Below are 110,742 nucleotides of genomic sequence, written 5' to 3'. Positions count from 1 at the left end.
AGTAATCAAGCCTTTCGAACACAACTTAAAAAGTGAACCACAAAGAGAAGAAAGAAACCAAGTTAAGAGCAGTTCTTCTGCCTGACAAGAGACATGTTTAAACAGTTGGACAGAAATGAGGCATACTTTGCACTTTTGATATACGGAGATATTTTTATAGCATTCTTCTATACAACAAAATTACTCTCAGCAATAATCACTGATGAAACTAATTATAATAATACCCAGAAAGGAAACAATGAATATTTATTAAACTTGGAACATATAATAGTAAAGTACAAAAAAGAAAAAAAAGTAAGGCATTAGTGTTCTTTAATACATTAATATCTTTTTTTAAAAAAATAGGAGAGTGGGGGAGGGATCAGAGGAGAGAAATCTTACACATACACATTAGCATGAGGCATAAGGAAGCCCCGCTGTGCAATACTGAAACTGAATTCCAACCTACTGGTTTTCTTAATGAAGTTAACTTCTGTAGATTAGGTAATGACTTTGTCATAACTGATCTTTTCAGGAGGAGGAGCCAAGATGGCAGAAGAGCATGGAAGTTTTTTGTATGTCTCACATCCATGAAATACAGCCAGACCAACACTAGCACACCTAGAAAACTGGAGGATTAACACAACAATCTGCACAACCTGAACCACAGAATTTAGCAGGTATGCAACATGGAGAGGTGAACTTGGGGAGAGAGAAGCCACGGCGGGCAAGGAGGTGCTTTTGAGTGCAGAGAGAGGATGGAGATGGTGGGGAGATTATGGGAAAAACACCCCTCCCCAAAAGCAGCTTGGAGAGAAAGTGAAAAATTGGAAACAGCCGCAGGGACTAAACTAAAAAGGGAGAAAGGAGAAAGGAGAAAGGAGAGGGTTTAAATTCCATTAAGACTGTAAACAGGGGGAGCACAGAGTCTGAAACTCTGCAGCTCAATACCTGGTGGTGCTCTGGTGGGAAGGGCGAATACCCAAGAGCAGAGTGAGGTCTAGGAGGTTCTCTGGCCACATGGTGAGAAGTGGTTCCACTGCTGGAAGGACATTTGGTAGAGGCTGTGAGACCACCTGGGCCCAGCAGACCCCAGAGAATGGCCACATTTGCTGCTACTGGAACAAGTTCATTGTGGGTGAAGCCTGGTGCCAGATGTGTGTTGTGATTTTCCATAATCCCTGAGGCACTGCTGCTACACTGTCTTGCAAACTTTTTCTGGGGTGGGCTGGCACCTGGCCACAGTCTCTGGGCATCGGTAGCAGCACAGTCCCACAAGCATTCCTGGGTACGGCCGGCACCTGGCCATTGCTCGGTGAGACCCTCCACAGGGGGGTCCAGAGTGGGTCAAAGCTGCAGTTCCTCAGAAGTGGGGGGCTGGAGAAGGCAGCTGCATCTGAGACAAAACTCAGGAGGGATGTGCTTCCTGGAGCTTGGTCATGGACAGTGTGGAAATGGGGGGTGGATTGAAGCCTAAGATGGACTGGTGCTCGATTGCTGACCAGGGAGAACAGAGTTCCGATACTAGAGACTGGGTAGGTGGGTGATGCCATTTTCACCACTCCTGCGCATGCACATACGCACCTACAAGGGCCACAACAATTCACCTCAGTAGGCTAGCAGCGCCATCTAGTGGAGAACAGAGCCGTTACACTAAGCCCTGCCCAAGTGGGCCAACCTCGGTCTTCAAGAACACAGGTCTCATGCCTGCTTAGTTTATGAACTATAAAGTGCCTCATAGTTGGACTTCTAGGGGAAAACAAAGGAATTTCAGTCATGTTTCAGTCTGTTAGCTGGTCCATCTATTCAATTTTCTTTCTTTGTTTTTTTTCTCTTTTTCATTTTTCTTTTTCTTGAATACAGAAAAAGAAAAAATTCATTTTTATTATCAATTTTTATTAAAAATATTTTTAAAAATTTGTTTCTACTATATTTTTTACTTTTGTGAAAATTTATTCAAATTCTGTTTTACTTCCATCATCTCATCTTAGTCTACTTCAGTGTATTCATTTTTTCAAATTTTCAAACAATTCTTTTCCTCTTTTTTCTCTACTCTATCAAGCCACTTTCCACACACAGAACAAAACACACCTAGGATCTAGCATCATCTGTTCAATTTTTTTTGTGTGTGTGTGTGTTTCGAATTTTTGAATTAATATTTTTTGAATTTTAATTTTTTGAATTTTAATTTTTTCTACCTCATTAATTCCTTTTCTCCCTTCAAAATGACAAAACGAAGGAATTCACCCCAAAATAAAGAGCACGAAGAAGCGACAGCCAGTCACTTCACCAATACTGATACAAGCAAGATGTCTGAACTAGAATTTAGAAACATGATAATAAGAATACTAGCTGGAGTCGAAAATGGATTAGAATCCTTTTCTGCAGAGATAAAAGAAGTAAAAGCTACTCAGGATGAAATTAAAAATGCTATAACTGAGCTGCAATCACGAATTGGTGCAGTGGTGCCAAGGATGGATGAGGCAGAACAGAGAATCAGCGACATAGAGGACAAACTTATAGAGAATAATGAAGCAGAAAAAAAGAGGGAGATTAAGGCAAAAGAGCACAATTTAAGAATTAGAGAAATCAGTGACTCATTAAAAAGGAGCAACATCAGAATCATAGGGGTCCCAGAAGAGGAAGAGAGAGAAATAGGGTTAGAAGGGTTATGTGAGCAAATCATAGTGGAAAACTTTCCTAACCTGGGGAAAGACACAGACATCAAAATCTAGGAAGCACAGAGGACCCCCATTAGATTCAACAAAAACCAGCCATCAACAAGGTATATCATAGTCAAATTCACAAAATAGGCAAGGAGAGAATCATGAAAGCAGCAAGGGAAAAAAAGTCCCTAACCTATAAGGGAAGACAGATCAGGTTTGCAGCAGACCTATCCACAGACACTTGGCAGGACAGAAAGAAGTGGCAGGATATATTCAATGTACTGAATCAGAATAATATGCAGCCAAGAATTCTTTATCCAGCAAGGCTGTCATTCAAATTGAAGGAGAGATAAATAGTTTCCCAGACAAACAAAAATTAAAGGCGTTTGTGACCATTAAACCAGCCTTGTAAGAAATTTTAAGGGAGCTCTCTGAAGGGAGAAAAGATGAAAATATAAATAAATAAATAAATAAATACCAAAAGCAACAAAGATTAGAAAGGACCAGAGAACACCACCAGAAACTCCAACTCTACAAGTATCATAATGGCAATAAATTCATATCTTTCAGTACTTACTCTAAATGTCAATGGACTCAATGCTCCAATCAAAAGACATAGGGTAACAGAATGGATAAGAAAACAAGACCCATCTATATTCTGTTTACAAGAGACCCACTTTAGACCTAAAGACACCTTCACATTGAAAATAAGGGGATGGAGAACCATCTATCATGCTAATGGTCAACAAAAGAAAGCTGGAGTAGCCATACTTATATCAATCTAGACTTTAAAATAAAGACTGTACCAAGAGATGCAGAAGGGCATTATATCATAATCAAGGGCTCTATAGACCAAGAAGACCTAACAATTGTGAACATTTATGCGCCAAATGTGGCAGCACCCATATATATAAATCAATTAATCACAAACATAAAGAAACTCATCGGTAGTAATACCATAATAGTAGGAGACTTCAACACCCCACTCACACGATGGACAGATCGTCTAATCAAAAAATCAACAAGGAAACAATGACTTTGAATGACACACTGGACCAGATGGACTTAACAGATATATTCAGAACATTTCATCCTAAAGCAGCATAATATACATTCTCCAGTGCACATGGAATGTTCTCCAGAATAGACCATATACTGGGACACAAATCAGCCCTCAGCAAGTACAAAAAGGTCGAGATCATACCGTGCATATTTTCAGACCACAATGCTATGAAATTCGAAATCAACAACAAGAAAATTTGGAAAGGTAACAAATACTTGGAGACTAAAGAACACCTTCTAAAGAATGCATGGGCCAACCAAGAAGTTAAAGAGGAAATTAAAAAGTATATGGAAGCCAATGAAAATTATAGCACCACAACCCAAAACCTCTGGGACATAGCAAAGGCAGTCATAAGAAGAAAGCATATAGCAATCCAGGCCTTCCTAAAAAAAGAAGAAAGATCTCAGATACACACCTAACCTTACGCCTTAAGGAGCTGGAAAAAGAACAACAAATAAAACCCAAAACCAGCAGAACACATGAAATAATAAAGATTACAGCAGCAATTAATGCTATCAAAACCAAAAAAAAAAAAAATAGCAGAACCCATCAATGAAACGAGAAGCTGGTTCTTTGAAAGAATTAACGAAATTGATAAACCACTAACCAGTTTGATCAAAAAGAAAAAGGAAAAGACCCAAATTAATAAAATCAAGAATGAAAGAGGAGAGATCACAACCAACACAGCAGAAATACAAACAATAATAAGAGAATATTATGAGCAATTATATGTCAATACAATGGGAAATATGGAAGAAATGAAAAAATTCCTAGAAACAGATACACTACCAAAACTGAAACAGGAAGAAATAGAAAATTTGAACAGACCCATAACCAGTAAGGAAATCAAATTAGTAATCAAAAATCTGCCAAAAAGCAAGAGTCCAGGGCCAGATGACTTTCCAGGGGAATTCTACCAAACATTTAAGGAAGAGTTAACACCTATTCTCTTGAAGCTGTTCCAAAAAATATAACTGGAAGGAAAACTGCAACAATTCCACTGCAAACAATTAACATGATTCATCACATCAATAAAAGAAAGGACAAGAACCATATGATCCTCTCAATAGATGCAGAGAAAGCATTTGACAAAATACAGCATCCTTTCTTGATAAAAACCCTCAAGAAAGTAGGGATAGAAGGAGCATACCTCGAGATCATAAAAGCCACATATGAACGACCCAACACTAATATCATCCTCAGTGGGGAAAAACTGAGAGCTTTCCCCCTAAGGTCAGGAACAAGACAGGGATGTCCACTCTTGCCACTGTTATTCAACATGGTATTGGAAGTCTTAGCCTCTGCAATCAGACAACACAAAGAAATAAAAAGCATCCAAATCGGCCAGGAGGAGGTCAAACTTTCACTCTTCACAGATGACATGATACTCTATATGGAGAACCCAAAAGATTTCACTAAAATACTGCTAGAATTGATTCATGAATTCAGCAAAGTTGCAGGATATAAAATCAATGCACAGAAATCAGTTGCATTCCTATACACCAACAATGAAGCAACAGAAAGAGAAATCAAGGAATCGATCCCATTTACAGTTGCACCAAAAACCGTAAAATACCTAGGAATAAATCTAACCAAAGAGGTGAAAAATCTATACACTGAAAATTATAGAAAGCTTATGAAAGGAACTGAAGAAGACACCCCAGAAAAATGGAAAAAGACTCCATGCTCCTGGATAGGAAGAAAAAATATTGGTAAAATGTTGACACTACCCAAAGCAATCTGCATAGTCAATGCTATCGCTATCAAAACAACACCAGCATTCTTCACAGAGCTAGAACAAACAATCCTAAAATTTTTATGGAACCAGAAAAGACCCCAAATAGCCAAAGCAATTTTGAAAAAGAAAACTAAAGTCAGGAGGCATCACAATCCCAGCCTTCAAGCTATACTACAAAGCTGTATTCATCAAGACAGTATTGTACTGGCACAAGAACAGACACTCAGATCAATGGACCATAATAGAGAACACAGAAATGGACCTAAAAACGTATGGACAACTAGTCTTTGACAAAGCAGGAAAGAATATCCAATGGAATAAAGACAGTCTCTGCAGCAAGTGGTGCTGGGGAAACTGGACAGCGACATGCAGAAGAATGAACCTGGACCACTTTCTTACACCATACACAAAAACAAACTCAAAATGGATGAAAGACCTCAATGTAAGACAGGAAGCCATCAAAATCCTTGAGGAGAAAGCGGGCAAAAACCTCTTTGATCTTGGCCACAGCAACTTCTTCCTTGACACGTCTTCAGAGACAAGGGAAACAAAAGCAAAAATGAATTACTGGGACCTCATCAAAATAAAAAGCTTCTGCACAGCAACGGAAACAATCAGCAAAACTAAAAGGCAACTGACAGAATGGGAGAAGATATTTGCAAATGACATATCAGATAAAGGGTTAGTATCCAAAATCTATAAAGAACTGATCAATCTCAACACCCAAAAACCAAATAATACAGTGAAGAAATGGGCCAAAGACATGAATAGACACTTCTCCAAAGAAGACATCCAGATGGCCAAGCAACACATGAACAAATGCTCAACATCACTCATCATCAGGGAATTACAAATCAAAATCATAATGAGATACCACCTCACACGTGTCAGAATGGCTAACATTAACAACTCAGGCAACAACAGATGTTGGCAATTTTGCAGAGAAAGAGGATCTCTTTTGCACTGTTGGTGGGAATGCAAGCTGGTGCAGCCACTCTGGAAAACAGTATGGAGGTTCCTCAAAAAACTAAAAATATAACTACCCCACGACCCAGCAATTGTACTACGAGGCATTTATCCATGGGATACAGGTGTGCTGTTTTGAAGGGAGACATGCACCCCCATGTTTATATCACTATCAACAATAGGTAAAGTATGGAAGGAGCCCAAATGTCCATCGATGGATGAAAGGATAAAGAAGATGTGGTATATATACAATGGAGTATTACTCGGCAATCAAAAAGAATGAAATCTTGCCATTTGCAACTACGTGGATCAACTGGAGGGTATTATGCTAAGTGAAATTAGTCAGTCAGAGAAAGACAAAAATCATATGACTTCACTCATATGAGGACTTTAAGAGACAAAACAGATGAACATAAGGGAAGGGAAACAAAACTAACATAAAAACAGGGAGGGGACAAAACAGAAGAGACTCATAAATATGGAGAATAAACTAAGGGTTACAGGAGGGGTCGTGGGAGGGGGGATGGAATATTCTTCCTTTAATTCCTGAGGAGGCCTACAAGTCACTGCGTTCCTTTTAATGAGGGCAACCAATGAATGACAAAACTAAAAACTGCAAAATAAAATGTGTGTGTTTATTTGGGATCTTAGGAATTGCAATCTGGGAGACAGAGTTGACTAAAATCAAACCTGTGCTTCTGAGAGAGAAAGAAGTTTAGGGTTTTTAAAGAGGAAAGATACAAGTTGCTTTGAATGAAATCTGATTGGTGCTGGTATAGCTACAGTTACATGAATCTATATGTGATTGGTTACTAGGGCAAATGTTAGGCAGAAAGTCCATTTATGTCTAATCTAATATGCATCAGATTCCTTGGCTTTTAACTGAGTTCAGCAACAATTCTGAGAATTAGAGACAGGAGATGTGCATAAACACTAGTTCCTCAATGTCCTCCTAGCTCCATTTTAAACAACACTTTTTGCAATGTTTATTTCATTTTATTCTCTCCTTTATCAATGAAGAAAATGGCAAAATGTGAAAATACATTCTCTATTTGGGACGTGTCAAGGTTTATCCCCCACTTTCTGGATCTCATGTATCTCACACAAGTCTCCAAAATCCTAGCCACTTCTCGCTTATTCTGCGTGATTTACATAATGACATCAACATAGTGGATTAGAGAAATTTTCTGAAGGATTTCCATATAATCCATATCTCCTGGAGCTAAGTTATTTTATATAATCCTGAGGCAGAACTGTAAATGTATGCCAATGACTGACTGCTCCAACAGAATGAAAATTATAAGAATGAGAAATGTTTCTGATCCTCTTTCCAGATAGGGTTGGAAGAGGACACCAAAGCAATGGCCTCAAAGATGAGTTAATCTGATCGGTCAGGGAGCGCACCTCTGGCACAAGAGATGATACTGGAGCAGCTACTTGGTAGAATTTCCAGGAGTCTACTATCAGTCTTCAGGATCTGTTGGTTTGCAGTGGCAAACTGCAACGGAGCTAATGGAAATGTAATGGAAGCCATCATTCTACATCCTTTAAATTATTTAAGAATTTAAGACATTTAATGTCCACCCCTCCCCCAGAAATGTGATATTATATTCTATTCGTCTTTTGGTTGTGGCCAGGGAGATGGTGGAAGGAAGTTATTTCAAGGATATGGAGGGTTCAATAGTGGTCCTTCCAAAAATATGTCCAAATCATAACATCCAGAATATATGAAAGTGACTTTATTTAGAGAAAGAGTCTTTGCAATATAATTAAGTCAAGGATATCAAATAAATTCCTTTGGGTTTAGGATGGGCTTTAAATCCAATGATAGGACTATTTATAAGAAGAAAGATGGAGGTAGATTTTGATACCTATAAAAGAAAAGGTAATGTGAAAATAGTGACAGAGATTGGAGGGAAGCCACAGCCAAGGAACACCAAGTGTTGTCAACAACCATCAGATGATAGAAGAGTGGCATGGAATGGATTTTTCCCCAAGCTTCCAGAAAGAATGGACCCTGACAACACTTTGACTTCAGACTTCTGGCCTCCAGAACTATTGGAACAATAAATTTCTATTGTTTTAAGCCACCAACTTTGTGTTAATTTGATACAGCAGCTTTAGGAAACTCATGAAAAGTGCTTCTATTTGGCCTTTTCTATTATGACCTTATCCCATAGGCTGAGGATGCAATCTGGGGCTTGTGCCAATGACAAAGTATACCTCTTCAATTATATATTTTGGGGACTGAGAAAATCATCAGTTGTTCCAGGGATTCTGTTGTCCCTTTAGGAAAAAATTGAGGGAGTTATTAGCAAGTACATGCACTGTGATGTTACAGGATTTTTTCTCTGGGGGACCCACTCTTATATCAGTCAATGAATTTGAGGTATGAAAATACTCAGGTCCAAAAACTTGGCAAGTGATTGTGATTCTAGGGAAGCAATTGTCCTCACCCTTTAGATATCTATCTTTGAAGTAATCTGGTAGTATAGACTGAGCAATGCCCTTTTTGGTGGCTTATCTATTTTGTCCCTAGCTCTGCCTGCTGTATAACCATATCCATGTCTTTAGGCCTGCCTAGCTGCCACTCTGACCTTACTGCTCATTGTGATCATCCTTATTGGTTGACTTCTGATGACCGAAGCACCATCAAGTGGTCTCTATTATTTTCAGATTTGATTATAATTAACCTAAAACTCAGTTTTGTAATTACCAAAAGAACTAATTGTCAGAGATTACCAAAAGAACTAAGTGTCAGAGCCACATTGAGCATTTCTTATAACTTAAGTAAATAATCACTGGTAGATTTTCCAGACTTATATAGTACCTCTATCTTAGTATATCCACTGCTCTAAGCCTTTTGATTCCTTCTTCCACTATTTACCATGGCACTTTCAGCCTGTCAGTTTTACTTTGTGTAGGCCATTGCTTTTCCCAAGGTTCTGTGGGCATCCTAGTAGTCTGTTACCACCATGTCCTGGAGTTTGAACACAGGTATTCTGTGTTCTGAGAGAGTGCTACGAAATAAAACTATTCTTCCTTCTGCAGTTTTACATTTTACTTTCCTTAATCTTGTCCCTCAGCATACAGTTTCCAATATAATCTCCTAGTTACTACTAGGAGATATTTTCTAGGTCCTCCAGTTCTTTTGAATTAGAGTAATATCTTTTCTCCCTTAATAGGCCCAGCTTATACCTGGCTGTTGACAATGTGATTTAACCCTAATTATTGATCTATGGCCCAGAACTATGGTTCTGAGAGGGACACATGAAGCCCTGTAGAAAAGATCATAATATATCAACTTCAAACAATGGAAAAGTGTTATTCCTTAACAGCGAGGAGCAGGCCACTGTAGACTCAAAGTGTTCGGGGGAATCTTGGAATTCAAGATTGCCAAATACAATTAACCATTTCTCAGATGACTTGGGATTCTATTCTCTTTCAACTAGGGCCCTGACATTGGTAAGAGATCAGACTAGGTTGGGAATTTAAGTAGAACTGGAAATGTCTTATTTTAAAAATATACACTTTTTTTTTTTTGCCTTCTGCTAGAGATGAGAATCTCTTTATATGCTGCAAAGGAGGCCTCTCTGGCTTTCACACTTTGCCTTAATTTGATGGTTAATAACCATCACCTCTTCATTTTATTTTCCAAAGCATGAATTTTGCAGAAACCACTATCTCCACTGTCTTTGTAATTTGTCCTGTGTTCAAGCTCCAGGAGATGGAGTTGTTTATCAAATACCTGAAATATCAACACTACTAGTGCCTTTTCTCCCAAAAGTATATGAACCCATTCACCATAGCTGAAAGTAATAAATATTTTAGTTCACACAGTCCAGGGGCTCTCTGGGTCAACACTGGAGTATTAGGTAAGTGAATTGTTTATTTATTACATTTTCCCTGCAGTTAAATAGAAACTTTGATTTGTGTCATATGTACGTACGTATGTATGTATGTATGTGTGTATATATATACATATACACACACACATATACACACATAATCATTATAACAATTTAATATAATATATTATATATTATACATGTACATAATACATATATTCATATATGTTTATATAATACATATATTCATATATATGTATATAATTCACATATTCATATATTCATATATATGAATTAAAATATTTTACATCTGTTAGGAGTAGTGAGGAAGTGGAAATATGATGGTTTCTTAGTCAAAATATATTTAGGCCATTATAGACAGCTTGTGCAAAGTATCCTATAATACTCCAGACCTCTCTCCAGTTAAACATTGATTCATTATATTTACATTCTTAGGGCTTATTTGAAGAGCAAAATATGCATGGTATTTTTCACAAATCCTAATGTCTCTGCTTATTGCTGTGTAACCCACTATCTTAAAACTTAGGGCTTAAATCAGAAACATTATTTGCTCATGATCCTGTGGACCAGCAATTTGGGCTGGACTCAAGGAAATGTTTCTTCTTTGGGGCTTTCCTGGGCTCACTCAGTAGGCTGAAGCTAGCTCTCAACTAAGGAGGAAAGGTCCAGGAAAGTGTCACTCATGTGGCTAGGTTTTCTAGATTAGCAGGACGCTTTGATTCTCACTTCATGTGGCCTCTCCAGTGGACCATCTTGTGCTTTTTCTAGTGACAGCAGAAGTCTACAAGAGCTTGCATGAAAGTTCTAGGCCTAAGTGTAGCAGTCACTCTATGTCATTTCTGCCACCTCTATTGGTAAAACAGGTCATGAGGCAAGTCCAATCAAAGATTGGAGAAATAGTCTCACCTCCTGATAGGAGAAATTGCAAAAAAAGTAACCATTTTTAATATACTATAGCAAAAAACTTCATTAAATATATTTATGAAATCAAGTGAAAGTTAGTCTTGGGGAAATATATTTTCCAAATCTGTTTATAATAAAAATATATACTTTATATGTATGGAAGTATGACTACTTTGTATGAACTTTAAGTTTATTGCCCTTTACAATTAAACATTTCTATGAACTTATAGCTAAGGTTCCACTCAGCTTTGAAAATCAAAGTCTCTGATTTCTGTTTTCTAGATTCAATTTTCAGTTATATCTGTATTATTTCTTTGATCTGATCATGGAATATCTCCCTTAGGAAAGAAAATTGCCTAGTTGTGGATGAGTTATTTCTAGGAATTATTACTATTACTCCTTTCTTTTTATTGGATCAAAATTATCTGCTAAGTAAACCTAAAATATTGGGAATTACATTAGAATTATCAATTTCTGTTTTTTGATGCTAGATTCAGCACTTCTCCTCAGTTTGAAAAATGAAGAAATATATGAGGGTCCAATGTATTTTTCATATCCGACTGATTCCTGTCATGATTCTGTGATCACATTCATTCAATACAAAAATTTACTGAGCTTCACTTATGCTTTTGGTTAAAGGGGAAATTAATAAACATTTGTTGAGAATTTACTCTCTCCCAGGAAATCTTCTATATTTATTAACTCATGAAAAAACACAAAGAAATCCTTACTTTTTTAAAGTTTGTTTTCATTTATTTTGAGAGAAAGAGAGAGAGAGAAAGAGAGAGAGAGAGAGCTGGGGAGGGGCAGAGAGAGAGGACGAAAGGGAATTCCAAGCAGGCTCCGTGCTCAGCAAAGAGCCCGACATGGGGCTCAGTCCCACAAGTGTGAGATGATGACCTGAGCTGAAATCAAGAGTCAGATACTTAACCCACTGAACCACCCAGGTGCCCCCAGAAATCCTTTTTATAGGCACTATTATTCTTTTCATTTTACAGATGTGGAAACTGTAGTACAGAAAGTTCAGGTAACTTACCCTAGCTGTCATGGAGAGAAAGTGGTGGAGATGTGATTGAAATCAGCAGCAGTCTGTCTCCTGGACCTAATCACTTCCATATTGCATTTAATAAAAGGAAATAGAGGGATCCTGACTTCAAAACCCAATATATTACTCATAAAGACATTGTACCAAGCACCAAGGAAGACCATTAGGTTAGTTTTTCTTGATCTGGGTGGTGTTTTTAACAGACACCTTCCATAGCTAGAATATCACTCACCTATTCAAATTTATATTTGCTAAGAGAGATGTTCCCTCACTGCCATTTAGTAAGATATGTGAAGCATTTTTGGTTGGGGCATTCTTGTAAACGTTTTAGTAACCTAAAAAAATCCCTTTTGAATGGAACTTAACTGTCATTAACATAAATGTAATAATTACTCTCAAAGGCTAAGAAGGTATGCAAGATTAATTTACAGTTACAGAGGAAATAAATACCTGAGTTCTAATAAAATATTAACCTTTGGCTGTATATATATAATACATGAGGATACCAGTGCCAGTGAGTTGAAGCATAGGCCAAGACCAAAGTCTCCAGTATAAATCTGTAAAAATTAATCATATATCACAGGTCACAGAAAATAAGCTCTTGGAATGAGATTCCGAAGAAAGGCATGCAAGGTGACGTGAAGGAAAACAGTTCATCAATGGTAAAGAATCAAAGTAGAAAGCTGGATGGTGATTGAAATGAATCAGTGGGTTTGTGGATCTGTGGGAATAAAAGACTAAAATGAATAATCTGAAGTCACAAAGAAGCTTAGGGAACATTTTAGGTACCCTAAGCAATCCATATTTTATAGGTAATAAAAAGTATCTTGCCAAAAATCATAGAACTTGTCACATGGTGGGTGGGCCATCTGATTGTGAAATGGAGATGTGTGACCAAGATAATTATTAGAGGCAATGGTTGTATAAAAATTAGACTTATTCAACACATAATAATAGTCTTACTTCAGTCCTGTGATATTTATTTTGTGCATTGGCTTCTGTTCACTTAAGTGTTACATTCAAATATATATATAGATGATTGACTTCATGAATGTATAATTTCTTCAAAATAATATTTAAAAATCACTATATTCAGTCATAGTCCCAATAAATATTCTATTATCCAAAGATTATATTGTGAGCTAACCTCTAATGACTTGTATAAGACATAAAATGAGAAAGAAAGAGAGGAAAATGGTTAGTATATACAAATAAAACATGTAAGTGACAAGCAAAGAGAAAATGTCAAAGCTACTGTAGTCCTCACTTCTGTAAATTGGTCATGATGTCATAGTTAATATCGATGGCTTCCTTCCTTAGCACCCATCTCATACTTCCCTTATCTTCAGCCAAAAACTTCTCGAGATTCTTTATCTGGTGGAGTGACTTAATTCTTTATTTCTGAAAGGTCTGAGTCTTTTTTTTTAATTTTTTTTTAACGTTTATTTATTTTTGAGACAGAGAAAGACAGAGCATGAAGTGGGGAGGGTCAGAGAGAGGGAGACACAGAATCGGAAACAGGCTCCAGGCTCTGAGCTGTCAGCACAGAGCCTGATGCGGGGCTCGAACTCATGGGCCACGAGATCATGACCTGAGCTGAAGTCGGCCGCTCAACCGACTGAGCCACCCAGGCGCCCCTGAAAGTTCTGAGTCTTTAGTCATTCTTCCTTTTTTGGTTGCTGTTAGTGCTCTCTTAACATTTACAATTTGACATGGAAGTAAAAGAGGCATTCTAGAGAATCCCCTGGGTTCCATACATGGTCCTATTTACCTCCATTGTGTAGCAGTAACTAAACTTCTCCTTGTTAATCAGAATAAACCACTCCATACAGTAGACTACCTTTTTCCACCCTGTGGTTCAGAGGCATAAAAAGTCCAAAATGGCTAGGTGGTCATCTCGTCTTTCAGTAGAACCATTACTGTGTTCCCTGGTGGAAACATTTCCCACTGAGGATTAAGATCAATTGCTGGAATGGGAAGCAAAATTCTGCAGGGGTAATAGTGTAATCCCACTTCTACCCCTTGATTCTTGCACCCATATATTCTGGCTATGAGGAGAAGCACTATATAATAGTCTCTGAATCAAAGCATACACTATCTCCTATAACAAAGAACCCCACCTTTTAGGTGTTGCCTCTCAAGTGTTACCATAACTTACTCATCAGTAAGCCATCCCTCCTTTCAGTTAGGCCAGATACTTCTGGTCATATGATAAAGTCCATTACAAACTTGTCCACTCACTCTATGCCTTGTCTATTCACTGTTTTCATGGTGTCTTTAATGGGTTAAAGTTCTTTCCTTTGATGTGCTTAAGTTTGTAATTTTTTTTTTTTTATGATTAGTGCTATCACTGTCTTCTTTTCTAGAGATTTTTCTGTGTTGAGATCATGGAAATGTTGTTCTATAGCATACTTTAAAAAAAAATTTTTTAACGTTTATTTATTTTTGAGACAGAGAGAGACAGAGCATGAATGGGGGGAGGGTCATAGAGAGGGAGACACAGAATCTGAAACAGGCTCCAGGCTCTGAGCTGTCAGCACAGAGCCCGACGCGGGGCTCGAACTCAACGGACCGCGAGATCATGACCTGAGCCGAAGTCGGCCGCCTAACCGACTGAGCCACCCAGGTGCCCCTATAACATACTTTTTTAAATAGTTGATAGTTTTGCCTTTCACATTAGGTTTTCCATACCTTGGGGTTGATTTTTTTTTTTTGTATGCTGTGAGAAAGGGGGATTTTTTTTTCCTATGAAGATAAGCAATTGTCCCAATGCAGTAAAATGGAACATGTACCCTTCTCCTCTTATGCCTCTAATCATTTCTGTCATATAGCAAATATCCATACATGCATTTGGTTCCACTTCTCAATCCGCCTTTCTGCTCTAATGTCATATTGTCCCAATGGTTATAGTTTTCTCACGTGTTCAAAGTTGGGTCCGCATTACAGAAGACCTGTTACCAGGTTGCTTGCATGGATGTGGTTCTCTCCATGTTCCTGGGAGGATTCCTACTGAGTCATTGGGTTGGTCCTTGGGCAGGTAAGACTAGCCCTGTACCACACCTGGGGGGGGGTCTGGAACTAAATCAAAGAGATGCTTTAAGGTCCACAACTGAATTCAAGGTTTGCAGGCCTGCCTGTGGAAGCATTAATAGGCATCTCTCCTACTAGATTCCTACTCATGCAAGACATCTCCTGGATTGTGACTAGGAGGGGTAGGAACTCAATGAAAGGATTGCATCAGGACTTGCAGTGGACTGAGGTTTGCAGACCTGCCTCTAGGGGACAACGATGGGCATGTCTCCCATTGGGCCTCTGGGCTGGACCACGGCTGGGGTGGGGCTGGAGCCTCATGAGTTACAGGACTGCTCCAAGGATTCATAGCAGGCACCAAGGTCAGCAGGCCTGTTACCCAAGGCACACGTAGGCGTAGCTCCTCCTGGGTCCCTCCTTAAATGATACTAATGGCAGGACCAGGATCAGTCATGGCTCTAGCAAAATCCACAAGGGTATGGGGATATTTCTGGTCTGTAGCTAGCATTATGGTTGGCCAGCCTGCCACCTGAGTGCCTGCCTTTTTAAAAATAGCCCTTCTTAGTCCTAGGCTTCATCGGGGTTTCCAAACTTCCTACCTGGATCCCAAAGCTCCCACAAAAGCACTTTTGTTGGCAGATGGCTGCAAAATTATTGTTGCTGTTGGTGGATATGAGTAGGGATCTCCTATTCTGCCATCTTGCTGGCATCACCTAGCCATGAGCATTTTCCTAACTGTATAATTTGAACAAGTCTCTAAGGTTATTCCTTAATATAGCAAACAATAGTCCATTCTATTCTGTATTGAGCAAACTATACCCTCAGCATCATGTTCATATTCTAAATGCTACAATCAAGAATTATGTTTAAAAACAGAATTCTTTGCATATCAGAATTTCTTGGAGCAAAGAAAGCTAGAACGCTATTTTATCTCAGATGAAAAATACAGGTGAAGCTATGTGACACTATCATGAAGAAAATAAGCGTTAGTGATTAAAGCTTGAAACTTATCTATAATGAGGTTATATTTTAAAATGTATTTATAGAAAAGCTGCCAAACACTTAGATGTATTTTATTCAAGCAATTTTTGTGATATTGGTGGTTTGAATAAAGATTAATTTTTCAACGTTTATTTATTTTTGGGACAGAGAGAGACAGAGCATGAACGGGGGAGGGGCAGAGAGAGAGGGAGACACAGAATCGGAAACAGGCTCCAGGCTCTGAGCCATCAGCCCAGAGCCCGCTGCGGGGCTCGAACTCACGGACAGCAAGATCGTGACCTGGCTGAAGTCAGACGCTTAACCGACTGCGCCACCCAGGTGCCCCCAAGATTAATTTTTAAGTACATGGTGGCAGTTGTAGTTGCTGTGTAGGGAAAAATGGGTTGAAAAACCAGCTCTGTTGAGATTTGTCAGGGCAGACAATTTTGTTTTCTCTTTTGAAGGACTAAATTATTACTACAATATAAATCCAGTTATTTCTCTGGACTTTAATAAATGAGAAATATATATGACCCAGAAATGAGCAGCAATATGAAACTAATTACGAAAATTGAGATTTTTAGATCTTTCTCCTGTGATTTGGTATTGATATCATGTAATATACTTATATTACTATAAAACATTTAAGTATAGACATATTGGCAGTAAGAGTATAAAAGTGTATGTGTGTGTGTGAGTGTGTGTGTTTTCTTTAATTGATACCTTAGCAGTAGTTACCTAACATATGGTCTGCCCTAATTAGATTACATGCCAGAGGAAGCTCCTAAAGTCATTTTAATTTTTCATTTAAAAAAGTCTTTCTCTAGGGGCACCTGGGTGGCTCAGTCAGTTAAGCAAATGACTTCGGTTCAGGTCATGATCTCACGGTTCGTAAGTTCAAGCCCCACTTTGGCTCTGTGCTGACAGCTCAGAGCCTGGAGCCTACTTTGGATTCTGTGTCTCCCTCTCCCCTCCCCCGGCCCTCGCTCATGCTCTGTCTGTCTCTTTCTCTCTCTCTCAAAAAATGAATAAACATAAAAAAAACAAAAACAAAAACAGAGGTCTTGCTCTAACTAAACACAGACTCAAATCAAGCACAGGAAACTCATAATCCAGAGTTATGATAAATGTATTCCATACTTCATTCTTTCATCCAGTTGATGGTGAATAGACTGAACTTTGGACAGCCTGCCTGTGCAAACATTTGAAATTGAGTATAGTAGTTCTGATGTAAAAGGTCAATAAAATTGAGAAACATTGCTCAAACTACCAAAATTTTTCTAAAAGCCACATTTAGAGGATAGGAATACAAGTGCTTAAAATTTAATCAGAGTAGTTTCTTTTTTTTTTTTTCTTCAACGTTTATTTATTTTTGGAACAGAGAGAGACAGAGCATGAACGGGCGAGGGGCAGAGAGAGAGGGAGACACAGAACCAGAAACAGGCTCCAGGCTCTGAGCCATCAGCCCAGAGCCCGACGCGGGGCTCGAACTCACAGACCGCGAGATCGTGACCTGGCTGAAGTCGGACGCTTAACCGACTGCGCCACCCAGGCGCCCCTATCAGAGTAGTTTCTAATTGAATCTGAAAGAAGTCATCATTGTACACAAGTGATCATTGTATTATCAGTACTTTTCATATTCAAAGGAGTCTGCAAAACAGAGAACACTGACATCACCTGGGATTTTGTTAGAACTGCAGAAACAGGTCCTACTCTGAATTGCCTGAATCAGACCCTGCATTTTAACAAGAATCCAGGTGATTTGTTGCACATTAAAATTTGAGAATCACTACTTTAACATTTATGCGAATTCTATGAGTCTTCTTTTATATTTAATAAATATTTAATAAGAACTATTTTAAAGTATTGAAAAAGAGCTCATCATCAATGCCTGTTCAAATATAATACTTGGTTTCTTTAGATTAATTTGAATATTCATTTGAGCAGAATATATATTTTCTCTCACTGTTGTATTTTCTTAATATTGGAGTGATGGTAGATGTATGCTTTGAGGACTCATACTCTAATTTACAACTTTTTTGTTTTTGTTTTTGTTTTCATTTTGTGACTGGTTTATTTCACTTAGTATAATGTTCTGAAGGTTCATCCATGTTATGGCAAATGATAAGATTTCTTTTGTTTTTAATGCTGAATAACATTCTTTTGTATGTGCATCCCCATTTTATCTATTCATCTGTTAATGAATATTTGGATGACTTTCACATCCTGGCTATCATAAATAATGCTTCATGAGTGTGCAAATATCACTTTGAATATATACCCATAAGTGAGATTTCCAGATCATATGGTAACTTTGGGAACTTGCATAGTTTTCCATAGTAGCTACACCACTTTACATTCCCACCACCGGTGCACATGTGTTCCTTTTTATCCATATATTTGCCAATGCTTGTCATTTTGTTTTTAGCTAATGGACAGGTCCAAAAGTTTCCTTATAACTTAGTAGTCTAGAGTTCAGAATCTCTTTCTCTCATAGAAACAACTTATACCCTATGACCCAGCAATTGCACTACTAGGTATTTATCCAAATGATACAAAAATACATTTGAAAGGACACATGCACCCTAATGTTTATAGCAGCACTATCAACAATAGCCAAATTATGGAAAGAACCCAAATATCCATCAACTGATAAATGCATAAAGAAGAGGTGGTATGTGGGTATGTGTATGTATATATATATGAATAATATATATGATTAATATATAATCATAATATATAATGTATAATATGTAATATTAATATAATATAATATATAAGAATATAAGAATATTTTTCAGCAATCAAAAAGAATGAACTGTTGCCATTTGCAATAACATGGATGGAACTAGAGTGTATATACTAAGCAAAATTAGAGAAAGACAAATACCATATAATTTCATTCAATGTGGAACTTATGAAACAAAACAAGCATAGGGGAAGTGAAGGAAAAATAAAATAAGATAAAAACAGACAGGGAGGCAAGCCATAAGAGACTCTTAACTATAGAGAACAGACTAAGGGTTGCTGAAGGGGAGGTGGGTGGGGAATGGGCTAAATGGGTGATGGGCATTAAGAAGGGCACTTGTTGGGATGATCACTGGGTGTTACATGTAAGTGATGAATCACTAAATTCTACTCCTAAAACTAACACTACACTATATGTTAAGCAATTTGAATTTAAATAAAATCTTAGAAGAAAAAAAAAAAAGAGAAAAAAACTAGGTTTGAATTTTGTCTTTGCTATTAACAAATTGTGTTAACTGGGCCATTTAACCTTTTTAGACCTCTGTTTCTTATACATACAAGGTTGTTTTAAGAATCAAAGGATAAATGAGGTGCCTGGGTGGCTCATTCCGTTAAGCGTCCGACTTTATCTCAGGCCATGATCTCGTGGTTTGTGAATTCGATTCCCCCCCACCCTGTCAGGCTCTGTGCTGACAGTTCAGAGTCTGGGGCCTGTTTTGGATTCTGTGTGTGTGTGTGTGTGTGTGTGTGTGTGTCTCTCTCTGTCCCTCCCTGGCTCACACTGTCTTTCCCTCAAAAATAAATAAACATTAAAAAAAAAGAATCAAAGGATAACTATAGGAAAATAAAATCCCTAGGTTTATACTATAAGTTAAAACAATGCAAATTACATTTACTGAGTGAAATGAAAAACAAAACAGAAAAATAAGTCTGCCTATTTAAAATAAAGGACAAAAAAAATCAACAACAAAAAACCAGTATTTGCCTAAGTGATAAGATATCAAAATTTTGATATTTAAACATTGAATGATTGTGAGGAATAATGTAGCTGTGGGTTTAAATAAAATATCTAAACAAAATCATTATATAATCATTATATAATCAATATGTTATATATAATCATTATGTATATATTCATTATATATAATTATTTTTAGAGAAGACTGTATTTGAAATTGTGCAGAAATAAATAGTAAGCAGTGTAGAAAACCTACTTTTGATGTTCAGGTTTATCACCTAAGTCATTCCTGTTGATTCATTTCATAACTCATATTTGGATATGTTGATTGAAAAGCCAGACTAGCATGTTCTGAGGACATTTGAGTCTATTAATGTTATCTGTAAAGTGCAATGACAACATCAACAACATCAACATATGGAATTATTGAGAATTATAAGTTACTATATGAAAATCAGGTAACATGATTCCTGGTAATGTTCAGTGTGTTGGAAATGGCGAATACTATGACATCGCAGTGTAAGTAGCATATTTGTTGATAATAAAATAGAAAATAAATAATAATAATGTTGAAATTTTCAAAAGGTATTTTCTTTTGCAGAAAGCAGAAATGGGAGGAAACTAAAACAGATTTTAAAGAGAAAATGGCCACTCATCAATAAGACTGATATGGATAAAACACATACAGTGGAACATAAGGATGTAGGGAGCAAGACAATCATAACACAGGCTTCTTACCTCCACTGTATCACACAAAGCTGTTTTTGAGAAAAAGACATTAAATAAACTTATTTCTGGGCTGGCCAATAGATGACATGGTTGGACTCGATAAGACTAACAAAATCAGGACCTAGGGAATGTGGAAACAGTGTGGCTAAATTCATGTGCACCAGTGAATGGCATAGAAACAAGGAATGCCACTCTTTTGAATAGTATTAATACTTCGAAGGAATCTTTTAAAATCATTTACTTAGTTTGCACAAATGTGGTAAAACTTATGCATAGGCTTTTAATGACATACATACTTGATATTTAATTTAGACAACAGAATGGCTGACACTTAATTGACTAAACCATCCCCAAAATTTATCTGTAAATTGCGGACCCCAAATAGAGTAATAACTATTTTCTCTGCTGAAATTGGATAAAAATGTATCAGTAGTTTTATTTATATGACCTAAGTTTAATAGCATTTTCCTATATCTGCTAAAATTCTTCCTATACTTCGTGACTTATCATATTCTCCAGGCTTTTCATCTACCTTCTATTTGCTCCACTTAGTGTTTTCCACCTCCCTCCCCCCACCCCTGTTATAGTAGCTTCTGTCTGTCTAGTAAATATGAGGGTTCCTTATTTATTCACTATTCCAGTTAATAATTACTAAGTATCTTCTATATCTTCCATTGTTGTGGTCTCTGGATGGGATGCCCCTTCATTTTTTTCTGTCTTTTTTTTCCAATTTTTTATTTAAATTCTAGTTAGTTAACACATAGTATAATATTAGTTTCAGAAGTAGAATTTAGTGGTTCATCACTTACATATAACACCAAGTGCTCAATGCAACAAGTGCCCTTCTTAATACCCAGCATCCATTTATCCCATCCCCCTATACACCTCTCCTCCAGTAATATGTTGAATAAAAGTTGTGAGAGTGGAATCCTTTCTTGTTCTTGACCTTACATGAAAACCTCTGTTTTTCCCCACTGAGGATAATATTAGCTGTGGGTGTTTGTTATATGGCCTTTATGATTTTGAGGTGTGTTCCCTCTATCTCTCCTTTGTTGAGGATTTTTATCAAGAATGGATACTGTATTTTGTCAAATATTTTTACTGCATCTATTGAGAGGATCATATTATTATTAATTCTCTTATTAATGTGGTGAATGACATTGATTGATTTGTGAATATTGAACTACTCTTGCAGTCTGGAATAAATTTCACATACTTGTGGTGAATAATTCTTTTAATGTACTATTGGATTGGATTTGCTAGTATCTTGTTGAGAATTTTTGCATGTTCATCAGGGATATTGGCTTGTAATTCTCTGTTTTAGTGGGTCTTGGTCTGGTGTTGGAATCAAGGTAGGGTTGGCATCGTAGAATGAGTTTGGAAGTTTTTCTTCAGTTTCTGTGTTTTGGAATAGTTTGAGAAGGATAGCTATTAACTCTTCCTTAAATGTCTGGTAGAATTTCCCTGTGAAGCCATCTGCCCTGGGCATTTGTTTTTGGGGAGACTTTTTTTTTTCAACGTTTATTTATTTTGGGGACAGAGAGAGACAGAGCATGAGCAGGGGAGGGGCAGAGAGAGAGGGAGACACAGAATCGGAAACAGGCTCCAGGCTCTGAGCCATCAGCCCCGAGCCTGACGCGGGGCTCGAACTCACGGACTGTGAGATCATGACCTGGCTGAAGTCGGACGCTTAACCGACTGCGCCACCCAGGCACCCCGGGGAGACTTTTGATTACTGATTCAGTTTCTTTGCTGGTTATCAGTCTGTTCAAAGTTTCTATTTCTTCTATTTCAGTTTTGGGAGTTTGTATGTTTCTAGGAATTTATCAATTTCTTCCAGATTGCCCAATTTGTTGCAATATAATTTTTCATAATATTCTCTTATAATTGTTTGTATTTTTTGCTGTTGGTTGTGATCTCTCCCCTCTCTCATTTGTGATTTTATTTATTTGGGTCTATTTTTCTTTTTGATAAGTCTAGCTAGAGGTTTATCAATTATATATAATTCAAAAAAAACAGCTCCTGGTTTCATCAATCTGTTCTATTCTTACTTTATTTCTTTATCATTTATTTCTGCTCTAATCTTTATTATTTCCCTTCTTATATTCACTTTAGGTTTCATTTTCTGTTCCTTTTCTAACTCCTTTACGTATAAGGTCAGGTTGTTTATTTGAGACTTTTCTTGCTTTTTGAGGTAGGCCTGTGTTGCTATATACTTTTCTCTTAGGACTGTCTTTGCTGCTTCCCAACGGTTCTGGATTGCTGTGTTTTCATCTTCATTTGCTTCTGTCTTTTTTTTCTTTAATTTTCTGGTTAACCTATTCATTTTTTTAGTAGGATGTTCTTTAACCTCCAAGTATTTGTGGTCTTTCAAATTTTTTCTTGCAGTTGACTTCGTTTCATAGTGTCATGGCTGGAAATATGCATGGTATGACATCAATCTTTTTGTACTTCTTGAGGCCTGACTTGTGACCTAGTATCTGATCTATTCTAGATAGCGTTTCATGTGAATTGGAAAAGAATGTGTATTCTGCTGCTTTAGGATGAAATGTTCTGAATATATCTGTTAAGTCTATCCAGTCCAGTGTGCCATTCAGAGCCATTGTTTTCTTGTTGATTTTCTGCTTACATGATATGTCCATTGTTGTAAGTGGGATGTTAAAGTCCCCTACTATTATTGTTATTATCAATGAGTTTGTTTATCTTTGTTATTAATTGTTTTATATATTTTGGTGTTTCAGATTTGGGGCATAAATATTTACAGTTCTTGGGGATTGCCTGAAGCATGGCCAGTACACACTTTAGCTGTTTCCCCCCGCCTAAACACATTAGGCTGTTTTCCCCCGTTTAATTATCCTTTGATAATGCTTCTGTCCTCTTGTTATCAACATGAGTCCTTCCAGAGGTCTTTACTAAAATAATCCAATTTTACTAAAGTATGGCAATGACCAATTTATAGTTCCATCTCTTTAACTTACCTCTGAGGTGGACTTGAGGCCAAGATCCTTATGTTTTTTACCCAATCTATATATAGTCTAACATGTAGTCTGCATCTAGGCAATGTGTACTGATTATTAAATTAATTAAATATAGTAAATCAATGCATTTAAATTAAAATCATGTCTAAATCTAAGGACTTTTGAAGTGGGTTCCTTTGAACATCAATTTGGTGAGATAATTAGATATTCAATGAATTAAATTAGGTAATATTTTCTTTCTAATATGAACCTTTGTTCATTACTTCATATCTATGTCTAATACTCAGAGACAATTGAAGTGGAAGTCTGAGTTGATCGATTCTGACCATACTTGAGTATATGAAAATTCCAAAGAAAAAGCATTTCTATCAGAAAAGGCAAGGAATTAAAAACAAGTAGAATAAATTTATATCAGTGAAGTAAAAAAAAATCTCTTTTTTACTGCTAAGAAACAACGTTTCTTAGAGTTTTCTAATTGCTTTTTCAGGATTTTGTATGGTACTCTCTCCAAAAATATAAAGCATTATAGGAAACTTTTCAGTGACAAGCCATGATGAAACTTTCCAAATAGGACTTTCTGAAGTTTCATCTACAATTTATAAGAGGGCAAAAATGATGAGCAGTCTGTTCCAATAGGAATGGTATAAGATTGGGTGTAATAATCCCTAATTATCAATAATTTTTGGAGCAGATTCAGATAAATTAAATCTTTTTGTTAATCTCCTTGTTAGTGTTGACATATTTCAATTTACTACTGGTGTCAGTAAGTAGGTTTTATCTTACTCTTAGAATAAATATTATACTATTTTTACCAAGAATATCTACAATTTCTTCCTATATGAAAACTCTTGGTACTGAACTTGTATGTCATAACCAAACCTGATAAACAATCTCTCTTACAGAGGATTAATAAATTTTTGAGTGTTTTGTATTGCTTTGGACATGAATTTAACAAATATGAAGGTATCTTATGGGAAATGATTTGATGACTATAAAGAGTAACCATGGCAAGAAATGTCTTGTCTCCATTCTCACTTAGTTTTTGATAACCAGTTCATTGTTGTCACTTGTAGAGTTAAAATGGAAGACAAATGTTTTAAAATGTATTCCTTTCATTGATATAGATTTCACTTAAATCTTTCTAAATTTCTTCTGATAACAAGTTTAAAATGAAAAGCAGTGTCTCTTAGCTAATGCCTCACTATAAAACTGTTTCAAAATGAATGTCATAATCCTGGATCCAGAAGTCAAAGAAAACAGAAAGCATTGCATTTCTCATTCTTTCCGGAAAGGACATTCTGTTTATCCTGTCATGTGAACAACTACATAGGAAGGTAGGGCTGGAAGTTTCCCGCAATGTTTCTCCTTCATGCTTCCTACAGAGGCTCTTAACGTGGTCACAAAAGGGACTGCAAGCAATTCTGCCACCAGCTCCCCAGAGGGCATCACAGGATCTGTAATCATTACATTGTAGTTGATTTTCTGGAATGTGATTGTAGATTATACTCTCCCATAGGACTTTTTTAATTTCAGTCATTTCGACAAAGAAATCTCTGTTTCATTGTTGACTACCAGTATGTTAATTCTGGCAAGACATTAAGAGGTAGGTCTATAAGTTTATTATTTGAATTTTCAAATAATGTTTTGATATCCACTGAATGGATTACCTTGAAGTTCAGAGCAGGAAAGCTTCTTCTAGTCAATGAGGAGAGCATATGAAGGAGTCAACACTGTTACCTCATGGTCTTTCACTGTGAGTTTGTCCAGAATGATCTTCCCATGAAGCCAGTGGCTCATGTCACAGGGCCACCCCAGAATCTTCCCACAGAGTCTACAACCAGAGCAGAGCTGCAACAGGAGAACTGCCCTAGCCCCCTTCTTGGACACCAAGACAACAGCACCCTCACACATTGTTCTGCAGAGGTTGCAGTGTGTTGCTGCTGGATGCAGAGAAAAAATGACAGTTTAGACACAGAAAAAGTTAAAAATTAATTTTAAAGGAAAAATTTTATTTATTGCTTGCAAGTTTTATGTTGATTGAGAGAATAAAACAGATAGGCAAAAATACCTAGGAAAAATTATTCCAAACTTATAGAACTAACATAAAATAGAAATACATGTATTCTCTGGATTGGCAATGAGATAAACAACAAATAAGAACCCTCTATAATTAGTATTTCACACATTGAAACATACACACACACACACACACACACACACACACACTATGTTTAAAGGGGCCAGGTGGTTTAGGCAAACATATTCCACATTTTTTCCCAGTGTGGAATAGCAACTAGTTTGCTTAAATACACTTGGATACCTAGAGGAACACATTGGTAAAAGTCAAATAAATAGTGCGGGGTGTTCAGAATTCCAGAGGAAAGTAAACGTCATTATTGCTATGGAACAATTAGAAACAACTTTAGTAAGGCAGATAACACATGGGTTGAGGTGAAAGCTTTGGTAGAATCTAGGCAGAGTATGGCAAAAAGGCAGGTTTCACGATATATAGAAGAAGGGGGAAAGTTAAAGGATATTAGGGAAGTATTCACATGGATATGGATCTCAGATAAAGCTGTGGGCAGTGGGTTATAGAAGAAAGTTGGATTGACATAAGAGACATTAAATTAAACTTGAATGATATAAAATAAGTTTGGATTTTATTTTATTATTTTTTTTAAATTTTTTTTTTCAACGTTTATTTATTTTTGGGACAGAGAGAGACAGAGCATGAACGGGGGAGGGCAGAGAGAGAGGGAGACACAGAATCGGAAACAGGCTCCAGGCTCTGAGCCATCAGCCCATAGCCTGATGCGGGGCTCGAACTCACGGACCGCGAGATCGTGACCTGGCTGAAGTCGGACGCTTAACTGACTGCGCCACCCAGGCGCCCCAAGTTTGGATTTTAATTCATAGGCAAAAAATATTTACTTAAGTTTAAAAAATCACAAGATCAAATTTTTCCTTTAGCAGACAGTTCTGGCAGCTAAATATAAATTGGCATACAAAGGCAAGAGCTTAAAGAACAGAAAATGAAAAAAAAAAACAGAAAATCTTTAAAAATATGGATTAATAACTTAAACATGGAATCAAACTAGCCTGAAACATGGACTGCTACTAGTAAATGTTAGAAACATAGTTGAAATTTGTAATTACTGATTAGGTCTGTGACTAGAAAAAATATATTAGAGTAAAGATGTATGGTTTTGTACAAAGAGGTGAAGAAATGTGATTTCTGCCTCAATAACCAAAAGGCTGATAATATCATTAGGTAAAATGTGATACACAAAACACAGCAGGTCTAGGAATCAATATCATCTATTTGAGATTTTTTTTCCCTACAGTGATTGATTTAATAAGACAACTTTATGGGAATGTTTATATGCCCCTTGAATATTAAGATTTAAGTACATGATAATGTTTCAAGATATGAAGTAGATAATCATTCATCTATTCATCTATCTATCCCTCCATGTTAATAATGAATGTACATCAATGTAATTCTTTTTTTATTAACACACTCAATATACAATGTCTACCCTGTTGAATGAAAATGTTTCCAGCAGTACTCAAACTGCACAAGATTTTATATCAATAGGTGAATTTGGAAGGGGAGGAAGAGTATAATTTTTCCCATCTTGCATCACTGAGATGACTGTGAAGAATTGTGACTCATTGTGTGGTATGTGTATGTGTATGTGAATATGTGTGTGTGAAAAATGAGAGTAGAAGAAAAAAATATAATATTAAAGAATGGGATATTATCTAGAGAGCCATGAAAAATGTCATGCCTTATTTTTTATGTCTAATAAATATTGACTCATTACTCCTACAATAGTAACTCTCAGTCGAGGTTGGATTGCAACTATAACTTTACTAGGGAAAAAAAAGGATATTCAAAATCTTGAAATAAAATTTCAAACATCAGTACACATTGTACCATAAATAGGAATCAAGATCCCTCCTTTACCTTGCAATCTTCCCAAAGAGATTTTACTCATATTCCTACAACCCAAGCAAAAGATGGCCCCTCTTCACAGACCCTATTATTAGCTAAATAGGTATTGGTCCCTATTTATCGTTACTGTCTTTTCCTTCTCAGTACTGTTTCTTTCCAAAATCCCTAACACACTACATTTCTTTTTTGGAGACTTGGAATGTGTTATGCAATTTTATTTTTTTACTTAAAAAAATCAACCATCACACTGATAGAGAACCAACCCATGTTTAGGTCTCTCATTTCCATAAAGTCTCCTTTCTGCTGTTGAGTTTCAATCTATTTCTTTTGCTATTTGCTGAGATTGAGACCTTGTGTTATCCAAATGACTTCTAAAATCTCCATCCAAATATCACTTTGGCTCTTCAAAGTAAATAAGTTCAAGACAGAACACAGCATATTAATCTCAGTGAAGCTGCCCCTCAAGTTGTTTTCTATTTCTGTAAAAGCAAACTCTGTCCAAATACACTCACAAGGTAGAAATCCAGGAGTCCATCTTAATTTTCTCCTCCCTGGACTTCCTTTCATCGTACTTTTCTCTATGAAAACTTAAAATCTAATAGAAGCTCTTAAAGGGCACCTAACTTAATTTCTGTTGTTGATAAATGGATAAGGACAGTCATATTTATGGTAGAAAAATACAGAAAGACATAATGGTCATAAACTTTTCAATATTATTTTCATATCCACACTTGCAATTATTTTCTCTAGAAAATTACTCATTTTTCATAAAGAAGTACAGTGTTTAACTTATTAAGTATCATATCCTCTGTAATAGCACAATTATTCTCCAAAATTTCTCCATGTTTTCTCTAAAAATATTTGTTGAATAAATGAGTGAATTAAATCAACATTGAATGAAATTTCATATTTCTAGTTATTGTTCATTAGCACATATAATTTATACAAATGTAATTATACTTATATAAATGTAGTTATATGTAACTATTTTTTCCTCTAAACTGAAGGTTGATGGCGGATGGGGAAGAGGGGAAAGTGGGTGATGGGCACTGAGGAGGACACTTGTTGGGATGAGCACTTGGTGTTGTATGTAAGCCAATTTGACAATAAATGATATTAAAAAAATTCTAAGTCAAATGTAAGAGGAGACTATTACAGAAATAAAAATATATATGCACTGTTAACATGTAGTTTATGTATATAGTTATATATAAACATTTGTTTTTCATGTACCTTATGATTTTATTTTTTATTTTTTTATTAAAAATTTTTTTATGTTTACTTGTTTTTGAGAGAGAGAGAGACAGAGCATGAGTGGGTGAGGGGCAGAGAGAGAAGGAGACACAGAAACCAAAGCAGGCTCCAGTCTCTGAGCCATCAGCACAAAGCCTGATGTGGGGCTTGAACTCACGAGCAGTGAGATAATGACCTGAACCGAAGTTGAACACTCAACGGACTGAGCCATCCAGGCGCCCCTCATGTACTTTCTGATTTTATGTCCCCACAAAATAACATTAAGTACATACATATGGCTTTCTTACTCATTCTACTAAGATGAATATGTCTGCATCATGGAGTTGTTTTAAGTACTACAGAAATGTGTATAAATCACCTCACAAATACTTGCGAAAAGTTTACTCAGTAAGTCCAAGGATGTAGAATTTTTAGTATCTGCTCATTTTACTGAGATTCTATTAATTCTAATACTTATTTGATTAAATAAGTTTAGACCTTCAGGTAAACAATTGTATCTGTAAAATTGATTACATTGGTGTCCTTCTCAGTGATAACTCATGCGTGTCTTAAAAGTTAGTGTATTGTGGGGCGCCTGGGTGGCTCAGTCGGTTGAGCGTCCGACTTCGGCTCAGGTCATGATCTCATGGTCCGGGAGTTCCAGCCCCGCGTCGGTCTCTGTGCTGATGGCTCAGAGCCTGGAGCCTGTTTCAGATTCTGTGTCTCCCTCTCTCTCTGCCCCTCCCCCGTTCATGCTCTGTCTCTCTCTGTCTCAAAAATAAATAAACGTTAAAAAAAATTTTTTTTAAAGTTAGTGTATTGTAAAAGTTTCCCTGGTTTTGCATCATGTATCAATGAGAATGCTTAAATAATTTCACAATTATTCTTTCCCTCCTTCTTGAAACAACATCCTCTCCTGGTTTCCCTAACAATAAAATCTCCAGTTTTACTCCTGATACCTAGTCATTCTTTATTATTCTCACTTTATAACTTCTGTTTCTTTGTCTCTGTTCTGAATGGTGGCCCTGGAATGCTCTAATTATTCTTTATTTATATTCCCAGATTTATTATCCTCAATTTTCTTTTCTACTTTTGGCTCTCAGGAAGCTCACATCTGTGCACTGTATCATGTGAGTTCCTCTGCCTTGTCACTTCTGGTTCAGACAATGGTAGAAGAGAGCAATCGTAGTTTTTTTGCTGTTTCTTCCTTGGTTTGGGACCTTGTCTTCAGCAATTGGTTTGTCCTTCCATTACTACATCTCTTGTCATTTGTTTCTTCCTACACAGTTCCTATTCTCACTAGTCTCTGGAAATATTACCGCTTTCCTTTATGCCTTAGCCTAATGGGTTAGTAATGGCTTGAACTGTTGTTAGTCTGGGGGCCTCACCATTCCTTTTAGTATCCTTCACACTGTCCAGATATTTGCTAAGTATTCTTTTCATTGAAGTGATCCTGTTTGAAACATCTTAGGTGACTTTTGTCATCTGCATGGAAATTGAGTGATTAAATCTGAATAAAGTGGGCAGAAGATCTGAATAGACATATCTCCAAAGAAGACATACAGGTGGCCAATGTGTATATGAAAAGATGCTCAACATAACTAATCATTAGGGAAATGCAAATCAAAACCACAATGAGACATCACCTCACATCTGTTGTTAGAGTGGCCATTATAAAAAAAAGTATTGGTGATGATACGGAGATATCAGAATCATTGTGCACTGTTATAATATAAATGTAAGTAATGTAACACATATGGAAAGTAAAATGATGCATCCACTATTGAAAAAAGTATGGATATTACTCAAAAAATTAAAAATTTATTTTTTTATGATACAGCAAGTCCTTTTCTGGATACTTCTCCAAAAGAATTAAAATCAGTATCTCAAAGAGATATCTGTACTCCCTGGTTAATTGTAGCATTATTCACAATAGCTCAGATGTGGAAGTAACATAAATGTCTACCCATAGATGAATGGATAAAGAAAATGTGGTATAAACATAAAATAGAATATTAATCAGCATTAAAAAAAGAAGGAAATCCTGTCATATGCTACAACACGGAAGAAACTTGAGGCCATTATGCTAAGTGAAATAAGCCAGGCGTGGAAGGAAAAATACTGCATGATTCCACTTATATGAGGTGTCTAAAGTAAGCAAACTTATTGAAGCAGAAGGTAGAATGGTAGATGCCAGAGGCTAGAGGGATGGGTCAACAGGAGTTGCTGCTCAAGAAGCAAAACATTTCAGTTATGCAAGATGAATGATCTCTAGCGATCTTTTGTACAAACACTGGGCTTATGCTTTAATAACACTGTACCATATACTTAAAATTTTGGTAAGAGGGTAGATCTCATGTGTTGCTTTGTTTACCACAATAATAAAGAAAATCCAAGGGTAACTACTATGCCAGTACCAGATAGCAATGTTAAATAAACTTTTGACAACCCCCAAAAAAGAGAATCTTAGGATTTTGAAGCAAAAATATGATCCATTTTCATGATATCTCTTTCCCATAGGAAAAAAAAAAAAAACATCTCCTGGCTTATTACTGAGCTCTGGCTGAGATGAGACACTTGACCATGGGTACCAAGTGACTATGCTACTTGTGATGGCCTATGTTGTGGTAGCAAGAAAAATGTGACTGAACGTTAGCAGCAACATAATACAATTAAATAGATACAGTATATTTGAGAACAGGCCAAGCAGGCCCAGAAAAACAAGTAAATTTTCTCTGCAGGTGGCTTAGACTCTCATGGAACTTAACGAATATTTTTAAATAAATTTGTCCATCCTCACTTTCAGAATCACAAAGGAATTACCCTTTGAAAATAGGGAAAACATTCTCAGGGCTAATTTATGTATAGTATATATGATATTCTCCCAGCAGCAGGAAGTAGCCATTGTTACAGCTCCACTGAAAGGTGTCTCTGAAAGATAGTGGTGAAAACAAAATTTTCCCCATGTGTAAAACATCAAGCAGTATATCTAGGTAACTCTGTTTTTATGGGGAAAAGGTGCTTTACAACTCTATAGATTCATAGGCAAAGACTAATGGATTGAGTGGTTTGTCAAAGACAGGAATAATTAGAGAGAAGATTAAAGGCAAGACGATCTGAGGGTAGAGGTATGTGAATAAGCCTCTTGGAGCTTGCATAGATTATGAAGATACTTATAATCTGTAAAAATTCCCTTCAGAAGTCATGTGCTATAGACAACTGTCTCAATAATAAGGTGGTTTGGATGAGCAGTCCTGTCCTGTTGGAGTCTTTTTCCAGACAGTCCAGAATTTTATCATAAAGCTCATGCACAAAGCAGTGAAGACTGGGATGAAACTATGTATGCATGCACAGCAAGGAGTTCACCTCACCAAGGCTCATCTGGCTGTGCCAGCTGTTACATGCTCAATCTGTTATTAGCAAATATGTCCCCACCTCCTTCCCAATATGGTAAACTGCCTAGGGTTCTAGCTAGCTAGAAAGTAGAAAAATTGGTCACCTTCCACTGAAAGGATGAACCATTTTATTCTTCATAGAAATAGTCATAATTTCAAGGTAACAGATTTCCCCTTCACCTTATTTGTAGTATTTCTGCCAGATCACAAACTATGCACATGAGGCCTTAGTAAAAATGTTGGTTTTGATATCAACATTGTGTATGACCAGGAAACATATTAACAGCCAAGGAAATGCAGCAAAATCTAATATTCATGGAATTTGCTGATTTTACCAAATTCCCCCTTAGCTAATGAAAGATTTTCAGGGTTCTAGCTGGGAGACAATATCCTATGTATTTTAGTTTCTGTCTCAAAGGATGCAATGTATGCTTCAAATTAGAGTCTTATATAAAAAGTCTTCTGTATTTTAGTTTGAATACATGGGTTCAGATCTCAAGGGGTTGAAAATGGTAATGAGTCCCCTACAAGTATGCGTCACCATTTTCCTTAGACAAGTTTGTTTTCCATTATTACAACTTGAAGTCAGGCAGTTGGAGGTTGCATTTCTCAAAAGAGGAATGATATGGCCATGATTTACTTAGATTTTAAACCATGAATGTTTCTTGATTATTTTGAGCTCCTCTGCTTCAGAATTCAGTCAGAGATTGTGTTACTCTCTTGGCTGTAGTCATGGATTCAAAATACCAAAGGTAATTAAGCTGCTGACGTTTATTTGCTGTGGATGAAGTTTGGGATCACCCTATCAGGTAAAGAACCCTAACTAGAGGAGATGCTGTCAGAGGATAAGGGGAACATGTAATGCTTATGAACAAAATAAGTAAAAGTATTAAGTGCAGCCTCTTGAGTATCTCTAAGTTCTGAGAATGTAAGGGCTGTGGAACAGTGCTCTGATAGGACTTGGTTTCTGCTTGTTAGGGATGAGAATTTCCCCATTTGAATAGTTCTACAAACAACCTCTCAGGAAAGTTCATTTTCAGTGGGTATGTATGTATGTATGTATGTATAAATGTATGTATGTGCGTATGTATTATTTTTATTTAATTGTTTGTTTATTATCCAAATACATGTTGCAGTTAGACAGTTAACTAACAGGAATTTTTGCCAGCTGCCTTCTGATGTTCAGGCAAAGGAAGAAACCTGAATATAACCAGTAGGAGGGGAGAAAGGAGGTGAGCAGTGGCTATTGATCAGAAACAAATCTCTATGTGGTAGGTGGCCAGTCTCTGAAACCAAATGGGTGTCTGAACATGGGTAGTGCTCAACACCATGAATAGCTAGCCAACCTCTCATTGGACCTTAAGCCATTTACTGCAATCCAATAGCAGAAAGTGAACTGGGCATAGAACAAACAAAAGCAGCTCTTCTGGGAACATAATCAAATTGTAAAATTAAAAACACATCAACATGAATCAACTACTAACATGTTAACATTTAACAAACACATTTTCAGCCTTCACAAAACATTTTTTAAGAATTTATTTGCATTTCCAGTCATGTACATATTCAAAAAGAAATTCTTATATGTTCATGTATCATATATCATTCAGTTATTTTAAAATTGGAAGTAATTTTCAAAATGCCACATTGAAATGACAACAGATTTCAAAATTTTCAGTAAGCCAATGGATGTTATTTATTGCCTCAACTATACAGCTAATACTGGAATTAAAACTTTAATTAGAACATGTCATTAAGTTTATAAAGGGTAAAGAAAGTGCAGTCTTTAATCTATTTGCTAAATTAATGCAAAGCTGATTCAAATATGATCTTTGCATGGTAACTATTTACTATAGCATGCCCTTAGTCATGTAGACCTGCTAATACCATACGTCCTTGGCATAATGCTTAATTAATAAATTTAAATTTGTAGAAGACAAAGACTGAAAAATGATACAATGATCTTATATTCCAAGTAAATATTTGTTTTTGCTAGAAAACTGAACAAATTTGATTATAAAGAGTGATTATAGATTATGTGCATTAGTCATTTTTCAGTATACTAAATTGGCATTTAACTTTATCAATTGTACTGTTAATTAAACATTTCATAAAAGTACTAAAGTCTTTTCTATATTTCTTAGTTATTTCTTCCATAAATGATCTCTTCATCTTTAACGTTGCTGACATTCTCTGTCCCTGAGAGCAAATAATGACCCACTTAATCTCTTTTGTTTGAGGGAAGTCCCCAGACCCTTGCATTAGAGTCCACACAAGAGTACTGGTTGATTACAGGCTGGAACATAGGCCATGATTATCTGTGTGTTCAGTGGGAATTTGTAGACTTTCCCTAGAATGATACATTATTACAGTTATCAACATAGGCTCTGACTCCAGTCGCTTTGGGCTAGCAGAAGGGCTTATTTTTATGCAAAATAAATAATTACTCTTATTATAGCATACTAATCTTTTATGGTGGTTCCTTGATTTGTATATTCTAGGGGAACTTGTGAAGTTTAGTCTTCTATGTTCCCTACATCCATCACATTCAGCTCATACTTTGTGTGTTCCTGAGGATTCAGCATGTTGTCAGCCAGCACGTTCCTAAGGTTAAGCATACTGAAAAATAGTGATATTTTGAATAGGGTATACATAAAATTATTGGTTTCCCTGTGTCAGGAAAATGAGAAGAAGAGGGTAAAGGCACCTGGGAGAAGACAAAAGAAGACTGGGACGTGTTTACTAGTTAATGATCCTGTTGAATTCTAGGCTTTATCTCTAAGCTAAGGTAGAGGAAAGGGAATTTTGAAAACAGGATGGAGATAATGTGTTTTCATTAAGATCACTGTGGCTAGAATGAACAGGATTGCCCATTAAGGCCTTTGACAAACTTAGAAAGATCTATTCCCTCTTTTTCTTCTTTCCTGTTTTACCAAGTTTTTGGCAAGAAAACAAACAACATTTTGTGACCAAGAAGATAGCAGTTGCTGCACAGACCAGCAGGAAACCAATCACATCGAAAGAATGGTACTGGAACCAGGTGAGGTCATGGGCAGCTGGACGCAGGTGCTTGGCTCCTTTGTGACGCATGACAAACTCTATCCAGAAGACTGCTCGATCTAGGGGCTTTACAGGTTGATCATGTTGAATCCTTGATAACCTTGTAGCATTCTCTTTATAACTGGTAGGCAAAAATAGACAAATGAGAAATTACATAGAAATTAGAAAAAGGTTTTCTTCTCATTATAGGCAATATGTCATGCATGTTATATGTTAATTAAGCCAAAGGCCATAGATACCTTGAGAAAAAATTCATTCTTTGTGAGACATTAACTTTGTTGATTGTATAGAATCTTAAAAGAGGTGTTAAGAGAGGATGTAGAAGAAATATATTCTTAACAGAATGCGGTGAAATGCAAACATAAGAGATGGAATAAATTTGTTACAAAAGTATAGCCTAATTTTTCCAAGGAGCAATTTTGATCTTGTGTAAAGTATAGTTTCCAGGATCGTTCCAAAACCAAGACTGTGAATAACCCAATATTGTGGGAAAATATCCATAAGAAGTTCCATAAGCATGGTCTCTAATCTCTGACTAGTTCATGATGATAGACAAGTAACTGATAATTAACATAAGTAAACCATTTCTTCGGTGTCTAAGACCTTGACTCTGATAATTCCTCTGCTGCACACATTTGTGTTTTTGTAATGTGAAACACAGTGTCTATATAGGCAATATCAAGATTGGGTAAAGATAATAGGGTAATTTTGGAAGTATCAAGGACATGAACTTTGAGTTTTTCAGATAAATAGAAATATCTTGTTAGAATTATTGCCCCTAATCAATGTGACATCACTGTAGCAATAGTTATATAGAGTTTTAACAACTCTAATCTCTCAAACAACAATGGGAATAAGTATGTATTTGAAAGGCAAGTAATGTCTTCACTGGACATTTCTTGGCTGGTGAGCCAGAATTAGTATATTTTATTTTGGTTTTGTGTTAGAAATAAAAGTTCCAAATGGAGACATGAAGCTAAAGGAAGGTTGGTGAAATGCGAAGAGATGTCCTGATGTAAGTTGGACATTTGGGATTGGAAAAGGAGGAATGTGATCATTAATCACCAGTGAACATGGTATGCTAGATCCAGTAGCAGGGGGTAATTTACTTGTATTCTTTTTTTGTGTGCAGGGAGAAAGGATAGTCATACTATTTCAATTGGATTGTAATATAGGTAGGGTTAAGTAGAATTTCACATAGCTCATCCTAAAACATTTCAGGCAAACTGTGGTGGCAATAAATGCCTATTTTTCCAAATCATATTTTTGTTCAAGGTTTTCTCCATTTATAGACAGAGATTTAAAATCTGAAATACATATATACTAGATAGATAAACTTGCCTTTGTAAAATATACTTTCCTATCAATGTGAAAAGAAAGACATTTGCTCATACTTAAAATGATCATTTAATATTTTATTATACACTAATGTTATATGACTGTTATCTCAAAACATTCAATTAATTAAAATTACTATAGTTTATGTATTTAAGTGTAATCTTTTGTGTTCCTTAATTCCTTTATGGATTAAGAAAAATGGAAACTAAATATATCCATATATACACTCTACAGTAAACCCTTTTGTTCCCAGATAATTTCAGAATTAGAATTAGGTTTAGAGTTAATGGTAAGATATTTCAAGAGAAATAATTTTAGGTATTTTACTGGAAAATTCTGATTACTTATGTTTCTATCTTCTGCATCAATAGTTTCCAAATTTACAATAAAATTTACTGGCATTCTATGCAATAAAGTAGAGTTTTAAAAAATTACAGAACTGACTTACTCTGATATTTAGTAAAAGGAACCACATTGTCAGCAATTAACAACCCAGCAAGTCTAATGCATTAGACATCGAGATCATCATTTATGAGAAACAGAAGATCATAGTAAGCCTTGATGAAGCTCTTAACCCTAGATCCAGCTCCTGAATTGATGATACCAAGACTATTTTGAAAATTAAGACTTAAAATGCATTTAATAAAAATCATTTGATTGGAATGTGTGTGAGAGGGGAAAATGAACTACTAGCACTGACTTTTTAAGTTGGATATAAAGCAAACATTGAGTGTTCTCCCGCTTGGGAATCAATACCTTGACCCCTTTGTCTAAAAACTCCTGCAAGTAGGGCTTTGAATAGATGGTTTTACATAGATTAGTTCCACCAAAAAAAAAAAAAAAAAAAAAAAAAGCTGCACAACATTGCCTTTGAGTTTACCTTCTCCTCTACCTCCTGAATTTCAGATTTCAGTAATATAAACAGAATGTGATAACTATCCTTTGAGTTTTGCCTCTGAATAAAATAATGGAGTCTCAGATAACCTGGAAACAAGTTTAAATACAAGACACCTGTACAAATTCAGAACAAACACTGAGAGAGCTAGATGAAAAAATATACAATATTGGGGGGAAACATAAAAATGATGGACTCAGAATGTAGTTAGGCATAATACATAGCTTAAGCAGAGTTGAATTTTAATAAGAATGCAATGGTGATCAACAAAAGATTAAAAAATCAAGTTATAAAACAAAAAACAGTGATAAAGGATAGAAATAGGCAGTTTGAATGGTTAAAATACCTCCTTAAAGGATTAATAATGAAATTAGAAACAGTAACTTTTTAATGGCAAAAAGTAAATTTACTAATTATGGATTGTTTGAGGAAATCTCAATGAGTTAAGAAAAGTAAAAAATATTAGGACACTTAGAAAATAATACAGAAGCAAAACAATCCAAAATATTTTAACATAGAGAACATTGAACTTTGATGTCTCTGAAATAGAGAGAAAAAAAATGGAACAAACATTCTAATAAATAAAAAAATTTTCTGAGAAGAAAAAAAATTAAATATTTTTTATTCTAGATTAACAGTATTGAAAGGACATACCATAACCCAGGAAAAGTGTAGACAATAACTGATAAAGATACATCATTAACTAGGTTTCTGAATTTAGAAAAAAAGATGATTTTTTTTCCAAACTGAAAAAGAAACAACCAAAAATAATCTGACAAGCCTCAAGTTCTTAGAGAAGGAGTTAAAGCCAGAATACCATGAGTAATATTTACACAGTTCTGAAGAAAAGAGAGAGCTAAATATATTATATTCAGAGAGGTGTCATTCTTATATCAAGGCATTCAGCAAATAAGGCTAAACATGTTCTCAGGGAATTCATACAATATATTCAGTTAAGAATGAATCCAAAATATTTTGGAGTAAAAAATCTCTGAATCAATGGCAAATCCAGATTCCCTTAAGATACAGCCAAAAGAATAAATATGAGGAAAATAAGTGGCATACATATTGACATGTTAAAAAAGAATTTGGAGGTGGGGAAGAGAGAGAGGGAGATCACGAGTGGGGGGACATGCAGGGCCCAACATAGGGCTTGATCCCAGGCTTGTGACATCATGACCTGAGTTGAAATCAAGAATCACCTGCTTAACTGACTGAGCCACTCAGGCACGCCAACAAATTAAAATTTTAAGTAATACATATTAGAGATTATTTCTATAGCAGGAGTTCAACTATTGCTAAAATTAAAAATACATAGGGGCGCCTGGGTGGCGCAGTCGGTTAAGCGTCCGACTTCAGCCAGGTCACGATCTCGCGGTCCGTGAGTTCGAGCCCCGCGTCAGGCTCTGGGCTGATGGCTCAGAGCCTGGAGCCTGTTTCCCATTCTGTGTCTCCCTCTCTCTCTGCGCCTCCCCCGTTCATGCTCTGTCTCTCTCTGTCCCCAAAATAAATAAACGTTGAAAAAAAAATTAAAAAAAATTAAAATAAAAATACATAGTTAAAAATAAAGACAAAACTGAGTTCATGTATTAATTCTTAATCTTGGTGAGATCTTTCAGGGAAAAAAAAAACATAATGATATATACCTGAAGTTCAATATAGTTTATTGATTTATTGTAATTAATCTTTACCTAAATCAGATAAAATACAAAATTTTGTTTAAAAATCAACACATAGTAATAACCAATATTTATAAAATTATTGCCTACTCTATATTTCTCCTCCCTGTGTATATTCATAAACTGCAGAATGGTATATAGTCAGCGTTAATGATGGGTATTTTTGAATGACAGTGTTAATTATTACTTCCAATTTTGTACTTACTGAATGGTTATACTATTTAAATAAGCATATATATGTGTGTCTATACATATAAGCAGATTATTAAAAAAATATCCGGGAGTTTATGTCATCATGGAAATTATTGATTTTGAAATTACATTGATAAAATATTTGAAGTATTAGTCTTTTTTTGCAATTTCAGCAAATTACTCCAGTGTATGGGAAATGAAATAATAGAGTGGTTCTTATATTGATAATGTTATGATTGCTATTTGAAAATACGTCAGTTAAAAGGCATGAGACAATGGACGTTTTTCCAGGAGTGATGGGCAGTATAAACAATGGTAAGCCTTTAAAAGCAGTAGTACTTACGAAGATTCATTAATGACTGTTCTCAAGGCATTGAGCAGATCTTCGCTTGTCATTGTGTTTATGTTCACCTCCACAGCTGCTCCTTTGGCCTTCATGTGAGCGATATTATCAGGCTGATCAGCAAACATGGGAACTCCCACCATAGGAACCCCATGATAAATAGCTTCATAGATCCCATTGGTTCCACCATGAGTGATAAAAGCTTTTGTTTTGGGATGACCTAGTTTGGGAAATGGGTGAGAAGTGGGTGAGGATTTCATTAAGACAGGTTAACAGAGTTTCAGGAAGAGACAGGGAAAAAACTACAGGGTAAGTCAACGAAGAAAGCAGCATTTTCCACAAAAGCTGAGCACATGGGCTATTTCTATGCACATAGAAAACAATGATCCCAGGAAAGGAGGAATTAGTTCCCTCTGCATTGTGCAGAAAGATTTGCTTGAGGAAGTAACACCTGAACTGAGATTGAAACTTGAAGAATAATGAGAGTCTTAATTGAAGATGCTCTTTTGTGAACCGAAGAAAGCATTGAATCTATAAAATCCACAGCCAATTCCAAATTATTTCTGCTTTGAAACTGTAAGTAAAATGTAACATTTTATTATTTTTTCTAGCTTTAGTTTTTAATTTATTTTTTAAATTTTATTTTAAATTCTGGTATGGTTAACATACAGTGTTCTATTAGTTTCAGGTATACAACACAGTGATTCAATAATTCCATATTTCACCCACTGCTCATCACCATAACGGCACACCTTAATCCCCAGCATTTGTTCGATCTCCCCCTCCCCCACCTCCCCTCTGGTAACCATCCATTTGTTCTCTGTAGTTAAGAGTCTGTTTCTTGCATTGTCTCTCTTTTATTTTTCCTATGCTCATTTCTTTTGTTGCTGTTTCTTAAATTCCTCATATGAGTGAAATTGTATGGCATTTGTCTTTCTCTGACTCAGTTCTCTTAGCATTACACTCTCTAGATCCATCCATGTCTTTGCATATGGCAAGATTTAATTCTTTTTTTATGGCTAAATAATATTCCATTGTGTAAATATACCACATCTTCATCCATTCATCCATCGGTTACACTTGGGCTGCTTCCATATCTTGGCTACTGTAAATAATGCTGCTATAGATATAGGGGTGCATGTATCCCTTTTATTATTGTTTTTATATTCTTTGGGTAAATGGCCAGTAGTGTGATTACCAAATCATATGGCAGGTCTATTTTTTTTTTTTTTTTTTGAGGAACCTCCATACTGTTTTCCAGAGTGGCTGCACCAGTTTGCATTTTCACTAACAATGCAAGAGAGTTCCTTTTCCTCCACACCCTTGCCAACACTTGTTGTTTCTTGTGTTTTTCATTTTAGCCTAAAATGTGACATTTTTAATTACATACTTATTGAATTTGTTTGTTGTTAAACAGTCACTTTACTTGTCCATTTCCAATTGTACAGATTTTTTTTCTCCTCAGTCTTACCAAGAAGATCATTCTGGGGTATCCAATCATAGAGCCGAGTATTGGCTCCTAATGTGGCTGGTTTCTTTCCTTTGTATCTCCATAAAACCTGTGGAAGATGGTACTTTAATTTTGCAAGTGAAAACACAGAATGAAGTCATCTTAAGGCTATAGAGTTATTTATAAGTCATGTAGCCCACCACTACTTTATGTGATAGTGAGAAAAGTGGACATAAGGGATAGTTTGCAAACATGGAGATATAGTGGGACTGTTTACATCAACGTTGTCAAAAAGGGCTTGTGCTAATAGTCTATTAAATATAGTTTTATCATTTTTATATTTGTCACTCAAAGTATTGAGGTGTGAGATTGTAAGTGAAGAGAGAGAAAAGACTAATTTAATCAACCAGAGTGTGGAGGTTCTAAAAAACATTAAAATAAACATGAATACTGTGTAAATTTATTTATGTCATAAGGCCATTCTAACTCTCATGTTTCAAATGCAATGTTTTCCAGAAATATAATTAGCTTTAAAATTGTATTGTCTGGTTTTTGAATGATAGTCTTTCCTTCTTTCCTTCTTCCCTCTCTCCCTCCATCTGCCTCTTTTTCTTTCTCCATTCTTCTGTCCTTCCTTCCTTCCTTCCTTCCTTCCTTCCTTCCTTCCTTCCTTTCTTCCTTCCTTCCTCCTTCCTTCCTTCTTGCCTGCCTGCCTGCCTGCCTTTCTCTCTGCCTTGTTCTCCTTCCTTCTGAAGTTGGAGGGAGGAGGAAACAGAGGTTTGCCTTCTGTAATTATTTAATAAAGTATCTTCTTGGGATGTTAACCTTTTGTTACATAGTTTTAGGGGTGAGCTCTGTATGACTAAGTTCAGATTGAATATAAGTAAGTGGCACACTGTTTAAGTTTTTATTTTATTCAACAATTCCATAACTCACTTAGTGCTCATCACAAGTGAATTCCTTAATGCCCATCACCTATTTAACCCATCCCCCCCAAACTCCTCCCTTCTGGTAACCATCAGTTTGTTCTCTATAACTAAGAGTCTGTTTCTTGGTTTGTCTGTCTCTCTTTTCTCCCCCTATGCTCATTTGTTTCTTAAATTCCGCATATAAGTGAAATCATATGTCATTTGTCTTTGACTTATTTTGCTAAGCATTATACTCTATAGCTCCACCCATGTCTTTGCAAATGGAAAGATTTCACTTTTTTGTTTTGGCTGAATAGTATTCTACTGTGTATCTATACCATATCTTCTTTATCCATTCATCAGTTGATGGACGTTTGTGCCCTTTCCATAATTTGACTATTGTTGATGGTGCTGCCATAACATCAGGTGCATGTATCCCTTTGAATCAGTAGTATTGTATTCTTTGGGTCAATCTCTAGCAGTGAAATTGCTGGATCATAGGGTAGTTCTATTTTTAACTATTTGAGGAACCTCTATATTGTTTTCCACAGGGGCTGTACCAGTTTGCATTCCCAACAGTGCAAGAGAGTTCCTTTTTCTCCCCATTCTCAGATGGCAAAATTTTAGCAGAAAAGCTTAGAAATAAAAATTCAAAGGTTTAACAGGCCTCATTAGTGCACTCACGGTTATAGATTTTTATATAGTTTAACTAATATGCCAATATAATGAATTCTAGGGTATTTAATGAACAGGAGTATATAAAGAGTAGAAATCTTGAACTATAATGACAACACAAAGTTAATTGAGTATCATAAATCAGAAAATACATACTGTTTGATAATAATACTAGGATTTTTAATTGTGTTTAACTGTAGAAATTTCAGTTTAGAAAGATGAAGCTTCTATTTCTAAACCAACTAGATCATGATAAAATCTTAATAAAACCTAGAGATATAAAGTATATTCTTGAGTATGATTCTTGTCTACTTTATGCAGAACCTCTCTCCTTTCCTGGACCTTGGAGTTAACATTCTTGAGAATTTGAGGAGTACTCAGTGCAGGTCCTAAGATTTCAAAAGGTTATTGGGATCTTAACATTTTAATCTCTATTTCATTGAAAATAAATGATAGTATAAAAAGATGTATTTCCATAGCAATGCAAAAGTTTATTAAACAAGTGATCAAATGTGCCCCAATACACCGTTTTAATATTTTGAGAAAATTTTACTTACAGATGGTACTAGTTATGCTCAGTGTTTCAACTTTGATCTAGAAAGAGAACTGTTAGCCACACCTTCTCTCCAATTGGCAGAGTTGCTATGCACCAGGATCCAATGTTGTACTAACCTTTTGTGGAATCTGGGCCAGGGCTGAGGCAATGAGATTGGCTTTTTCATCTGAGAGGTTTCTGACCATTGACCCCAGAGAAAACACCACAATACCATCTTCACCTGAACTTTGGACAAATTCTTCCATTTCCTACAGAGACAAAATTATTTTCATTGCAAATATGCAGGATCATAGGGGGAGAAAAGTTTTCTCATTTATGCATGACATGTGTTAAAATTGTACCATGTCAATTTAGATCCAATAAATTATTAAAAAATCAATCTAACTCCCTCTTAGGCATTCAGGATATTTTTCTCGTGTTTATTCTTTTCTTGACCAATAGGCCTACAAATGAATTTTTTAGAACTTCAATATATAATTATATGTTTTAAAAGGTAAACTTCTGCTATTGTCCTATCATGATAACATTTATGAGACATTGTTTGTCTACCCTCCCACAAGTAGCTGACATGCCCTTAATTTGAGCCTTAGCACACTGGTAAATATAAATTTCTCGACAAATAAAATTTTCTGGGTCACCACTTACAGTTACGCAGATTGGGCTCTGCAAAGTCTGGGATTGCAGTCTTTTGTATCGTAATTTATGTGAATGTCAACTTCTAGACATCTGTTATGCATGCCCTGTGCAACTATTGTGGCTTCCCTGTAATACTTCTCAATATATTTATTACAGTTATCAATTATATTTATTTCTCAATGTATTTATCAATTTAAAGGTAGTAAAATTACTAGGGAAAGGATGATATCATAAATGAAAGTAGATTGCTATTTTAGCTTAGTTAATGTTAGGAGAATATCTCTGAAGTCCCAGGAATTGGTGTTTTGCCATTTTGATTTACCACCCTAAGGACTGATTGAATAAACACACACACATACACACACACACGTACATGAAGCCTTACACATCTAGCAGCTGGATTTGGATTCTTGATTTGGCTGTTGTTCATTGTTTTTTTTTCTGTGTATCCAATGATTGGCATAATTTTTTCATCAGAGATATAAGCTATGATTGGTGTCCATATTGTCCAAATGTTTGTATTAGTAATTGGGTTTGGGATGGAATAATTTTTCCTCCTTTACAAAAACATGTCTGAACTATTTTGTGAAATTGTGTGTGTGTGTGTGAAAAGTGAGGATGGGAAGATAAATATAATAGTATGGTATGGGGTTTTATCTAGTGAGCAAGGAATATGTCACATCTCTTTCTGTAACTCTGTTTAGATACTGGTTCATTATCTGCTATAATAACACTCAGTAGAGCTTACCTACAGCTATAACTTGAGTGGTAAGAAAAGCATATTCAGAATCCTGCCATAAGATTTAAACTTAAATATGTATTTTACCCTAAATAGAAATTGAGAACTCTCCTAAGAGCACTATTTAACCTGCAATTGTCTCAGAGATTATGTTTGTTTATCTGCAACACGAGCAAATGAGTGTCTGCCTCTTCAATTCTTTCATAAAGACAGTTATTGATAAAGAGACTTAAATACAATATTCTTATCATGTTTTTCTCTTATTCTCTTTTACTTCTCAATATTGTCTTCTTCCAACATTTTTGGCTATCAATATTTATTTGTTGGTGACTTGAGAATGTGGTACACAATTTTCCTTTTTACTTCAGAGAAACCAGGCATCATGGTATTAAAGAACAAATTCAGTGACTGGGTTTCTCAGTTCTATGACTATTTTACCTAATCTGTTCCTAATGCTCTCTGCTGAAACCCAGACCTCGCATTGCCTGAATGGTTCCTAGAAATATCCACCTGAAAATTCCTTTGGCTCCTTAAAGTGAATAGGTCTAAACTGAATCCATCCTTGTCATCTCAAAAAAGCTTTTCTGTGAATTATTTTCTGTCTTGGTAAAGGCCACTGTTATCCAAGAATTGCTACCTAATTCCATGTCTTCTGTCAACACTTACTTCTTACTGACCAAAGTCTGTGAAATCTATCTGAGAGTTCTCATGAAGGCATCATTATCGCTCAAGGAATCATAACTGTCTCACCTCATAACCCCATCACACTTGTTAGGAAGACCAAAGCACTTTCCTGAGGGAATTCCAAGGCTGTAGCTTCCTGTTCCTTCCATACAGTACCCAAACTATAGACACACTGTTGTCTTATTTTATTTTAAAGTTTATTTGTTTATTTTGAGACATAGGGAGAGTGCAAGTGGGGAAGGAGCAAAGAGAGAGGGAGAGAGAATCCCAAGCAGGGTCTGCACTGACAGCACAGAGACCGACATGGAGGCTCGATTTCATGAATTGTGAGATCATGAACTGAGCTGAGATCAAGAGTTAGATGCATAACTGACCCAGCCAGCCAGGTGCTCAACACACTGATATTTTAACATGCCACTTGAATCACTTCTTTCTTCAGCTGAAATATCAAAGTGAAGTTCAAAAAGGTAATATAATTCATAAAAGACTCCTATGATTTGTAAAATTTGGAGTAGCAAATAGTATATCTGTTATTGAGGCAACACGCTTTAAATAAAGAAATAATAGGATTATATCATACGGTACACAAAACATCCTTCACTGTAATAGACATACCTTAGGTAATGGTTTGGCAGGTTTACAGTGCAACCCTCCTACAAACTCAAAGTTAGGTAAGTATGGACGAGGAAATTCAAAATCCCAATATGTCCGGATTAGCCAAATTTCTGCTTTCCCCATAACCTCACATAATGTAGTGGGTCTTCCTGGAGAAAATGAAAAAAAGGTAAGTGAAAGTTATTAGCATATATGTTTTTTAGGATAAAATGTACCACTAATTTTCTGACAAACAAGGGAAATCTTTGTCCTCTAGCTATCTATCACATCTAGATGTTAAAAGGAAGGGGAAATTAAGATTATAAGGAGAGAGGGAGAAAGAGAAGGAGGGAAGAAAGAAAGTGGGGTGGGGGTTGGAGGAAGGAAGGAAAGAAGGAAGGAAGGAAGAGAATAAGGGAGGATGGAGGGAGGGAGGGAGGGAGGAAAGGGGGTAAGAAAAAGAAAGATGAGAGGCGAGAAGGAGAGAAGGTAAGAATATATTTGGGTAAGAATACTAATATGCAAATGAAGTTTCACAACTACAAATTCAATCTAAAATTTAACCACAACTCCATGTACTGATGAACTTAATACTCATTGTTTCTCTCCAGTTAAATGGCAGATGACAGATTAGCCCCAGCATATCAGCACCAAATTCCCTATCAATGGTTTTCTAACTATCTTCCAGCTTGTTATAGTCTCTGATTTACTCCTATTGTTTAAGAATCCCACCAGTATTTGTTTACTTTATCTTCCTCAATAAAATCCCATTATTTTCCACTACAACTGATTTGCCACTATTTTCTTAGTAGGAACTCCCTGATTCATACCCAATACAACCCCCTTTGGAATGTGAAATATACATGTCACCAATATCACACAGTTATTTTAGTGTTATCTTTGAATTATATTTTTTGAAAGGGATATTCTACGTATTAATTTTAGAAGATTTGTAGAGAAGAACGAGTGTTTGCAAATGACCAAGTCAACCAGTTTTAGACACAGGAAACATGTTTTGCCCTAAATAAAGAAAAATTCAGATGAGAAATCTCCTTTTTTAAGGATTATAAGCAAACTTGGTGATCATGTGCAATACAGAATGGATAGACTCTCTTTCTATAGTCATTGCTTTGTAGGGCTTGAATTTACATCTGAAGCTATATGGTCAGATGCCTTAATTTAATAATGAAGAGGAATTTCTCAAGGAAACTTAACTTGAAATTGCCAGAGATTGGATGAAAACCCCACCTCACAACCTCCACGTCAATATATTTATGTACTTTAGTTGTCTTATTCCATGTGTGTGACATCCTGTCTTGATTACCAACTCCCTTGGTGAAATTACTGTGTATAATGTATAGATCACATTTTAAGAAATACCCAAATTAAAGTATTGACTAAAATTCTGTATTTGAGATAGTGGTGCACAGTTACAAATACAAAGGCAATCAAAAGTAAAGGAAATAAGGGGAGGGACCATGATAGCGGAGCAACATGGAAGTTTTTTGCTCCTCTTGTCCATAAAATGCAGGTAGAAATTCAACTCGTCCCTGAAATGCAACATCAAACCATCTTGAACACCTATAAGATTGATCTGAGGATCAACCCCACAATCTACATAACTTGAGTCACAGAATTTGGCAGGTATGTGGCACAGAGAGGTGAACTGGGAGAGAGAAGCTGCAGAGTGTAGGGAGCTATTTTTGCTTGTGGAGAGAGGACAGAGACAGAGGGGAGAGTACAGGAAAAGCACTCTCCCTGAAAGTAGCTGGAGAGAAAGTGAACAAGTGGAAATACCCATAAGGGACTGAACAAGAAAGGAAGAAAGGAGAAAGGAGAGGCTTTAAATATGATTAGGACTCTATAAACAGGGGAACACAGATTCTGGAACTCCACAGCTCGATAACTGGTGGAGCTCTGGTGGGAAGGGCCAATCCCCAGGATTGAGGGATACTCGGACCACATGGGAGAGAGGCAGTTCCCCTGGTGAAAAGACATTTGGTAGAGGTTGTGTGGCCTCCTCACAGGCAAAGGTCTCAGCAGACCCCAGAGAACATCCACGTTTGCTGGTCTTGGAACAAAGACGTTAGAGGGAGGTGAAGCTTTGCGCCAGAGGTATGTTTTGATTTACCATAATCCCTGAGACGCTGCTTCTACATAATCTCATGGACTTTTTCTGGGGCAGGCTGGCACCTGGCCGCAGTCTCTGGCATCTGCAGCAGCATGGTCACACAAATGTTCCTGTGGACTGGCTGGTACCTGGCCATTGCTCGGCAAGATACTCCCCCAGATGGTCAGAGCAGGTCAAAGCCACAGGGACCTCAGAAGTGAGGGGTTTAGAAACACATCCTCATCTGAGATAAAATTTTGGAGAGAGGTGCCATCTGGTAGGCTGACAGCTTGATGGTGATAGTGTAGAAGTAGGGAGTGGACAGTAGCCAGAGACAAAGGAGGTGTGTTTTATTGCCGGTGGGAGAGACCACAGAGTTCTGTTGCCAGAGACTATGTAGCCGGGTGATACCATTTTTACCTTTTCTATGGATGTGCATACACATGTACATGTGCCACAAGGATCCACACCAATAAGCTAAGCAGTACCATCTAGTGGAGAACAGAGCCGTTACACCAAGTCCGTCCAACTGTTCCAACTGTGCTCTAGAGGAACACCACCAGTCTCTCTGCCTGCTAGTTTATGGACTATAAAGTGCTTCATAGTTTGACTGCTAGGGCAAACTGGATGTAATTTCAATAATATTTATTCTTTTCTCTGATCCACCTATTCAATTTTTTTCTTTTTCTTTTTCTTTTCCTTTCCTTTCTTTTCTTTCCTATTCTTGAATACAGAAAGAGAAAAAGGTTAATTTTATTTTATGCTTTATAAAAAACATTTTTCTTTATTGTTTTCTACTGTATTTTTTTATTCCATTTTACTTTCCTCATTTCATTTTATTCTATTTTATTATATACATATTTAAAATTTTTCATACTTTTTCCAACCTTTTTTCCTTTCCTTTTCTTTTTTTTTCTTTTCTCTTCTTTGCCTTTTTTCTCTATTCTACCAAGCTTCTTTCATCCACAAGACCAAAACACACCTAGGATCTAGAATCCTTCATTTGATTTTTAAATTTTTATTATTTTATTCTTTTTCTTCCTTAAAAATGATGAAGCAAAGGAATTCACTCCAAAAGAAAGAATAGGAGGAAATGAAAGCCAGGGACTTAATCAAAACACATATGAACAAGATGTCTGAACCAGAATTTAGAATCATAATTAGAATACTAGCTCGGATTGAAAAAAAGTGTAGAATCCCTTTCTGGGAGATAAAGGATTAAAATTTAGTCAGGACGAAATAAAAAACGTTGTAACTGAGCTGCGATCTCAAATGGATGCCATGGTGGCAAGGATGGATAAAACAGAACAGTGAATCAGCAGTATAGGGGACAAACTTATGGAGAAAAAAGAAGCAGAAAAAAAGAGGGAAACTAAAGCAAAAGAGTGTGATATAAAAGCTAGAGAACTCGCTGCCTCATTAAAAAAGGAATAACATTTGAATCATTGGGTTCCCAGAAGGTGAACCGAGAAAAAAAGGGGTACAAGTTTTATATGAGCAAATCACAGTAGAAAACTTTCCTAACCTGGGGGAAGACACAGCAACCAAATCCAGAAAGCACCGAGAACCCCCATTAGATTAGACAAAAAACAACCATCAACAAGGCATATCATAGCGAAATTCACAAAATACACAGAGAAGGAAAGAATCATGAAAGAAGCAAGGGAAAAAAGTCCTTAATCTACAAGGGAAGACAGATCAATATCATTGCAGACTTATCCACAGAAACTTGGCAGGCCAGAAGGGAGTGGCAGAATATATTTAACATGGTGAATCTGAAAAAATGTAGCCAAGAATTCTTTACCCAGCAAGGCTGTCATTCAAAATAGAAGGAGAGATAAAGAGTTTCCCAGACAAACAAAAACTAAAGGAGTTTGTGACCACTACACCAGCCCTGCAAGAAATTTTAAGGGGGACTCTCTGAAGGAAGAAACGATGAAACAAAACAAAACAAAAAGTCCCAAAGCATCAAAGACTAGAAAGCACCAGAGAACATCACCAGTGACTCCAACTCTATAGGGTACACAATGGCAATAAATTCATATCTTTCAGTACCGACTCTAAATGTCAATGGACTAAATGCTCCAATCAAAAGACATAGAGTAACAGAAGGATAAGAAAACAAGATCCATCTATATATTGTTTACAAGAGATCCATTTTAGACTTAAAGACACCTTCAGATTGAAAGTAAGGGGATGGAGAACCATCTATCATGCTAATGGTAGCCAAGAGAAAGCCAAAATTGCCATACTTATATCAGACAATCTAAGTTTTAAAATTAAGATGGTAACAAGAGTTGAAGAAGGGTGTTATCTCATAGTTAAGAGGTCTATCCACCCAGAATACCTAAAAATTCTAAACATTTGTGCCCCCATGTGTAAGCATGCAAATATATAAATCAACTAATCACAAGCCTAAAGAAACACATTGACAATAATACCATAATAGTAGGGGACTTCAACACCCACATACAGATGCAAAGTTCATCTAAGCAGAAAATCAACAATAAAATAATGGTTTTGAATGACACACTGGACTGGATGGACTTAACAGATATATTCAGAACATTTCATCCTAAAGCAGCAGAATACACATTCTTCTCCAGTGCACATGGAACGTCCTCCAGAATAGATCATATACTAGGACGCAATCATCCCTCAACAAATACAAAATCGTACCATGTATATTTTCAGACCACAACACTATGAGAGTCCTAATTTACTGAGAATTTTTAACATGAATTGGGGTTGGATTTTAACAAATACTTTTTCTGCATCTATTGATATCCTCTTGTGTTTTTTTTTTTGTTTGTTTATTTTTGTTTTTGTTTTTTGTTTTTTTAGTCTCTTGATGTGATGGGTAACATTAATTGATTTTTGAATGGTGAACTGGTCTTGCATACTTAGAGTAAATCCTACCTGATGATGGTATATAATTTTTTTTACACATTGTTGGATTAATATTTTGTTAAGGATTTTGGATCTATGTTTATGAGAAGTATTGGTCTATAGTTTTCTTTTGCTGTAATGTTTTTGTCTGGTTTTGATATTTGGCAACACTGGCACCACAGAATGACTTAGGAAGTATTCCCTCTGTTTCTATCCTCTAAAAGTGATTATAGAAAATTAGTGTAATGTCATTATTAAATATTTTGTAGAGGGGGCAGCTGGGAGGCTCAGTCAGTTAAGCATCTGACTCTTGGTTTCGGCTCAGGTCATGATCTCATGGTCATGGGACTGAGCCCCATGTTGGGCTCCATGCTGAGCATGGAGCCTGCTTGGAATCCTCTCTCCCTCTTTCTCTGCCTCTTTCTCTGTCTCTCTATCAAAATAAATAAATAAATATTTAAGAAAAAAATAAATATTTAGTAAAATTCACCAACAAACAGCCTGGTGCTTTCTGTCTTGGATGAGTAACTATTAACCCAATTTAATAGATACAGGATTATTTAGATTGTCTACTTGTCCTCGTGTGAGATTTGGCAAATTATGTATTTCAAGGAACTGTGTTTTTCATGGAATTTGTGGGCAAATAATTATTCATAGTGTTCCCTTGTTATCCTTTTTAACGTCCATAGCATCTGTAGTGATATCCTTTCTTTTAAGTTTTTTATTTTGTTTAGGTTGGCTAGAGTCTGATCAATTTTATTGATCTTTTCAACATATCACATTTTTATTTCCTTGATTTTTTCTGTTGATTTCCTGTTTTCTGTTTCATTGATTTCTGCTTTAATTCTTATTATTTATTTTCTTCTGCTTACTTTGAATTTAATTTACTCTTCTTTTGCTAGTTTTCCAAGGTGGAAATTTAGATTATTGATTTTAGATCTTTCTTTTCCTTTTTTATATTGAGGTATAATTGACATACATTGTATTAATTTCAGATGTACAACATAGTGATTTCATATTTGCATATATTGCTAAATGGTCAACACGACACCTCGTTTACATCCACAACCATACGTAGTTACAGAATTTTTTTTCTTTTGATGACAACTTTTAAGACCTACTTTGTCAACAACTTTCAAGTATGCTATGTAGTATTATTAACTATAGTCGCCATGCTGTACATTACATTTTCACGACTTTTTATTTTATAACTGCAAGTTTGTACCTTTTGCCTCCCTTCACCCATTTTACCCAGCCCCCACCCCTGCTTTGGTAATGACCAATCTGTTCTGTTTATGACCTTGTTATTTTGTTTGTTTGCTTTTTTCACAGGTAACTGAAATTATATTGTATTTGTCTTTCTCTGTCTGGTTTATTTCACTTAACATAAACCAAACTCGGGAACGAGAGTAGAATGCTGGTTAACAGTGCTCGGGGCTGGGGCAAATGGGGATTGTTGGTCAAAAGGTACAAAATTCCAACCACAAGATGAGGAAGTTCTGGGGATCTATTATTCAACATAGTCACTATAGTTAACAATATTGTATTATATACTTGATAGTTGCTAGGAGAGTAGATATTGAATGAATAGTTTAATGATTTGTTAGATCCATTGACATCACTACAATTAAGTCAATGTAAAGAATAATGCAGATCTTAAAACATTCTGTGTCAAATATATATTTGTTAAAAAGAAAGGCAAAATGAATATTTAATAATTGCTTCTATTGGCAAAAAAGAAAAAAAAAGACATATATAAATACTTATGCTTAATGGTGCATAGATAATATCTTGCTGTAATGACAGGAATAGTTAATAATACTTGTGTAGAAGAAATATGAAGCCAGTTATTATTCACTATATATATTTTTGTTCCGTTTGAATTTTTTAGCCATTTGTATTAGTTATCTTTTATTATGAGATTGAGAATTAAATCATATTCATGGTGCATTCAGAATTTCCTGATAAAGAAAATGAGAGAATGAAAATCAACAAAAGTACACAATCAAACAAACAAACAAACAAACAAACCTGTTAAAGATGATAGAGTTTAAAACTTACCATAGATCCTAAGGACTACATTTAATCCATAAAATTTATACATACAAAATCTTATAACTTTCCCCTATTTATGCATAATATGACAAATGTCCTAAAATCTTATTGATTAGAACTAGGAAAACATCCTTAGTTTTCAGAATATATTTATGTTTTTATGTCTTGCATTTCTTTTCTGACAATAGAATTGAGGCCAAGATACTGTCTGATTTACTTTAAATCCATAGAGCCCAACACACTGCCTACACCCAGGTAGTGTTTCTGGTGCTTAAATTATTTACTGTGAAATTGGCATAGTATAGATTTAAATCATGTATAAACCTCAGGATTTTTAAAGTGCCTTCCTTTGAATAGACGTTTGTGAAAAAAGGTATCTACTGGGAAGTCAGTGTTATGGACTGACTTGTGTTCCTCTAACACTCATGTATTGAAATCTGATTATATTTTGAGTTAAGTCCTTTAAAGATGTAATCAAGCTTAAGTGAGGTCCTAAGAGTGGGCCTTAATCCAATATCACTGGTCTTCTTATAAGAAGAGGAGGAGACACTGGGATTATATATATACACAGAGGAAATACCAGGAGAGAACATAGCAAAAAAAGTGGTCACATTACAAGCTAGGAGACAGGCCTGAAGAGAAACTGGCCTGGCAACACCTTGGTTATGGACTTCTAGCATCCAAACTATGAGAAAACAAATTTCTGTTGTTTCTGCCACTTAGTCTGCGGTATTTAGTTGTGGCAGACCTACAAAACTAGTACAATCAGAGAGTTAAATTAGTTAATATTGATGGAATCAAATGAGAGCTATCTGTGTAAAAATAACAAAGCAAAACCATTCCTGATAGAAAAATACAAACTATTAAAAATAGATGGAATATATATGTAAGTAGTGAAGTAAAAAAAACATGCTTCTTTCAACACCTAAAGCTATAATTTTTTACAGTTTTCCATTTCATCATTCAGGTTTCTGTGTAGTACTTCCCGAAGAAGTACAAAGCATCCTAGGAAACTTTTCAGTATGACTAGCTACGATGAAACAATTCACTTAAGACTTACTGAAGCTTCATCCCAAATTTACAAAAGGGGTAAGAATGTCAGGGACTCAGATTCAACACAGAGAATACTATAAATTTTGAATGTAATAATCCATGATTCTCAAAATTTGTGGGAAACAATTCAGGAAAAATAAATTACATGCAAAGTTAATCCCATTGTTAATATAGCTCAGTTTTCAGTTTATTACTGGAATAAGGCAAGGAGATTATATTATTCTTACAACAAACGTTACACTTTTTTTTTACCAATAAAAAGTTAAATCTCCTCCACTATGAAAACTCAGTATACAAGACTTTTTTGTGATACCCTATATTGGACAAAAAATACATCTTCCATTAGGTTGACATTTATTAGTGTGTTTCATATTTTGTTTTGTTTTGATAACAATCTTTAAGTATCAAGGTTTCTTACAAAATGGTTAGATGACTTTAAAGAAAGGGTAACCAAGACTTTTATTGCCTCTCCCTCCCAATTGGTTGTTGATAACAATCATTGATATCACTTATGAAGTTTTATGTGAAAGTGAAACTTTTAAAAATACACTCTTTTCATTTTCCTAGGCGTTTCTTAAACCACCTAAGTTTCCTAACTCCTTTAGAATGAGGAGTACTCTCTTACCTAATGCATCACTGTAAAACTGGTCCCAAAGCTGAGTATCATATTGTTGGATCCAGAAGTCAAAGAAAATGGAGAACATTAAATTTTTTACCCTTTCCAGAAAGGTCATTCTCTCTGATAATGCCGCCATGGTAACAGGCACATAGGAAAGTGGAACCGGAAGTTTCCCACAATATTTTTCCAGCGTGTAACCCATGGAATAGCTTAGTGTATACACAAAAGGGACTTCCAGCAACTCAGCAATCAGCTCTCCACAGGGCAACACCGGGTCTATGACCATTACATTGTAGTTGGTTTCCTGGAGTTTCTTCATCATTGACTGATTGTAGACTACACTCTCACACTGGAGTTTTAAATGTCCAGTTATTTGAAAAAGGAATTGTTGCAGTTTCATTGCTGACTGCCAGAGTGACAATGTTGGCATAACATTAGCAGCTATATCTAAAAAGTCATCTAGAGTTTTCTCAGCAGTCTCTCTGTTTTGTTGCACAGGGATCACCTCAAAGTTCATTGCAGAAGGCTTGCTGTAGTCGATGATGAAACTCTGTGGAGACACCAACACGGTCACCTCGTGGCCCCTTTCTGTGAGTTCCTCCAGTATGATCTTTAGGTTGAGCCAGTGGCTCATGTCACAGGGCCACACCAGGACCTTCCCACAGAGTCCACAGCCAGCATAGCAGAGCAGCAGCAGCACAATTGCTGAAATCCATTTCTTAGGGACCATGACAGCAGTTCCCTCAGACACTGCTCTTCAGAGGTTAAATGTTTGCAGAGCACAGAGCTGAAGACGCAATTTAGATACAGATCAAGTTAAAAATTAATTTCTAGAGTTAGGAAATGATACCATGTAGAGAACTTTGTCAAGAGTATGCACTGGGCACAGTGCTATAGGATATTTGTTAGGAGAATGCATGAAATATTTAAATATTCTGGAGGAAATGGCTGCAGCATTTTAGGAGTTCGTTTTAAATATATTAAAATAAAAATGATACTTTTTAATGGACAATTTCTAATTACAATAGAACCCATTTAAGAAAGTCTAGTAAATAATATGGTATATCTTATGGAACATGATGATTGATAATTTGGGAAAACAAAAATGTAGGTCTTGACATAAAGTTGGTTGTATGATAGTATATGGACAAGATGCACACATCACATCACATCACAATAACAATAGGGAGAGTATACTAAATATTATACTAAGGTACAATATTTCTAGGCTCCAGAAGATGCTATCACTCCAATGTGGAAAAAAAATCTCACAAAGCTTCAGGATATGGGTGCCTTTCATTGAGCCCAGTAGCGAACATGACAGAGATGGGTTCTGAAGGTGAATGGAAGACAAAGAGAAAAAGAATGATGATGTGGAAATGATGGCCATTTAAGTGTGCAGTTATCAGTTCAGTATGCATAGAGTCAAGGCTAACACAGAACAGTATAGACAAAGAAAATACTAGTTAAAACAGAGCACTTTGGAGAGTCTTGAGTGCTATACTCTGGGTTCAATTTTAATTTCCACAAAAGAGGTCTACTCAGATTTTCAAATCATGTCCAGAAAATGATCATATGTGTCCTATAATAAAACTCTTCCAGAATCTAAATAGGATTTGAGTGGTAGGGAAAAAACAATCTGTAAGAGGCTAAAAGTAAATATTAGGAAAACAAGATTTGATGAGTGTCAGGGAAAATATAATATTGGTTTGTGAATGGAAATCACAGAATGAGTCTTAAAAAACAAAGAAGTGCTCAGTTTGTAGTTTGACCAACCGGAGTAATGGATAATGACTAGCAAAACCACAAAATGTTAGATAAGTAGTAGCTATGGAAAGGTTTTTGACCTTCAGTGTGTGAGTTAATAATTGGACATGTCTGTGGAAATATTAATTGGGCTGTGAACACTACAATCTCAAAGGAGGGGTAAAATTTAGAAGTGTAGATGTTGTGTGCAATCATCCATCTATACTTTAACCCAATTTCAGTTCCTCTACAAATCCTTTAATATTTCATACCTCCAAAAAACAAGTTTTTAGTGCATAGTGTATGCCAGATTCTATATTATGCACAGGGCATAAACAAGAAAGACCACTTCAGGTTCAAAATGAGTTCACAGATTACTGCAGAAAATGTCATTGGAACCAATACTTCTTCTACAAATATAATGGAGATGGATCTTAGATGGTCAGAACGAGTTGAGGAAGGCAAGCCCACGAAGGAGGTTGCTTACTGGAAGAAGAGAATAATGCAATAATGCTTTAGCTAAGTCTTTAAGAGTGGTTGGTAGCCACCAGGTTGAAAAGTATCATTTGGAAGTAAAAGAGAATACTAATGTATCTATGTTCTAAGAAGTGTAACATAGTTATATCAATGTTATATTCAGTGACAAATTATATTCAATTAGATAAATTGACAGGGACATACTGAAATTTCAAGTCCCTTGAGAGTTTTTCTGTTGCGCTAAAAAGAAGACCCAAAGTAGAATTGTTTAAAAGATGCAAAGATAAATCTAGCATCAAATCTCCAGCCAATCCTGCATAATTAGAGTTTGCTTATAAGGAAAGGAGGCTTCATGACTGAGATCCATAAATATTAACAGAGACCATAAATATTAACAGAAACAGAGACCATAAATATTAACAGAAACAGAGACCATAAATACTAACACAGTGATTTGAAATATTATTTGAAATGAAGTATATAACTATTTTTTTCAGTGTTTAAGATGATGAAAGCAAAGCCTAAAAGCATAAGGAGCAAGAGATTAAAAAGAATAATTTCCGGGACACCTGGGTGATTCAATCGCTTAAGCATCAGACTCTTGATCTGGGCTCTGGTTGTGATCTCATGGTTTGTGAGTTTGAGACCTCCATCTGGCTCTTTGCTGATGGTACTGAGACTGCTTGGGGTTCTGTCTCTCCATCTCTCTACCCCTCCCCCATTTGTGCTCTCTTTCTAAAATACTCTCTGTCAAAATAAATAAATTAAAAAAAAAAACAAAACAAAAAGAATAATTGTGAAAAATTACTAAAGAACCAAAAATAATTTCTAGAAATTACAAATTCAACAAATGAAATTTAAAACTCAATAGATATAGTAAAGAGTAAATTAGATACCCCTGTAGAAATAAAACATAACCCAGAAGAGAAATCTTAAAGATAGTCTTTAGAATTAAGTTCTGAATAAAAACACATGGGATACGAAATAGGATAGAATGGTTAAGAGACATGGAGATTAAACTAAGATATCTGCATCCAAACGTTGGTTTGACCTACTTGGTGTCTCCTCTCTCAACTCCTTTTCTACTGTTTAAAGCTGGCTCTTCTTCATGCAACCAGACTGCAAAACCAAGCCCTAAATTTTAGTTCTCTCAAACATATCTTCCAGTTTCTTTTAATTTTTTAATAATTTTAGACAAAAAAGTTATAAGTGAAGTATTGAGACTTCTTTATACCTTGCAGTAATTATTACTCTATCACTACTGTGTTGGGCTAATGGTGAATTACCATTTTCATGATTCCTTATGTAGTTACTAACTGGAATTTTGCTGTAAAGGATTGCAAAAATATGTGCAAACATATGGTTAGTATAATTTGCATGGTCTCACAGTATCTCCCTACAAAATATGTATTAATTCCATAGGGAGAATCCTGGCAGAAACTATCCTATATAAATTATAAAAATTATCATCAATAGTGATAATCGATTTATATTATGTACCTCCAGATATGCCACACTGTGAAGGACACAGATTGCTTCTGTAGTATTCTTACTGAAAATGTAGAATCCCACTCTAATCATGAGAATATATCAGAAAACCCAAATTGAAGGATATTATATATATATATATGTATATACATATATATGTGTGTGTATATATATATATATATGTAAGTGATGAATCATTGAAACCAACATTACACTGAATGTTAACTAACATGAATTTAAATATATAAATATATAAATATATATATAAATATAAATTATATTTATATATGTATAATGCCTCATACTCTTCATAAACAAGAGGCAAAGAAAGACTGTGTGAACTATCACAAGTTGGAAAAAAGTAAGGACCCTGGACAAATAAATGCAAGAGGGGAATCTGCATTATTTACTGGAAAGAAAAAAATTAGAAAGATAATTGACATTTAATAAGAATCCTAGTTTTGATCATTTTATTATGCTTATGTAAAATGTTATTATTAACAACATAATTAAGAATTTTTCACTCTTTCTATTTTTAATTTTTTTAATGTTTCTTTTTGAAGGAGAGAGAGATAGTGTGTGAAGAAGGGAGAGGTAGAGAGAGAGGGAGACACAGAATCTGAAACAGGCTCCAGGCTCTGAGCTGTCAGCACCAAGCCTGTGCGGGACTCCAACGCATGAACCATGAGATCATGACCCTGAGCCGAAGTCGGACTCTTAACCCACTGAGCCACCCAGGCGCCCCATCATTCTTTCTATTTTTAATTGGCATTTAAGAAATAGCCTGTTTATTAATTTATTTATGCATATCAGTATAATGCATATAAATTTATTTTATTTTATATATTTTATCTAGCTATTATCATTATTTAAAATTTTTTTCAATTTATTTTTTGAGAGAGAGCAAGCCAGGGAAGGGCAGAGAGAGAGGGAGAGAGAAAAATCCCAAGCAGTTCTGTGCTGTCAGGGTAGAGCCCGACGCAGGGCTCCACCTCAGGAACTGTGAGTCAGAACCACGAGTCAGATGCTTAACCAACTGAAGACCCCCCCAGGGGCCTCTCAGCTATTGTCATTATTTATTTTTATTATTCAGTTTGTCCCAGATTTTGGAAACTTTTCCATATATTGTTTCCTATTTCCTTTTGATATGACCCCATTCTTTTAAAGCAATTTTCACTTTCTATTACTATAAGATATTTCAGGCTTAGTTACTATTTTCACTGCCTCAACCTTAAAATCAACCATGTCTCCAAGGAACACTGTTTCATTTTAGTAGAGAATGGCCTTTAAAAATCAAGATGAGAATGCTAAATGTGTTCATTGCTACTGACATGTTAGTTTTAATCAGAAAGTAAACAAGCAAATATAATTGCACATCCTAATACTGTTATAAATCCCTGTCTATAGTTTCTATATCTAGCCTTCTCTGTTTATTCCCAAGTCCTTTCAACAGTGAGAAACCTGTCTCCAATACCACTTTATGCTTACTTATTTGATCAGTTTTAGTAGACACATAAAATAGTTTCAGAATTGCTAGTCTATAGACCTGTAAAAATTTTTTTTGCAACCAGAGTAAAATATTTGCCATATAGATTCATTTGTTAAAAGAACAGAGACAGCAGTCAAATTCCTTTGCATGGAGAGAATACTACACCCATATGATTTTACAGGTATACACTAGCAAAATTACAGGTAATAAATCTTTATTCCAAAGGTTGGTGGGAGGGAAGAGGAAGAAGTATTCATTTCATTCATCCCCTCCACCAAAAAAAAAAAAAAAGTACAGTCTTATAGGAAAATATTGAAATAGAAACATATTCAGAATCTATAATCACTCATGAATACAAAGGTATTTCTATTTCTATCAACACATGAGCAAAATGTACTACTAGGTATTTATCCAAAGGATACAAAAATGCTGATTTGAAGGGGCACATGGACCCCAATAGCAACTCTATTAACAATAGCCAAATTATGGAAAAACTTCAAATTCCCATCGACTGATGAATGGATAAGAAAGATGTGGGATGGATACACACACACACACACACACACACACACACACACACTGGAATATTACTCGGCAATCAAAAAGAATGAAATCTTGCCATTTGCAACAACATGAATTGAACTAGAGTATTATGCTAAGCAAAATAAATCAGTCAGAAAAAGACAGACATCATATGATTTCACTGATATGTGGAATTTAAGAAACAAAACAGGTGAACATAGGGGAAGGGAAGGAAAAATAAGATAAAAACAGAGAGGGAGGCAAACCATAAAAGACTTAAATACAGGGAACAAACTGATGGTTGCTGGAGTGGAGATGGATGGGGATGGGCTAAATGGGTGATGGGCATTAGGGAGTGCACTTGGGATGAACACTGGGTGTTATATGTAAGTGATGAATCATTGAAACCAAGATTACACTGAATGTTAACTAACATGAATTTAAATATATAAATTAAAAAATAAAAGTAATCAAATGAAATAAAATATGAGACTGCCCTATAATACCAACTTCTATTTAATATTAAATGAAAAATCTCACTAATCACAAGAAAATATATTAAGTACCTAAGAATTAAAAAGAATGTGACTACCATATTTAAATTCAAAGAAACCTACAGCCACTGCCAAGTTATAGCTTTGCACAGAGTCAAGATTTAAATTTATATACGTAAATTATTATAAATTATAAAATATATAGATATGTTAATTATGTAATGCTATAAATTTATAATTATATATTTAATATATGTAATTTTACATATATTAGAAGATATCATACATATGTATTATTTTTTAAGTCACACATATGCATGTTTAACTAGATATGATATTACATAGGATATTCTATATATAATATTATATAAGATATAATATTTATGTAGATAGATATGTTCAACTTTAAAAAACAATATGAACATCACTATAAACATAGATACACACACATATATAATATTGATGATTTTGGAATCAGAAAGTCATTAGAATAAGAAGTAAACCATAATGGATAATTTATTAAAACAATGCAGTTCACGACTGCAATGTCAATTTCTTTGTAAAATGTTTTCTCTAAACCCCTTAACCTTGAATATGTATTTATAGCAAGTATTCCAAAAACAGCATGGAAACTATTTTAATTTATTTCCCATACTTAAATGTGACTTTGAGTAGATATTGAAGATTATCTTCTTTATCCATTCATCAGAGAAGGACAGATATCATGTATTTTCGCTCATATGTGGATCTTGAAAAACTTAGCCGAAGACCATGGGGGAAGGAATGGAGAAAAAAAATAGTTACAAACAGAGAGGAGGGAGGCAAACCACAAGAAACTCTTAAATACAGAGAACAAACTGAGGGTGGACAGGGGTGGCGAAGAGGGGAAAATGGGTGATGGGCATTGAGAAGGGCACTTGTTGGGATGAGCACTGGGTGTTGTATGTAAGCCAATTTGACAATAAATTATATTCATAAAAAGATATTGAGGATCATATAAAAAGAAATTATCTCAAATCCAACCTAATAAGTTGGAACTTTAATGAGACTTTATCCTAGTAGAGTCTTACCTTTCTCTTTGTTTTAAAGAAGATTTACCAATAGTAACAGCTCAATCTACTCATATACATTCTCCTGTATTTTTTCTCTTATATTTCTAAGACAGCTGGAGTAGGACCATATACATCAAGAGCCTTACAAAGTTTCCTTCTCCCCAAATGTTCTCTGGGTGGTCTTTACTCCTCATGGTTCTCCTCTTCCACCTCCTTCTGGTTATAGTCTTATGCTGACTATGCCAAAGCTATCTTTGTCATTTCCCCAGGACCATAAGCTGTCATTTTTTCACACCCTTACTATATCATCTCCTACTTTTTATAAGCTTCATTACACTTATGCAGATTTTATATTTACAATTTCAATTCTGAATTCCTACAAGTCACTCCAAATATCGATCTCCCTCACTCCAAGTAGAAAAATATTATAAACAAGGAATTACAAAATAAGCATCTAAATAAACACCAAGAGGAATGCAAATAAAATGATATAAATATTCAATAATTAAGCTGATTAAAAGCATTGATTATAGCTGAGTTGTCAAGGACATATTAAAATTATACACCTCAAATATTTTATTTTGTTAGTGGCATGGAATTACTTAGTGAGGACAAAACCATGAATGCAATCTTACAATCCCCTGGAGAAATCACTGGGGAACAGCTACTATAGTGCGTGCGCATGCTGTTTACACATACACACACACACACACATTTACATTATACTTCAATTACACATACATATATGCAAAATTACTACATGATGGTGTTTACTAAAGAATCCGTGACTATGTGTCAGAGCTAACAATATTACCTAAACACTATTAATAATTGGTATCTGCTTTCTGTATTGGATCCCTCACACCCCAGTTATAGACAAACATTAATATAACTTTCTTTACTGTTCCCTTGTGAAAGAATATAGTGTTATTTTCCTATTCTGTAAAAGAAAATGAGTGTTACATGACCAATACCAAATGATTTTTTTTTTGGCGGGGGTGCTTTTCCACTGGTTTATTTTCCTAAAAGCAGGGAAATAAGGCTTGCGTTAATCCTAGAACCATGGGGATTCGTATAAGGTCTTTAGTGAAATTAGCTGGGTGGACTTTGGGGATAAAGAGAACTCTGTTTATATACTGTACAAAATGATGTTTATGAATGAGAGTTACTAAATCTTAGCCTTTATTTCATGATCCATAAAAATGGAGTTAATGATATTTTGTTAGTATGTTGTGAAATTTGTAATACTAACAGAAATATTTAGGAAGATGCTTCAGCAGAGGGTTAAATCACTATATATTTTAATACTAAACTGAAGATAATGCCAAAAGAAAGTATGCCATCCACAGATTAACCACCTAGACATCAATATTGAGAAATAGGTCAGAGACACTTCCACATTCCAAAATACAATAGAATTCATAATATTATTTTAAACAAAAGTATTATTGACATAATCATAAAATCAACAAAAATTGACAGACAAGAAAAATATAATGCTTAATATGAGAAATAAATGAAAGTTAAATGTTGATTTTTATTTAGTTGGCTTAGTTTAGAAAGATGTGGAGTAAATACATAGAAGGGTACACAGTGTAGAGTTAAAAGGTGCAGTAAATATAACCTGAGTTTAAATTTTTTTTTAATTTTAAGTTTTTATTAAATTCTAGTTGGTTAACATGCAGTGTAATATCAGTTTCAGGTGTACAATTCAGTGGCTCAACACTTACATATAACAGCCAGTGTTTACCACAACAAGTGCACTCCTTAATCCCCATTACCTATTTCACCCATTCCCCAACTCACCTCTCCTCTGGTAACCACCAGTTGGTTCTCTATAGTTAAGGGTCTGTTTCTTGGTTTGCCCCCTCTTTTTTTCTCCCCTTTGTCATTTGTTTTATTTCTTAAATTCCACATGTGAGTGAAATCATATGATATTTGTGCTTGACTGACCTATTTCGCTTAGCATTATGCTTGTTTGCTCCATCCATGTCATTACAAATGGCAAGATTTCATTCTTTTTTATGGATGAGTCATATTCCATTGTATATGTATATGGCTGAGTATATATATTCCATTATTTGGCTACTATAGATAATGCTGCTATAAACATCAGGGCGCATAATATCCCTTTGAATTTGTATTTTGTATTCTTTGGGTAAATACCTAGAGTGATTCCTGTTCCTGCCCATCTTCACCAGCATGTGGCTGTAGTTTGTGTTCCAGATTTTGGCCATTCTATGAGGTGTGTAGTAGTATCTAATTATCATTTTAATTTGAATTTCTCTAATGACAAATGATGTGGAGCATCTTTTCCTATGCTTATTTGCCATCTGTATGTCTTTGGCAAGGTGTCTGTTAATGTCTTTGAACCATATTTTCATTGAGTTATATGTTTTCTTAATGTTGAGTTTTAAGAATTCTTTTTATACTTACAATTGTTCTTTATCAGGCATGTCCTTTGCAAATATTTTCTCCCAGTCTATAGCTTGCATTCTCATTCTCCTGACATTGTCTTCCACAGAGCAGAAGTTTTTAATGAAGCCCAGCTTAAAAACTATTTCTTTCATGGATTGTTTCCAAGAGGGAAGACATAGCATAATATTACAAAGTTAAAAAGAATTAAGTTTGTTAGTTTAGTGAGGCACACGTACTAAAGGTTAGTACAAATTTTCCCGTAACTGGAGGAAATTCCTTCCTAATCTCTAAGTGGCATTATTCTATTATAGCATCATTAAATTAACATGTGGATTAAAATATTTTTTCCAACTTCCGTTTGAAATGTTACCTTCATGAAATATAAAACATGGTCAGGTATTGAGCTTCTATTACCTTTGAGGGCTAGAAGAGTGTGATACATCAGAGATCCAGTATTTCCTTGGATGCCCATTGTCAAAAGTTAATAAAAAGTGTGATTGTCTTTGTGTTTGTATTTTTGATAGTATCTACATGGTCTGACATGTCAAGTTTAGTGCACATTTACATTATTAGGGAAATATATAAGCAGTAAAAGGCCTGTAACATGCAGAACAGTTGACCTGATCCAAAAATACTAAATTCTAAAAGTAATTACTATTTTTAATTTGTGTTTTTATATATATTAAAATGTTTATTTTGAGAGAGAGTGCACAAGTGCGGGGTGGGGGAGGGAGAGAGAGAGGGAGAGAGAATCTCAAGCAGGCTCCACACTCAGCGTGGAGCCTGACATAAGGCTCAGTCTCATGAACCATGAGATCATGACCTGAGCTGAAATCAAGAGTTGGATGCTTAACCAACTAAGCCACCCAAGTGCCCCTAAAAGTAATTACTAATTTTTAAATAAAGGAAATTAAGAATACTGCATGAAATAATCAATTGTTACTTTTCATTTTCTTTTTTTCTTTTTTATATAGGTATCTAGTGCATAAAAGACTTTTTATTGAAGTTTCAAGTATCCTGTGGCAGTGTACTAGATTAGTAAGTTGTTGAACTAGTTCTTTATTGTAGTATTCTTAGATTGCATACTATTTTTTCTGGAACATGATCCTTCCTAGAAGGTAAACTTTTTAGTAGTATCTTGGAAGACATTGGGAAAGAGAGTTATTGTATCCATTTAACTTTTCAGAAATATTTAAAAAGTGACAATTTTCTTGAAGAGTAAAAAATGATGTATTTTAAAAATGTATGTATGTAAGTGGAGATGGGAGTTCTGTGGCTATAAAAATGATCTACAGAGGAGGGCATTTATTTATTGCCCAAGATTTCTCTTGAGGAACAGATTTCTCCAAGAGAGAAGCTTCTGCTTTACTAAACACATAATTGGTATAAGCTTATAGTTTGTTATATAAAGAAATCTCTGGGTATAATATCCATAGGCCCAGATGTTAGTCTGTAGCATGTGTTGGAGCAAAGACTATTTTTCAGCATAATAAGACTTATGTCCATGAACTTTGGGCATCTGAATGGATCAATGCTGGTGTCATAAATGGATATGCTAGAGATTATCTGTACCTGGCTATTGCAGGTTAATGAAAGTTAATTGTTAACTTCCATGTGTTTTGCCAAGTTGCTTGTTATATAACAAATAGCTTGAAACTAGTCAAGGTGGAAGGTTTTACACCACAGATATTGGTAAATGCTATGCAAAAGTGTTTTTTTTTTCTTTTTTCACCACAGAAAGCCAATTGGTAAACATTTATAGCACATCATCAGATACTGAAGTGCAAAAAAAGTGCATATGTAGAGACAGCAAAGTAGAGTTCCATGATTTAACAAATGGAGTACCTAAAAGCTAGAAGTATTTTTATTAGTTTTCCATTATTGAATGATTTAGAGTCTTAAAACAACTTTCTATTTAACTTTGACTCTGCTCCCAATTCTGCTTTAGACTAGAGAGCTTTTCTAGGCTGGCTTTGTTCATGTTCATGTGAATCAGACTCATCAGAGGGTGAGCTTATCCTATAGGTCATCACATGCATGTTTTGCAGTTGTCTCTCTCATATCTTTGTGGGTCAATCTCCTGAGTTGTGTGTCCCTCACCATTCAGCATGCTAGAAGGTTAAATCACAGAACAAAGAGTTCACAGCAATATGGATGGACCTTATGGGTATCATGCTAAGTGAAACAAATTAGACAGTGAAAGACAAATACTGTATGATCTTACTTGTATGTAGAAAATAACAACAGCAAACAACAAGTTTATAGATACAGAGAAAAGTTGGTGGCTACTGAAGGCACAGAGTGGGTAAAATAAGGGGGGCCAAAAGGTACAAACTTCTACTTATAAAATAAATAATGGGGAAGTAATATGTAGCAAACTAACTACAGTTAACAATACTGTGTTGTATACTTGAAACTTGTTAAGAGAGTGAATCTTAAGGCTTAAGATTAAAGGCTTTCCCAGACAAACAAAAACTGAAGGAGTTCATGACCACTAAACCAGCCCTGCAAGAGATCCTAAGGGGGACTCTGTGAGTGGAACACTGTACAGGCTACAAAGGACCAGAGGCGTCACCACAAGCATGAAACCTTCAGATAACACAACGACACTAAATCCATATCTTTCAATAATAACGTTGAATGTAAATGGGCTAAATGCTCCAATCAAAAGAGATAGGGTATCAGAATGGATTAAAAAAATCCATCTATATGCTGTCTACAAGAGACCCATTGTAGACCTGAGGACACTTTCTAACTGTAAAATTAATTAAAAATTATTGTTATCCCATTTGCAACAGCACCAAAAATAATAAAATACTTAGGAATAAATTTAACCAAGAAAGTAAAAAATTTGTACTCGGAAAACTTTATTATTTTTAAATTTAATTACAGTATAGTTAACATACAGTGTTCATCATGAGAAGTGTACTTTTAATTCCCCATCACCTATTTCATCTATTACTCCAGTCCCCACCAACTCTCCTCCGGTAACCATCAGTTTGTTCTTTATAGTTAAGAGTCTCTTTTCTTCTTGGTTTTGTTTTTTAAATTCCACATATAAGTGAGGTCATACAGTATTTGTCCTGCTCTAACTTATTTCACTTAGCATCATACCCTCTAGATCTGTCCAAATTGTTGCAAATGGCAAGATTTCATTATTTTTCATGGCTGGAGAGTGTTCCATTGTGTATATGTATAGCACATCTTCTTTACCCATTCATCTATCAGTGGATACTTGGGTTGCTTCCATAATTTGGCTGTTATAAATAATGCTGTAATAAACATAGGGATGCATGTATTTTTTTGAATTAGTGTTTTCATATTCTTTGGGTAAATACCTAGTAGTGGAATTACTGGATCATATGGCAGTTCTACTTTTAATTTTTTGAGAAACCTCTATACTGTTTTCCACAGTGGCTGTGACAGTTTGCATCTCATTAACAGTGCATAAGCTTTCCTTTTTGTCTTTATCCTTGCCAACACTTGTTTCTTGCGGTTTTGATTTTAGCCATTCTGACAGGTGTGAAGTGATACCTTACCTCACCTGGTTTTGATTTGCATTTGCCTGATGATGAGTGACGTTGCTTATCTTTTTAATGTGTCTGTTGATCATCTGTATGTCTTCTTTGGAGAAATGTCTGTTCATGTCTTCTGCCTAATTTTAATTGGATTATTTGTTTTGGGGGGGGGTTTGAGTTAATATGAATTCTTTATAGATTTTGGATACTAACCCTTTATTGGATATATCATTTGCCAATATCTTCTCTCATTCTGTAGGTTGCCTTTTAGGTTTGTTGATGGTTTCCTTCACTGCACAGAAGCTTTTTATTTTGATGTAGTTGTAATGGTTTTTTTTTTCTTTTGTTTCTCTTCCCTGAGGAGACATATCTACAAAACTGTTGCTATGATTGATGTCAGAGAAATTGCTACCTGTGCTCTCTTCTAGGATTTTTGTGGTTTCAGGTTTCACATTTAGACCCTTAATTATACATGGAGAACTTTAAAACATTGATGAAAAAATTGAAGAAGACACAAATAAAGGAAAGGTATCCTATGTTCAGGATTATAAAAGTGAGTATGGTTAAAATATACATACTACCCAAAGCAATCTACAGATACAAGCAAATTCTTATTAAGATTCCAATTCCATTTTTTATAGAAATAGAAAAAGAAATCCTAAAATTTGTATAGAACCATAAAATACCCTGAATAGCCAGAGTAATCCCAAGAAAAAAGGATCAAAGTTGGAGGGATCACACTTCTTGATATTAAACTGTATTTATAAGGTACAGTAATTAATATGATACTGATATAAAAACAGACACATAGACTAATAGATCAGAATTGAGAACTCAGAAATAAACCCATGCACCTATGGTTAACTAATATTTGACAGGGGAACCACAAATACTCAATAGAGATAAGATAATCTCTTAAGGAAAGGAAGCTGGGAAAACTGGATATTCATATGCAAATGACTGAAATTGAATTCCTATCTTACATCACTCACAAAAATGGTAAAGACAAATATAAGACCTAAAACCATAAAACTCCTAGAAGAAAACAGAATCAAAGCTGCTTGATATTGGTCTTGGCAATTGTTTTATGGATAAGACAACCAAAGCACAAACAAACGAAAAAATAAGTAGTACTGCATCAAACTCAAAAGCTTCTTCACAGCAAAAGAAATGAAATGAGGAAGCAATCTATGGAACAGGAGAAAATATTTGCAACTACATATCTGATAAAGGGTTAATATTCAAAATATGTAAGAGACTCATACAACTCAATCGCAGAAAACCTCAAATAATCCACTTAAAAGTGGGAAGAGGAACTGAAGAGATATTTTTTCAAAGAAAACATAAAAATCACCAACAGATACATGAAAAGGTGTTCAGCATCACTAATGATCAATAAATGCAAATCAAAACCACCATGAGGTATCATCTCACACTTGTTAAAATGGTTATTATCAAAAAGACAAGTGATGGGTGTTGGTGAGGATGTGGAGGAAAGGAAACCCTTGTGCACTGTTGGTGAGAATGTAAATTGGTGCAGCCATTGTGGAAAACAGTATGGAGGTTTCTCAAAAACCTGGAGGTATCATATCCAACAATTTCACTTCTGGGTTTATATATAAAGGAAATGAAATTACTGTCTTAAAAAGTTATCTACACTCCCATGTTTACTGCAATGTTCTCATAATAGACAAGATATGGAAACCATCTAAGTGTCAGTACTGACAGTACAGTATGGTACTGACATGTAAAATAGGCTACATTGGCCAAATGGTGCCTACATTAATACTGGGTTTCTGCTCTCTTGATATGTACTGTGCTTAGAAAGATGGAAACCAACTGGGAAACCAAAAGGTACAGACAAAATGGGGACATGCAGTTGCTGTACCTGTTTAGTTTTACTGTAGCATTCAGCCCTCATCCTTCCTAGAGCTGTAGCAAAGGCCAGTCCCCAATTCTACCCACATTAGAGCTATCTACATGCCATACAGCAGATTTCTCAGAGGCTGGGGGGAGATCAAGCTCAGTACAATTTGAAGGTACTCTACAGAACACTTGGCTTGACCAAGATTTACTATCGATTCACTCCTGTATATGAATAGCAATGATTGTCATTTCCCAGATATGCCTGCTCCATTAGGTATTAGAAGCATATTTAAAATTGAATTGATGATGATTTTTATTTGCTTCATCTATAAAATTTAACATCACACTGATAAATAAAACAAGATTTTTAACCAGTGTAGTTAGATATTTCCTTGTCACTGACTTGTTTCCTTCAATATAGATATTTGGGTATATTTTTTACCATGGTTAAATATGCTATTTTTCTAATCTGCTTTTCCCAGAGACCTAAAGAATAATCATTTAGAAGTGAACTCCACAGAAATTTGAGGTTATTAAATCTCTTGTGTTCTCCTATGCTTGAGGATAATATGAAGTGCAAGGCACCTGCCCTATTTCAGTATCAGTTTACAGTTACCAGGTGTCCTGAATAAGAATGTAATTGCAAACAAAAGACAAATTGGATTATACCACTCCTCCTGATTTGAAATAAAATACCCGAGAGTTATTTGTTGTTCAAGTATGTTTAGTAACATGAGAAGTATAAAGGATATAGAAAATAAAATATTTAATTTCTCAGAATCTAGGATTTCTGAAACTATTATCCTGTGAAAACAAGAAGTCAAGAACATTGTGTTTTACAAAGGCTTTTCCATGCATTATATAACTTGTTATGGTTCCCTTTGAAAAGGGAGATTTAGTATACTCCAGAGGCCATTTATTCTTCATACACACACACACACACACACACACACACACACACTACTCTACAAGCACAAAGCCCCATGGTAGTATAATTAGGGTTTTGTCATTGCAGCGTTCTTGTGCAGTTTGCTATAAACAATATTTAACATAAGTATAATTCTTTATAATTGACATAGCATATCCATATATATGGTGTCTAATGGTCATCCTAAAGAGTACAGTGAAATAATTACCCTATTTTTTTAAATTTTTTTTCAACGTTTATTTATTTTTGGAACAGAGAGAGACAGAGCATGAACGGGGGAGGGGCAGAGAGAGGGAGACACAGAATCAGAAACAGGCTCCAGGCTCTGAGCCATCAGCCCAGAGCCCGACGCGGGGCTCGAACTCACGGACTGCGAGACCGTGACCTGGCTGAAGTCGGACGCTTAACCGACTGGGCCACCCAGGCGCCCCTAATTACCCTCTTTTAAAGAGGCGGAAATGTTGTGACTCAGAGTTTAAGTCATTTGCCTGAAGTTACATAGCAAATGGAACTTGAACCCAGAGCCTCATGACTTTCCAGGAACCATCACCATGTTACTTTTTGTAATCCCCCTTTTTAAGGAATATAGACTGCTATCTCACCAATACCTGCAATAGTTGGTATGTGATACATATATGGGCAGGGGTAATTATTATAGAACACGTTTAAAGTGTCTTGGGAAATAATCATATGAATAACATCTAAATCTAAATCAAAATATGTCTTTGAGGCATAAGAAATTTGGAATCCAGGAAAAGGAAAATATAATTAGGTGACATTATAATGAATATAAGAACACAGCATTTTACTTTCAAAATTCTAATTACTGTATGTATCTTCAAAAGTCTATGCAAATCTAATTATCTTGCATATGTTTTATTTATATGTGTGATGTGTTTGATATTTTCTCTCTAGACCAAGTCTATGAAGCAATTTAAAAGTTTAAGTGATGGAAAATTGGATGAAGAATATTCCAAAATCCAATAAAGAAAAAATATATACAAAATCGGTTTGTGAAAGGTAAGATCAAGGTCAAGTTACAGTAAGGATATTCCTGGTTCTATGACTTACCACAGATCTTTCCATCTACTTGTTCTTATCGATGTCTAAAATACTTTTCCTCAGGGGTACATGGGTGGCTCAGTGGGTTAAGCGCCTGACTCTTGATCTTGGCTCAGGTCATGCTTTCATGGTTTCTGAGTTCAGGCCCCATATAGGTATCTGTGCTGACAGCATAGAGCCTGCTTGTGATTCTGTCTCTTTCTCTCTGCCGGCCCCCACCCCCTACTCTCTCTCTCTCTCTCTGTCTTTCTCTCTGTCTATCCCCCACTGGCACACATGCTCTCTTTCTCAAAATAAATAAATAAACTTAAAAAAACTAAAAAACAATTTTCATAAAATGCTTTTCTCCCAGGGATGCCAATGGCTCTCACCCTCACTGCCCTCAAGTCTTCATTCAAATGTCACCTTTTGAGACCTTCCCTGACCACTGTATTTAAAAGTGTAACCCTCCTCCCAGAACTATTTATTCTTATTTTACTGTACAGCATATATCACAGTCTAACATCTTATATTGTATTCATTTATTGTCTGTATCTTCTTACTGGGATGTAAGCTCCATGGGGGTAGAGATTTTGATCTGTTTTGCCAACTGTACCTAGAAAAGTGGCAGGTACTGGGTTGGTGTTCAAGAAATGCTGTTTTTTACACAATGAAAGCATGATAGAAGGAAGGAAGGAGGGGAGGGAGGGAAAGAAGAGAGGAAGGAGAAAGAAAGGAAAATAAAGAGTGAGAGAGAGGGAGCCTGAAAGGTATGTAAAAGGACAATATTTTGCATATTATTTTCGTGAAAAGGTAGCATTGATTTCATCAACAGTTAATTTCTGCTGTTAATTAATACTCCTGGTGCTACTGATAAATCTAGAGGAAAAAAAAACATTCAGGAGAGAAGAAAATAGAAAAATGAAGGAGGGTTCATAAGGATCAGAAAGAGATCAGAAATATAAACAACCAACCAGAGCTGGCCTTGTTTACATTATTTTATTCGATCCTCCTAAGGGATCTGTGAGGTCATGAAACTTGAGGATTGCCAAAAGATACAGGGAAATTAAGTTGGAGCCATGCTAGTCTAAGCACCCAAAGGAACCTAAGGATGGAGAGATAGAGAAGGGCAGGGTATAAAGTCAGGTTTCCAATCCCCAATGCTAGGCCTTTTATCAGGGTTGAACCTTTTTTTTTTTAATGTTTATTTATTATTTTTGACAGACAGAGTGTGGCCCGGGTAGAGGCAGAGAAAGAGGGAGGCACAGAATCCGAACCAGGCTCCAGGCTCCGAGCTGTCAACACAGAGCCTGATACGGGGCTCGAACTCACGAACCATGAGATCATGACCTGAGATGAAGTTGGATGCTCAACTGACTGAGACACCCAGATGCCCCCCAATCCTAGGCCTTTTAAAGTTTTCTGCAGACCTACAAAAGAATGAGCAGTGAAGAAGAGAAAGTAAATCATGTATACTTCAAAATATTGGGCAGGTATTTTTTTAGCGGGGTTGCAGTTCATCCTAGTAAAGACACTTTCATTTATATAGGAAGATTGATTTACTCACTGGAAAGCCACTACCTAAATAGGCACGAGATTATTTGCATTGAAACACTACATACATATTAATAACACCATTACATTTTTTACAAACTTATCCAAAAATAATGATCTTGTAGAGAGAATTATATTTATAATAACTATCTGTACTTCAGCCTGGCATGTGCAGTGGAATAGAAACCTTTGCTGTATTACTGTCAAGATAAGTAAGGTATCTGGAGTCATTAATAAGACAGTATTTTAGAGACTTACCTAGAACTTTGCTGTAGTATGAATTCCATTCTCCCCAATAGGATTCAAATATGTAGTCTTGCAGAAGATAGGATATAGTATTTTTTACCCTCTCACCAAAGGTCATGTGGTCAGTGAGCTCTGACAAAGCTGCAGGAACATAGGAGGCAGGTGCGGGGATTTTCCCACAGTGTCTCTCCACTGTTGAGGCTGGAGAGAACCTCAGTGTGTACACAAATGGAATTCCTAATTTCAGAGCAACCAGGTCCCCACAGACAGTTACTGGGTCTGCTAACAACACATCAAAACCACTTTCCTGGAGTCTTGCCAGTAACTTGGTGTTGTTTAATACTCCATCACAGATTTGTATATTCATTCGAAAAGCAGCATCTAGAAATTTTCCTAGTTCTTTGTAGAAAGTCCAGAGAGTGAGAGGAGTTGGTCTGTGGTCTATCCACAGCATTATCATGTGTTCAATTAAGGAGTCTATATTGCTGCTCTTATAGGAGATAGGTATCACTTCAAAATTCACAGGAGAATCAGGATTGGAGTTGATGAATAGAGTTGCTGATGAAGCCAGTACAGTCACATTGTGATTTCTTTGGATCAGCTCTTCTAGAATGAGCTCAATATTTAACCAATGGCTACCATCCGTTGGCCAAATTAGCACATTTCCATTAAGAACAATTTTAGTCAAAGTCAAAATAAAAACCAGCAGCTGGACAAACTTCTTGGACATGGTGATATCCATTACAAAAACCATCCTACTGTAGATCTTTTAATATAAAAAGAAATTTTCAAAGTATATTTAGGCATATTTTTCAAATAAAATAATATTTAATGTGATGACTACACTCATTCATAGGTCAATTGATCTATAGATTAAAAGGAAAAAAGATATAATTCAAACATTTATATGCATTAATATGATTATTCTGACAACAGAAATGATATTTTAAATGATATTTCAAATCCTATTTTAAAGGAAAAGAAGTCAAGTTATAAGCCTGGTATCTGTGTACTCTGTGATAATAACTATAAAATGTGTCTTCAATTTAATAAACCTTTTCCCAAATTAGGTTAACAAAAAATATTAGTTCTTATTGCTAAAGCCATTTACTCAGAACTTATGGTATCTTCAAATTAGATGTCCTTTATTACAAGGCATATTTTTAGTCTTTACTTTTTACTTATTTATTTTTGAGAAAGAGCAAGAGAGCAAGCAGGGGGAGGGGCAGAGACAGAGGGAGAGAGAGAATCCCAAGCAGGCTCCACACCGTCAATTCAGAGCCTGATTTGGGGCTTGAACTCACAAACCGTGAGATTATAAACTGAGCCAAAATCAAGAGCCAGACCCTTTACTGACTGAGCCACTCAGGAGCAGCTAATATTTATTTATTTATTTATTTTTGAGAGAGAGGAAAAGCATGAGTAGGGGAGGGGCAGAAAGAGAGGGAGAAAGGATCCGAAGCAGACCCCATGCTAACAGCAGAGAACCTGATGTGAGGCTTAAATTCATGAACCAAATGCTGAGATCATGACCTGAGCCGAAGTCCAATGCTTCACTGACTGAGCCACCCAGGCAACCCATATCACTAGGCATTTTTACATACATTGTCTAATTCAGTCCTTCATGGAATCCTGTGAGGCACAAATGATTTGCTCCATTTCATACATAGTGAAATTAATACTGAGTTGCATACCCAAAAGCATATGACAAAATAGGGCAATTTGGGCTATTATCATACCATCATTTGAGAAATTGCTGGAGATCTACAGTATTATGCCTCATCTTTGAAAGTGTTAGAAGCTTTGGAAATGCACAATGACCAGCCTTATGATCACTTCCCCATGGCTCATATTTAGGAAAAAAATTAAAAACAACCTTCATTTAGAAGAGGTTTCTTGGACATTTCAAGATGTTTTAGATTAATTGGGTTATAGAGTGAATTACTACACATTTGATAGAGGAGAGTTTTCTTCTCTGATAAAGCATATTTACAATCATCTCCTTGGTGCAGGGAATTTTTCACTTTCTTCCATATGACATCTTCACACCAAATCATGAGGATAGGGCCTGGCACCAGAAGGAACAACATGCTTTTTCACTTGGAGCTGTGTAGTAGCTTAAAATATGTGGACACTAGCATTCAATAGCCCCAGATTTAAAAACTTCTTTTACAAGCACTGTGACCCTGGAAAACTACCTAGACCCTTTCAGCCTTGGTTTTCTCATGCATAAATGAGAGATAATGATACTCATTTGTTATATTACTTTGTGGATTAGCAATAATACCTGCAAAGTTGTCTTATAAACTGCTTGGTTCAATGCAATATTTGGTAATATTCATAGTTTGATAAATTTGCCTAAAGACTGATCAGGAAACCAATGGGTTAGCTACAGAATGACCAGCTAGACATAGATAAAATGATATCTATCAGTTGAGATTCTTACTAAATGCCAAACTGAAGTAGGGCAGCTATATCATGGTTCTATTTGAAAAATTAAAATTATTAGAGGTTTCTGTTAAAAAGAGAAAATAAGAACAATAAAGTGATTAAAAGGATAGAAAGCAGTAATTGAGAGTGGAATAAAGTGGTTTGCTTTTTTTTCATGCTCTGTTGCCTCTGAATTGACTAATTACAGGCCTTTGAGTAACAAAAAGACCAGAAAGACAGAGAAAGGGAAAGAGAGGAGAGGGAAGTGATGCTTTTAGAATTATTGTGCTTGTATCCTTTTAAGAGTCAGCCTCAATTTCAATATTATGTCTTTAAATTTTTTTGATGTTTGTTTGTTTATTTATTTATTTATTTATTTATTATGAGAGAGAGAGAGAGAGAGAGAGAGAGAGAGAGAGAGAGAGAGAGAATGAGCAGGGGAGGGGCAGAGAGAGAGTGGGAGAGAGAGAATCCCAAGAAGGCTTCTCCTTGTGAGTGCAAAGCCTGACTTGGGGCTTGAACCTATGAACCATGAGATCATGACCTGAGCCTAAATCAGTTGGACGTTTAACCGACTGAGCCACCCTGACACCCCTGTACTTTTAAAATTTATTAGATTTAGAAACACAACAGCAAAGGAGAGTATGAGTAATCCTGGAGACCATTAAAACTGACCTAGTAGAAAGAATCTGAAGTGTCCTCATAAATCTGTGCTATCACAACCTTCCAATAAATAGGAGACAAAACACAGCAATGTACAAGGCATAATCAAAAGTTTATCTATAAAATACTTAGATTTGTCTAATTATGGATGTCCGGATAAATAGAATATAATAATTAAGGATTATTCATTAACAATAGTTATATCAGCACTTAAAGCTTGTCAAAATATATGCCTGAATCAAATACATGTAGGCAGCCCTAAATCACCCTGAATAAAAAACAAGGAGAGTCCAAGGAGTCAATTTGTCAGTGTTAAACAGTGGCCTTTTCAGGACAATAACATAATTATCTAATTATTGAAGAACAATAGCATATAATAGAATTTATTAATAGCTAATATATATGCTTTTTGATATAAAATTATACTTTGATGTTACAGCGTTTAATTTCACAGGTGTTGATAGAGATGTCTGTTATACTTATCCTCTGGTTTCCTGTATGCCTCAAATATATCATAGTTGCAAATTCAAAAATTTGAAAAGATAAAAAATAAATTATGTTTGGGGACAGATGTAGGTATAACCTTAGATTTAAATTTCCATCAATGGGAAAAATAACAACTCTTACCAAATGTGCCTGGTTTCATGACAAAAATGAAGTTCAGTGATTTAAAATTATCACGTTTGTTTGCTAATAGGTAATCTGAATAAAGTTTGGGTAAGAGCATAGTGGATTGTCATTCTGCAGAGAGCATGGGTCCAGTTTGTCGAACTCCATCATTTTATATGTAAGAAAACAGATCAAGAAAGGTTTAAGTAATCTCAAAGTCACATTGCTAGTAAGTGGCAGAATAGATGAACACATGAGTATTCCACTTCCCAGCCCAGTATTCTTTCTTTTTTTATTCTACTTTTAATTAATTAATTAATTAATTAGATGTTTATTTATGTTTGAAAGAGATACAGAGCACGAGTGGGGGGTCCAGAAAGAGAGGGAGACACAGAAGCAAAAGCAGGCCCCAGGATCTGAGCTGTCAGCACAGAGACCGATGCAGGGCTCGAACTCATGAACCGTGAGATCATGACCTAAGCCGAAGTCAGATGCTTAACAGACTGAGTCACCCAGGAGACCCTTTATTCTACTTTTTAAATTTTTGATATATTTTATAACAGCAAAAATTAGAAAAACATATTTTGTAGTGGTGAATATTTGATAATATGACATCTTAAACATAATTAAAGAGTCCAGAAAATGATATTTTTAAATATGTTTCTGAAACATGAACATATGAGTAGGTATGAGTGAAAACTAAGTCAGCCAGAGAAAGTTTGCACCAATTAGCATATAATCCTTGTGCTTTGAATCAAGTTCTCATTTTCATTCTGCTTATTTTGAAAGGAAGTATTCCAAATGGTGATGAAATAAACAGAAAGTTCTCTCAATCTTATTTGATAAAATTTGTGTTTTTAAAGAGAGAAGTGCAGGCCCAAAATAAAGCCATGCTAAGGTTCCACATCAGTAAACAAAGATTTAATATCTAATCTAATTGCAGTTTCAATCCCCAGTTTGAAACCTTTAACCAGCCAAGCTGGAATATCCGGGTAAACCTCAGGAAGTAATCTGCTGAACTTTCTGTTCCCCTTAGGAAGGCAACTTTGCCTAAAACACTGCATTCTTTGGTAATAATTCTCCCCAACCAGTCCCGTTTCAACCTTTCCTTTTCTAAAGCTCTACAGAGCTCCCCTCTACTTACTAGATGGGATGCTGTCCAATCCCTGAACCATTTAATAAATCCAATTAGATATTCAAATTTACTCAGTTGAATTTGTGTTAACAGTGTATATAACACTTGTTGGAGAATATCATCCGTATAAAATTAAATTAATATTCAAATTCTTTAAAATATGTATAAGACTATCAGTTTGAATTGAGAATCCTTAAAATAACATTTTTGTATTCAAGTTCTTTCTTACAATTTTTTCCCCCCAATTACATGCCCTGGCTTGAAGGTTTCCTCTTCCTGTGTGTGCTCACTGAGTATTATAATGAATGGGTAGAATTTAATTGTACTAATTCATTTCTCATGGATTTGGAGATGGTCCCAAAGGCCATAAAAGCCTGGAGACCACCCTCCATACTGATATGGAGAACAAAGGCAGAAGAAATTTAGAACAAATTAAATTTCCTTACAACTTACAGCTGAAGTACTTAGGACTAACAGAGTGACCTTCCTCCAGAAACTCAACTGCCCTGATGTTAATACTTTGCTAAAAGCAAAAGGCAAACAACTTAACATTATCCTGACCTCCAGGACCCTGTAAGTCTCCTTTTACATATAAGAATTACTTTGGAAGATTCCTTTATCTTGAGGCCCTCAAGATATATGTTAGTAATCAACATCCAAGCATATGGTCCCCTGGTATACATCTAAAGGGTCTCATGACTAAGGTTTTACTAGATGGTAATAAATGACCTTTGCCTAACAACAGCTAGCCCCATCAAGGTCTTGGAAACCTTGCTTCTTAAATTCCTTAGAGACTTTTGCTATCCCTAACCCCCTCCCAGCTTGAAAGTATATAATCAGCCACTCCTCACAACCCCAGTGCAGCTCTTTCTGCCCACGGGTCCTGTCCCTGTGCCTTAATAAAACCACCAAAGATGCTCCAAAAATTCATTTCTGAGCATTTGCTCTTAACCCCAACATTTTCCCATCAATACTATTTTAAAAAACTGAGTAATCAACTCCTTAGTGATGTTAGAGTTTTAGCTTCACATTAGAGTTTCCTTTCTTTTTTTTTTTTTTTTTTTTTTGAGTACCTTGTTTGGTATTTAGTTAATCCATTTGAAAGTGTTCAATTAGATTACTTCCCCCCCCCTTTGTTTTGTTGTATATAAACTGAGTATCTTTCTAGAACTTTCCTTTTAGCTCAGTGTCTTGCATCAAATGCTTCACGACTTTCTTGATTGTAACCTCAGGCAAGTTATTCAGCCTCCTCATTACAAAGTGGTGGAGAATGATAGTGCCTATTTCCTATCGTTATGAGGACTAAATGAAAAAAAAAATGCATGTAAATTATTCAGAATGGTATCCATGCTCAATAAGTGTTAGCTATTTATGATAATGTAAGGAGAAAATCTTTAAGAATTACCAATTCAGTGGTGCCTGGGTTGCTCAGTCAGCTAAGAAACCGACTTTAGCTCAGGTCATGATCTCACAGTCCCTGGGTTTAAGCCCCGTGTCGGGCTCTGTGCTGACAGCTCAGAGCCTGGAGCCTGCTTCAGATTCAGTGTCTCCCTCTCTCTCTGCCCCTCCCCGCTTGTGCTCTGTCTTTCAAGTAAATAAACATTAAAAAATATTTACATAAAAAAATAAAAAAGAATCACCAATTTAACCAGATCTCATCACCTAGACCCACCTCCTCTCTTCCACTTCTCAGGTAATGCTCCCCTGGGGCACCTGAGCTTTGGTGCAGGTTTTCCCATGTCAGTCATGCTCAGTCTGAGGCCCATCACAAATGATATGGTTAACAATGTATTCAGTACCAAAGTTCACAAAGGGTTTACTTTAAGAAGTCCACACATATAGAATTCAAGATTATACCCATAAAAGTGATCATCTTCATTCCCTTTCATTGAGTGGGGGTAAAAGAGTGACCATACTCTTGAAACTGCTCATGTCCCATACCAAATTCTATCTTGGATGTCATCTCATGGCTGTCAGCCCACTCAGGGGTCATTATGGAAAAGGGGATACTACCAGAGGTCATTTGATTGGTTCTAACCAATTGAAATTAATTTACATAAAAAAACTGAAGGAGAAAGGAAGGAAGAGAGGAGAGAAGGGAGCAAGAAAAAGGTTGGGAAGAGAGAGAAAAAGAAAAAAAAGTGTTCTGAACCAACATGTATTACTCTTTAGGGAAAAAACTCCAATACATTTTTTTTTCTCCTTTAAAATATCTACTGGAAATCATGCATTTTGGAGATATACACATTCACATTTGTTTCATTTCTAGCACTTTATTTTACATTAATTACCTGTGCTTAGTGTTTAGTTCATGCAAAGATCTGAATATTACAATCCTAAATTTTTTTGAAGATTTGTTGTTTTTCCTATTTAATATATTTACAGGAAAGTCTATTGTTATTATAGATGGCATTAGTTCTCAGAGATTATTCACCAAATATTAATGGATAATAAAACATATGTATTCATATAAATCTAATATATAAAGATTATTCACATAAAAAAAGCTATTTGTTTCTATACTGGCTAAAGGATAAAACTGTTGATAGCAATAGGTAATGTTTATGGATTATAAATATTTTTTACTGGCATTAAAATGCCATATTATTATTTTCTTAATTGTTCCCCCAATTTTGGTGGATTTTTATTGTTATTAATATGTACACAAAAATAAATTTTTCTTGGTTCAGTTTTATATAAACACATTTGAAATCTGCAGAAGCCTTTTCATACTTTCAGTTAAAGGTTGCTTTTAAAGTTCTTTTAGGACCAGAAACCTATCCTCAGACAATTCACTCCAGGCAACAGTCACATGGAGACATATGCCTAAAGAAACAAGTTTCCTAGTGATAACATGAGTCAATTAAACTCCATTTAGCAAATTTAATTAAGTAAAATCTGGGATAGCAGATTTCAAAAGCTAAGTCCACCTAAAGGAAGAGGAAAAGTACCCAAGAAAGTTTAACCTAAAAAATATTCTGAATAATTGATGGATTTGCAACTGAAACTTTGAAAGAAAAATTGTTCTAGAAGTTTTGGTGTCAGACTTTCATATGAAAACTGTTTTCTCCTACCAGTCACTATATAATTTTATGTTGACTATCGATATTTCCAATCCTCAATATTCTCACCTGTGATAGTAGTTTTTTTCTTCATAAATTCATTGCAAAGATAAAGAGATATAACATGTGAAGGACTTATCACAGTGTCTAGTGCACAGGAAGAAATCAACAAATGTTAACTGCTATTGCTATTAAGATTTTGAACCATGAGTTTGAACCAAATACCCACAACCTGGGATAAAAGAAGTAATTTAGACATTATAATATCTGATTCCTAATAATTAGCAGAGATTAAGAACTCACTCTGAGCTTATTATTGCATTCCACTACAGAAAAGTAATCTTAGAGAAAGTTGTCCTAATTTTTGCTCAGGTGTGCCAGTTTGAGACTTGAGAGTTCATTGCAATGACTTTGATCAGAGCATTCAAACTAAAGTAGAAGAAATTACACATTGGAAGGAAGTGATTTTTATGTCAGCACTATTTATCATTCTCCCTGTACAAAGGCTTGCACAAAAATAAACTACTCTGTCATGTCAGTACTTTTATTTTCTTACCTGGTCTTTTCAATATGAGTGTTCATGTCCCTCAGCATCAATAAGAAGAATATTGCTTGTAAAGACAAACTTAAATAGTCATTTTAAGTCAAAAGAGTGTAATTTGATTGGAAACATGATATTATCAAAATCGAAGGATAAGAACATTTTTAGAAATCTTTATCACACTTCCATGAACACATTGTTAAGAAAGATTAGTCTCATGTCTTATGACTGGGAAAATTGTGTGGTCTTATTACCAGTATTAATTTACAAGCAAAATACAAAGGAACATGTGATTCTATGACCCCCAGTATGAGGAAGGTTTATCTGGGGAATAATCTCACCAATATGAATAAGAAGCATTATGATCGTGATACTTATTATTTCAAGACTGAGAACAAATAGTTGAAAAAAATAAGTAATAAGATAAAAATTTAAACATATATCATGACCAAGGAGCTCTCTACATACATTCCTCTATTTCATTAACTGAGATACTGCGCATGTTCAGATGTCCCTGTTTACTATATGCATGAGAAGATTAAAGAGTTTTTGCAGATCTTGACAACTTGATTGCCTCATAAAATTGCCATTTCTTTACCCTCTTTCTTCATTTTTAAGATCCTGTTTTAGCCCTACAATATTGATCATTCACTTCTATCTTCATAGGATAGTTTATAATCAACATAGTAGCTATGCTTATTCTCTCTGAATAACAGTACAACTCAAGTCTTCATTCACATCCCCGGAGATAAAACACCTACTTTTGAATTTGGGGACAACTATTTAACATACTCAGAGGAGATGATGAGCCAATTAACAATCCTCTTAACAATCCTCATCAATGAACCCACACATTTATGGTCAATTAATTTATGACAAAGAAGCCAAGAAAATATAATGGGGGAAAAGACAGCCTCTTCAATAAGTGGTGTTGGGAAAACTGGACCGGCAGAAGAATGAAACTGGATCATTTTCTTACACCATACACAAAAACTAACTGAAAATTGTTGAAGACTTGATGATAAGACCTGAAACCATAAAACTCCTAGAATAAAACTTAAGTGGTAAGCAGATTGACCTCAGTCTTGGTGATGGTTTGACTCCAAAAGCAAAAGTAACAAAAGAAAACAAAAACAAAAACAAATGTAACTACATCAAACTAAAAAGTTTCTACACAGCAAAGGAAACCACCAGAAAATGAAGAAACAACTTACCTAATGGGAAAAATATTTGCAAATCATACATCTGATAAGAGGTCACTATCTGAAATATATAAAAACTCATCTAACTCAAGAGCAAACAAAACAAAACCACCTGATTAAAAAAAAACAGCCAGAGGATATGAATAGATATTTTTCCAAAGAAAATATACTAATGGCCAACAGGTACAAAAAAAGTGGTCAACATCACCAATCATGAGGGAAATGGAAATCAAAACTACAATGAGATATTACCTGACACCTATCAGAATGGTAATTATCAAAAAGATAAGGCATAACAACTGTTGGCAAGGATATGGGGAAAAAGGGAACCCTTGGGTACTGTTGATGGGAATGTAAATTGGTACAGTCACTATGGAAAACAGTATAGATATTCCTCAAAAAATTAAAAATGGAACTACTATGTCATCCAATAATTCTACTTCTGGGTTATACCTAAAGGAAACAAAATCACTCTTTCGAAGAGATATATGCACCCCCCATGTTCATTTCAGCATTATTTACACTAGCCAAGACATGGAAACCACCTAGGTGTCCATCAATGGGTGAATGAATAAAAAAGCTGTGGCATATGTATCTATAATTGAATATTATTCAGCCATAAAAAGAAGGGAATCCTGTTATTTATGACAATGTGAATGGACTTTGAAGGCATATGCTAAGTGAAATAAGTCAGAGAAATACAAATATTGTATGATTTCATTTATACATGGAATATGAAAAAAAAAAACACCGCATCTCATTGTTACAGAGGACAAATTGGTGGTTGCCAGAGGTGGAGAGTTGGAGGGTGGTGAAATGGGTGAAGAGGGTCAAAAGGAACAAACTTCCAGTTACAAAGTAAATTAAGTCCTAGAGATGTAATAATATACAGCATGGTAACTATAGTTAATACTGTATTGTATATTTGAAAGTTGCTAGAAGAGTAGATCTTAAAATTTCTTACCACAGGAAAAAATTATTTATGTATGGTGACAAGTGTTAACTAAACTTAATGTGCTGATCATTTTGTGTATATATATATATATATATATATATACACAATATCTCTCTCTCTAAATATATATATAATATATAATAATATAATATTAAGATAATATATAATATTTTATATTAATATAAATTAATATAAAATATATAATATAATATAATATAATAATTTATTATATAATATATTATCTATATAGTATATAATATATATTATCTCTCTATATAATATCTCTATATGTAATATCTCTAAATAAATATAAATATAAATATAAATATAAATATAAATATAAATATAAATATAAATATAAATAAATATATACATTTAGAGAGAGAGAAAATCATTAGATTATACACCTGAAACCAATATGTTATATGTCAATTAAACCTCCATTAAAAAAAGAAACCATCTTAATCTCTTCCTCACGCCTCTTAACATGCCGTACCAATTAGCCATTAGCTTTTACTAATTTCACAGTTAACACAGCTAACACAAATTGAATGGTTCTAGCTCATAGACACTTTTGTAAAATCCTTGTATTGTTGACTAATTTAGTCCTTGCAGTAGCCCTGTTAGAGATGGGATAAATAAATGCAGGTGTAAAGAGAATTAATTACTTCTCCATGGTTGCACACTTGTAACCAGAAATTGTTTATCAAGAGCCTTCTTTCCTAATTGCCTTACTACACAGTTTCATCTGCATTATTCTTCTCCACACGTAAGCTACTTCATTCATACATGCTGTTACCACATCTTTCCTGGAGTCACGCAGAAGCCTGTAGCCTAAGACCATCTCACTCTGGGTCCACATCTATCTAGATATTTTATATAAGATGCAATCTATACATCCCTTTAAACAGTTCCCAGTTGTTCAATAGATAAAAAACCAAATGATTAGCATAACATACAAGAGGCTCTGAAAATATTTATTGGATTAATTCATTTTTGCAATCCTGATATCTCCATGGTTCTTTCACATGCATCTTACACTTTGACCTTCATAAATAATGAATCATCAGTAATACCCAGCACACATGTGCTATTTTAAGACTCCGCAACATTGGGCACAGTTTCCTTCCCCAGACTTATTTTGCAGGGAAATTCACTGTTTAAATTTTTCTTTGTATATCACCTCAACTCTAGTTTCTCAGAATGTCACTCTCTTCTGTCACATACTGTTCATCTCCTTTATGTCCTCTCTGTTCTTTATACATATTTCCATTACCTAATTGTTCATATTATAAACATTCTCTTTCTTGTATGATGTCTCTGCTTGACTTAAATTCTTGAAGCCAGGAACTCCATCTTAATCTATGTTGTAACCTCCCTACCTAAGGGCGTACCTAGTAAACAGTGAGAGATATATGAACAATGATCAGAGATTGTATGCATGTATGTTTTTAAACACACACACACACACACACACACACACACACACATTCTATGTTAATAATGGACTTGTAGGAAACAATCTCTTCCAGTTTTCCCTACACACCACTGAAGTTTCTAGGCAATACGTGTTTTCAGTGCAATATCTAAATGAGAATTCAGGCCTATTTTTAAACTAAAATATTTGTTGCTATATGTTACCCATAAAAGAATTTAGTTGGTATCTTTGAGTCCATAAAGTTAGAAAAACCATGATAGTTACAAAGCATATTGTTACTTATCTTCCTTCCTGCTCTCAAGTGATACTAATAGTAATCAATAGGTAGGATTGAAAAATAATAGCCACACGGAAGTAAAGAGGTGACACAAAGCTCTGTTCTAATTCAGATAATAATAAAAAAATATTACATACCCAAAGCTTTACTATAGTAGGAATCCCATGATTTCCAAAGAGTGTTAAACATGTAGTCCTGTAGACTGTAGGAGATGAAATTTCTTATTCTGTCAGTGAAAGACATCTGGTCCGTGAGTTCTGATAAAGTGGCAGGAACATAGGAAGGAGGGTATGGTACCTTCCCACAATGTTTTTCCACTGTTGAGGCTGGAGAAAACCTGAGGGAGTACATAAATGGAATTCCCAGCTTTAAAGCTACTATATCACCACAAGGAAATACTGGATCTGATATCAGGACCTCAAATTTGCTTTTCTTCAGCTTTTCCATCAGCTTTTGGTTTTTAAGAACACCATCACAGATTTCTCTAGATATCATGTGGAAGTCCTTGATGACTTTGGCTATATCTTGATAGAATCTCCAAATGGTTGAAGGAGATGGCCTCTTTTCCATCCATGTCAAAACAAAGTCCTTGATCAGTCCTTCTATTCTTTCTTTGCCAAAGGCCACCTTATATATTTCAAATGTCAGAGATGGGGTCGAGGTTGGCGTGATGAAAAGTGCACCAGAGGCAACTAAAACAGTCACATTATGCTCTTTTTCAATCAACTCATCTATAATGATCTTAATGTTCAGCCAATGACTACCTTCCATTGGCCAAATCAGAACATTCCCACCAAGAGTGATTCCTAGGAGACTAATCTGGAGACACAACAGCAGAATGTTCTTGTTTAACATGATGTAGCTTGATGTAGAAGATTTGATGAGATATGACAAATGAATTTCTCTGTTTTTCAAGTAAAAAAGAAAGAAAAATTATTTCAGTTTTGATTCAAAACGATACCCTTAAGAGCCTTCTCTCTACCAAATGGTTTTCCTCATGGTAGCACCATATTTTATGATAATTATAGGCTTGGGGTAACATGTGTCTTACCTCTCAACCTGTTGCTTTAGCTTGGGTTATGATTCCTGCTCTCTGATCATTTTCTTAAACTTGATCCTTTAACTTTTTCATTGCATTTCATAATTGTGAAATTCTTACTGTTAAATTGCTTGAAGCTGTTGTGTACATCAACTCTACCCTCAGGCCTGGCTACTGAAGCCTCAGTTTGGGGCAGAACTTATTGAGAAATGTGGAGAGGCTAAGGCTATCAGTTTTCCAATATTTAACTCATTCAATATAGTGTCGATAGCAACAATGAAACATTATTATAGTAGTTACTGGTTGTTAATAGATAAGATTATTACAAAGGGAATACTTAGAAACATGTGAAGTACAAGCAGAGTAATTATAATGTTTATTGCTACTTTAATAATATGTTTAGGAAAATATTTTATGTTAATACTGAGAAAAAATTATAAGTAAATGAATGAACCGTGTACAAGTTCATGCAAAAGATGATGGGTAACATTACTAGTCAATAGGAGTTCTTTGAAGAGGAACGCTAACTCAAGCATGCTTTTATGGAAAGTGCTGCTTGAAAGCTAGTTGGCTGGTCTGAGTAATAAATAATTTACATCAACATTCAACCTTTCATAATTGCTAGCATTAATTAAGCACTCACCGTGTGTCAGACATTGTGTAAAGTGTTTTACATATGTTAATCTCATTTATTTCTCACTAAAAAAAGATTCAACGAAGTCGATCCTATATTCTCCCATCAGAGAAGGAAGAACCATTGCTCAGAGAAGTTTAGTAATTTGCCAAGTTCACATACTAGAATAAGAAAAGAACTGGTAGTAGCAGCCTTCAGGCTCTTTGGCTTCCAGAGTCTATTGTATAAACCACTAAGATAGATTGCCCTATCAGCGTGTATCATGTCCCCTTATCAAGTATAAGCAACCTACCCATGTAAACCACAAAGTGCCCAAAACATGCTGACACAATATAAATTTGTGTCACAAATTCACACATTATGAATTTGTGCAGCCCACACTGGATAATGTAGGACAAATCATCTGAAGAAAATCACCTCTATGAAAAGTGTACATGTATGTGTATGCATATATCTGTGAATAAGTAGAAATGACTTATTTTTGTTTTAATAAATCTATTGAAATTAGAAATCCTATGTTTTTTAGTGATGTCTTTGCTGAACTCCCCTATAACCACAGATAATCTATAGTGAGACATCTGCTGCTTCTTTAAAGCAGTTACTAACTTTTCCAAAGTACTATTCAGAGTTTGGCAGACTCATCGTACAGTTCTTGGGAGTAGATTTTAATTCAAGACTCTGTATACTAAGATTTTATGGTATGCACAAAATTTTTGGCTGCTGGTGTCAACCTCATCCATAGTTAATTGCCAAGATACTTTAAAATAGTTGTCGTGATTCACTAGAATGAACAATCGGTCACAATTCACTGATATTTTACTCACGTTATTCACTATCAGGGAATCAGATTCAGTTCTAAACAATTAAACTGTAGCCTTTATTAAGTTTATTTGTGTTTATTGTGTGGCTACTAGACAGAGAACTCCCTGCTAAGTGAAAGGCAGATGAATAAAGGAGATAATCTCATATCCATTTTATGCTCTCTGTGAAGGTAATTGCAGACTTAACTATAATAAAAATAGGCATAGTATATTAGAGTCAGCATGATATCATGAGAAGAATTTAGGTTTTAGAATCAGGCCAAAGAATTTTGGCCTGTTTAACATTTATGAGACTCAGTTTTCTCCTCTGTAAGGTAGAAATGAAAGGCAATTTAAGAGTCTTTTATATTAAGTAATATAAGATAAATAAAATGTTTATTAATATATAATAAATGAATAACTATTCAATAAATACTATAAATTATGTAATGATATGAGCATCATATAAGATAAAGTTATATATTTAAATAAATAAAATAATATCGATTAAGCTACAACTATAGTGCCTGGAATAAAAGACACATTTAAAATCTATTATCTCTCTCATTTAATTCCTTCTCCTTCTCCTAACTTTAGAGAAAGCAACGAGTACCTTCAGATGAAATGGCACAGGTAAAATGTGTCAGAGCTCTGTACAGATTGCTTTCTGTTTTTTGGGAATTAGAGGTAGGGATAAAGAGAGGGAAGTTTTTATTAGAAATGTGGTATTTGAGGCTCATCTTGGAGCTTGAAGTGTCTGCACATGAGTGATAGGCAATGACCAGTATTATGTCATAAATTAACTTTTTGATTTTTTAAAAAGTATCTTACTAATGGGACAGTATTAAGAAAACTTCTCAAGTTATTGAAGTTAAATTTTAGATTTGTGTTCTTAAATTTAATAGAAAACTAAGTGAAGAAATTATATTAACAATAAAGATTTAAAGAGGTTGTAAAATAAGTTTTTTTCAAAAACTAAAAATGTGATTTTAATTATTCTGACCTTAAGATCCCTGAAAAGCTAGTCTCTTTCCAGAAAAATTATAGGAAACTATAGCTAAACATATGACTAATATATTTATGAAATCAGATGAGTTGAAAGGAAAGCTAAAGTAATTTAAAAGAAGCTACTGTATACAAATAGTTTTATCATAGAGAGAATAATAAAAGATGTGCTTCAATTAATTGCACAAAAAGAGAGCACACATAGTATTTACATTACCCCAATTGATTATTGCTTTTACAACAGAATTTTCTTTCTTTCTTTTTTTAAATTTTTTATTTTTTTTAACATTTTATTTATTTTTTAGACAGAGAGAGACAGAGCATGAATGGGGGAGGGGCAGAGAGAGAGGGAGACACAGAATTGGAAGCAGGCTCCAGGCTCTGAGCCATCAGCCCAGAGCCCGACGCGGGGCTCGAACTCACAGACCTCGAGGTCGTAACCTGAGCCGAAGTCGGCCGCCCAACCGACTGAGCCACCCAGGCACCCCTTTTCTTTCTTTCTTTTTTTAATGCTTATTTGTTTATTTTGAGAGAGAGAGAGGACACGTATGGGGTAGGGGGTGGGAGGGACAGAGAGAGAGGGAGAGAGAGAGAATCCCAAGCAGGCTGCACACTGTCAGGGCAAAGCGGGACACAGGGTAGCTCCCTCTCACGAACCATGAGATTGTGACCTGAGCTGAAATCAAGAGCCAGACAGTTAACCGACTGAGACACCCAGGCACCCCTATAACAGAATTTTCTTTAGAGAAACTTTAATATCCTTTTTTAAAATAAATAAATTTGACTTTGCATAAAACTTATTTGATATGTATACGTACATGTAAAATATATAAACATACAAAACCCAGTACACAACATTAAGAAGATAAAATACCCATCGAAGGATGATATCTTGGCTCATCTACACATGCTATCTTAAAGATGGTAGTGGTCACTGGTGAGAATCATATTTGCCTTTATGTATTTACTTCATGTGTTACCTATTAAAGAACCAAATTAACTCTTCACTGGTAGAAATTAGAGGTAATAGATAGGCCAGTGAGCTCACAGTTGTATACAACTTTAACTTTACTGCTTTGTTGTACACTTCCCTCAAGATCTATCAAATTATTCTGAAGTATAACACCTGGGGGGAAAACCCTCCAATTATGTAAAAATACAACTGAAAACTTTTCTAAAGTGATTAAACAAGCCAAAAGTTAACCCACAAGCATGTAATGATTGACCTTTCTTTTAGAAGAAAACATAAATCCAAATGTACATCACATATTGCTTATATATTATTTGTCATGAGATTTTTAAATTTCTTACCTGAAGTTTCCAGCCAGAACTTTAATAGTACTCATTTGCTATTTGAAAGTTGAATTTAAAGAAATCCTAGTTGACTAAGCATAACATGATGCGAAATGTGATCTTAAATAGAGGAGAGATTATACAGATTTGTTTACTCCTAAGGCATTCCACTTCCTCTACATTATTAAGCACCTAATCTTCTGTTAAAGGTGTTTTCTTCTATTGGTTTTCTGGCAACTATTTGCATTAAATATTGCCTTTGTTATTACAGTCTCTGCAACCTTCACCACCACCCCTTCCAACCAAGTATGTCTAGGCATGAGAAGATGGACTGGGGATGAGTATGCCAGATCAGGACCCCTGTCTTCTCCTCGTTTGCGATGGTGCGTGTTCCATTCCAGGCATCAAGCGTTTCAGCTGGTGCAGCTTGCAGCAGGACGATAGGATCCCAGGGGAGATTGAGTAATTCCCCCTCTTGCAGGAGTGGGAAGTAACTCACCCATCTTGGTGGGCAATATTCTATTGTAAATTCCAGTAGACAACACCTTTTCCAACTGGGTGATAGGACTTGGTGTTCTCAGCAGTGTACCACATTAGTCTATAGTGAGAGTTGGGGCAGTGTCAGTTTCTTTGGATTTTCATAACTTTATGGTGTTGGGTGCTTTGGCAGAGGGTCCCCAGTCTGGCATATAGAGCGCAAGCGCTACTGGTTGATCATTCAAATATATTGAAACCTGGAACAGTACTTTAGTTCACCCAGCCAAGGTGGTTTTACCTGTTAACGATTTACTTTGCTGCTTTAATATTCATTTTCTTTTTCTATCAATCCTGCTCAGTGTAGATTATAGGGGAGATGGAACCTCCATTTAATGTCATGTGCTATTGCCCCATCTTGCAAATCATGACCTTTGAAATGTGACCTCCCAATCACTATATATTCCATGAGGGTATCCATACATGGTATTCCGTTTCTCCTATCCCTACTGAAATTGGGAAAGAACTGTGAGAAATAGTAGGTGGTGTAGGAATAGTTCATGTTTTCCCAACTAGAGTGGAAAGACCTGCAAGCAGTTTAAGCAGAGTCCTTAGATATGTACTACCTCAGTGGTGAAGTAAAATTCACCCTAAAATAAGTATGTTGTGAATATGATTTAACGAGCTCTATAGCACACTTCTAATGGATCAAATTCCAAATGTCTCTCTACTAGAACAAAGACCCTGTATATCTAAAAGAATACCAAGAAATGGAAATAAAAACCCATTACCCAACAAAGTAAATCCATAATAAAAATTTATGAGATGGTGAACAAAGTATGAATATATAATTTATAGGGTATAATATACAGTATCCCATTCAATAGATAAAGTCATAGTGATGACAGATGATAGAATTAGTTGACAAGGACTTTAAAACAGCTATTATAACTAGCATGTGGTCAAAAACATAGTGATAAGCATAAGCATGTGAAGAGAGAATAAAAGAGCTCCAGAGACCTACCCATATTAAACTTCTGGAGATTAAAAATCCATCAGATGGGATTAACACAGTATAGAAAAGATTAGACACAGTATAGAAGAAAAATTAACGTCCAGACATAGTAATAGAAGTTACACAAAATGAAAATCAGAGGAAATTAACCACTCCCCTCCACCACCCTCCCCAAAAGAACAGAGCAGCCTACCATACATGTAATTATGGCCCTGAAAGAGGGAGTGGATATAGAAACAAATATTGAAAGAAATAATAGCCAAAGTTTTTCAAATTTGAAAAATCACATATACACATGGATATAAGAAGCTCTAATGATCAATTTTTTTTCAAAACAAAAAGAAAGAGAAAAGCACCTCTAGTGCATCATAATTAAGATGCTGACCATCAATGATTAAACAAAAATCTCAAAAACAGGAAAATTTAGAAAAACACATTACCTAACAAAGGAACAAAGAAACGAATTAAACATTGTAAGCAATGCAAGCTAAAAAACGGTGGAGTGACATCTATAAAGCACTAAAAGAAATTAAAACTCTTCTAATGAATATATATACCCAGAAAATTATATAACTAACAAAATTTTTACAATAAAGACTAATTAGACTTTTATCATGGCTACAAGAACCAAGAGAATCTTCCACAGACCACAAGTTTAAGAAATGTTAAAGGCAGAGGGAAAATTATCCCCAATGGAAATGTATTTCTAAACAAATGAAAGAAGAATACTGGAAATGGTAAACATGTGGGTGTATATGAAAGACTTTTTTCTTATTTTATTTAATATCTCTCAATGTCAAATGACTATTTAAAACTAAAATAATAACAAAGTATGGTGAAATTTATAACACATAGAAAAAAATACATGAAAAATACTGCAAACTCTGAGAAGGGGTACAGGACGTACACTATTTAAAGTAATTACACTAAAAATGATACTTACTCTTTAGAGCAGCCACTGGAAAATGAAACCAAGAGAAATATCTACTAAGCCAATAGAAATAATAATACTCTATTAATCCAAATGAAAGTGGAGAGGAAGAGGGGGGCCTGGGTGGTTCAGTCGGCTAAATTACTTTGGCTCAGGTGTGATCTCATGGTTCATGGGTTCGAGCCCTGCATCAGGCTCTGTGCTAACAGCTCAGAGCCTGGAGTCTGCTTTGGATTCTGTGCCTCCCTGTCTGTCTGCTCTTCCCCTGCTCATGTTCTCTCTCTGTCTCTCTGTCTCTCTCTCTCCCAAAAATAAATAAACATAAAAAAAGTAGAGAGGAAGAAAAAAAAGAACAAAGAAGAGATAAGATAAACAGAAAACAAATAGCAAGATAAGCAAATTAAATGTTAATTGTTTAATTATCTTAATTAAAAGTTAGATATTGTCATAATGGATTTTTTTAAGAAGGAAGATTAAACTGCACGCTGTCTACAGGCATCCACTTTACAAGAAAAAAGAGGTTAAAAGAATACACACACCATGATAATATTAACTTAATAAAGCTGAAGTAGCTATCTAAATATCAGATAAAGTAGATTTTCAGAGTAAAGAATATTATTGGGATTAAGAAGATCACTTTATAATTAAAAGTGTCATTTCATCAAAAAGACGTCACTACCTTGAATGTGTATGTTCCTAACATCCGAGCTTCGAAATACATAAAGCAAATTGATAGAAATAAAAAAGAAATAGATCCACCATTATACTTGGTGATTATGGTAATACTCTCTCAATAATTGATAGAACAAGCTGACAGATGGCACAAAAACAGACACAGACCAATGGAATAGAATAGAAACCCCAGAACTAGACCCACAAACGTATGGCCAACTCATCTTTGACAAAGCAGGAAAGAACATCCAATGGAAAAAAGACAGCCTCTTTAACAAATGGTGCTGGGAGAACTGGACAGCAACATGCAGAAGGTTGAAACTAGACCACTTTCTCACACCATTCACAAAAATAAACTCCAAATGGATAAAGGACCTAAATGTGAGACAGGAAACCATCAAAACCCTCGAGGAGAAAGCAGGAAAAGACCCCTCTGACCTCAGCCGTAGCAATCTCTTACTCGACACATCCCCAAAGGCAAGGGAATTAAAAGCAAAAGTGAATTACTGGGACCTTATGAAGATAAAAAGCTTCTGCACAGCAAAGGAAACAACCAACAAAACTCAAAGGCAACCAACGGAATGGGAAAAGATATTCGCAAATGACATATCGGACAAAGGGCTAGTATCCAAAATCTATAAAGAGCTCACCAAACTCCACACCCGGAAAACAAATAACCCAGTGAAGAAATGGGCAGAAAACATGAATAGACACTTCTCTAAAGAAGACATCCGGATGGCCAACAGGCACATGAAAAGATGTTCAGCGTCACTCCTTATCAGGGAAATACAAATCAAAACCACACTCAGGTATCACCTCACGCCAGTCAGAGTGGCCAAAATGAACAAATCAGGAGACTCTAGATGCTGGAGAGGATGTGGAGAAACGGGAACCCTCTTGCACTGTTGGTGGGAATGCAAATTGGTGCAGCCGCTCTGGAAAGCAGTGTGGAGGTTCCTCAGAAAATTAAAAATAGACCTACCCTATGACCCAGCAATAGCACTGCTAGGAATTTATCCAAGGGATACAGGAGTACTGATGCATAGGGGCACTTGTACCCCAATGTTCATAGCAGCACTCTCAACAATAGCCAAATTATGGAAAGAGCCTAAATGTCCATCAACTGATGAATGGATAAAGAAATTGTGGTTTATATACACAATGGAATATTACGTGGCAATGAGAAAAAATGAAATATGGCCTTTTGTAGCAACGTGGATGGAACTGGAGAGTGTGATGCTAAGTGAAATAAGCCATACAGAGAAAGACAGATACCATATGGTTTCACTCTTATGTGGATCCTGAGAAACTTAACAGGAACCCATGGGGGAGGGGAAGGAAAAAAAAAAAAGAGGTTAGAGTGGGAGAGAGCCAAAGCATAAGAGACTGTTAAAAACTGAGAACAAACTGAGGGTTGATGGGGGGTGGGAGGGAGGAGAGGGTGGGTGATGGGTATTGAGGAGGGCACCTTTTGGGACGAGCACTGGGTGTTGTATGGAAACCAATTTGTCAATAAATTTCATATAAAAAAAAAAAAGAACAAGCTGACAGAAAATCAATGAGTAATAAAGGAGTCTGTATTCATGGCAAAAAATGTATGAAAATCAGGCAATTTTGTGTAGTTTACAATACACAACATGCCTATTTAACAAACTTTATCTGTGCTTTTTTGCCAGCGTTAATTTTGTAAAATCTGTTTCTTTTTTATTGCCTTCATTTTTTAACTCATTTTTGCCCAGGTCCTTATATTTGTTTAATTTTTTTTCAGATCAATTTATTGTAAAAATCATTAAGTTGGATTTTTAACTCTAATTTCAAGGGTTTTATGTAAATGATTCTAGTACTATATTATAAATATTACATATAAAGTGAGATAAGCAAATACTAATCTGTAAGAAGACCAGCTAAAAAAATTAGAAATTATAAATCAATTCTTTATAGTTTACTTCTCATTTGCCCCTCATAATAATGAATTCTGTTCTTTGCATTCTCTTGAATTTCCTTGTACTGTTATTATTTTTGTTCTTATCATTAAATAGCATGTAGTATTATTTTATATTTTTAATCTTCATATAAATATTGTTAATTTTCTTACATGTGAACAAAAATGAATACATATATTTTTTGGGTAGAGCAAAGAAAATTGTAAACATATGGTTAAATCTAACCATTGATTGAATAAAACATTAGAAAAACCCTCATGAAATTGAAAGATATAAAAGAGAAAGAAAGAAAATATTTCATTCCAATAGCATGTAAGTCATGAGGGATAAATAGAGCTAAAGTGACGTAGGATAATTTATTAAGAGAAAAATGAAAATACTGATTAATGTTATGAATTAATACATTTAATAAGAAAGTTAAATAAAAAATGAAGAAATAAGTTAACCAAACTGATGCAAGAAGAAGGGGTAAATCTATTTGTCCCAAGAACCATATAAGAAATTCAATCAGTAGTTAAATAAATTCCCACAAAAACACTCCAGGTCCAGACCAGATTTCTGAGCAACTTTTGCGAAGTACTCAAAGAACAGGTAACGTTAAATTTTCCCAACCAAAACTTGATACGTACTGTACAAAAGAGAGAAATTACAGGAAAATCACACTGATAAGTACAGAGGCAAGTAATGACACAAATTTAGCAAAACTTTTCCAATTATGTATAATAAGCTTCAAGTACAAGTCAGGATTATTCCAGGAACTCAAATTTAACTTTCAAAAATCAATTAACATAATCCACAACATTAAACAGATTAAAGGAAGGGAAATAATATGGTGATTTTTACAGATGTAGAAAAAGCCACCAGCAAAATTCAATATTTATTCATGATTTGACAAAAAAATAGAATACTGGGATTAAAGGGAACTTCTTTAACATGATAAAGGGAATCAACAAAAACAAACTCTTTTAAATAGCTTCTTAAAATGTAAATACAAGCAAAATTAAACTACATTGTTCAGTAATGAATTCCCATCTGAAAAGATAGCAGAAAGATTTATTATCAAAAAGTGAGGATAGGGCTAACCTTTGAAAGAAAAGAAGGAAGAAACAATAGTGATGAAGGGGTCTTCTAAGTCACCAGACACATTCTAATTCTAAAATGGGGGTGGTTACATTGGTGAACACTTTATAATTACTGTTTAAAATGTTGGAGAAAATTTCAATCTTTATTAGTCTCTTCTCTTCCCTTTACAGAGGAATCTTCCACCAGATTCATTAATTTGACTTCCTGAGTTTCTGGCTCTCCTGATTTTCCTGCCCCAAAAATATTTTCAAGAGAACTATAACCACTCCAGTCAAATTCAATGCCTATCTCCCATTCCTCCAAACAAACACACAAACACTATGCTGCAGACCCATTTCTCTAGCTGTTCAATATGAAAAGAACCTTGCATTTAATTCTGGCTGTACCACAATCTCATAGAAAGAACAATATATGTAGCCAGTCACTAATTTCAACTTTACTATTACTACTACTACTACACACATACATACACACACACACACGCGCGTGCACGCATACACACACACACACATTCTTGGACAAGTTCTCAACATGATGGCTTTGGTTTCCTTGCATGTGAAATAATATCTTTCTCATAGAATTGTAGAGAATATATAAGATGTATATGAAATCTATTTATTAAAATATCCAAACCAACTTTTCCACAATTTGAATTTCTTTAGACTCCTAATTGAACAGTTCTGAAATAACTAATTCCTAAGGCCTAGAAAATTTTCTCTTTTATCAAATTGCAAATGTGAATGATTTCCAAAAACTATGTTAAAACAGAATAATAGGATAATGACACCTTGTTTTTCATTGTTTTGCTGTTATTATTGTTACTGTCTTTAGATTTCCCATGGAACTAAGGAGTGAACTTCTGTTGATGAAAAAAACTATTCTTCAGCTGTATTTTGAAACCCAGTTATATTTTACTTCAATAGTCTTGAGAATTACATTAGACAATCTTACATATTTCTTAAATTGTAAGGAATATATTTTTAGAAATTTTAACATCTAATAATAAGAAATAATTTATGTCACTTTAATAATTTTATGTAACATGCCATTGAGTCCTATATGTTGCTAATGAAATCGGCTTAAACTGTTAATACACTTGTTATTTTATAAATAGCAGTGGCCCTAATGTAAAAAGACTTTCCTGGCTAGATATCAAGGAAGTTATTGATTAGAGAATAGCCATGAAATTTCCTATTATAGATGTTGTGTATATTCATGTTGGTTTTGTATATCTATGTACATACACAGACATACACATGTAATTGGTGTGATATCATGTATTCGTTTTATACATAAACATATCTTCATATTACATATTAATATATACACAAAAAAGGGGCGCCTGGGTGGCTCAGTCAGTTAAGCCTCCGACTTCTGCTCGGGTCATATCTCCCAGTCCGTGAGTTGGAGCCCCGCCTCAGGCTATGTGCTGACAGCTCCGAGTTCAGAGTCTGGAGCCTGCTTCAGAGTCTGTGTCTTCCTCTCTCTTTGCTCCTCTCCAATCGCACACTCTCAAAAATAAACATTTAAAAATTTTAAACACAACAAATATATACACAAATATATACACAACTACATCTCGATAAACCTTATATTTATTCCATGAACAAAATTAGGAAAATCCTAAGAATTCAGACTCATGATACCTGGTCAGCATTATCCACTACCATCCACGTGGGGGCGGCATATCCCAAAGTTGGAGGAACTAGGCTCTGGAAAAGAAGTCCTGAGTGAAATCCAGGTCTAACCTAAGGCCTGATGATACACATTTGTAATATTATAACTTCAAAGGTGCTTTACAAACAGTTTCTTATTGAATGGTCACAAATGTCTGTGATATTAACTTTATTTTATAGATGAAGAAATCAAGGTCAGAGAAGTTAAGAATTTCCTGACAATTGAAAGCTTTGGAATCAGAACTCATTTCCACCAATTACATACTTCTCATTTAGAGGCTAAATTGTTCTTTTCTTTTGTCTTCAAATTTTATTAGCTTTCCCATTCAGATTGACAACTATCACACATACATGGTCATAGCAATCTGTCAAGGATTTCAGTTATTTAATGAAAAATTTGATAATTTTTTCTTATCTTCTTCTCAAGCTTTTCTCACTCCCCCATCCCTGTGGCTAATGCTAATCATTTGTTGTATATTTTTCCTGACTATTTACACACTCCTACACATATGTACCCACATATACCCTAATATGTATGTGTATGGGGACATGCATATGCATATATATATATATATATATATATGCACACAGATGTATACAATACGTTTATTTATTTATAAATACTATGTTCCTTTATTTATAAAAGCTGATGTTGTTGCTGCCTATGACATGTTTTTATCAAAATAATATCACATCGTGCGCGTTAATCTTGAGAAAGACAAAAGTAGCCTTGAGAGCTGTCAGCTGGTCTGTCCTACCATGAATATCACCTTGACCATGTTTCCTATTTAACATAAAAGATTTTGCAGAACGCCAAAATCCAACAGGCTCTGTCTGTGACTGGATAAATGAGACAAAAACAGGATCACTCTGTAATCATGACTAAGCGGAGACAAAAACAAGAATACCATGGAACAACAAAAATAGTATATATCATTCTCTTTTAGCTAACATGGGTGACTAATAGTTCTCTAACCATGACAGCTTTAGCTTCACTCCATCCCTCCCACTACCTAGATAAAATATAAAGATTTTCATCACAGAGTTGCTCCCATTTTCTGACTGGCCCACCGTAGGACAAACCCCACCGTCATGACCCCTTTCCCAAATCACTTAAAACAAACCCAAAGTTTCTTGATGCAGTATGTAACAAGTCTCACTTTTTAAAAATGTAATCTCTTTCCAATGTGGGCTTGAACTCATGACCTTGAGAACAGGAACTGTATACTCTACCAACTGAACAAGCCAGGCACCCCATACAAATCTCACTTGTATGACAGGTGGCCTTTAGCACTCTACAATTTGCTTCTTAAATTTGCTATACATGAGCCTTCTCAAGGTCAATATAATTGACTTATTTGGTAGTTTAGGTTTACCACAGTTTGTTTTACCAGATCCATACCGGTGTACAAAAAAAATGCAATTTTGGTTACCACTGCAAACAATGCTACAATAAATACATACTGTTGCTTCTGTTTCTTTCGAAGATATTTTCCAATAATGACATGGCATTTAAAAAAATATTTTGAATTTTTTTAATGTTTGCTTGTTTTTGAAAGAGAGAGAGACAGAGTTAATGGGGAGGGGGAGAGAGAGAGAGAGGGAGACACAGAATCTGAAGCAGGCTCCAGGCTCTGAGCTGTCAGCACAGAGCCTGATGCGGGGCTCAAACTCACGAACTGCGATGCGAGATCATGACCTGAGCCCAGGTCAGACGCTTAACAGACTGAGCCACCCAGGTGCCTCTATGGTATTTTTAATTATAGTAAACTTTATTTTTTAAAAGCCTCTTACATAGCACCTGGGTGGCTCAGTCATTAAGCATCTGACTTAGGCCATGATCTCAGGGTTCGTGAGCTTGAGTCCCACATCTGGTAAGCTTGAGCCCTGCTTCAGGTAAAAAAAACACAAGTCCTGCTTCAGGTGAGCCCTGATTTTCTCTCTCTCCTCCCCCATTCCCTCTGCTCCTACTGGGATCCTCTCTCTCTCTGCCTTTTGCTCACTTGAGCCCCTGCCCCCCTCTCTCTCTCTGAAACAAAACAAAAACAAAAACAAAAACACCCTGTTAAAGGAGCACCTGGGTGGCTCAGTTGGTTAAGCACATGACTCTTGATGTCTGCTTCTGTCGTGATCTCACAGTCAGGGGATGGAGCCCTGTGTGGTCTCTACCCTGAGCACGAAGCCTGCTTGGGATGCTCTCTATTCCTCTCTCTTTGCTCCTCCCTGCTTGTGTGTGCTCTCACTCTATCAGTTTTATTCTTATCTGCAGCAGTAGATGTCACAAGAATTTTCTTTGTCATTACAGAAGCTGAAATGATTTTTTACCATCTTAATAAACAGTCTTCTATTAGTGTGCTTGGGAATCTTCTGTGTCCATTCATTCATTTAGTGAATATTATTTAGCACCTGCCACTTATTATTCTGCATGCTGAGCATACAGTAGCATACACGCAGATCAAGTTCCTACACTCTCGGAGTTTGTATTTTTTGAGAAAAGACAAACTCTAAACAAGTAATGAAATTAATATATGTTAGATGATGATAAGTGGTGTGGAGAAAAATTAAAGTTGGTCAAGAGAAAATGGATTGGAGAGTGAGCTATTAGGTTTATAGAGTGTTCAGAGAAGTTCTCTGGTAAAATGACCTTTGAAACAACTGAGGGAGTGAGTCATCTGGATGTTTAAGGAAGCATGTTTCAAATACAGAGAAGAGCTGTAGTCTGAGGCAGGATCATGCCTAAAAAGCTCACAGAGCACTAAGAGGTCAGAAAAGACTGGAGAGGGGAAATAAAGAGGTCCAAGAGATAAAAGGAACGATACATTGAAACTTGAAGGCCATTATAAGAACATCGGTTTCTACTCTGGTGAGAAATGCAGTGTCGTGGTAGGGTCCCCTACCTAAAGAATGAAAAAACAAAACAAAACAAAACAAACCCTCAAGGCAACCCAGCTACACACATATGTAACAACATCCCTCACGACCTTGTAACATGAGACCACTTAATCAGACTGCATGTTTGTGTGTTACCATATATGGGAGACAAAGAATTAGAAAATGTATTTAAAAAAAACTATGCCACCTGGCGTTCAGGGCTCAGTTCTGCATGTAGGAACCCAATTGAGCCGTGCTGACAAATAAAATTGCTTCCTGAAAAAAAAAAAAAAGGCCTCAGTGTCACTGGCGACTCTGTGCGAGAATCTTGCCACAGTGTTAACAGGAGGGTTTTAGGCTGAGGAGTGGCATTATTTGATTCCTGCCTTTATGGAAGCTTTCTGTCCTGGGTTGATGGTTGAGGGTAAAGGCCAAGGGCTGAACCACAGAGACCAGTTAGGAAGTTGTTGCTATAATCAAAGCTATTAGTACCAGAAGTTTGGGGAAAGGTATTAGTGAGAGATGTGGTGAGAAGAGATCAGATTTGGGATATACTTTGAAGGTAGTGCTGCAAGTCTTAGGAAAAAAGGAGTAGGGAATGATTCTAAGGTTAATTTACTTGCACAATTGAGAGAGTTGACATTTACTGACATGAGGTTGTGCTGGAAGCAGGTTTGGAGTTTGGAATCAAAATTTCAGTTTGGAACACATATATTACACTGGACACACTCATTTAACATTCAGGTAGTCATACTGAGTACACTTTTGGAGGCAGAAGTTTTAAACTCAAAGCAAAAGTCCAGAATGAAATATAAACTTGGAAGTCATCAGCTTGCAGATGATTTTTAAAACAATGACAACAGATGAGCTCATCTATGGAGTAAGTATAGGTAGAGAAGTGATCCAAGAACTGAGTTCTGGATGACTCCAGTATTTGGAGGTTGGCAAGATGAGGGGAAAGCAGGAAAGGAGACTGAGGGAGAGCAGCCAGGGAGGTAAGAGAAGAACCAACTGGGCAAACAGGCATACCTCCTTGTATTGCACTTTTCTTTACTGTGCTTTGCAGATACAGCCTTTTTTATTTTTATTTTATTTTATTTTATTTTTACAAATTAAAGGTCTGTGGCAACCCTGTCTTGAGCACCATTTTATAGCTGATGGCAGCAAGTCTCCTAACACCATTTTCCCAATAGTATTTGTTCTGTCACATGATGATCATTCTTGAAATATTCCAAACTTTTTCATTATTGTTGTATTTGTTACAGAGATCTGCGATCGGTGATCTATGATGTTACTATTCTCATTGTTTTGGGGTGCCACAAACCACGCCCATACAAGACAGTGAGCTTAACTGATAAATCCTGTATGAGTTCTGACTACTCCATCAACCGGCCGTTCCCCCATGATTATCCCTCTCCTCCCTCCCCGTTCCCTGAGACACAACAATATCGAAACTAGGCCAGCTAATAATCCTGCAATGGCCTCTAAGTGTTCAAATGAAAAGGGGTCAATCAATAAGGCAAACTTCATTGTCATCTTATTTTAATAAATCACCGCAGCCACCTCAGCCTTCATCAACCACCACCCTGATCAGTCGGCAGTCATCAACATTGAGGCAAGACCCTCCACCAGCAAAAAAAAATGACCACTCACTGAAAGGTCAGATGATGGCCAGCATTTTTTTAGCAATAAAGTATTTTTTAAAATTAAGATATGTACATTTTTTAGACATAATGAATGCTATTGCACATTTAATAGACATGATATAATGTATATATAGTGTATATGTAATATGCACTAGGAAACCAAAATATTCATTTGACTAGTTTTTTTTTTTTTTGATATTTGCTTTATTGCAGTGGTCTGAAACTGCACCTGCAATATCTCTGATGTGTAACCGTAGTGTTCCAAAAGCCAAATGTCAGTTTCCAAGAAGAAAATAAGAACTATCTGTGTCCATTGCTGATTGTAAGCCAATTGAGATTTGCCATATAAGTTAGCAATATGAAGGCTTTTGGTGAACTTGGCAAGGGCAGTGTGATAAAGTGGTGGTGGGGGAAGCCTCACTGGAGTGGATTCAAAGAGATTGTGGTGGGGCGCCTGGGTGGCGCAGTCGGTTAAGCGTCCGACTTCAGCCAGGTCACGATCTCGCGGTCCGTGAGTTCGAGCCCCGCGTCAGGCTCTGGGCTGATGGCTCGGAGCCTGGAGCCTGTTTCCGATTCTGTGTCTCCCTCTCTCTCTGCCCCTCCCCCGTTCATGCTCTGTCTCTCTCTGTCCCAAAAATAAATAAAAACGTAGAAAAAAAAATTAAAAAACAAAAAACAAAAAACAAAAAACCAAAGAGATTGTGGTAATAGTCAACACCTAAGAGTTTGCTGTAAAGGGAGCAGAGAAATGGAGTGATTGCTGGAGACCAATGCAGGGTAAAGAGATTTTTGTATATATATTTTTCTAACATAGAAGGAATAACATTCATGGGATGAGGGAATGATTGTGCAAGAAAGAAGGAAATATTGGTGGAGTGAAATTCTTGAAGAGGTAAGAGGGTGAGGAGAACTTATTTTTGCAATCCTTAGTTAAATACCAAGCCCCATGACCTTGAATAAACTCCAGAGTACTGAAGAGTACTGAATATAATTAGTTAAAAAAATCATTATAAAAGTGAATATTTACATCATACACCCTGTAACAACGATGGAAGTGCCTAATTCTCCTCACGGCTTTCAATGTCCATAAGGAGAAAGCACTTACTTTTTCAAGTGAACGTTGTTCTGAAAAGTAACTAACCCCAAGATTAGCAAACTTCCCAAGCATGAATATACCATCCTTCTTTCTTTATCGTTAATCAAGGGGGCTCCGCATATTATCACTAAACTTTTATTTCTCTAATTTAGCTGTAGCATTTTGTAAGAAGTATATGATTTAGGATGAGGGGAAGATAAGTCTTTCAATAATTTCGTAAAAACAAATAAGCCACGGAAAGAAAAATTTTGAAAGCCTCAAGTATTCAGCCTTTAGGATTCTGACTCAGATAGAGGACCCTCGCTGAGCTCAGAGCCATCTGGAACCAGACCTAAACTGTCTGGCTTAACCTGAATATCACTGTTTCTCCACTTTTGCACTGTGGTCTTCTGAAAAGTTTCTGTACCTAGATGAATTCAAGATAAATGGTACTATTTTCATCAGAAGACTTTTAAGTGGTAAACTTGTTTTGACGTCTGCTTCAGTGTAATCAACCATTACCCTGAATCAACTGTAGTCATGAAATTCATTTGTAAATCACGTGTTTTAGAACACATTTTCTGTTCTGTAGTTCTCAACCGGCCTAAACAAAACTCTTTCCCTAGGACTGATTAACTTCATGAAATATTGCACATAACAAACTATTCTATATGTCTTAATCGCTGTGTAACAATAACTCTCTGGAATGTGTGCTCAGAGCTCCAATTTGGAAATATCAGGAGTGGTGGGTGTCCCTATTGGTGACTGTACACCTTGTACCTTTTGTTCAGACAAATAATAACACAGGGTGAAATGTATTACATTCCCATATCTATGGACTCATGTATCAGGAAAATAAATTAATATGCCAGTGTGAAGAGAGATTAGGAAAGAAGAGCAATTTTATAAGTTACTATTTCTTCTTCTTATTTTTTTTTTTTACCAAACAGAAACAGCCCAGAACTGGCCCACTGCTGACATTTGTCAGCACAAATGGAAGCCCTGGACCACAGCCCCAGTTAGCTCCATTTGCCACCCAAAGGGCCTCATATAAATGTATTTGGACCAACTAAGCCACAAGCTTACGCTCTGTCCACACCTCTCCCTCTTGACCATGCTGGGCATGCTGCTGCAGAGGTCAGCCTGGGGAGGACTGACCTGAGAAGAACTTTTATAGATCTGAGAGCAAGCTAGGGCTATAATGTGCAGGGAATTCCAGGGTTCAAGACTCCTAAAACGTGGTCCAGAGGGAGGAGCAGACTCCCTGGCTTCCAGAGAGGTGCAGCCAGAGAAGGGCCAGAGTGTGGCTCTCTAAAGCTTATGAGCAGGTAATGGCCAAGAATATATTTCTTCCAACTAAAGTATGATTGACCAAAAGGATAACAATTCCAGAGGACTAAACATGTGAGAAGAGGAGAGGAAAAGCACTGTAGCTCCATGAAATCCCACTCAGGTAGGGAGGGGGGAGGGCGGGACTGAGCAGTAAGGGTTAGTTTTTACTTTGTGGTATCATCTAGCTGTTAAGTTTTTACCTCTTTTACAAGAGGTTGGTCCTCTTGCTCCTATTTCTATGCTAGGCACCTAATATTTTTAACCAGGACTTTGCTCTCCCTTTACTCAAGCAAAAATCTGCTGTCTTACAGCCTATGTGTAAATTTTTATCCCTAAGGAGAGCCCACAGAACTGCTTAGTATTATTTCAATGCTGGGGAGAAAATCTAGGAGAACGGATTCATTCCCCCTCCTGAAGATTTCACTGCTCTTCTTTTACTTAGAATCAATAGATCAATAGGAAAAACAGTCATAATTAAAATCTAGGGATATTTATTCCAATGAACGAAATAGTGAGAAATCCAGATTTCAGCTATAATAGGAAATTTTGTTTTAATATTTATCTCCAACACTATTACAGTGGTTTTTAAAAACATGAATGTAAATTTTTAATACTCCTCTCAGTAAGAGTGGCACTTTTTACCTCCCCTTGAGAAGGGGAGTGACTGCTTTAACCAAAAGAAGACATTGAAAATGCCACTATTTAACTTTTGATGCTGAACCATACAACGCTAAGTAATTACTCACGTGTTTACCAGAACACTTGCTCTTGGAGCCTTGCACTGTCATGTAAGAAGTGAAGCTACAGTGAAGCCACCATTCTGGAGGAAGCCCAAGCCATGAGAAACAAACATGTGGCTCCCTGGTCTCCCTTACCAGCTGAGAGTAGTCTTCGAGTCAACACAACCTAGACTCCCAACGTGGGATTAAAAATGCCCCAAGGAAATTTCAGCACCCAGCCACTTGAGATTTGAGTCTTCCCAGTTGAATGTCCTAACATTACAGAGCAGAAACAAGTCACACTGTCTTGGTCTTGTCTAGATCCCTGATCCACAGCAACTTTGAGGATAATGTTTTGCTTTCCACCACTAACGTTTTTTTTTTTTTTTTATTTTTTTTTAACGTTTATTTATTTTTGAGACAGAGAGAGACAGAGCATGAACGGAGGAGGGGCAGAGAGAGAGGGAGACACAGAATCGGAAGCAGGCTCCAGGCTCTGAGCCATCAACCCAGAGCCCGATGTGGGGCTCGAACTCACGGCCCCCGAGATCGTGACTTGAGCTGAAGTCGGACGCTTAACCGACTGAGCCACCCAGGCGCCCCCCACCACTAACGTTTTTGAATAGTTTGTTACATAAAAGTAGACAATCTCAATGCTGACAATGGCCTTTGTGTGTCCGTGTGTTCTGCATATGCATGAATATAGGTCACCTAACACAATAAGTAATTCAGCTATTTATAACTTGATCGCATAGTCAAATGTACGTGGAGTGGGATGGAAGGGACAAGAACACGTTAACACTAATATTGTGGGAGAAAGGAAATTTGAAAAGAAAGAAGAAAAAAAAGAAACTTTTCCATTTTAGAATCATTACAAACAGCCCTTATTCGTCTATCAGGACTTCGTAAATCATCTTGTCTTAGAATATCAAGACAAAGAGAAAATATGCATGAATCCAGTTTGAAAATCCTGTCTCTACAGTGACATTGTACTGTATTTTCACTTCGGAAATTTGTCATATTGGCCTTCAGAACCCAGGGGTTCTTTTGTCTCTAATAAATGAGTCATGAAACATAAAATTCAACACTTGCTTATATTTGGGGTTTCACTGACTCTTCAGAGGACTCATGCAAGAGCATTAAAACTTGGCTGCTATACCAATGCATTTTGGCAATCACATCATAGTCTCTCATTATTACTCACATCAGAATGTTCTCACTATCTGGGAAATTTCACTGGAGAAATGGTTTCAACCAAACAGACCTGTGGTAGTTGAATGGGGCCGACTTAACACAGCTCCAAAACAAGCTTTGCCTAAGGCAGTTTGTAAATGTCTCCCAGTCCCAGGCATGCCTGTGTTTGTCCTCTTTTTCTTTTCTTTTTCTGATTTCTTCTTCTTTTTTTTTTTAATTTTTTTTAATGTTTATTTATTTTTGAGACAGAGAGAGACAGAGCATGAACAGGGGAGGGGCAGAGAGAGAGGGAGACACAGAATCTGAAATGGGCACCAGGCTCTGAGCTGTCAGCACAGAGCCCGATGTGGGGCTTGAACTCACAGACCATGAGATCATGACCTGAGCCGAAGTCGGACGCTTAACCGACTGAGCCACCCAGGCGCCCCTCTTTTTTGTTTTTGAACGTGTTCTTAAGCATGTGTTTACTCAAGACTAGTCATATTTAATTTTGTTTTCCATGGTACACATGAGACAGATTGCTTTGATAAGACAATTATGAGGCAGTACTCTCTGTGTGTTTCTTTAAGAGTCATTTTTGTTTCCTAACTTTTTTTTCAGAATGAATCATCTGAACACAATTGTCTGTTAAGGATTTTGGAATCCACCCTTATATATTAAATTCAAAAGCTGAAAACACATTATAATCCAGTAAGAATTTACTGATGCAAGACACTATACCAAAGCTTCGATAATATATTGTTTTCAAGTGTGGTTCTTCCTTCACAGTGTAGATTAGTAGCGTGGAGATTAATACTTCTAATCTTTTTTCTCCACAAGAATCTTCTGCCTCTGTGTGTGTAAGTGTGTGTGTGTGTGTGTGTGTGTGTGTGTGTGTGTGTTTCCCATTCTGCCATGTTTGTTTTAGGCATATTATCTTATGTTTGCTTTTAGAAAAGTTACATTGCTTTCAAAAGTAAATGTGTCTTTGCCAGGCCAGTGTCTAAAGATGGCAATACATTCACTCTCTGAAATGAAATTCCTTCTGAGAAGAGTATCTAACATTTATTGAGTCCTACTATGTGTGAATCACAGTTCTAAGAGCTTGACATATGTTACAAACTTTACCCTCATTACACCATGAGTAGGAACTATATTTATGCTCATTTTTACAGAGGAGAAAACTGAAGCAGAGGGATTAAGTCACCTGACAAACATCACATTGCCAATAAGTGGCATGGCCAGGGTTTGAACACAGGCACTCCAACTCCAAAGCTTACAATCTTAACAACTCTAAGACACTCTGTCATTGAATACTTTCAGTAACAGTACTACTAATATCAGCAATGACCATTTCTTACATGCCTTTTAGGTACTGTGCACACATTATGAAAACATTCTTCTTCCTTTTTTCACTTCATGTACTTTGCAAAAACTTAAGTTGCTCTTAAATTCTTCCAGGATTTTTCTGGAAGTTGTTAGGGGATGTGTTTGGTCTAGTTCCAGGCTCCTGTGGTGGTTTCTGATTTCCTCTCTTTCATCCCAGTTCATGGAGGCATATATCCTCTGAAGCCAGTGTCCATATTGCAACCATTTACAGTACCCATCTAAAGACCCTGATTTCTGAAATTCTCAATACTTCCCAGTCTCCATATTCAGTGTGCTGATGGGTGAAACCAAGAAGGAGTTTTCTTAGTTGTGTCTGCCCTTGTGTTGTGAAGCTCTGAATGACAGGAATAGAGGGAAATCTGAATGACAGTAGTTCCTGTGCAGCACTAAGAATTACTCTACCCCTCATACTCTGGCCCACTGTCTATGAACCAAAGTTTGGGCTTCGACTCCCTTCTCCTCCTGAGTAAGCTGTATGGATCCACATGTGAAAAAGCGTATTTAGATCTTTAATGCCACCATAGACATAACTAGACAATCTGTAGGTAAGTCCAAACTATCTATAAAACCATCTATTAGAGGTCCCTTATAGTAGAATGATTTTGGAAGGGGGTGCTATTCGTCAGTATCATCTTTTCTTAACACCTCTACCAATAAAACTCAGGAGATAAAGCTTCCAACCCGTAAGTTATAAGTCAACCTATTTATAACCCTCATCAACTAAAGTTTAAAAACATTTATCCCAAGATATAGCAAAAGAAGACAATTGTCTTATATTTTAGAAACAACAAAATATCTCAATAATACCCTTAATCACTTCTTCAATTTATATTTGTAAACAGATTTACAGTTTATATAAATATATTCAACAACCCTTTAGTGAATGTTTAGCTTGTGACTTTACTATGCTAGGAATTGGGAAAAAAACAGAGGTAGGATACACTGTCATTTATGGACAATTAAAACAAATTATTTATGTATCAATGCATAATCCATAGTGGTAAGAAATACAAAAGGTTAAAAAATGTGCTTTGGTTTTCAACAGAAGAGGACAACATAATGAATACAATAAACACATAAATAGATGAACTTTAATGACTTAAGACTGTGACTTTCCTCTATATTTCCTTCTGTCTATCCAGAAATGTGAATGTATATAATATGTGACATAAAAAAGAAGGGGTTGTTAAATCAGTGGGAAAGGTAATCTGATCTATGAAATGGTATTGAGAGAACTAGTTAGCTAGTTCATTACTCCGTCAAATTATATGCCTTAGAAATGTGGCTGTAAGTTCTACGTAGGGAAAAGTCAGTAGAAGTTGTGGGGCTGGTTGTTTAATAGTTGTACCTGGAATAACTGGGAAAATAATATATTTATGGAAACCAGATATTAAGCTCTCTAAATAGATCCCAATATAGAGAATCCCTGCTCTGCATTGAAGTTCTGAGAAAGGACATATAAGGAAAAGATAGAAGCTAAAATAACTTTATTATTGATTGAAACCAAGTTCATGAATTTAATTTTATGTTTGTCAGTCAAATAGGCTTGTTAATACTGGTCTCAAAACTAGGCAGACATAGTTGTGAGTAATTCTGAACTGGGGTAGGTCTATAGGTCTATATGGTCTACAGGTCCAATAGGGGGGTGGCCTATACCTGGAGAAGCAGAGCAGAATACCTTAGTGGCCAGAATAACAGTCAGAAGGTGAAGAGTGCAGCAGAACAGTGCTTGCTTAGTTATTTTCCCAAAATTTACTAGTTTCATGACTTAACCTCAGCTTTAGAATCAGTAGAGGAGAGAGGCCTTGAGTTAAATATCAGAACTCTTTTCACAGAAAGAAAACACAAAGAGGAGGAGATGCTTCCTACTAATACTCTTTCAATATTTGTTCTCTTTATTCCTTTGGCTTAATCAATCAACTATGATCAACTAGGGATAATGTCATTTCTCTTGAATGATATTAGCAGTTTAAATTTTTTTAAGGTTCATTTATTTATGAGAGAGAGACAGAGTGTGAACGAAGTAGGGGCAGAGACAGAGGGAGACACAGAATCTGAAACAGGCTCTAGGCTCTGAGCTGTCAGCACAGAGTCCAACAAGGAGTTT

The 110,742-nt window shown here is 35.7% G+C and overlaps 1 protein-coding gene across 5 annotated transcripts; it reads right to left on the bottom strand.

The window, feature by feature from the left end:
* Positions 1-33,754: 33,754 nt before the first annotated feature.
* LOC101087059 (UDP-glucuronosyltransferase 2A1) lies at positions 33,755-86,720 on the bottom strand. Of its 5 annotated transcripts, XM_045056264.1 has the most exons (7): positions 86,005-86,720; positions 73,566-74,197; positions 46,010-46,158; positions 43,452-43,583; positions 41,218-41,305; positions 39,747-39,966; positions 33,755-35,420 (listed from the first exon to the last, which is right to left on the bottom strand). In XM_045056264.1, the coding sequence occupies exons 1-7, from the start codon at positions 86,718-86,720 to the stop codon at positions 35,141-35,143; spliced, it is 2,217 nt and encodes a 738-aa protein (XP_044912199.1). In that variant the 3' UTR covers positions 33,755-35,140. The 5 variants fall into 5 exon arrangements, with proteins under 5 accessions (XP_044912199.1, XP_003985357.1, XP_003985359.1 ...); XM_003985308.3 differs by lacking the exon at positions 73,566-74,197 and having other exon boundaries at positions 86,003-86,720; XM_003985310.3 differs by lacking the exon at positions 43,452-43,583.
* Between the last annotated feature and the right edge of the window lie 24,022 nt (positions 86,721-110,742).

Source organism: Felis catus, chromosome B1 (assembly GCF_018350175.1).
Source record: "Felis catus isolate Fca126 chromosome B1, F.catus_Fca126_mat1.0, whole genome shotgun sequence".
Classification (NCBI taxonomy): domain Eukaryota; kingdom Metazoa; phylum Chordata; class Mammalia; order Carnivora; family Felidae; genus Felis; species Felis catus.
The sequence above is the reverse complement of the archived record's forward strand: the minus strand, read 5'-3'. Positions and strand labels throughout refer to the sequence as shown.

Excerpts from the sequence above, each read along its gene's own strand:
- LOC101087059 (XM_045056264.1), bottom strand. The coding sequence starts at position 86,720 with ATGTTAAACAAGAACATTCTGCTGTTGTGTCTCCAGATTAGTCTCCTA. Across the intron at positions 43,584-46,009 it reads CTGCCAAACCATTACCTAAG|GAAATGGAAGAATTTGTCCA; the intron begins GTATGTCTATTA and ends TTGTCTCTGTAG. Across the intron at positions 35,421-39,746 it reads ACAGTCATTAATGAATCTTC|TTATAAAGAGAATGCTACAA; the intron begins GTAAGTACTACT and ends TTTGCCTACCAG.